Source organism: Taudactylus pleione, unplaced genomic scaffold (assembly GCF_031769625.1).
Source record: "Taudactylus pleione unplaced genomic scaffold, aTauple2 ptg000172l, whole genome shotgun sequence".
Taxonomy (NCBI): Eukaryota; Metazoa; Chordata; class Amphibia; order Anura; family Myobatrachidae; genus Taudactylus; species Taudactylus pleione.
Window position 1 is genome coordinate 9,375,876 of NW_028284574.1, and position 144,179 is coordinate 9,520,054.

The 144,179-nt window shown below is 43.9% G+C and overlaps 1 protein-coding gene across 1 annotated transcript; it reads right to left on the minus strand.

Annotated features, from left to right (window-relative positions):
* Positions 1-16,321: 16,321 nt before the first annotated feature.
* LOC148521245 (uncharacterized) lies at positions 16,322-93,134 on the minus strand. The gene is made up of 5 exons (XM_088475431.1): positions 92,812-93,134; positions 44,385-44,488; positions 32,055-32,127; positions 24,419-27,710; positions 16,322-17,279 (listed from the first exon to the last, which is right to left on the minus strand). Exons 1-5 carry the CDS (start codon positions 92,948-92,950, stop codon positions 17,186-17,188), a joined length of 3,702 nt encoding a protein of 1,233 aa, XP_088331557.1. The 5' UTR covers positions 92,951-93,134; the 3' UTR covers positions 16,322-17,185.
* Between the last annotated feature and the right edge of the window lie 51,045 nt (positions 93,135-144,179).

Sequence of the window (144,179 nt, forward strand, 5' to 3'; positions counted from 1 at the left end):
TTGCCTACACCACTACTAAAAGACCAATCTGAGTGTGATTCAGCCTTACACATAACTGAATACTACTGACCAGGTTGTTTAAAAATGTCAAATTAGTCCACCAGCTCACAATACATAGGAGCAACGTCATGTCTGCTGAGGCTGGAGCCCAATACTAAACACCTAGGGGTTGATGCAGAGTTGAATATACTTCTGTAAAGTTTTAGTTTGGAAATACAAAATAGTGGTTGCTCATTATCAACCTAATAGCTTTCACAGGGGCTTGTAAAGGGAGAGGTTTAAGCTATAAAAAAGAAAAATGTCAAGACTTGAATACTACATGAGAACAGAAATTGCATATATACATGGTTAAGCTCTGGGCCTGGGAGGGTGTTCTGGTTCCTGTAGTGCTATTTGGAGGTCTCTGCGGTACCATCTCTCAACTTTAAATTTATCTATATATGTGCTGTTATGTGGCACCGCACTATGCAATTATGACCCAGAGTGGGTGCTATTACCATGTAGCGTTAGGGACGCCGGTACAGAGAATCCTTGACGCGGTTCGCAACTTAACCATGTATTTGCAAATACAGTATATGCAACAAAGACCTGAATTTCTATTTATGTAGTATTTAATAATTTTTGCTGTGTTTTTTTTTTTTTTTTTTACCAGTTTGCTGGAGGGATTTTTTAATTTTTTTTTTTTTTTTAAGCTTCAGTTTTCAGTGTGCAGACTGAGAACATAGGTGCATGTAACAGTACATGATGCAGAGTCGTACACAGTTTGATCACATGTACGTTTGCAAACAAAAAGCCAAACTTAGATAGTGTGCACTGGACGTTCTTTGCACCCACTAACAGTAACCTACCAGTATGGTTTTGGACTGGGGTGCTGGATAAAAAAAAGCACTTGGAAGAAACCTAGGATGAACATAGAAATGATACAGATGGTTTCCTGGCTGAACTATAACCTGTGGCCCCAATGCTGTGAGGCAGCAATTCTCACTACTTTGCAACATTGTTGTCCTGTTGTTACCAAGAAACTTGTGCTGTAAACCATAATATTTTATCCATCCTTTTTTAGCTGTGTAGTGCAGTGGTACCCAAACTGTTCACTGCGGCACCCTGGACTGCCTCAGGACTCTTGCAGGGGTGCCTCAGGTTGGTGGTCCAGAACCAAATCAAACTATGTAAATATGTGGACAAACAGAAGCTCAAAACTGTCCACCATAAAAAAATGGCTAGTTTATCACTTAGGTTTGTAGTAAATGACCAGAATAAAAACAATTCTTGTAATGTATAACTTGCATCATGTTCTTTGGTAAATATTATAGAATATGTAGCCAGAGTTGGTAAATGTAACTCTTGTATGTAATTCCAGAAATCTCCACTAGGAGGTGATATGCATAGATGGTTAAAAAAACCAACACCACAATTTAATGGGGAAAACAAAGAACTGTGATGGCTTTTCTTTGGAAATATGGCTTCCAGAATGAAGGAAATAGCAGTTTATCACTGAGAATCAAATACACAAACCTCAACATAAAGAACCTCTTAAACTATTCAATTTGAAGAATACTTCTAAATGACTTAGAGAACGTCAGGAGAAATTCATTATGGTAGAACAGTGTTTTAAATTGAATTGATCGCTCTTGTTCCATGTCTTATAGGACATTTAAGGGTGGGGAGACCCTTATAGTGCAGTGGTGGCAGCAATATTTTGTCAGGATGAGATTATCAGAATACAAAGTATAAGCTCACAAGGAAATGTTATCCTTTATGCACTGATGAATAGTTCAGCTACAAAATGTTTGAGTCTAGGGCACAGGTTCTCAAAGTCGGTCCTCAGGACTCCACACAGGGCATGTTTTCCAGGTCTTTTCATAGAATCAAAAGTGAAATAATTATAACCACCTGTGGATCTTTTAAAATGTCTGAGTAATGATTACACCTGTGCACCTGCTGGGTGACCTGGAAAACGTGACCTGTGTGGGTTCCTGAGGACAGAGTGTGAGAACCACTGCTCTAGGGCATGCATGCAACCATCAAATGTAAATATGATAATATGGTAAATTTAGCTTATAATACAAAAAAGTTTGATGTGCAATTTACTCCATTAAAATTATTGTGAACTTCATTTTAGTATAACATATCAAAGAATTCATTATGATAGCAATTTTTGTCAATTGTAATTTATTTTTTTAATTACAAAAAAAAAAATGCATGTAGGACATAACCCTTCAGATAACTCAAATTTGTGTTTTTACTTATGGAAATTTTGGCTTACCGCTGCCTCTTTTCATTCTTTTGAAATGGTGTGTTTTTTTTATTTTCCCCTTAAATGAATGAGCAGGCATGGAATTTAAATATTTGCTTAACTTTTGGCCTGTTATAAAGTCAAGAACGAGTAAGATGAGGACAATAATTTCAGCACTATGCTGTGTCCTAACATTGACCTCTGCACATTGAAAGTAATCTTTGAAATGTAGCTCCTACTTGTACATTTCCTTCAGTTGTAGGATACAGGGTTTTCCAGTACAGGAAGATTTGATTAATATAAAGTGTAAAGAAAGGTCATGGCTGCCAGCAACTGGTTCATCTCTCATGTCTGGTTCCACTGTCTTTTCTCACATTAACTGTATTACACCACCACCACTGTGGTCACATGCACACACTTCCCTGCTACCAGGTTCTGTATCAAGTTCCACACAGCTCTTAAAGTCTAATGCTAGACATACACGGCCAGATAAAATGTCTGCTGGTCTGACAGACATTTTATCTGGCAGCCTGCCAGCCGCAGTTGTCGCCGGCATACACTGTGAGATTTCTCTCAGTGTATCAGCTCTGACATCCGCACTCTGTCCCCGGGGGAGGAGACATTTCCCTGTTCCTTCCGTAGGAAGGAACACAGGATATGTCTGTCGGCCGCGGCTGGGCATACACTGCCCGATAGTTTACCGGGAAATATCGCATCGGACGGGCATGCTGGACAATCCGGCATGCCCGACCAAGCAATATTTAACCCTCGGTCGCCCCCCCACACGCTACAATTATCAGGGCGATCCGCCGATATCGGGCGGATCGCCCTGATAATTGTAGCATGTATGGCCAGCATAAGCAATGCAATGGCATCTTTTTCTCCTTTTTCATTACCTTATACATATATTTATAAGTGTACAGAAAAATCTTAGATGTTGGTCTGTTTTAAATAAATAATAATTAAAATAACAATATTTCTACACCTAAATTCAATAAGTAGATACTTAGACTCTGTGTTTTAGACTGGCCACACACTGTGTAATATTGCAGTTAACATTGAACATTTTGACTTTTATTGTGGATAATAGGTCCTGAAAACGATCCTATCCAAATTAAGTCATTATTGAATATGGCAACTGCTGGACTGCTCGCCACCTGTGGTGAGAATGTAGCTGGAAGTAATCCGGAGCTGCTTAGACTGCAAGATCTCATCCACTTTGGCTACCTATATGTGATACCCCACCAAAACACTGTTTAAGCCTATGGCAGGGATCACTAGTGTATTTAAAACCCTAATAAAAACAAAGTATATGTACTGGTGCAGGTAGTGAGTCAGCAGCAGCGCACATGCAACCAGCTGCAGGTGCCTGAGGGGGACAGTTGCAAAGGGTCTCTCATGAGATAACTGACAGTTAGTGAATCCTGAGGCAGCAGACCTGGGCTGGGGCACTGTCTGAGGAAAGAATCGGACCTGCACTTTGGTGTTATCTGCGCTTCTGAGGTAACCAGCAACCAGGCTGTGGAAGCAGCAGCACTAATCATGAGATTGGGTGTTTTACCTGTAGCAGGGGCTGTCTCTCCTCCCCCGAGGGCAGGCAGTGGTCGTCAGAAAAGGATCAGCGTGAGAAAGGTGGGTGATTCCCCTTTGAGAGATGCCCAGATAAAAGGAGATGCAGTGAAAACAACCAGAGAGGACTAAGGACCTCATTCAGAGACGGTCACTTGGGAGCGATCAGTCGCACCCAAAGTGATAGAGAATATGCAAAACGAGCGCTCAATCGCAACGCACACCTCCTATCTCTACGGCCTAATTCAGAGTCGGTCGCAGGCGGCAACCTACATCAGCATGATTAACACCTGTTACATTAATTGCCTACAGACATCGGTTCAGGCAGAAACCATCGCTTGCAATGCTTAAGGTAGACCCTGGGCTACCTTTAGCACTACGAGCAGTAGCATTGTTATTGCAACAAGATGACGTGTGATGACTCGCTCAGTAATATATGCACGCCATAAAAACACCCTTTTTAAGGTCAACCACACCCCCGTTCACAAGCACCTTCCCCTGTAACCACCCACAAATGGCACGAAATGTCAATCACACCTATGACCTCGTAGTGACTAGCGAGCAAGAGGATTGTGGTTGGAAAGACAGGCTTGCGCACGCGCACTGCCATGTACACGCATGCGCAGTTGAAAAAAAAACATTGCTCGCTACGACCAATCGCTCCGTGCGACCGCCTCAGAATGAGGTCCTAAGTTCACACCATTCACAGCTCTAGACCCTGGGAATATACTGTATTTCCAATGGCTGCTACAAAAACCATTAGAGCTGACACTGTAGTGGGGAAGGCTAGTGCACATTGAAAGTAGTCTTCAGGTCTTCTCGCACAGTAAAGCTACTACCATGCCTCCACAGACTGCATCATAATACCTGATAGTGTGCAGGATAGTTCTGTACCCAGAACATACCACAGCCCACCTCACTGTAGTGGCTGTAAATATCCTGCTGATAGCATCTGTAGACTTGTGTTGGTGTGGTAAGGAGCTGACATAAAATATTCACCAGCCACAAGTTAGAGTTTTGCAGCTTCCACAGGAGTGACTTATGGTAGGGTCCAGCATAGCCTAGTGCCACTGATTGTACAGCACTTTTATTTCTGCTTACTCCATTCCCCTTAGAAAAGAAGTAAGATAAACTGAAGCAATACCTATAAGGAGATATCTTCCCTGAACCTACAGCAGAGATGTAACCGTGCAAATCATTTTACCCCATAAATTTAGCATGGATATAAGACCCCCAGACTGAACAGGTTTTCAAGTATCTCATTCAGTTGCAGGACGAATTACATTGCAACCATTGTTTGCCCAGTTAATCTTAAAGGACAATCTGTTAAAATTGATCAATCGCTTTTGGCAACACAAATAGTATAACCGGAAAACTAGATCAACTCTGTATGTGCACCACCTGTAAAGACCCAGCTGGACCTGTCACTATAAATGTATTGGTTAAATTTGAATTAACACAAAAAGGGAATGAGGTGTAGAAATACTGTATATGTTAACAGTTATTTTATTTAAGCATCGTTATGTGTTTCATTCATTATAGACAAACTTTGAGATAGTCTGTTAAAGGTCTAGTTTAAATATTGATAGTATAGCCTTTAGTAATATAAATGTACATAGAAGAAATATTTACCAGTGTGCCTGGTTTGTGTTATAAGGGTCAGGTAATATCTAATAGGTGATGGGCATTGCTGCGTTCCAGTAAAAATAAATGGTTAAACTTGTTATGAGTGTGAATAGCAAGGATCACAGCTGCGATTACGCACGCAGTCTCACGCTAATCCACTGCGATCGCTATCCCATCGCAGCACAACATAAGGACGCCCACCCTACCTTACACACATCCATAATACTTAGCAAGACTGCAAAACACTCTTGGTAACATCGAGTACCATCACAGACTCGCACAAGCTCTGACCTTACTCGGGAATTGCTATCCTTGTCACACGCAGTGAGTACACAGGCAGCGTATGGTATCACAGTGGATAACTTATGCACGCCCCTGCAACGGCGTTCAAACTCACCGGCAAACCTGCACTTCACCGACCACCAGCAACCTTACCGACCCCAAACAATCCTGTCATGGAATCCGTATGTAATGTCAGCTATCGGGATGCCTCCTGTCCCAAAACAGACAGTGGCATCCCAATGGTTGGTATCCTGACGTGTCGAGTAAGTATACTTACCCACCCTCCATTCCCCCCGTTAGCTCCTGAATCCAGATCCCCTCCTTCATGCCTAAACCCCCCCCCCCCCCCAAAAAAAAAGAGTATGCAAACTTTAAGGCACATTATTAATAAAAAATTAAGTATAAAATGACCTGTAGGCTATGTGTATAAGGTGTATATGACACAAATGAATTTCATATATGTACACAAACTTTGTTTGAGCCACAAAATTGTTGAAAATATTGTATAAAATTACCTTCAGATGCTGTGTGTATAAGGTGCATATAACACAAATTCATTCTGTGTTTAGATTTGGGCTCTATTCCTCATTTCAATATGGTATGCAAATATTCCAAAATATGGAATATTCAGATATCCAAAATACCCCTGGTCCCAAGCATTTTGGATATGGGATACTCAACCTGTATACAGTTGTGCACATAATGCTAAAGTAAAACCACCTGGCACATTGCTACTCCAGGTGCCCGGTTGACATGCAAACAAAATTCTTTTCCAGAACCACCACAGGAAGGACGCTCGTTTCAAATAAATGGCTAACAACAATTGTGCAAATGTTTGTGTTTCCACTTTCCATGGTCTCTCTTCTTCCAAACTATACTGCACAATAGTAGCTGCAGAGAAATGCCAGTTACCAATGACTGCTTTGTTATTTGTGGCTGATATCACTGTTGCTTTACAATAGACACACACTTGCAATTACTGTTCCGCTGCCTTATATTTCAGGTGATCCCCAAACCTTTTTTTTTTTAGATTTGTAAGCACCATCTTTACTTTTTCTGTTTTATGTCACTGTATGCTGGCCAACCTGTAGCTCTCCAGATGTTGTGAAACTACAAGTCCCAGCATTCATTACCAGCTGATTGGTGGAAGGGTATGCTGGGACTTGTAGTTTCACAACAGCTGGAGAGCTACAGGTTGGCCTGGCCTGCTGTATGCCATTGTCTGGTGCCATGACACATTGATCTTGTAATTTTACTACTATCCACAATAACATGGTCTAATGCACGCAAATATGCTGTAACCCACAACTAAATATATTCTAGCTGTCATTTTTGTACCATAGTTAATAAAACTCCAAATGGTTTTCAAGGGTTAGCGCACATGTGCATGCATTGCTCTACATGAAGTAGGCCCAATAGAGAAATGTGGGTGGACTTTATCGATAATTTTCAATGGGTTGATATACACTACTACCCCTTTTACACTAAAGTGCTGGATCTGACCCAGGATTTGGGACATATGGGGGGGGGGGGGGGGGGGGAGAGATGTAGTAAGCCTTGGAGAGTGATAAAGTACCAACCAATCAGCTCCTAATTGTAACTTTACAGTCTGTTTGAAAAATGAGTTAGGAGCTGATTGGCTGGTACTTTATCTCCCTCCTGGTTCCAAATTGGGACAGACCACTGTTCACACTGCTCTTGAAATCCAGATCTCCCAATGGGACCCGGGTCAGATTAAATGGGTTACCTGTTTACACTGCAGGGTTACATGGGTCATTACTGTGTTAAACCCTGCAAGCTACCAAGGTTGGCTTGCCGGGTCACTCAATCCGGGAATCCAACCCTGGCCCCTTTTACACCTGGCAGCAACCCGGGTTTTAGCTGCAGTGTGAAAGGGGTATTAGATTGACATCTTGGTCTAATGATCAACCAATGGAGCCAGTGTGATATATTGGCCGGATCAATAATTGCACTGTTTCCACTCTTAGTGGGTCAGTCCTATTAGGGGAGAGTTGTCATTGCAATGCAACTCACACCCATCACTGCCCACTCGTTGCTATGGGGCTGCAAACAAAAATCCAGAGTTAAAGTAAGTGCAGCATAAAGACACACTTAATTGTGCCGCGAGTCAACTTGCTGCTAATAGGATCGACCCCTTAGGAAAGTGTTCTCCTGCATCCTGTCAACATAGACTGTTTACAAGTGTGCATACAGGAATTAATGATTTGTCATCGATAATGTAATGTTCACACTGTATCGATCCAAAAATCTATACTGACTCTCCAAATGTCCATCCCTACTTCCAACAATTAGTTCACAATCAGTACAGTAAGCTTGGCAAGGGTACACTAGGAGCATGATGTCATCATGGGGACATAGGCAGGGGAATACCCCACCAGCAAATTAAAGACCTAGAAGAAAACAAATCTAGCCAATTAGTACTGCTTAGCATACATTATAAATACTAGGCAGAAGAATAGTTGCTTTGAGCAAATATATATATATATATATATATATTTTGAATTAGTTGTCCAAATTTCATTACACAATTGTGCTGATGAAATATTTTCATAGTTTAATATATAATTAATGGTAGACAGGGAGCGCAGTATTGATGAAGTAAGGTGTTCGAGTTATCCTTAACTTTATGGCTTTAAAAACAGATGTTACTTTTTTTTTTGTCTTCAAAGTGACCAATTTGATCTTTGGTCTCTGCTCATAGGACTTATCTATAAATGTGTAAAAGTATTATTCAAATGTTCCTCTGCCAAAGATGCACTGTTATCTTCCGTCTTACTCAGGAGATAAGATGATTAACTTGAAATCTATTGGATGTGTCCTTGCAAGAGCTGCAAGGGACAATGAGTATGTTATGTAAAAGTATTAAAGACCAGCATCAGAGAAAAGACAATTAACTCAAGATTTACCTTTTAAGGCTCTCCGGATAAGCAATTAATGTTTCGTAAGCATTTGCTCATGGGGTGTTCCAAAGAGGTAACACAATGTCCGGAGACTGTCAAAACAGGCACTTGGGTCAGTCTGGAGCACAGGTTCTCTAACTCGGTCCTCAGGACCCCAATCAGTGCATGTTTTGCAGGTCTCACAGAACCACAAGTGAAATAATTAGCTCCACCTGTGGAACTTTTAAAATGTATCAGTGAGTAATGAATACATCTGTGCACCTGCTGGGTGACCTGGAAAACGTGAACTGTGTGGGGTCCTGAGGACAGAGTTTGAGAACCTCTGGTCTGGAGCCTCCACATTTCTATTGTTCAGATGAGAAATGCATTAGAAACATCACGCTGTTTGTCTGAATAGGGGAAGGGAGACAGTTCCCTAAATCTATAATGTCAGTGCCTGTGTGATATTCTGAACAGTTTGCTCATGTTGCATCAGCTTATTCATACTAAACACTCATTAACCAGTTGCCTGAACAAGCCTAAGATCAAATCAATAACATGGATAAACAGAAAATTATAGAATATGAGAGAGAAGGGAAAAAAAAATTGTGAGTGAGTAAAGGTCTTCACCAGAAACTTGAAGGGCCCCATAGACTAAGATCGACACAGCCATTAAGCCTTGGAGAGAGATAAAGTACCAACCAATCAGCTCCAGTCATTTTTCAAATACAGCCTATAAAGAGATAGTTAGGAGCTGATTGGGGAAATAGAAGAACTTACCAACCAAAGTTTAGTGCATAGACCCCTAAGATTCTTTGAAATGTGAGCAAATATTTAGCCTTTTCCTTGTGACACAACTTCAGACCCAATTTAACAATGATAAATAACCCCTTTAGCACCATTTCTACAGCATGTCACTAGCAGGATGACTGGAACACAGTACCCTGTGGCCAGTAGTGCAGCTACAGTGCTACTCAGAGAGTCTGTCTGCACGAGGGGTGACCACTGCTGGTTAACCACCAATGAACAAGGGTTTTGCCATGGTTCTCTACCATCAATTGCACAGAGCCCTGCAATAGTTTCCCCCCCCCCCCCCTCCTCCCTTTCTCCAGCCTGGCACCAAGGTGCAGAACTTAGCTTCTCCCCCCGATGTGATCCACAAAACACTGCCCCCACCAGTTTCGCCCATGACTAATAGAGCAGGGATCAACATTGGTGGGGTGAAACCATTGATGGTTAACCCACCGAGGGCCATCCCTACTCTGCATATTTCTCCTGACAGCTGCCCCACCCCCTCCAATCTGCTTTAATTTACACCATCTCTGTGCTGGGAGTCTTTTGGTCTCACCTTATAGGTTTAACAGAACCCATCTGGCACACTTCCAGTTATGAAGAAAAAAATGTTTCAAGAGATTATGAATTTTAAAGGGAACCATAACCTACACAGTTAAGTTAGCCATTTTGTGAGCTCAATGTTTAGCCTATAAATCTACTAGAAAGCACCACAGTGGAGCAAACATTTGTTGGCTCTTCTTCAATAACATAAAGCAGAGGCTTAATGAAGACTAAGAGGGGTATTCAATTGAAACGTTAACTTCACTGTCGAAGTTAACGTTTCATATCGGAGTTTTTTTCTGCGTTAAGGTACGGTGCGCGTTCCCGCTTATCCCCGTATTCAATATAAAATTAACAAAACGGGAAACTCCGAAGTTGGATTTGCGTAAAGTTACAAATTTTTCCTTAAAATAATTGTAAGACCCCCCTAAAGTTGTAAAAACATGGGGGATCACTATGGGTACCCCCGTTTTAGCCTTTAATTGAAAGTCGGGGATTTAAATAGCCGCAGCAGGTGTTTTTTTCCGACATTGAAGAAGTGGATGCAGTAGAGCACTTAGGTTATTTTTTTTCGTTTTTTTAAGTGGTCCCATCAAATTTGGGGTACATGAAAATGGGTACTAGCATATTTTTAAGTCCCTAAAATAATTTGTAAAAAATTCTGCATTTGTGCACCTGCCGCTATAATTCTATTCTAGAAAACATCTGCCGCATACTTGCAGAATAGCCCTGAACCTATTTGAAAAAATTGTTTAACAATTTTTCCCCATTTATTTTTTTTTCACCCCAATTTTTAAAATTTTTGGGGTGTCCCTATTTTTTAAAAAACTTTTTTTGACACAGTTCTTTTTTAAATGTCATTCCCAGGGGTGCAGGCTATTTTTTTTAAAGCCTGCACCCCTAAACCCCAATTCTGCACTTTTTTTCGACACCTATTCAATGGTGAAAAGTTATCCTCGTTTTTTATCAAAGACTTTTCAAAACTGCGATAAGTCTTTGAAATTGAATACGGTGTAAAAGTAAAACCTGCGATAATGACGTCATACCTCCGATATTAACGCAAAAACTATGTTATCCATATTGAATACCCCTCTCAAAAGGTGTAACATTTAGTAGGCAGTGGCTTGCAAACCGTGATATGTTTAAGCAGGAAATTAAAAAAAAAAAAAAAAAAAAAAAGCAATGCTAAATGGTGCTTTGTTTACGTTTAAAGCTGGGTACACACTTGCCAACACCCAATCACACTAGATATCAGGCAGGCGGTACACACTGCATGATGCAGTGACCACCCACCCAATATGTCACGATGCAGTGACCACCCATCCAATATGTCTGGCATCTGTTCTATCTGGTTGCGGCATCTGGGTCATTCCATCGGGCCTACATGCAGGCCGGTGGAACAACCCCATTGGATGACCCACTGGAGTGCGCATGGTCGCACATAGTGGGTACACACTTGCCGATTGGATATGTTGGCCCGATCCGCGGGATCGGGCAACATACCTTCTAGTGTGTACCCAGCTTTAGGATGATGAATATTGGGGATACAGTCAAAATGCTGATGGCCGGGAAGCTGTCTGACTAGTTCCGTGTCGGTATTTAGACACAGGAATTTAAAGACAGGCCTCAAAATCCCGACACCCGTCTACATCCCACGTCGGACTCTAGACAGACTGCTTCCTGATCAAAGGTAAATAGAGCAGTGTTAGCGCTTAGCCGCAGGGGACGGACGGACTCACCCGGGGCACATCGAATTAGGCACCAGCCCGGGAGGGTTAGGTTAAGAGTGCAGGGGTTAGTTTGAGGTAACCCTGGAGGGGGGTTAGATTTAGGCACCCCAGAGGAGGTTACCACTAAGGGAGGGTTAGGGTACTTTCCAGCCCCAGTCGGGATCTTCAGCATTTGGGCTTGTGGCATTGAGATTTAGTCAGACGACTTCCCAGTAGTCAGTATTTCATACCCAACCCAAATATTGGTATAACCCGGACACCAATAAGAATTTCACAAAAAGGTCTGTGGAACATCTGCCCTCATACCGATCTTGCCAGAAAACTACAAATTTTATGGTTGATTTTCATGTTAAGTGATCCTAGTCCTACCCCAACCTCACAACACAGCAGGTTCAATTGACTATTACATTCATCATTAAATTCTATTTATAGTGTGAGATGGCATTCCACAAAATGGTGAAATAAAAGCAGAGCTCAAAAATTGCATCTCCAATTCAAAACAGCATTTACTGGTACACAAAACTACTGTTTACAGGTAACCTACAATTTCATATAATTTATTCCCATTTAACTTGCAAATAAAATCAAAATTTATTGCAACAATGTACTGCCTGAATGTGAAATTTTGGGCGTTCCCCCAGAAAAGCAAGCCACCTTCTTGCCTCTAAACCAATTTCCTAGTGGTGGGGCTTGAAATTATTTGCAGCAAATCGTGCCATAATGATTCAAAACCATAGTATTACGCATGGGGGCTGTAACATGTAGTTAACCATTTGACCTCCCCTCCAAAATCTCCCAAAGGGCAGGTCAAAAATGTCACTAAGTACAGAATGTCTAAATTTTATTTTACCTAAGCAAAACACATCTGCATGGTTTAAGCTACAGTAATATCTCAAAAGTAAAATCTAAAAACTGGCTTTGCTGGAAATGCGAGGTCTCCGTTGTTATAGCAGATGAGTGTATTCGCTATTGCTAGGCAGTTACATGTTGGCACATGTAGTTTTTGTACGGTGTGTTTCAAATAATGATTCACTCCACCTATAATTACACACCCTATGTAGTCATCAGCTATTAACAGATGCATAAAGTGAGATATATCATTTTTATTGTCATATATCCTATGAATGAGGAGATAATGCATTTAGAAGGATTTGCCGAAACAAGAAGTATATTATGAGTGGGTGAAGATCGCTTGCAAATGTAGGATGTGGTAATATATATATATATATATCTATATATATATTTTTTTATTTTTTTTTACAGTCATACAGGATGGCACTCCCAAGTAAAAATAAAGCCTGGCAACTTCCCCAATATATTCACAATATCAGCGGCACTCCGGTATAAACAGCAATACCAGGCAGGTGAAGTTTCAACGTTTCAATGCATCGTTTTCTAGACACATTATCTTGAAAACGATGCATTAAAGCAGTGGTTCTCAAACTCGGTCCTCAGGACGCCACACAGTTCACATTTTCCAGGTCACCCAGCAGGTGCACAGGTGTATTTATTACTCACTGACATGTTTTAAAAGATCCACAGGTGCAGCTAATTATTTCACTAGTAATTATGTGAGGAGATCTGCACAACATGCACTGTTTGGGGTCCTGAGGACAGAGTTTGAGAACCTGTGCATTAAAGCATCAAAACTTTGGACACCTTCTCATTCAATGGTTTTTGTTTAAATTATTTTCAACATAGTAGATTAACCACTTAACTGACAAATTTTTTTTTTCCCAAAAACCGCTCCGAAATTGTTTTTTTTTATGATTGAATTAGGTCAAGAACATCTTTTTAAAACGATTTCAACTCATTTTATTTTTATTTTTTTTAAACACCATAAAAATTAAAATTTTTATGGTATACTGTAGTTCTGGTCATTGACAGCTGTACCATCGACGGCCGATTGTTTGACATCGGTTGGGGGGCTCCACACACATACATACATATATATATATATATATATATATATACATACATACATACATACATACATACACACACAGTGTATAATAAATATATATATATATTTATTATATATATAGAGCCGCTAACAGGGCATTGGGACAGGGAGGGGGCAGAGAAAAGGTCAGCGCTGAAAGCTCTACCTTCTAATTGCCCGGCGGCTGCTCTGTCTAGTTTGCAGCTGCCGGGCTGCTGCTAGCGGGGGTGGAGAGAGAGAGAAGGACAGCGCTGATAGCGCTGTCTTTCTCTGCCCGGCGGCTGCTCTGCCATCAGCCGCCGGGCTGCTGCTAGCTCCGGAGGAGGGAGAGAAGGACAGGAGGTCCCTCTGTGATTGGCGGCTGCTAGAAACTTATTTTCCAGCTGCCGCCCACAGAGCTTTCCTGACTGGTCGTATCTGATACGACCATGCCAGGCAAGTGGTTAATACTGAAGACATCAAAACTATGAAAGAACACACATTGAATTATGTTGTAAACAAAAAAAGTGTTAAACAAATTAAAATATGTTTTATATTTTAGATTCCTCAAAGTAGCCCCCTTTTGCTTGGATGACAGCTTTGCACACTCTTGGCATTCTCTCAGCTTCATGAGGTAGTCTCCTGGAATGGTTTTGAATTAACAGGTGTGCCTTGGAAAGAGTCAATCTGTGGAATTACTTGCCTTCTTAATGTGTTTTTGAGACCATCAGTTGTGTTGTGCAGAGGTAGGGTTAAGTACACAGTGGACACCACTATTTGTCTACTGTTGTAATCCATATTTTGGCACCAACCACTTCCAGGGGTGCATGGACCTTTGTCCATGCTGCTTTGTTCCTAGATGGATATGGAATAAAAAAATGTTTTTATGAAGACTGGTGAGTGCACCCCTGGAGGTGCTTTCGATTTTTGTAAGGACATTTTGGTCCTATTTGGGTAGTCACCCCAGCATATTGTGTATTATGACGTGAGTGTGGACCAATCTGGATAGATAGATGTGAGTGCGGGACATAGATAGATATCTGAGTTAATCACAGCAATCGGGGTGCATTCCAGCCAATTCAGTCTTGTTCAGAGACGGTAGGCAAATATAAATATCCAGAAGGACGCACTCACCAAGTAGACAATTCAATATTGTTTATTCCATGATTCAAATGGTATGGTAGCAGCAGGGGCTGAGGCTGTATCGTATTTGTATCTAAAGGTTATGACTGGCTGCTGGCTTGACAATGGTCCTGGAGGGACTGAAACGTCGCTACTATCCATATGCTGCTATAACCTGCTGTTACCAAACCATTTGAATAATTGAATAAACAATATTGAATTGTCTCCTTGGTGAGTGTGTCCTTCTGGAGATATATATATATATATATATATATATATATATATATCTGGAATTGAGAACAAGAAAGAAGGGGCACCACATAGTGCATGAAACTGTAAAACAGATTTTATTGCAGACAGCGGACATAAAACTCGCTCAATGAATATGCGTACCACAATCAGTGGTCCAATACCACCGCAAGTAATAAAAATGAAGAAGCCTGAATATCACCCGAACGTCTCCGGGGACTCAGTCGGCTATTCGATCAGTAATGGAAAAACGCCAGACCACGCCCCAACGAGTTTCGTCATAGACTTCGTTAGGAGGCTGGTGGTATCGGAACGCTAATTGTGGTACGCATATTCATTGAACGAGTTATGTCCGCTGTCTGCAATAAAATCTGTTTTACAGTTTCATGCACTATGTGGGGCCCCTTCTTTCTTGTTCTCAATTCCAGATAAACCAATACCCACTTGGATCCGGGTTTTAACGTGGGGAAGACGCCGGCCTGTATGGTACCTGTGCTATATCTGGCGTCTGTGACACAAATTTACTTTGTTCCAAAAGTCCATTTATTTATTGCATTGCAAAAAAACTTTTCACAGTATTGTGTTTATGCATTGATTGATTGATTGGCACACTGAATTTAAATATACACACACACACACATATATATATATATATATATATATTCAGTATTGCTGCAGTTCATGATTGCACCACTGATATTTATCAACAGTTACCAGTCTAGCAATGTGCAGCTGTGTCTCCTTCCTCTGGCGACTGATGAACATGTGATTTTTTTGTTTTTCTGCTGCCCACTGGAATATACTGTATGCCGATCATCAGTGCATGCGCAGCCCCTGTCCCAGCGACTCAATAATAATACATTTAGCTGAATAAAGATTACTCCTTATCTCCGGCAATAAGGAAAGGATAAGGAATCTTTATTATCGAGGGAATGGCTGCATACGTTACATTGTACATGATGGGGTATATTATGTATTCATGACTGCGGAAATAATCAATCCACACTTATTCAAGTATGTACTTTTTCCGCAATAAAAGGGGAGAGAAAATGGAATGTGATGTCAGTGTGTACATATTGTAATAGCTTGTGAATGCCAGTGACGGAACTCAACACTATTTTCCTTGGCGGCATGGTAAAATGCACAATGTAAAGCTCCTTTAAGGATGGGAGATGTGTGCACTGCACATCACTCGTACAGTGCTTTGCGCATGTACATAGAACCTCACATTGCAGAGTGCGGTGTTCAGCCATGTAAACAAGTGGTTAGAAAAAAAAAGTAAACAACCTGTACATGGAAAGTCTCAAAAGAAAAAAAAAAAAAAGTCTCCATGGAATATTTTGCATAAAATATTTTAATAACTGTAAAATAACATTGAGGAAAGAACATGCAGAAGCTTTATGTAGCCTCAATGAAAAGGCAGAACCAGACTGTTACATTGTCTTCTAAATATATATGAGAAATAAAGGCACATAAAAAGGACACCTGATGCACATATATACATTGAATATACAAACAAAAGTGCTTTCTTTAGAAAATCCTCATGGAGATTTCCTTTAAAATAATATGTACATCATCTACACCGACCATCTTTTTAATAGATATTTATACACTTATAAAACATAACTGCATATAAACCTCACTTCAAAAATATTTAAACAAAACAATTAGATACATGACAATAAGACAAAACAATAGATGAACGAATATCTCAAAGCAGAGAGGGAAAAAACACTAATGTTAAACAATAAAAACTGCCAGATTTGCAATATCTTTCTTTCTAAAACAGAATATATTAAGCTGAAACTAGAACCCAACTTCGTATTGATATTTTAAAGTATTATAATTGGTGTTCCTCCAAAATATATATATTTTTTGCTCACGTTTTCTATGATACAATATTAATATAAAGTTGAAACATTGACAAATAGTATTTTGTATACGTTGGTAGAGTACAACCAGCAACAATAATAAAGCAATTCTATTATAAGCCAATTTCATCTTGGTCAGATAACCATTTTGTGGAACACATAAGAGGATATTGCAAATAGCAAACACCATTTTACAATAATTTCTGCTAAACTCGTACGTTAAGGAATAACCTTCCGTTGCAAAATTCAAAAGTCACTGCATCAAACCAGCAATCTCTCGAAAGAGACTTTTTGTTAGTTTGCAGACAAGATGTCGGGAACCTTGCATTCAGAGCATAGCATGCTCAGAGATAGCCTCCTTGATACGTTTGAGAAATCGGCTGCCTGGTACCCGGTCTGACAGTGAATGTCATGCCTTGCTGGTAGGTGCTTTGTGGTCTAAAAATAGAGCAAAGAGAACAAAACAAAAAACAACCAGTTAAGATTTATATTACTATCTAAGAAATGTAACAAATTAAACAAGCATGTTTCTTGCTGAATGCAAACAAAAAGGGAGATTAAGACAAACAGGATTAATTAACTGTTACACATTTTGGTATAAAATTCATGCATAAAATATGCCAATATTCCCATAAAGAAAAAAAAAAAAAAAAAAAAAAAACACAGTAGACCTGCATATTCTTCCATTATATCTCTATCCAATTATTTGTCTGCTCAGGTGCAAGACCTACCTGCTGAGGGAGAACCTGTGGAATTTCAGCCTTCAATCTCAACAGCATATAATACACCTTTCACATTTAAATATAGTACAATAAAAATAAATACATAACATTAACAGTCACCAAACCTAGGAACAAAGTCTAAATTTAGTTATCATTTCTCAGGTTTATTAGACATTGTCTGCTTGATTATTAGATTCAAGAAACTGATGGGTAAAAGTGAATCAGGGTAAAATGAACTATAGCTATAATGAAGGCTTTCATATAATATCTTAAAATATTAAACAAATTGTTTTTCCTGTACACAAATGCAGTGTAGTAGTATAGTTTCACATGTCAAGCATCCATTACTTGAAAGTTTATTTGACTGAATACTCTCTCAACATATCAACTTCAGTGTTATGGCCACAGACGTTAAGAAAAAAAATCATTAAAATTATATAACAGTGTGAATAACAGCAAAGTGGAGGATCACTGACATTGTCAAAGTACTATTCACAGATATAAACAAAAAATATCTGCGTAAAACATGTCCTTGTTGACACCTTCCTCTTCTACACTCCACCACAATTTTTAAAGGCTCAGAGCTGAATGCCTGTACTATCACTACAATAGTACTCAAGCCCAACCTGTCCACTACCCATAGGAACCAAGACAGAGACAACCAAGCCCTGAAAAACACAATTTTCCATCCAAAATGGATGCCAATCATTACAGGGAATACACTAACTACAGACATGCATTTCAAATGCAAAACAAAATCCTCTAAACCTCTCACATATATAAGGTTAGTGATGGCTGCAGTTTAGGTCAGCTCTGTACCCAACTCCCACAGAATGATCTTCTCACAAGCATAAAACATTTACAAGTGTGTGATGGCAGTGGGTAAGAACAGAGTAAAGTGGAGAGGTACTGCATCATTACATCATGGAAAGGGTTGTGTAGAAGATCTACTGGAAGATCACCTCAGATCCATGTAACCAGAGACTTCAATTGTTATTGTTGTTACTATTGTGCGCCTTTGGCAATCTCTTTAGCTTGTGAAGTCCTGCAAACATAGGGGACTAGTGTCCAGCAACAAGCTTGATGCCAAAGAAAAATATCATGCATATAGATATTCCTAGTTGGGAAACGATCCCAGGAAAACCAGTGAAGCAGTATACAGTTACCACCACAATCCTTTTTAAATAGGCTTCCTCATGTTTTGCATGGTGAAGCTTTTGCCAGTGACACTGGCAATCATCATCATCTACTTATATGGCGCCACAAAATGTTCCGCAGAGCCTTACAAAGTACATATTCAAGTTGTAGACAAGAGACTTACAGAACAATACACTACAGGATCAGGACATGGATAATATATATTGCTACATTAGTGACCCTAACACCCAGATAAGCAACAGAGCATAAGCAACCAAGTGTTAGGTGCCCTAGTGGTGAGTAAGAAGTAGATGAAACTAAAGTAGGGAGAAGCACAAGAGGGTAGAGGGCCCTGCTCGTAAGAGCTTACATTCCAATAACCATCACTGGCCAGGGGGCTTTGATACATTTTTTTTCCCTCTATGGCCCGTATTCAATTTGAGTCGAAAGGTCCAGACTTTTCGCCTGCTGGACTTTTTGCCTCCTTCACCTGTTTTCCAGGCGGAAAAGTATTGCGCACGTGCCTGCCCGCTATTCCCCGTATTCAATTCCAAAGTAGGCGAAATCGGGAACCGGTGAAACTTGGATCAGCGAAAAAAAACCTGGAATTTTTGGGAAAACATCCTAGGACTCCCCTAAAGATGTCCAGACATGGGGGATCACTATGGGTACCCCAGTTTGTGCCTGCAGAAGAAAGTTGGGTTTTAAATAGCCGCGGCAGGTGCATAAATGAGGCTTTGAAGAAGGTGATGCAGAAGAGCATTTAGAAGGTTTTTTGGGGAAAAACAACTATGGCCATCAAATCTGGGGTACTTGAAAATGGGTGCAAGCAGTGGCATAACTAGGGTATTTGGAGCCCAGGGCAAATTTGAAAAGGGAGCCGCCCCCCCATGTGCGCGCGCCGAAGGCGTGCGCGACAAAAAATGCGCTTGGTCACTTAAAAATGGGGCGTGTCAACATGACACACCCCTTTATTTTCAAACTGAACATTCCTATCCATATGCACCTTAACCCCAGTAGTACCCCCAGTATGCAGTTGTGTTCCCTCTCATGCAGGCCCATAGTAGTGCCCCTTATACAGTATCCCCAGTAGTGGTCCCTCTTATGCAGCCCCCAATTAGTTCCCCTTACTCAGTACCCCCAGTAGTGGCCCCCCCAAATGCAGTGCCCCACGTAGTGTTCCCCCTTATGCAGTGCCCCCAGTAGCAGTCCCCACAATGCAGTGCGCCCAGTAGCGGTATCCCCTTATGCAGTGCCCTTTTATATAGTGCCCCCAACAGTAGTCCCCCCCATGCAGTTTTCCCAGTAGTGGTCCCCTTATGCAGGCACCCTGTAGTGATCCCCCCTATAGAGTGCCCCCTGTAGTGGTCCCCACAGTGCCCCTAGCAGTAAGCCCCTTATATAGTGCCCCCAGCAGTAGTGTCCCACCCTCCCATGCAGTGCCCCCAGTAGTGGTCCCCCTGATGCAGGCTCCCAGTAGTGACCCCCCCCCCTATCCAGTGGTCCCTGTAGTGGCCCTTCCTATTATTGCCCCCATTAGTGGTCCCCCGAGTGCAGTGCCTCTAGTAATACTAGGCCCCTTTTAGAATGCCCCCAGTGGTAGTCCCCCCCCAAGTAGTAGTCCCCAGTAGAGTAGCCCCCCCCCAGTAGAGGTCCTCCCAATGGCACCCCCAGTAGATGTCCCCCCCAGTAGTAGCCAACCCCTCCCCCGTTGTGCATGTAGGTTTAAAAATAAATAAATATATATAAAAATACACTTACCTGATTCCACGCTGCTCCTGTCCGCGATGCCGATCCCGCCCTCCAGTCCGCCCGGGCTGGTGCGCTCAGCATTATGGGACTGACGTCATGACGTCAGTCCCATTACCCACTGCAGGAGCCGGACGGAAGTCCGGCTCTTGCAGTGGGTGCTGCAGCAGTCAATGAGAGTCTATCTGACTCTCATTGGCTGCTGTTTAACACACGCATCGCCGCCAGCGATGCGTGTGTTATGCACAGCCTGAGCCCGCCTCCTGGCCCTATTGGGCAAGCGCTCAGGGGGAGGGAACGGGCTCAGGCGTGCAGCACAGGACCGACGCTGGAAGCCTAGCGCCGGTCCTGTGCAAATGTGTAGCGCTGACCGCACTCATTGCGGTCGGCGCTACACTGGCTAACTAGGGCGGGCGGGCCGGTACCATGGCCGGCGGCGCCGCCGCCGGTCCAACGGTGCCCAGGGCACGAACCCCGCTCGCCCTGCCCTAGTTACGCCACTGGGTGCAAGCATATTTTTTAGTCCCTTAAATGATTTTTAAAAATTCTTCAACCCCTGTGGAATCTATTTGGGTACTTTAGAATATGTTCCCATTATTTATTTATAACCCCAAAATGTAAATTTTTTTGTGGGGGGAGGGCGGGGGCTGGGAGGGTTTGGGGTTGTCCCGATTTTTTTTTTTTTTTTTTTTTTAATATACACAGACACTTTTTAGGGACCTTTCCCAGGGGTGCAGGTATTTTTTTAAGCCTGCACCCCTAAACTCCAATTCTACACTAATTTTTCGCCTGCTAAAGGCAAGCAAAAAATGATCCCAATTTTTTTTACATTGAATTTTCACACCTGCGAAAAGTCAGTGAAATTGAATACGGGGATATTGGAAATAGGCGAAAATCACGTCATCGGCGATAAATTATTGCCGATAACGGACTTTTGCCCCATATTGAATATGGCCCTATGTGTGAAACATTTCCAGCATAAAACATTAGTGGAATCTGGTTGGACTATTATGCCAATACACTGAAGATCATAATTATATTAATATAACCATACATATACCGAAGCTGTGTCTGAGCATATTATCGCCACCTGTCAACATAGCCTAAAAACCTCCTCATATATGGTCTATATAAGGAGATGTAGGGCGAGAATACAAATATAAAATTTACCAAATTATTTTTAACAAGTTAAGTGATTAGAGTGAAAGGATGATACCCAAAACATTTTTGCAACACTGGCACCCTCTCCATAATTCTAGTTTCTCCACCACCACGCATGTCTACTACAGTGCTCTCGGTCTCTCAACCCTGCTCTCATACTGTAATAGTTGCCAATGGTGCAGTTCCCTCTCTAAGAGGGGTATTCAATATGAAACGTTAACTTCACTGTTGAAGTTAACGTTTCATACCGGAGTTTTTTCCTGCATTAAAGTCTAGTGCGCGATCCCGCTTATCCCCATATTCAATATAAAATTCACGAAAACGGGAAACTCCGAAGTTGGATTTGCGTAAAGTTACGAATTTTTCCTTAAAATAATTGTAAGACCCCCCTAAAGTTGTAAAAACATGGGGGAACACTATGGGTACCCCCGTTTTAGCCTTTAATTGAAAGTCGGGGATTTAAATAGCCGCAGCAGGTGTTTTTTTCCCGACATTGAAGAAGTGATGCAGAAGAGCACTTAGGTTATTTGTTTCGTTTTTTTAAGTGGTCCCATCAAATTTGGGGTACATGAAAATGGGTACTTGCATATTTTGGTGTCCCTAAAGTAATTTTTTAAAAATTCTGCATTTGTGCACCTGCCGCTATAATTCTATTCTAGAAAACATCTGCAGCATACTTGCAAAATAGCCCTGTACCTATTTCCCTATTGTTTAACAATTTTTTCCCAATTTTTAAATACATTTTTTGGGGTGTCCCTATTTTTTTTTTTAACAGTTCTTTTTTAAATGTCATTCTCAGGGGTGCAGGCTATTTTTCTTAAGCCTGCACCCCTAAACCCCAATTCTGCACTTTTTTTCGACACCTTTTCAATGGTGAAAAGTTATCACCGTTTTTTTTCAAATTGAATAGGGTGTAAAAGTAAAACCTGCGATAATTACGTCATACCTCTGATATTAACGCAAAAACGATGTTATCGCACCCATATTGAATACCCCTGTAAGAGGGCTTGGGAAATACTAGCACATATTTTTTACTATTTATATCAAAATCAAGCATTTGGAACCCTTCCATCTATAAATCTTGTGTTTTTCCCCTAATAGATAATTAACCATATATTTGATGCAAAAGTAACCAGATTATACACCAATATTGTTAGCAACATTTGTAAAGAGTTTACAGTTTGAGCTGAAAAGCATTACCTACAGTAGGTTCTACACAAGCCACCAATTCCTGAAATGATGCAATAGACATTAGAGGGATCACTTCTAAATCTGACATTTTTGTTAGGTCATATTTAGGGGGGCACTCTAGGTGATGTTCTGCTGCTGTTTTTCCCTCTGTCTAGTACTCCCATGCATTATGTGTGGTTGCATTAGTGTTAACTGGTTACGCAATTATGGCTGAGAATTTTGTGGTGTTAACAAATGGGTGTTTCATTTGTGTGTGTGATCCCGACACCAGCATCCCGGCAGCAGTGGAAATCCTGATCGTCCTCAGGCAAAAGCTAATTCAACCCCCAACCCTCTCCTAGTGGTACCTAACCCTAACATATCCCCCCCTGCCAAAAGTGCCTAAACCTAACCCCCCCCATCCCGCCACCTAAACCTAAGTCCCTAAGGGGGGGGGGGGGATTTGCCTAACTCTAACCTCCCCCCAGGGGGTGCCCTAAACCTAACCCCCCACACCCCCCCCGCGCACGGCTATCCGCGCACGGCGCCCCTTCGATCAGGATGTCGGCGTATGTCTAATAACAGGCGTCGGCATATCAACGCCTGTCTTTTGACTCTTGCCGGGAAATGTCAGTCGGGAATCCGGCTGTCGGGATTAGGTCCGCCAGCTTCCCGACTGCATACTTTAAGGGATTGTGCTTTTGAGGATTAGAGCATTATTTTGTCTTTTTTTTTTAAAGTTATATTCCTGGTGAAAGAATCTTGAAGGAAATAGATCATTTCATCATTTGACAATTTTGCAAGCACTTTCTGAAAATTGATTGTCTAATATAATTTTGTGATTAACTGTCACCAGTACACCTATTGCTTTGTGTTATGCATGACTGAAAGTTAATTTAAGAGAAAAAAATAAAAAGTCGAATTTAAAAAAGGTAAATGAGGATGCAACCGCCCCAATTTTTCTTTGAGCACAATTTTAATGTCTGTGACAATGTGAAGTACGATTGAATTTCCTTTTTTTTTTCACCTATCCCAGATTTTGGTTTAAATGCCCAATGTTGACCATGCAATGGAAGCAAATGTTCATCCTCATGTTCTCTCTGAGTATACCTCCCAACTGGCAAAATTAGCAGATAGTGTCCCAACATCCTGATTCAAAGACAGCTAGGGGATATGTCACTCTGATGCTCTTTAAATGCAATGTGCACCAGTGAAGGGGAGTGTGTCACTTAACAGGTCTTTTTTAGGGTAGTGGAATCCCAAAAACATACGGTTCTCAAACTCCACTAAAGTGTTTGACTAGAAGAAACCTTTGTGTTGTAAATGCCTATGATCCCCTTTATCAAATCATAGGAATAATACTAATTTATATTTTTTTTTTTTATAGGGAATTAAACAAGACCAATGGAATAGAATGTAGCATTCCTTTGTAAACTGTTTCTTCATAATGAATGTTCTTGTACAGACCCCCTAAGATCACAAGCCATTGAACAGCTCATAACTCCATGTAATATTCAATATAAGCATATAAAAAATATACAGTAGTATTCCACTTAAAAGGTGAATCAATTAAAAGAACTTATCTACTCCTATGCACTTCTTATTGACAAGTATTATTTAATAAAAGCAAACACTCACTTGTTTGGTGGTTTTCCAACCAGATATTCAGAATTTTGAGATTTGTATTTCATATCAGTAATGGTTGGTGCCATTCTGTTAAGGCTATCAGCAGACACTCTCCTCCCCTGTGACACGTATCTTGAAGTAAGACTGAAACGCCGTGGATCCGGACCCATATTCGAGCCAGACTGATTATACAGATAGGACTTTGGCATAGCAGAAGATCTTAGAGAACCTATATTTTTTCCATAGCTCCTTGAACTCTCTGGCTCAGGTTCAGGCATGTACAGTCGTTTCTTAATCAGAGAGCCTTTCTGCGAATCTCTGGTGTATTCAGTGCTGTAATTACCACTGTATTTGCCAAAGTCACTGTTGCTAGTGGATGTATGAAAAGGCAAAGGCTCACTAGATGTATTCCACTCATAATTTGATACAAAATCAGATTTAAGACTTTTACTGTTATCATGAATATATGATTGTTCCTGCTGTTGCATACTGTATAAGTTGCCACCTAGTCCTGCTGGACTGTTTGTGAACTCTGCTGGTGGAGGTATTATTCCATATTCAAAGTCCTCATTGGCAACTGAAGTTGTAATAGGTGATGGGACAGAGGCAATATTGAAAGTAGGCGAATCAAGTATCGAAGATTTCGACTTCCAATATTCTCCATTTCGGTCTGTAGTTGAAGCCTGTAGACCAGTTGTGTTAGCAACATGCAGATGACTAGAGTTTTCATAATTTGACTTTTGAGAATGCAAACCCAAATTACTTAAGCTAGGTGACTGGAACTCTTCCTCTTTCCAGCTTGATTTGCTATCAGAGTCATTGATTTGATTAGAAATTAAACTATTGACTTCTGTTTCATTCATTTGTCCTCCATTTTCTTTCTTGGGCATAACCACAAAAGTGTTAGTATTCCCCGGATAATACTGAGAGTTCAATGGATTTGTCACAAGCCCACTTTTAACAGAAATTTTTGGCAGATTACTACTTTCTATAGAGCGATTTCCCTTTGTTGCGCGTTTCTTTGCAGCCATGAGCAAAGCCATGGGAGAATTACCTTCTACTTTATCAATGTGTTTTATGTCACTTTCTTCTTGTGATATAGAAGATTCTAGCTTCACAGAAGGTGTTGGAGACACGATTTCTGTAGTATTTGGACCAATATCCATTTTTATTTTCCCATCTGGTTTTGAAGCAACTGATGGATTCAAGGTCCAGCTTCCAGCTGATTCTTTCCTTTCATGATGGGGTTTGTAGGTTGGAATGGTATTGCTCAATACAGTATCTTTTGGAGGGGAATCCAGCACTGGTAATGGTACAGAGGGTTTGGCAATTTCATTTTGTACATTTGAATAGTTTGGCTTCTCAGTTTTATGCTTGGGACTTAGTGGAAGGTAGTCTGGTTCAGGGATCTGAATATCCATTTTATTACTTTTGGGAAGCCAATCAGTAGTGTCTGCATCACCATCCTTTTCAAATTTAGCAGGCATTAGAGGTACTTTCAGCATCAATGAGTTCACTAAAGTGTTTTCTCCACCTCTAGACTGAGGACCATTTCCATTGGTATTCTTTTTATTTATTTCCAGACCTGGTTGAAGCTCACCTCCTTTGTGATCTGTTTTTGGAGAGAACAGAGCTTCTAACTCACCCTTTATTTTGCCAACTCTGATTTTCTGATCATTACTAGAGATGGTAGCTGACTGAGCAGGTCTAACTTCAAAAGACTTTTTTGGGACCTGTTTTAGTGTCTGCTGTTTTTCTTGCAGTGCCTTCAGCAAAGTTAACTGTGACTCTTGACTAGATGTACTACCTGGGTTTGGAAGAGGTGGAGGTGCTGGTGGGGCTTTTGGCGGTGGTGGTGGGGCAAGTAATGGAGGTGAAGGAGCAACAAGAACAGTTTTTGGTTTTGGAGAAGGCAATGGTGAAGCCTGATGTACTGTTGGGATTGAAGCTAGAGGAGCAGGTGGTGGGACAACATGATTCATGGTAATTGAGTTCCTTGGTGGTGTTATATTCGGAACCACAGGTGGTGATGCAGTTGTGACAAGTGACAATGGTGGATTTTGTGGGAACAACATTGGAGGTGGTGGAGGAGCCATAGGGGGTGGTGTAGGTGGTGTAGATTCTTGAGAAAACTCTTCTGAACTCCTTTCCATTTCTAATTTTCTTTTATGTTCTATTCTTGCCAACTCTTTAGGGAGTGTGTCCATTTCTTTTCTTGTTAAGGAATTGGGTTTAGACTGTATATTTGTATATGACGAAATCTCCCCTAGTATTGGTTTAATTGAGATAACTTTCACAGTAGGTTTTGAGCTCTTATATCCTTCCTGTGTGTACCCATCTTTTTTAAGTGCTATTTTATTAAATTCGGTACTGTTCTGGAGATGCTTTGGTCCGTCCCTATTTTTCCCAGAATCCATTGATGCAAACTCACTTTTCATTGTATTAATTTTGTTGGACTGTCTTTGGTACTCGTTAAATCCAGATTCTAATTTCTCTTTATTCTTAATGTCACTATCTAATTCAACTGGGTGTTGTAGATCAGGGATTGCCTTTAAGGAAGAAGGCTTGGAACAAACTGAATCTGTGATATTAACAGTTTTTTCTATTCCATGATCAGAATTTTGTGACAAATCTTGTAAATCTTCCATTATAAGCATTGACTTTCTTTTGTTCAAGGTGTCATTTATAGAGGTTTGTCCCTGCACTGATGCAGAGAGAAGTTTGGCCTGAACACTTGGATTAAAACTAGATGGCACTGGTGATTTTGGAGGCTCGTTGGCATAGCCAATGCTTTGACGTTCCTGCAGCTGCATTGAAGATGTCCTGCTTGGAGCTGGTGGCGGAACCTTGGAATACTTTGGTAAAGTGGATTTAGATTCCATGTCAAAAATGGCCTGTCCATAGGGATGGGAAGAAGGATTTAGAGAAAACCTGTTCGGTAAAGTCATGGGTTGGTCTTTTGACACTGCATTAAGAACAGTTTCAGATTTCCATTTGGAAACATTTGTTTGAGTCTGTTCACCAACTGTTGATAAAGTAGACTGATTTACTGGATTCACAAGATTAGGTGCTACAGAATTTGGTGTGGGTGGTATAAAGTCTGGTGGGCTTGGAGATGCCGGAGACGAAATCGCTGATGAAGGAGGACTTTCTTGTGTTGGTGGAGGTGGAGGAGCCATGGTAGGAGGTGGTGGCGGCGGCATAGATGGTGGTGCAGGGATATCATCAGTCTCATAATTATTAAAACGCAAATCTCCAACCGAACTATACATTCTATAGTTTCCATTCAACTTTGGTCCATTACCTATAATCAAATAAAAACTAAAATTAATTTTCAACCACCATGCAAAACTTTTAATAGCTTGAAAACAAACGGCAGTACATTATTTTATATTGGATTCACCTCTCTTCTACCAATGTAAACAAATCTCGTTAGGTCTACCCCAGCCTTAAGTGTCCGTCTAAGCTCGCAATTAATATTTGACAGTATGTGATATTTTTTTTTTTTAAATAATAAAATCATTAAATACCACCACAGAAAAAGGAATGCTTCACTTAATGTTAAAGTTTTGATTAGATCTAATATTACTTGTCGATTTGTGTTCCCCAGCCTGTGGCATAAGTGCATATCACCAGTCCTACTGTTTTAATTGTAGTACAATCATATTACATATTCATTTGCACTTTTAATTCAGTAACTTCTAAAGCTTAATTTCATTCACTGCATGAGATTCATGTAGCACCATTTCAAGGTTTGATGTGCTGTTCATTCACATATAGTCTTTTGCATACTCCCAAAGGGATGTAGTCTGCATCCCGGTGGTCGGATGCCGGCAGTCAGAATACCGGCGCTGGAATCCTGGCCGCTGACATCCAGAGTATTACGGTTAGGGGTTAGGCAGGAGGAGAGTTCGGGTTAGGGGTGGAGGGTTAGGACCAACGGGGGAACTTCAGGTTAGGCACCCCCCCTCCCAGGGAGGGTTAGGGTTAGGACCCCCAGGGGGGGACTTAATGTTAGGCACCACCCCGGAAGTTTTAGAGTTAGACACCCCCAAGGGAGGGTTAGGGTTAGGTGACTTACCTGCGCCGTCGGGATTCTGCTGCTGTCAGGCTTCCACTGCCAGTATTTCACCCAGCAACTATTAAGCCGCTGGGATTTCATAGATAATGGCAGTGGCGTAACTACCACCCCCGCAGCCCCTGCGATGGCTTGGGGGCGCGAGGGCTTGTGGGGCACTGTGGCTGCAGATTCCATGCGACTAGCCGTCCGCATGAAATCGGCAGAAAAAGGCCCTCCAAAAATGGGCGCCGCCTCTGAGGAGACAGATGCTAGAGGTCCTGCTGGACCCAGGCAGGGCGGTAGTGCGGATAGCACATAAGTGTCGTCTGCACTACACTATTAGTATAACAAACACACAGTCGCCGGCTGCTGTGAGATTGTTTGACTCATCGGCTGCTAAAACAGACTCATCGGCTACTGCACCCACTGCCGGAGCTGGGCATCTTCTGGCTCTCGCAGTGGCTGATGGGAGAGCTCTCCCATCATGCAGAGAGGGCCGGCCCGGGAGGACGCCAGACGGTGGAGCTGATGTTGGAGCGGGGATCAAGGGTCTGTGTCTGGCTGGGGGGGGGGGGGGGTCACTACTACTGGGGGCACTGCTGGGTGGGACTGCTGCTAGGAGTGCTGCTCGGTGGACTACTGCTGGGGGCTCTGCTGAGGGGGAGGGGGGCCTACTACTGCTGGGGGCACTGCTGAGGGGGAGGGGGGCCTACTACTGCTGGGGGCACTGCTGAGGGGGAGGGGGGCCTACTACTGCTGGGGGCACTGCTGGGTGGGACTGCTGCTAGGAGTGCTGCTCGGTGGACTACTGCTGGGGGCACTGCTGAGGGGGAGGGGGGCCGCCTACTACTGGGGGCACTGCTGAGGGGGAGGGGGGCCACCTACTACTGGGGGCACTGCTGAGGGGGTGGGGGGCCTACTACTGGGGGCACTGCTGAGGGGGTGGGGGGCCTACTACTGGGGGCACTGCTGAGGGGGTGGGGGGCCTACTACTGAGGGCACTGCTGAGGGGGTGGGGGGCCTACTACTGGGGGCACTGCTGAGGGGGTGGGGGGCCTACTACTGGGGGCACTGCTGAGGGGGTGGGGGGCCTACTACTGGGGGCACTGCACAGGTGGGGGGCCTACTACTGGGGGCACTGCACAGGTGGGGGGCCTACTACTGGGGGCACTGCACAGGTGGGGGGCCTACTACTGGGGGCACTGCACAGGTGGGGGGCCTACTACTGGGGGCACTGCACAGGTGGGGGGCCTACTACTGGGGGCACTGCACAGGTGGGGGGACTACTACTGGGGGCACAGGTGGGGGGTTAGTACTGGGGCACTATATAAGGGGGGCTACTACTGGGGGAATTACATAAGGGGCACTGCATAGGGGGACCACTACCTGGGGCACTGCATAGGGGGGCCGGTACTGGGGGCACTGCATAAGACCCCTGACAACGAGCAGGTAATTTAAAAGTAATTAGAAGCCTTAATGTGGGGTATAAAATGGTGTCAGGGGGCAAATCTGTAAGTGGCACTTTGGTAATAGGCATTACAGTGTGTGGCACAATGTGTAATGGGCATTATGGTGTGTAGAATAATGTGTAAGGGGCATTACTACCAGGAGAATATATACTGCAAACTGTCTAGGGGGTTGGGGCACGTTAACTTTTGCACTGGGAGCCAAATTGCATATAAATTGCCCTGTAATTATTTTATCAAAATGCCATAGGGGGGGGTGGTGGGCGCGTCAGAAATATTTTTGGCAGTGGGGAGCAAAATTTATAGTAACGCCACTGGATGATGGGTATGCAGTGCAGTGTAAATGGTTAGATAAAGGATATGCCGTGAAATGTAAATGGTTAGAAAATGGGTGTGCAGTGTAAATGGTTAAGTATTGTGACAAATTATAAAAAATATCCATTAAAACAATGTTTGCCTGATCAAGCATTGCATCCATATTTGATATACTTCTCTTGAATGCATGAATGCTAACAGTATTGAAGCACTATTGAGACAAACTATTGGAGCATACACACGGTCAGATTTTTCTTCAGATCTGAACGATAATTAAAAAAAAAAAAAAAAAAAAAAGACCCGTCAGATGAACGATTTGACCGATTCGCGTTCCCGATGGTCAGATAACAATATCTGACATCTGATGTGTTTGCAGTCAGACTTGAACGATTTTACCAAAGATTTGAACTACGAACGATTTTTGACTGCATTAAAATTAATGTAATCGTCCATCTGACAAATCTGACCGTGTGTATGCTCCATATTACTGTGTGTCAACTAGTTTCCTAGGGGCATTCTGAAACTTAGCAGACGTTTATAGTAACCGTTAAAATCTCCACAAGTAAAACCTTGTAAACTTGATTTAAACTGTATCTGTAATCAGTATAAGAACATGTAAAGCTATTATGATCTAAAATTTAAGATAAAAAACCACGGACATCTTTTCAGCAAACTATTTTAGATCACTTGCATTTTACTTTGTTTCACTGATTTCTCCTATTATTTTTAACTTGATATTTCACTATATTATGGTTAATATACCATTTTAACATTTTTTAAATTAATTAATAAATGTTATGTTTTAATAATTGAGGACATCTCGTGAAAATAAAAAAACAATTTCCAGACACATCTAACAGTTAAAATAAAGTTTATTATTTAATCTAATGGGCCATAAAAACCCATCTAGTTTCTCCCCCCCCCCCTTGTTTTTCATGTATACTTGTATATGAAATATTTGATAATATTCTCTGCTCAGCAATTGAAGTAAAGCTTTAAAAAGGTGCCCTCTGCTAATAGTTTAACTTTAAAACAAGTTGTTAAATCAGTCCCATAGTCTAAAAACATAGTTTAACAACGAGTTTGGTCATACGCAATGAGTTTTAAAACTCGTTGCGTATTATAAATGGTGCTCAAGCCAACAGAATTTTGCACACTGCAGAGTTAGATGGAAGCAACAATAAACCTTTTTCCAATATCATCCAAAACAATGAATATAGGGTAAGCATATTTATATGGGGCAGGTGCAGATGTGTACATATCTGAATATGGGTGAATATACGCATTTAGTTCTATGCAAGCAATGCTGGGCCAATTAAAACAGGTATGCAGTCAACTCACCATCAAGCCCAATAGGACTGATAATTACCTATTCTCCACCTTCTACTGGTATATTATATGGGCACTCCCTATAAATCAATGCAACTGCTCCCAGTTTCTTTCCAAATAATTTTAAATCCAATCTCTTGCCTCTATGATCTAATGGAGAAAGGCCTTTCCTTTCTTGCCTACTCTCCCGGAAGGTCCAGGAGACAAATGAATTGTTGATGTGGCATTCTGGAGACTTCCAGGAGAGTTGGCCCCGCTCTTCTCCTTTGGATGTCATTGTGTAGCAGGGGACCGTAATGATGTCAAACAACGTCATACCCCCAAACACTTGCGCCTTGGACTTTCCATTTGGGATTTATCAACTTCTACATAGACATAATTAAATATTGCCCTATAAATGCTCGTCTACAGATGAGCAACTGCTCTGCATCAAGCCAAAGCATTCTACAACAGACAGACATGCAAAACAGAAGCTTACCTATTGAGGAATTGTCTGTAAACCCCGATGGAACAGAAGGGGTTGGTACAGCTAGTCCCTGTGTATCGGTGTTCTGCAAATAATAAAAACATTGTTTTACCAAAGTGGAAAGGATAGCTATACATTATTCTCTGTTATAATAAAATTACAACCCGTCCCACTCACAAAATATACAATGTTTAATGCTACAGAAAATACAAGTGGTCATTTAAGGGGCAAAAAAAAAAAAAAACGAAGAGGAACAGTGCAAAATCCTTTTTGCTAGTGCTGCACTTCCAACATATATAGGTTTACAGAGAAGCAGAAGTGTGCACTGGGAATACTTACCTATTCTGGAATGTTCATGAGAGGTGGCACTACCATATTCTATTCACTTCCTAGTGAAATGAGTGGGACACAGGATAATGCCGCTAATAGTGGGTCCGTGGTGAAGTGGCGAGGCCAACATGACGTGATTCTATGTGAATTGCATAAATTTGGCCATGCTTCCCATGTATAGACCTGTGAATCGCAGCATTATGCAGCAAGGAAGTGAGGCCTAATGACACAAAGTGCCCATTCCCCACCTCATGTGCTGTCAGCCGCATCTCCCCTCCAGGCTTCTTCTGGAGGGGAGAAATTAAATGTAGGCAAGTATATCCTAGAGAAGAAATACAACATAGCCACAATTAAAATTATGCCACCAATATTTTTAAGTGTACTATTCAATGCATGAAGAGAAGGATTCCATGAAGAGAAAAAAAAAAAAAGTGTTCAAAGATCTGGAGGAAAATGCACTGTATAAGGTAAAATCGTTGTTGGGTATATTTACTAAAGTGTGAGTTTTTAGAAGTGGAGATGTTGCCCATAGCAAACAAACAGATTCTACTTAGCATGTATCCAACACCTTCTAGAAGATAATAGCTAGAATCTGATTGGCTGCTATGGGCAACATATCCACTTCTAAAAACCTGCACTTTAATAAATATATTCCTGTGAGCGAGCTTGAAGCGGTGAGCAATTGCTCTGGCATTTACTAGTTTCTTTTTTATGTTTCTCTTAGTTATTCATATGCATTTTAACTTGTACAGTGCCATGTTTTCCCGTAACGGCAGATATTTTCTTCATGGAAAAATGCCTTGAATAGTATACGTACTAAATTTGTTATTTCAATTAGTTAGAGCCACAGCTCTGATTAGTGAGACTTTAAGCACACATGTACAATGTGTCTGTAATTAGTTTAGGAGTCATGCAAAAAGAAGACTTTGCAATGAGTATAAGGGGTGGAGTGGGCACATTTTTCAGGGTGTTACCCGTTTTGCAGAAGGACAGTTATTTCCAGTCCATAATTTGCATTGATTATGAGCTGGCAGCGATCATGTGTCATCCTATTGTTTTTATTGGACACATTATTTCTAGACTTCCAGCAGCACATGAGTAAACTGCACCTAAAAGTGTGCTGCTTCAACCAATCCGTACGCAAAGCTTGAGAATAGAAACAATCTATAGAAATTCCAGATATTACTCATGATCAATTTAAGCCATCTCTGCGGGAAAACCAAGCAGTATGTAGAAGAAAGGATAGTGAGAGACAGAGACATCAAGTACATTTATAGGCAGGGAACAGGCTTTATTGCAGAGTACAAAACCATGGCACTTTTCATAGTGTGTGATTCATAAGGACTTTCATGGTATATTTTTAGAATTTTATTCCTAGGAGAAATACATTTAAGTTACGAAACGAAATACCTATCGTTGATGCTTTGACACCTTTCACATAGTTATTGCTCAGATTTGTGAGAGAAGTGCATGGTGATCATGAATTTATGTAAATAGTGTCCCCATATAGATTCAGAATTTTTTCAGCAAAGCTGGGTCCTTCCCACTAAAAGAATGCAGTGCCATTTATGACTAATCATGAGAAACCGGTACACAAACAAGTTGTGTTTACTATTGCATTGATCCGTAATTTATACTGTCCCAATGTAGTGGGGGTATTTAAAAAAAGAAAGCAAGTTACGTTTTAGGATTTGTTTCCAAAAGCCTGCAGGAGGTGCAAGTTCCCGTCCGAGCCCATGAAAATAAAAGGCTTAAGTGTCCCTTTTTGGTCGCTTTAAGTGATGAGAAGGTATTATGTAGCCTGTGACATGAACATGCCCATATTGTTACTATCATGTGATGACAGCAATCAGCAAAAGCAGGTGTGGTGTGAACAGTCAACAGGTTTAGAATGTCGACTGAATGTTGACGGACTATAGGTTGACAACAAATATACTGACATGCAAAAACAGTCGACATGACTACAATGTAGACACATGGTTTTTTGCTTGGTTTAGCCTAACCCTGAAAGTAATAATTAAAAAAAGTCAACATTTTAACCAGGTTGACCTTTTGGCATGAGGACATATTCTTTGTCTACCTAAAGTCCATTGATTGTCTACCAAAAGTTCACGTCTCTAGACACATTGGATTACTATTGCGATGAGAAGCAAGGAGATGTAAGATTACAGGGATTGAACACATTAAGGTGACCAGTAGGGGAGGAGATCGCTATAAACAACTTTGTAAAAGATAGGTTTAATGGATTCATGAATTCATCATATGCAGATGGCCTAAATGAGACATTAGACTTGAATGAAGTCTTGTGATAACAATCAGTAAGCTTATACGGTTGTCCAATAGCAGAACAGAGCTAGAGTTGAGTAAATCACAAAATATAGTCGTGTGACCTAAGGTGCCCACTTGATGGTTCCCTCACTCACATATTAATTAGGATTCCCTAATTCTGATCATGTTGCTGAGGCCATATAGTATGATCTTGGTCCATCCTTATCCATTTTCCAAAATATAAATTAGAGGATTGGGTCAGCTGGGATTTTTGGTTCTTTTTTGTCATTTATGATTACTACTTGTTAAATATTTTATATATATATATATACCGTATATACTCGAGTATAAGTCGACCCGAATATAAGCCGAGGTACCTAATTTTACCACGAAAAACTGGGAAAACTTATTGACTCGAGTATAAGCCTAGGGTGGGAAATGCAGCAGCTACTGGTAGTAATCCCCCCCTGGTAGTGCCCCCAGTAGTAATATCCCCCCCTGGTAGTGCCCCCAGTAGTAATATCCCCCCCTGGTAGTGCCCCCAGTAGTAATATCCCCCCCTGGTAGTGCCCCCAGTAGTAATACCCCCCCTGGTAGTGCCCCCAGTAGTAATACCCCCCCTGGTAGTGCCCCCAGTAGCAATATCCCCCCCTGGTAGAGCCCCCAGTATTAACCCCCCCTGGTAGTGCCCCCAGTATTCCCCCCCCTCCCTGGTAGTGCCCCCAGTAGCAACATCCCCCCCCTGGTAGTTCCCCCATTATTAATCCCCCCCTCTGGTAGTGCCCCCAGTAGCGATACCCCCCCCCTGGTAGTACCCCCCCGGTAGTAGCCCCCCCCAGTAGAAAGAAATGTAAAAAAACCCAATCACTTACCTGTAACCCCGCTCCTGGTCCCGACGCTGCTACAGGCTCCTCCGCCGCTTTGCATAATGGGAGAGACGTCGTCATGACGACGTCTCTCCCATTACCCACTGCGGGAGCCGGAAGATGGCTCCCGCAGTGGGAGCAGCAGTAGCCGCTGAGAGTCTGGTATAATCAGCAGCCGCTGAGAGTCTGTCAAACACATAGCTGCCGGCTATATATACATACACACACACATACATAAAAACACAGTCTCTAGCGCAAATATTCCTTGTAGTTTCCTTTTTCAATAATAGTGTCCAGCCAATGTTTTAATCAAACAGATGATGTTGATCCGTGCAGCTCACCTCCTGAGCCATATGTCTATATGGAAACAAAAAATAGGGAGCGCACCATCGTGAAACACATTGAAACATATAATTTATTAAAAGTCACTGAGAACACTTACAATGTATTAAATTTTCATGAGCGTATCAAATAAAGCTCTCACAGAGCCGCAAAGTTGTACAGCATCAGCTCAGAACAAGCGTCGCGGCTGACAAAACAGGAACTTCTCCCTCTCCTTCACACCGGCTGGACATGCAGAAAATCACAGGTATTGCTTCTCCAAATCCCCAAACGCGTTTCATCACGTCAATGGACTTAGTCAGTGGGCGTGTCTGGACCCCACGGTCCAGTGGATTATATAGCACATACAATCAGGCTTTATTTATACTTTACAACCTGATTAGCTTGGCTCAATCAGTAAATGACTAGCATACATCGCATATATAGTGTGCTTTTCATATAAATTAACCATTTCATTAAAACATAAACTTATACAGATACTTTAATACATTAATTTTATATAAAAAACAATAAATCGATAATCAATGCCTATCATAATTACATCTGAACATTTACATTATAGATACATATATTTATTCATTACTTTAAAATTCAATAGATAAATCAAATTAAATTACTAGTAGTATAGTAAAATTAAGACATTACCTAGAAGTTTGTTTGGTTTGTAATGATTGCACGTATAATATGATATTAATCAGATTTGCTGTATAAAAACAGTATTATGTTGGATAATAATGCTTATACAAATACATTTTGTTGTGTTGCTCGCGATGGGTTAAATTTAAAAAAAAAGACATCCTCCTATGGTATATGGATTTTGCCTAATGTGATATTTTTTTGTGTTATACGTATTTATAAATTTTGTAAAACATATAACATAATATGAGATTAAATGGATAGTATTTATAGATTTTATAGTAATGTACCCATATTTTGTTTTCTATATTGATAGGTAATTAAGACACACAGGTGTTTGATCGAATGTCATCCGGAGTTGGTATATAAGGGGGCTGGATTTCCCTCGTTACATCCCCTGAAGAAATCCCATATGGGAAGAAATGAGTTAGAGTAATTGGACATTATCTCCACAGCACAGCTTCTATAACCGTGCTGGTTTCACAGAATTTATTCTCCACAAAGACTCTATAGCCGGTATTGTATGCTTGTCTTAACCAGTTAGTCCACACGGGACAGACTGCCGGTTGTGCCCTGTTGTGAGCGAGACACGTTAATTGGCAGCATGCTGCCGACCACATTGGGAGAGCGGGGGATTTGCCAAGCCGCTGCACTGGGATTGCTCTGTTGTGGCTGCCGCTCCACGGGCCACCTGCTCCCCCTGCTGATGATTGCACAAAGTTAAGCAGCAGTCCATAGGCAAACGCAGGGGGGTTTCCGTCTGCCTGGAGACCCCCCACCCCAGCAAACACTATGACCACAACGGAAATAGTAATATAATAGAATTTTACTAGTGCTGCATATTCTTCTCAGTATCACAGATGAAATAATAAGCACCACCTGTGGATCGTTTAACATGTATCAGCCAGTATTAAATAACCTGTGCACCAACTAGGAGATCAGTAAAACATGGACTGCTAGGGATGTATTGCTATAGAGCCCAAAATGGACATATATGTCCAGGGCAGTGCTAGGTTCTTCTGCTGCTCCTCCAGGCTCCTGGACATGCTTCAATAGTCTGTAATGAAACATTCAGCTCAGGCAGGATGGCCCTACTGCTGCATTTAATAGCTTACTGTGATCGCTGGCCCTGTATATGCTGGGATTATGACACATAATAACCATCTTTAATATGCATCATAAAAAGTGTAAGTACTAATTAAGCCCTCTTCATGGACTGACCAAACTCGTTCTAAAACAAAGCATTTGGAAACCCCCTTCTAGAAATACTGCGTTTGTCACTGGCAGTCTGTTAGCTGCCGCACTGAGGAGGCAGTTCAATCAGTGGTGGACTACAGATGCCGTCAAGTGACTGAAGGCCTGATTCAGAGCCGCTCGTTCGCTCCGAGCAATGTTCACACATCTGCGCATGGGTCGTAATGCGCATACCAGTCATTGCGGTCGGAAATCGAGCACTCGCAAAATAGCGAGTGCCTGCTAATTTGAGCGACAGGATGAGGCGTTTGTGTGCGGTAACAGGGGAAGGTGCTTGAAAACGGGGAGTGGAGATCCGAATGCAGGCGTGCCAAACGGTCAAAACGGGCGTTTTAAGGGTGTGCATAATTAAACAAAGCAGCGTCATCGGCCACGTCACTTGGTTGTCTCTTAGCCTGAACTGTTCGCATGACTGCTGTAGGAAAATCCAACCACAAGCACTGCGAGCAGTTCAGACGCCTTCCGATGTACTCGATTAATCAAATAAATAGCGGAGATGACGTAGGATGCGAGAGGCCAGGGGGCGTCTTTACAAAATAGCGAGCGCATATTTCGTTCGCTCGCTCAGACAGAGGCGTCAACACTCCGCAAAGAGCGAGCGCTCAATTTAAATAGCCGGCCCCTTTTTCTGAACGAGCGAGCGCAAATAGCGTCCGGCTCTGAATCAGGCCCTGAGATTATAACATCGCTTGTCAGCCATATCAACTGTTAACATAACAGGTATACCTAAAAGTGGAGATTTGTGAGCATTCCAGTGGCCATTTGAACATTGTGCTAATTAAGTACGTTCTCTGCAAAGTAATTACATATTTTGCAAGTAGTAAGCATACGTAATGGGCTTGTGGATCTATCAATAATTCCACACAGACATTATATAATTGGTTACATTTATATGTGGTCTATATTGGAGCTGTGGGGATTTGGGTATAATTATTGCTACTGTTGCTGCATTTTAGATACGATTTGATACTGTTACAATTTTTATTGTATTGATATGACTTCAATGTGAGGTCTTTTATGCCTTCACTATTTGTTATAGAAGTATTTATATTTTATTAAAATATATATTTTATTAAATTGTGGGTAAAATTTTTAATTTTCACAGCGCTGATTCTAGAATTAATTTTTTTCCTTTTTTGGTTTGCCACCATTTAACAGCAGCGTGAAGTGAAATATTGAATTAGTGAGTTTCCCTGTAAAGCGCCTTCAGCTACTATTATTTTTTGGTTCTTGCCATTTCAGCATTCTGACTGTCCACATTCAGAACCTGTTAATATATTCTAGTGCAGACATTCTGAATATCGACCATCTGACAGATACCAACAAACATATAAACAGTGTGATCGTTTTAGAACACGGTTCCAAAAGTTCTTTGGGGCCTATTTCTCAATGGTGGCAGTGAGTGAAGGCCCCAGAAAGAAACATTCCTTATTATTGCATACTGTGGCAATTCGAAATATTTTGGGGTGGCTATTTATCAAATGTAGTCATGTGAAGGCAAAACCTTATTTACACTTCCAGATTCTCTCCTAGCAGTGTTTCTGAGCATGCAGATGCACGTTAATAGTGGAACGAGCCATCACTGGTGGATTTTACTTAGGGACTGCAAAAATCCGCCATCCACCTAGCAGTGGCTTCCCATTGGAAGTGTTCCTGGCTAATCAAAGCCAAACAGGCAGTCCCAGTGGCAGTTGTCTCCCCCTGTGACTGCCAGTCCAGATTGCGATAGCAAGAGCACTTCCCATGGAAAGCCACTCCCGTTATAATGGCAGCTCTTACCAGCTTTTAGAAGCTGCAGCCGATGCAGTACCTAGAAGCCAGCTTGCTAATTTGTGTGCATACGCACCATTACAGACCCCAGCCACACAAGTAAGGATCCGCCACTGGCTATTGCCATCTTGAGATGGTGGGTCTGATTCAGCAGCGATCGCAAAGGGATGGTTTGCCATTGCGCATGTGTATAACCTGCACTGTGATCGCACTTAGATTACAGACGCACAGAGGAATCGATCACAGTGAGCGACAGGCTGTGAGCATTTGGGGGGTGGTGACAATGGAGTGGTGGAAAAACGCAGATGTGCCTGTCCATTTGCACTTGGTATGCATAAATGAGCCACGACCATTGCATACGTACAGTAGCATGAGAGGCCACTGCGTTTGAGGAGACCTGCAGTTTCTGCGGCTGGTCAGACTTGGTGTAAATGCTGCGTACCTGTCTTATGTATGTCGCTGGTACCGATGTTTACGCAGAAGAGTGACATTGGACGGATATGAGAAAGCAGTAGAGGGCATCTTTATGCTGGCTGAACTTTGGAAAGCATTAGCATATTTTCACCGCTGCGTTTCGCACAAATTCGCAGCTGCAATATAGTTACTGAATCAGGCAGTGTCTTTGCTTTCGGAGCATGATAAATCTTTTCGCATCATGCCTATACATATGTATGGGGACAGCAGTGTGCTCCAATGCTGCGATTAATGCGACACTAATAATAATAATAATAATAATAATAATAATAAATCATAATAGAGACAGAAAAGTAAATTGATAAACTCACGTGGAAACGGTTGTCTCTTGTAAAAACTCTTTTAGATTAGTAGACCCACGTTTTCATGAAGCAATTAAAAAGTCAGCAATGCCTGATTTAGCCACAAAGTTATGTCAAACCCAAGTGTGATAAATCTACAGCATGTTGAGAAATCTAAGGCAATCCCTATTTGCGAGCTAGCTGTCCATGCACAATATAAGTTATAATTGCCTTTCAGTAGGTAAGAGGTTATATAAAGAGAGTCTTTGAATTCCTACACAAGCATCCACAAATATTTACACAGGAAAAGAGTTAGCCCAACCTTTGTATTCTATGTTCTAACAAAACAGGGACTCACAACTTTTCTAAACTCTCCCCTCAGGGCCCAATGTGGTAAGCTTTAAAAATGTCTGTACCCTAAATCATACTCTATAAAATATACATACCCTGAGAGAACTGAAAGTGTTTGACGTCCTATTTAAATTTGATGCGCAGCACAGTACTTTATCGTTCACTGTGTATGGTCATTTTCTGTAAAAGTTGGCTGAGAGACTCTGCTCATCAATGGAATTATGCACCGAAAAATGTCTTCTATAGACACAAATACACAATAACTGTACGGAATTAGGTGGGACAGTCCATACTTTAGGTGGAAGAGTCCTGAGTTCTGCAATTTAGAGGTGGACCTTATGGACATGGAAGTAACATGTTCCGATTTCAAAATTGGGATTACAGGAGTATATGTTCACGTATGAACACAACTTTTAGAAGAATTTCAGATTTTGAGTTGCCGTCATGTTTTCATTACTTATCTGTAATAAATGTATTGTCACGTAAAAAATTAACATCATCCACAGCAGTGGTTCATAGTAATTCAAAAGAATGTCTCAACTGTCTCAGTTTCAGCAGGACAGTTCCGAAGTGAGGAATATGACCTGTACATGTTTGTACAGTAGCGGTTGGCAGGCATGTCCTAGCCCAAAGCATTGGAACTGGGACTGCTCCTGTGCCTGCAGCAATGAATGAGTGCTCAGAGCAGAGGGAAGATGGCTAAGGGACAACCTCTCACAGCGCTAAGCACAGCCTGTTTCATGGTTTTAAAATGTTGGGAGGTATTCTTAGGTAACACTCACGCATCCTAAAACAAATGAGTAGTCACTATTCAATGAATACAGACTTTATGCAACATATTCCAACACAAGAGATAATTCAATAATCAACCAGTCATGCCTGTGCATGGATTTCACCAACACCCAGGACCGGATTAATAATGGGGCGGGTGGAGCTTCAGCTCCAGGCTCTCCCATCAAAACTGGCCCACAGCATGTTGTGTTGCTGTAGACCGGAAGTTTTTCTTGCTACAGCAGCCTGCCAGTGGCCTCCCAAGGCCCCGCCCCATGAATGAGGCCCCGCTCCTATCCACAGGCCACAACAGCAGATTTTATATTTTTACATATATTTAAATGATATCGCTAACCTAATGAGCCGGCCCCAGCTTACATATGCTCTTCCGGGTGACTGGCCCCTCCTCAGGTACCAGTGTCCACCTCTCTACAAGAGCTCTTCCAACCTATAAAAGTGGCTGCAGCTTCGGGTGGGAGGAGTTGTGCTGTGGACGTCAGTGGGGGTGGGAGGAGCTGTGCTGTGGGAGGAGCTGTGCTGTGGACGTCACTCAGGGTATTCCACGCTGTGCAGTGGCATGCTTTCCTCGGGGAGTGGAGGTTACAGGAAGCCGCAACATGGGATACAGGAGGCCGGTGGGCGCTGGGACTGGAGCTGCTGCTCAGAGGCGTCACTTACCTCTGTGACACCCAGTGCGGCAGGACTGAAATGCTTTGCGCGCCGTAGGTGCGCGTTCGAAAGGGGGAGTGGCTTCGTGAAAGGGGACTTGGCTTCACCTGCGAAGCCACGCCCCCTATGTGTGCCGATCCGGGAGGAGTTAATGCCTCCCGTTCTCAGCACAGTGGGCTTCCCCAGCGCTCCTGCAGCTGCTGGGGCAGCTCACAATCTCTCCCCTTCCTCTCTACATGTCACGGTGACACCATCCGATGGGGTGACACCAAAATTGCAGAGTAGCTCTGCTATTTTGGTGTCACCCACTTGGATGGTGTCACCCGGTGCGGCCCGCACCCCCCTAGTGACGCCAGTGCTGCTGCTGACTCTGCTGCTGCTCTTTTAGGTCAGTCACTGTCTCTGCTTGCTGGGTGTACTGCAATATGCTGCTCCCAAGACCTGTCACCTGCTGGCCCCTAACTGCTCCCTATGTCCCTGACTGCTTCCTATATCTCAGAGGCACTGTCTAACCAGTGTTCCCCAACATTACTGACCCCCCTCACTGTGCCCATATCACTGCCCCCCCACCCCACCTAGAACTCCTCAGCCAGTTCAGTCACAACAATCCCCCCCTCGTTCAGCTCAGTGTTCCCTCAACCACCCCTTTCTCACTGCCCCCTTTCCTATCCTGCCCAGTGCCCCCAATTCAGCCCTGTGTCTTTCAACCTCTCACTGAGCCCCCCCCCTCCTAGTGTCTCCCCCTTCCCACCCCAAACCATCCCACTGCCCGATCTAACTGCCCCTCAGCAAGAACCCCACTAGCATGTCCAGCCTAGTGTCCCCCCCCTCCCACCACCATCTCACTGCCCCCTTCCCATCCAGCCCAGTGACCATGTATATATCACCCACTGCCTCTCCCAGTCACCCACTACCTCTCCCAGTCACCCACTACCATTCACCCTCTACCTGGCATCACCCACTGCCTCTCCCTGTCACCATCTCCTTGTCACCCACTTCTTTCCCTCACCACCCTCTGCCTCTCCCCTACCACATTATCTCCCAGTCACCCTCTCTCCCCTATCACCCTCTGCCCTCCAACGCATCAACCTCTGTTTCTCCCAGTCACCTTCTCCCTGTGTCCCACTAACTCTACCCATCACCTTTTCCAGGCACCCACTGCCTCACCCAGTCACCCACTGCCTCTCCCAGTCACCTGTCTCCTGTCATCCTCTCCCTGTCACCCACCGCCTCCTCCCGTCACCTTCTCCCTGTCACCCACTGCTTCTCCCATCACTCTTTGTTAGCCACTGCCTCTCCCTGTCTCCCTTTTCATCACCCACTGCCTCTCCCCAGCACCCTTTTCTGTCACCACTGCCTCTCACTATCTATCTCTGTCACCTCCCTCTCCCGTCACCCACTGCCTCTCCATCACCCTTTCCCAGACATCAGCCACTGCCTCTCCAACGAGGGCGTGGCTCATGGATACGGAATTCAATTTGAGGCCACGTCCCTTGTTGTAAGGCCACACCCACTTTCAGTTGAGCGTGCACCTATGATGTGCACAATTTCCCCTGGCTCCTTCCCCTGTCATTGTGCCCCCCCCTGTCATTTTGTTCTGGATCTGCCCCTGCCCACACCCTCACAACACAACACTGGTCACACGCACTATATCACTAGTCACTCCCGTGGCACTTGTCACGGCGCCTGCATTAGCAGACAGTGGGCCCTTCAGAAATATCAGCTCCAGGCCCATGAAGACCTTAATCTGGCACTACCAACACCCAACATTAATGTTAACTTCTTTAAAACATTGAAAAATAAATATGATAAAACGTCATGAAGTTATCAGAACTAATAATACAACCTAAGGTGATTCATGATCATACTATTTTCCTTGGCACTCAAGATTTCCTGTCTAAGCCTGTTGAAGTACAATTCTGTTGTTATCTACTAATTTAGGCTCCGACTGAATAACAAAATGACTGCAGTGACCTATAAAATACATATATTTTCTATTGCACCTCCCTAGAGACACCAGACCTGTACTGACCAATCTGGGACATTACATGAAGAAGAGATCACTCTTCTCATAATGATGGACAGTGAAGATAGATCAAGTTGCCTTCATCACAACATTGTGAATTAAATACCAGACATTGGCTACCTTAGTTATTCCACCTGCACTGCATTAACTGGGAGATGTAGAAGTGCTAGCGTCAAGTGTGAAGATTATTAACACTGAAGTATAAGCAATGTGTGTGCCAAGCTTGGCAATGTTTGCTTATCACTCTCTAGAAATTTGACAAGAAAAAAAAAAAAAAAGGCGAATTCTATTGCCGCTTACTTACACTGGTAGAAAACTGAAGCATGGGTCTAGCACGGGGACCAGGGCGAGCTTTCAGAGTAGCAGTTCCACAGTCATCGAGGAACGAATATGAACCCAGCACATCATCTAAAAATAAAAAGTATAGTTAGATAATAAATAATGCAAATAAAACATAAAAGCCAAAATCTAGATACAACATTCAGGGTCATGTTCTGCTGAAAAGATCCATTCTGATTATACAGTAGATTGCATGAACACAAATACCATGTTTAATTTATATTAATAAAAGCAAACTGATCATAGCATTTTACATTTAGGACAAAGCCTGTACTATTTACAACAGATTGCATTTTGGTAGTGATGAAAACAAACAAAACATAGCAACTTTCATTATTAATGTTTAAACACCGAAAACGGCATTTATAGAAATATATTTAATATAAAGTTACTATTGCAGTTAGAAGGTGCCAGTGACAATATAGTTAGCTGCACATAGTGATTTCCCCAGCAATCAAAATATAAGCATGTCCACTTTTTGACCATATCACAACAACAACAGTCGGGGCCGGTTCTAGACATTGTGGAGCTCAGGGCGAAAGTTTCTAGTTGCGCGCCCCCCCACCCAAAAAAAAAAAAAAAAAAAAAGGAGAAATAACTTTATTTAGATGGCATTCCTCTGCGCGCGTGCTTCCGGAAAGGGGGTGTGTCCTTGCTGAACACCCCCAATTCATCACACTGTGGGGCGTGCCCAGCACTTACGAAGCTACTGGGCTTCCCCCAAGCACTCCCTTTGTGGCAAATAATTGCCATGTGCAGTAATGCGCCTTACACAGTATGTCTTACACAGTAATGCCCTGTATAAACACATTATGCCACACGTAAAAATGCCCTTTATAACACATTATGCCACACACAGTAATTCTCTTTATAATACATTATCCCCAATTGAAATTGCGCCACACAGTAGTCCCTTATTCATGTTATGACACAGTAGTGCCCCTTTTACATAATGCCCAAATTACTACCCCTTATACACAAGGCCCACAGCAGTGGTGCCCCCCCATGCAGTGCCTTCATTAGTAGTGCCTGCAGTGTTAATGCCCCCAGTAGTAGTGCCCCCATTGGTAATGCCCCAAATAGTAGTGCCCACAGTAGTAATGCCCTCTATAGTAGTGCCCACAGTTGTAATGCCCACATTAGTAGTGCCCCCAGCAGTAATGCCCCCTATAGTAGTGCCTTCAGTAGTAATGCCCAGTATAGTAATGCCTCCAGTAGTAGTGCCCCCATTAGTAATGCCCCCTTTAGTAGTGCCTGCAGTAGTAATGCCCCCTATATTAATGCCCCCATTAGTAGTGCTAACTGTTGTAATGCCCCCAGTAGTAATGCCCCCTATAGTCTTGCCCCCTATAGCAATGCCCCCTATAGCAATGCCCCCTATAGCAATGCCCCCTATAGCAATGCCCCCTATAGCAATGCCCCCTATAGCCATGATGTCTCTCCCATAGATCTGAGGAGCCGGAGAACAGGAGTCAGCTCTAGTTCCTCGGATCTGTGGGAGAGACATCATGACTTTGGGGACCGGCGCTGGGGGTTTTTCTTCTGGGATATTTTTTCTCTCCTGGGGACTCGGTGGCGCCCTCTAGGTGCCGGCGCCTGGGCGACGGCCCTGTTAGCCCACCCCTAGAACCGCCACTGTAGACAGTGAAAGTGTAGACTATACAATGACTATATAGATCACTACACATACTATAACCTGCTGTCAATATGTAGGCAGGTGTACATGCTTTGCTTCTCAATTATTTAGCACAACTAAGCAGGAGGTTAATGCTACTGTTCTTGTAATTGATCGCTACTATGAAGAGGATTTGCGGCTGCGGCAACTACAGCCCTAGCAATTAATGTATGCTGTTGTGGAACTTCAGATTCCAGCATGTCCGGTCACAATTTTAGCACACTAACAGCACTACAGTGATATGGTTTAGTGGATGTGGCAACTACGGCCACAGCAATTAAAGTCGGCTACTGTCGACCTACAAATTCCAGCAAATCTGTGGCAAGGCATGCTGGCCTGTGTGGTTCCACAGAAGCTCTCAGTGGGACACTATCTGTTGGAAACATAGCATTATGCCAATTACAATCAGAATGAACAGTTTCTTTGCAATTCGCAACTAAGATTATACTACCCTTCATATTATAATTGCAATCAGTCTGACATTACATGCTCACTGTTTACTGGTCACAATTGTTATTTATTTATTATTTAGATATGTCGATATTTTGACTGTCAACATTATGACCATGTCAATATTATCACACTCAACATTTTGGTGCCAACCTTTTGTTCGTCTAATATCACTTTTATACCTAAATTCTGGGTCTGACATGGAGGTTGGAACAGGGTTCCAAACTGGATCAGACCCGGAATATAGCCGGCGCCGACCCAGGATATTCCCGAGTAGGCGCTGTTCACACCGGAGCCGGGTCTGCAGTGAACCTGCTCTTCTGGCGTGGAAGTGGACGCTTGGAGATGACGTCATCTCCAAGCGCCACTGAAATTAGCCCATCAGCCAGCATGCGGCGTGCTCCAGGTCATCCTGGACCAGAACGCGCCTTTTACACTGCAGGGTTTCACGGGTCATTTCCATGTTGAACCCTGCAAATTACCTGGGTTGGAGTGCAGGGTCACTCGACCTGGAAATTCAACCCTGTACCCTTTTACAGCAAGGAGCTATCCGGGCTAACCTTGCAATAACCCGTGTTTTAGCTCTGGTGTAAAAGGGGTATAAGTGTTGACTGTCTAAATTTTTACTACATCCCCTCAGGGGACGGTTTATCAATGGGAGAATAGGACTAATCCTGCAAAAATTTTGAATTTCACCGGATTTACGGAGTCTCTCCATCATTCGCTGTAATCCCATCACTGGAGATGCTCAATGCTCAGGCTCTCCTGCAAAAGCAAGTGAAAGCATTTACAATATATTTATCAAAATATTTTGAGTGTGTACCTGCATTCTTTGTCCCCTGCATTGTACTACAAGTCTCAGCATGGTAGCGCCTCTTATATTTAATATTTGAGTGTGCAGACCAAGCCCCCTCTTCCTTTCAAAGTCAAAGTTCTCCCCAGCATCCCCAGGTCAAAGTTCTGCCCAGCGTACACCAACCGGAGGTCAGAGCGGAACCCTAACCCCTCCCTAACACCTGGCAGGGATCTAACTGGACCACCTCGCGTTGGTTTCATCGCAGGGTTGTCCGAATGCATAACCGGACAGACCGACAAACACATATAAACATAGTGTCCAATTAATTTTATATATAAATTTGTGGACTTTACACAAAAGGCAAATTTGTTATGTGTTTGAATAAGATAGGGCTCTTACTATGACCTGACTATGAATTCTTATATTGAATTTCTCTATACACATAAAAAGCTACATACATAGGCAAACCCCCAAGTCAGTGCTTTTAATAGTCACAAAAAAAAACAAAACAGTGTTTTATTAAAATTGTGTTGCTGGGCAGCATTGGGATTGGTTTGTCACACAGGATTAGCCAAAAGATATCAAGCAGGGGTTGAGCAAGGAACACATACATGATGACATACTGAAATTTAAATGCAGTACTTCACCTGTGCGCCTTCAGTAATCAAATGGATGCCACGCGCAGCGGTTAGAGTGTCCCCCAGCTTCCTGACCGCCAATGGGAACATTGCAGCCAGGGACTATCCTGCTGAAATCAGGATGGTTATTTAAGGGGGTGGAGACATGATGTAGGTCTCAATCTTCAAATAAATGTCAGGGAGTAGCACGTTTCTGTTGGCTGTGGATTGTTTGTTTGCACTCATTTCTCCTGGTTTTGCCTCTGTCTCTTTCTTTAGCTTTCATTTTTTATTTCTTCTCTTCCCTTCTTTTCCCTACCTGCTGCCTTGCCCCCCCCTCCCACCACCTTTTTCCTGTAATCTTCCCCCACTTTCCTATCTGGTTATTACCTTCCCACTCCTGTCACTATGCACTGCAGCTCTATGCTGCCAGTGAACTTTAGAGATGCTGTCCCTGTGGCATCCGGTGGTTCACAGGTGTCCCATGACACCATTGGTGACAGGTAAAGAGGCCCCCGGTCCTCAAACTCACAGTCTATTCACCCTGATTCTGGCATTAAAGGCTGACTTGCAGTGGTTGACTGATTATTGAGTGGAGACTGTTGTTGCCTGGTCGGACATTGTGCCTAAGTGCTGTTGGAGGGATCCATCCATGGACCATTTAGAGGAGACTTGTAGAAGGGTCAGTTCGGCTGTTGGCCAGTTGCGTGCGTTGTATGCAGCCTTATATTTATGGTCACTTGTACTGGCGGCATGATGTGTACCTCTGTTGAGGGTAGGGGCCACTGTTTGGAGCAGTTGTTCAAGGGTATGGATGCGGCCAAATTTTGTTCTCTGGTTTGAGTCGGGGTTACTTTATCACGGAGAGAGTTGTCCCTTGTTTAGTTGGTTAGGTTAGTTTACTGGTGGCAGGCAGCAGTTTGTGGCAAACCTGGCTTTGGTGATAAAACACAGCAAACAGAGGCGCTGATTCAGACCCGCTCGCAAGCGGGTCGATGGTGCCCAAGTGCGCAAGCGCACGACGGAGGTGGCTCAGTCGTGCGCATGCGCGAGACCCGAATAACGAGGGCCAAGCCGTCGTTACGGTTCTCGCACCAAAGGGGGCGTGCTGTCGATGGTGATTGACAGCACGCCCCCTTTGGTGGGCGTGCCGGGGGCGTGGCTGCCCAGGCGGAGGCGTTCCCATGGGAACGCCTGCCGTCTGGGGCTGGCCCCACTGACATCACTAGTGATGTCAGTGGGAGTGCTGACATCATCTGATAGAGCCAAAACCACTCCAGGGCTTGCTGCAGCGAGACCCTACCACAGGGTCTCATCGCAAGCCCTATCGTCGCAATGGTCTTGACCATCACAACCATCATTTTGGCCGCTCGCTATAGCTGTGGGTGGTCAGGAGGCCGCTCCAAAAAGGAGAAGGGACGGCCCTGATTCAGAGCGAGCGCTCTGTCAGAGCGCCTGGCTCTGAATCAGGGCCAGAGGCCATTAGAACAAATATTTGGTAAAGTGCAACTAGGAGTTGTTAATATATGCATGGGATTTGCTAATACTACCCACCTGAAGGTCCTCATTTGTCAGCTAATTGTGAGGGGAAGACACTTTCATAACCATGTTGCACTTGGTCTGCACTGATCTTTTTTATTTTTACTGTATAGCAGGTTTTTGTCATTATGGGAATCTTTGGGCGGTATTCAATTGTCATACCGCGTCCGATCTCTTGTCTAAAGTGACGGAAGGTCACGGGGTGCTATTCAATTGATGCTGATTTTCTCGCTGATCGCGCCCATAGTGGTTAGGTTTAGCCGGGTAAAACGGCTACCCCTGACCAAAGTGCTGGGCACGATCACGAAAAGTGCTGTTTGGGCTCCCAGTCAGTTAACTTTTCTTCCATTTCAACTGACACCCCCCAGGGGGTGCGAGCTGCAATGGTGCGCCAGCAGCTGATTGCGCCTGACAGGAGCAACAATTGAATAGCTCCTGTCGGAACCCAGTCTACATGCATAATTACCTATTGAAAGGAAAGCAAAGCAATAGCGGGCTCTCCACATCTCACCAAAGCTAAAAGATCAGAGATGCTGCCAATAGAGAAATTTAATGAAATGTTTCTCTTGAAAAAGATCACTACCTCAAACAGAAACCAAACAAAACAAGCAGGAGCATAGAACAAACACAAAATAAATCTACAAATGTATAAAAGGTTCTGGTACTAACCTACAGTTACAATTTAATACAATATTTATAGTAGTTTCCACACTCTGGACAGTCTGCAGAGGCTTACTGTATTTTATTATTTCTGAAATTCCACTCAGTTCTTCCCGTTATCATAACGGATCTTAAGAAATCTTAAGAAATAAAATTTATACCAATAAAAAGGTGCCAGTACGGGTTGAGTGTCCCATATCCAAAATTCTTTTGGATATTTGGATTTATCTGTAGTTTGGAATATTTGCATTTGTAATGAGGTATCTTCGGGATAGGACCCAATGTGCATTTTTGTTAACAATATAATTACTTCTATCGTTGTTACATTGATAGTGTATAGGATTATATTAGACTAGATTATCTATTATGGTGATTCAGACGCTATCGCAGCTGTTAACATAATAGCAACTGCGATAGCACTATTATGGTAATGCAGTAGAAGGCATCATTACTGATCCGAGCTGCGTTCATGGACGCAGCATCAGATCACCTGCATGATCCTCGGCCGGCGGAGTGACCATGGGTATCACTCTAGCCGACCACCACAGCTACACAAAAGAGACCCCCTCCTTTCAAGATGATGGGCCTATTTTTATGTGGAGGCCTGGAGCTGTAGTCTCAACAACCCATTGTTAATCTGGCCCTGCCAATGATCTCATCAACTATAGTTTTAAACATCATGGGGGAGATTCAATTGTTTTATAGGGAGCCTAAACGAATATTATAGGACAATTCCCCAAAGAGGTCTCCTGTCTTGCAACTTCCTCCTCCATCTCTCCCTCCTACTTTCTCTGCTCTGCCAAATGCAGACCCAGCTCCCAAGGACAATAAAGTATCATTATTGTTACATTGAACCATTAGGATATAGATACAGTATATATATATATATATATATATATATATATATATATATATATATATATATATATATATATATATTTTTTTTTTTTTTACACACACATCTATATATATATATATGTATGTAATTGCGTAGTTATTTGTATTTCGTACTGTGTAAATCGTATTTTGATGAGCTAATATTATACAGAGAATTCTGTGGGTGTTTTGTGTTATTTCATTTGGTGAAAGAACTAAGTGGGTAAAGATTTATAGAACAAGGAACAGTATAAGGAAATAAAGGGGATATAACGATCCTTTTATATTTGCGAGCCCTACTGTTTTAATTGTAATTTTATACTAGGATACAGTGGTGAATCAGGGTTAATCTGTAGGCCAAGGATTTGGTAGAAAAGCCAGGGACAGGTAACAAGTACACAGAAGGAAGTGTTACTAGGGTGTAATAACTGCAAGTCTTTTTTAGAAATTTGGACACACAAAGTAACAAGCTTTCGCCTGAATACTAGACAAAAAAATACAATTAATTAATTACAGCGAACCTAGAAAAATTAAAAAAAGTTACTTGGATACTTGGTTATTTCTTTGCCTTCCCAAATTTGGAAAGAGATCAGAGAGCGGATTGTCACATGCTAAGGACTTGAACGCAGTTTTGCTTTTTGAAATTTTGCTGTATTGAAGTAGAGTCTTCCAGGAGGATTTCTGGATGCAGCAAGTTAAGTCTTGGTGACTTAAGGGGGGGGGGGGTCAGATTTACCAGAGTGAGAAATAACGCAGATCACAGACAGACAGACAGACAATGAGGTCTACAAAGGAACAGGAGTGTGCAAAAACAGTACATTTAACCCTGTAATTCCCAACAAATACACCTCAGCTGAGATATTATGGGCCACACTGCTAGATCAGGCTTTTTACACGATACTTTATGTATAAATAAGCACAATGTATTAAATAAAACACACAAATGTCTTCAACTGTTAAACTGGTACATGCATTTGAGGATACAATTTGGAGAACAGAACATGCTGAGATGTTGGCTAATAACAAAAAGATAAAATTATAGAAATTCTCATTGCCAGTGCTGGGATGAAAAAGGTGTGTACCCTAGAACGACAATTAGAAGAGATAGCTTTGAGCAATATTGATAGAGGAAGGCCAATTTGTATGGTTAGACAAAGATATAATGCGGATGTTGATAAAGAGTCAGCAGTACTATATACAGAGATTAATGGAATTCAAAGATAAAGCAGCATCCAATGAAGTTTTAATTGCAGAATTAAAGAATTTAACCAACAAAACCCAAATGATAACAAATATGCACAAAACTATACATGATTTATCCAATATGGTGTCTAGAAAACAAGTCTAACTAAAAATAGAGGCGGTGAGATTGGACGCATGGGATAGAATATGCCCCATACTCACCCCTGATGGTGTAACACCCCCATTGAGTACCCTGTAGCACGCACATTAAATTATTCCCCATCACCCATTGGGAGAGGATCTAATGTTCATGCACATGTTGATGACCCTGTTTTTGGATTCAGCAATGGATGGGAAACCGTACACTGGGCCAGATTCAGAGCCGCTCGTTCGCTCTGAGCGATGTTCGCACAACTGCGCATGCGTATGGGTTGTAATACGCATGCGCGAACCAATCATTGCGGTCGGAAATTGTGTGCTCGCAAAATAGCGAATGCCTGCTAATTTGAGTGACAGAATGAGGAGTTTGTGGGTGGTAACAGGGGAAGGTGCTTGAAAACGGGGAGTGTAGATCCGAACGCAGGCGTGCCAAACGGTCAAAACGGGCATTTTAAGGGTGTGCATAATTAACAAAGCAGCGTCATCGGCCACGTCACTTGGTTGTCTTTTAGCCTGAACTGCTTGCATGATTGCGGTAGGAAAATGCAACCACAAGCACTGCGAGCAGTTCATACGCCTTTCGATGTACTTGATTAATCTAATAGCGGAGATGACGTATGATGCGAGCGGCCAAGGGGCGTTTTTAAAAAAATAGCTAGCCATTGTTCGTTCGCTTGTTCAGACAGAGGCATCAACAGACGGCAAAGAGCGAGCGCTCTATTTAAATATCCGACCCCTTTTTCTGAACGAGCGAGCTCAAATAGCGTCCGGCTCTGAATCAGGCCCACCAGTCTGCTCCTATTCTCCAAACAGGCCACAGTATCAGAACTGGATTGCACACTCCCTATAGCAAATTATAGCATGGAGAAGACGCAATTCCTGTTAAAAATTTGTAAGGAAATCCCAAAGTATGACCGCAGCATTAGACCCTTTTAGCTCTTGTGATATTTTTGAGGGACATTGCAAAACATTTAACGTTCCCCCAGAATATCGCATGGAGTTGATTAAATTATGGTTACCCGCTCACCTTATGCCGCAACTGGGAAGATTACTCCCAAAAATGGAAAGTTTCATGATAAAGAAGAGAGACTTTCTGCTCATTGGCAATAGGTCATTGGGAAGTAACCCCCAGATATTCTAACTTTAAACCCACCATACATGATGAGCCTTTGAGGGGTATTCAATATAAAACGTAAACTTCACTGTCGAAGTTTACGTTTCATATCAGAGTTTTTAACTGCGTTAAAGTTTCGGGCGCGCGCCCGCTTATCCCCGTATTCAATATGAAATTAACGAAAACGGGAGACTCCGAAGTTGGATTTGCGTAAAGTTACGAATTTTTCCTTAAAAAAATTGTAGGACCCCCCTAAAGTTGTAAAAACATGGGGGATCACTATGGGTACCCCCGTTTTAGCCTGTAATTGAAAGTCAAGGATTTAAATAGCCGCAGCAGGTGTTTTTTTCCTCGACATTGAAGTGATGCAGAAGAGCACTTAGGTTTTTTTTTTTAAGTGGTCCCATCAAATTTGGGGTACATGAAAATGTGTACTAGCATATTTAAGTCCCTAAAGTAAGTTTTTAAAAATTCTGCAATTGTGCACCTGCCGCTATAATTCTATTCTAGAAAACACCTGCCACATACTTGCAGAATAGCCCTGAACTTATTTCCCTATTGTTAAACAATTTTTTCACATTTTTTTTTTTTTCACCCCAATTTTTAAATTCATTTTTTGGGGTGTCTCTTTTTTTTTTACTTTTTTTTGACAGTTCTTTTTTAAATGTCATTCCCAGGGGTGTAGGGTATTTTTTTTAAGCCTGCACCCCTAAACCCCAATTCTGCACTTTTTGTCGACACCTATTCAATGGTGAAAAGTTATCCCCGTTTTTTATCAAAGACTTTTCGAACCTGCGATAAGTCTTTGAAATTGAATATAAAAGTAATGTGTAAAAGTGTAAACCTGTGATAATGACTTCAAAAGTGCGATATTAACGCAAAAACGATGTTTTCGCTCCCATATTGAATACCCCTATTTGTCTCTATGTGGTAGGTGTGAAGCCATGTATAACAAAAGATCACAGTACAGAAGTCCCACAAGGCATAATAATATGCATGCTTGTGGAAAGATTTACGTACATTGACACAGTAATTCACTCAAGTACGGCAAAAAAAAAAAACAACGCTTGCAGATGCAGCGATTGTTATAGAAGAATACAGGCCAGATTTATTGAAAAACAAAGATTACTGAACATCAGGGACCATGTTGTGGTAAATGGCAGACCACAAGATAGCCGTTGCACAACTTATAGTAACACATACAGGCAAACACTTCTCACTCCTACAGCTCCACCACAGGAGAAACATGGTAAAGTTCGTTACCAAAGTACGGACATATACAACGTAATTGTCCACAAGGTACACCGAGTATACAAACAACCTGGGCAATAATAATGGATTCAAAGAAGCCTTATTATTATAATAGACAGGTAGAATACCCAACGTATGTTAACCCACATACTCAAACACAGAAGGAGCCCATAGACAGATGCAAATATGCATTGCACTGGTGGGTACACACACAGGACAAGTAAAAGAACTGACCCAGGTGCAGCCACAAACAAACATCGGTACCTCTACAAAAACAAACACAAATGCCTAGAGCTTGTAAATAACTGCACAGTACAAAAGGCAATGACAGCAGTTTGCGCAACAGATGTCCCTACTGGAAGTCTGTACAGCTAGATTGACGGTTAGGGGTCCCTAAGGATCTGACTCCAATATGTGATCTCATATTGGATTCCTCAGGGAGACCCCATATAATGGCCAGAATAAAAAAAACAAAAAATTACTGAAATTCATGCTTGACACTGGAGCAGGAATTTCAATCACCAATGTTGAACATTATTTACAGCCAGACAGCCCTCAGTGTGTGGTGATTGGATATGATCACCAATGGTGGTTGGAGAGGGTGAGAGCCCATAGAATTGACAGTAACTTTAGAAATCAGCAATGACCTTGCATTAAAAATTCCAATGTGGTATTACTCTGGTTCTGATAACATCATTGGAACTGACGTAATGACACAGAATGGGTGGATCTTAGATTTAGTGAATTGCATGTTATGGAGAGGCCCGACAAATTCAAAAGGTCTGTATGATAAAGCAAGATCATCTAGGGCCACCCATAAATGCAATTGATGACACTGCTTTATATGGTAGTACACAAATGGCCAGAGAACTCACAATAGAGGCCTTGAACCAATTGTGTACCATTACCCAGAACTATGGGTCCAAGGAGAAAAGGACTGTGGAAAGATGATTGACATACAAGGTCCAGATCCACCACCTCAACGTCAATATCGTTTTCCCCCTGAAGCCATGGAATCCATTACAGAAGCTGTGACTGATTTAGAGTTGAGAGGATGGTCATAAGAGGAAATTCCAAGTGCAATAATCCTCTATGGCCTGTTAAAAAGAAAGACAAATACCTGGAGACTTACCATTGATCTCAGAGTTTTGAAAAGGTACACCCCAATGTTGGCACACGTGGTTGTAAAGACACCAGACACAATGGCAAGAATAATTGGCAAAAGCCAAGTATTTTCTACATTGATGTAGCCGTTGTCAACTTCTCAATATCATTGACAGAAGACTGCAGTTACAAATTTTCATTCACTGAGCAAGATACACAATACATGTTTTGTGTATTTCCCCAAAGATTACACAGCAGTCCCAGATATTTTCATCAACCACTAGCAAAATTGCTGAGTGTTATTTAACGACCTGATTGCCTTTTGCAATATGTGAATGATTTACTACTCCATACAGAAACCCACTTAACTCTTCTATACGAATTGTTAGGCCTCCTTTTTCATGCAGGGCTCAAATTGAGCCCTCATGAGGCAAACATAGCTAGGTCAGGTCATATTCCTAGGGGTTAAGATTTCTCATGGGACAAAAAGGTATAATGGCTGCCCGTATTGAAGCAATGGTCAAGTTTCCCAGGTCTGGCACTCTACAAGACTTACGCAAGTTCTTGGGGGTTGCAAACTTCATGAGGGAGTTCATATAGAGGATTTTTCAACAAAAGCGAAGCCCCTTTATGAACTACTATGAGATGAGGAACCTGAATGCTCAGAAGCACAGGAAGTGGCATTTTATACCCTGAAAAGAAATATTTCCTCTGCCGCAGTGCAAGCCACTTCACACACAGAATGTAAAATAGCCATTCAGGCCTAGAGTCTCTATCAGTGGTCCTGCTACAACAAGTAGGATCTGTGAGTAGACCACTAGGGTATTTTTCCAGGTTTCTTTCTCCAGTAGAAAGAGGTTTTGATGAATGTGCTAAACAACTGGCTGCAATCCATTACCCTGTCAAAGTGACAGAACATATTGTAGGTTTCAGACCACTGGTGGTGCAGACCCCTCACTCTCCATTGACCCTTTTACTTCAGGACACACTCCCTGGAGTCTCCCAGCAGAGGTTTGAGAGATTGATAATGGAACTGACTGGAGGTAACCTCACCATAAGCCACAAAGCCAAACAGGTTTTGTCTCAACTGCTAAACACAGCAGGAACAGAATAGGACTGTTGACAAATTCCATTCACTGAACCTACTCATCTTTTCAGACAGACCACTCATCCAGATGACAGAGTCATCTATGTTGATGGGTCATATGGGACAGGTTATGCAGTCTTGGATGAGACTACAGGAGTTCAGAGTCTTGTTAGACTACCAGGCCACCGGTCAGCACAAAGGGCTGAATTGGAGGCAGTAAAGGAAGCACTACTTCTTCAACCTCCAGAACCACATACTATATATAGTGACAGTGCATATGTAGTTTGGTCCCTTACTCTGTAGCTGGAGACATGGCAGAGGCATGGATTCATGGACAGTCAAAATAAACCTCTGGCACATGTTTCAGTTCTAAAAGATCTTTGGAAATGGAGTAAGATACATCCTGATAATGTAGCAATTATCAAAGTGCCTGCACACCAAAAAGGGAGCGATCCTTTGATCTTGGGTAACAATGCAGCAGATGAAGCAGCAAAAATGGCAGCAATATCTGAGATATTTCGGGATCCGAATGCTGAAACTTTGCCCTTAGTCCAGGTGGCAGTACGTAGAAAAGTTCTTGAAGAAGGGTCTGTGTAATTTGAAGAGAAACAGGCAAAAGACTATTCTTATCACTCACAGAACTTCACCACAAGATCCCTGGTCTATCAGAGAGGGTATACTGTGCCATTCACCTGGAGAAGGATTAGAACCTCTCCCTGCAGTACCCTCACATCTTCAAGTGGAATTGACAAGAATTGACAAGGCTCAATCATCAGCTCCTCGGACATCCTGGCTGGGATAAACTTCTCTCTTTTAAAGAGCAAATTATACTGGTCAGGAATGTTCAAAACAGTAGAAAATGTCACCCAACAGTGTTTGGTCTGTGCCCAAATCAACCCTCGGGCACCAGCTCTTAAGCCAGTGTTACAGTGTGTGCCTCCTACAGAGAGGCCCTGGTCAACCTTACAAATAAACTTCATTGTAGCTATGCCTTGGTAGTAGTTGACGTGTTCACAAAGTGGATAGAAGCCATTCCTACAGCGAAAGACTCAGCGGCCACTACAGCATGGGTTCTATGGGAACAGATTTTGTCACACTGGGGTATCCCTGGGATCATAGAATCTGATCGAGGGACCCATTTCACTGGCAAGGTCATGAAAGCCCTTTGTGAACTTCTGGACATAAAGCAGCGCTTCCATGTTCCTTATCATCCCCAATCGACAGGGATTGTGGAACAAATTAATCAGACCATCAAGGCCAGATTAGCAAAGGCACTGTTACAGAAGGGGTCTTCTTGGGTAACAGCCTTACCCGCAATACTCATGGGCATTAGGGCTACGGAAGCATCCAGTACAGGGATAATTCTGTTTGAGCTCATGACAGGTCGCAAAATGCCACTGTTTCCCTTATGAGCCACATTTGTCAAATCCCATTAAAGATGCTGTTGCGAGAGATAGGTTTCTGAAACAGGTGCAAGATAATCTCAAGGGACTGTTGCCTTATGCAGCTATGCAGCTGCATAAACCCGATCTACAGAGGGAGACACCTATGCCTTCTGTAGGGTATTTAGTAATGGTTTCCATAAAGCAGGTCCTTGGGATGCAAACTGGGAAGGGCCATATCAAGTTCTTGAAGTCATGGGAGATGATACTATGCTAAAAGAACAAAGACCATGGACAACTAAAAAAGAATCACAAAGGAGGTGCAAGGTATTGATCAGGTAAAAACCACATGTGCCATTTCTAGTCAATTGAGTTCACACACCTTAAAAAATAAAAAGTTTCCTTGGGTTTTTTTTTGACAATATATAACAATTTGTAAAAAAAAAGTTTTTGAAAGAAATAACTAAATAAAAAAAAAAAAAAAAAAATTGAAAGCATCGTGTTATGTATATTCATATCTTTATTTTTTCTTCTCTCCCCTATAGGCCAATGAGAGCAAGTTGTTTAAAAATGGTCTTATTAGTAAATTGATTGGTTACACCTATTGACAGTTTGTGTGTTTGGAAATTGACAGGAAGAAGGTACACATTGACATACCTGCATTATGTATACTGACATTTCTTTCTATTTTCACAGTACATCGAAAAGCAGGCCAAAGTGGATCAAATAGCTCAAGACTTCTCAGATTCTCCTTGCCAATGAACACACAGATTATTGACAGGAGAAAAAAAAAAAAAAAGGGGGGGGGGGGGGGGTGTTATATGGGTATTTGAATTATGAAAATTTTGGACTTCCCAGATTAGCGATATTTTAGACATTTTTATTGGAAATTAGAAAACAAATAACTAAAAAAAAAATAATGAGAAAGCAAAAGGCATTGTAAGAACTTGAATGCCACCTAGTGGAGAAAACAATGTCAAGTTCAGTCAGTAACACTCTTAATGTTAATATGTGATTTTTGAAAACTCCAATATGGAGCAGACAAAATTATAAATCATCATAGAGGGTGGGGAGGGACAGCTAATGCTCGGAAAGAGAATCTGTTTTTCATCCATAGAGGGAAATCAAGTCAACAACAGGATATCTGAAGACTGTAGGCAGATCGGATGGAAGAGAAGACATCAGATTTGATAGGAAAGGTGGAGACATTCAAAAGTACTGATATGTCAATTTCTTCTTTAGCTGCCGATGAGACCCAGCTGTAGACAGATGACTGCATGGACCCCAAGATGATCATACAGAACACAGATCGGAAGGACCAGGACACAGATGATCCAAACCAGATGTCCAAAGATGCCTACACCCCAGAAGTGCACCCCACTTCATTTGGCGAAAAAGATGACAAAGAAACAACTATAAACTTTTAGTTTCAAATGTTTAGGAAATGGCCTGCTGCTTACATAGGAAGATTTTTTTTGTCCTTGCATAAATACACACACACAAAAAAAAATTTTTTTTTCCCCATCTACCCATGTCGTAGGAGAGAAACTCTGCTTCTCAACCTTTTCATTACTTCTTACTCTGGACTGTAAAAAGTGCATTATCATAATCCACCTTCTTTGATCAGATGTACATACACACACTAAAATGGTGACATACATAATATACTTAAGTCAGTTTATCTGTTAAGAACAGTCAACTGCCATCAGTCGGACTTGTTATAGGAGAATTCCCCAAAGAGGCCCCCTGTCTTGCAACTTTCCCCTCTCTCTTTCCCCCCCTCCTTTCTCTGCTCTGCCAACTGCAGACCCAGTAAAGACCAGCCCCCTCAAACACACACAGAGCTTACAACCCCCGTTTACTGTGTAAGGTTACACACACATACATATACATGCACACACACATATACACACACTGAGGCTGGACACATGTGTTGAAGACTGCTGAATGGAGAGGTTCAAGCCAGGCCTGTAATCCCAAGGAAAATAAGTATCATTATTACAATGAACCATTAGGACATACATACATTACATATATGGTGTAATTGTATAGTTATTTGTATTTTGTACTGTGTAAATCGAACTCTGTGGGTGTTTTAAGTTATTTCATGTGGTGAAAGCACTAAGTGGGGAAAGATTTATAGAACAAGGAACAGTATAAGGAAATAACAACCTTCTATAGCACCCGACGGAGCAATTCAATTGTTACTCCGTGCATAGCGGTGGTTAGACAGTCCTTCTCCTGAGGCGGCAAGCAGAAATGTGCGATAATTTGGCTGTTTGGGCACACAAAGCAAGACATTAGCCAGGGATAACTGCTATACGCAGCTAAACTCTGTGCTTTTGGTCGCTCACATGCTGAACAGACTCCCAAATGAAGCAGCAATTGAATTGCTCTGTTGGGCGCTCAAAAAACAAGTAATTCATCCCCCATGTGTGTAGAGAGGAGCAAAGTTTTCAAATTTGTTTAACATTCGCCTTGAAAAGTTTGCATGTTTGCCAACAGAATTCGACTCCAAGTGTTCTCAGTCTGCACCATACAGTAGAATGAATTAACCGTTGTCATACTAGCTCTAGTCATATAGACTATTTGCAAATGAACATTTTGCAGAATTTATACAGTGTTGAATGGTAATTCATAGAATAGCAAAGCAAAAGGGGGAGGTCAAAGATTGCATTGCCAAAGCTTTGTGCCTGTGCCTAACACCTGTTCCACCCAAAAGTCTAATCTTGCTCAGATAGATTCCCCATGTTCCTCGCTCCATGCAGTTGATAATTACTGGTACAGAGCTAGTTCCAGGCTCCATGTAGTTGATAGCTACATGTGCAGCACTAGTTCCTGGCTCCATTTAATTGATAGTTAGAGGTACAGCACTGGTTCCCCATTCCCCATCCCCTTGGAAAGGCTCTACAGCTTAACCAGGTCTGTTAAAAGATTTGTCGGTGCCTGGTACTATGGGGTGTGGCCAAGTGTGTGGTGGACCGGTCCCCACGGCAGCACCTCTGGCTTCAGTGGTTAGAATGCTCAACAGCCTAGAATGCATGTCAATCATCAGTGCCATTCCCTTGCTCCTAGTCACTGTTCCTTGATAGTAAGTAGTTATGGCATAGTAGGGACAGACTACTGATTGCATAACAAGCAAGTTTGTAATCTGTATCATTCCTGTGTACACACAGAGGGTAGGTAGGTTTTGCAAAACCACCCTTAAGTGTTTTGATTTGGGATCTAGATTTTTTATAAAGAAAACAGGTAAAATCATGACATTTTTGCAATCCAAAACCCGAAATTTGGAATTAAAATCCAAATTCCGAACAGTGACTCAGATTTATCCGGATCTCCTCAGGAGAATAGAACAGAGACTCAGATCTGTCCAGATTCACAGATTTCAGGAGGATTCTAATTTCTGGAAAACCGAACAGCTCACCCAATTTTAAAGAGCTAGTAATCCTTATGGACAGTGTGCTATGCAGATTTGCATATAATGGCATGTGATGAGGACAAGCTTGTATTTCTGTTCTTTTGCCATTGATCACTAAAAGGGAGGAAATACTGAAGTGGTCCTTAACATACTTCATTTTCATATTTGGAAGAAATGACCAGTTAGGGAGCTAATTTTTTCTCTATAGAATTTATTAAGGCAGTTTAGTACCCATTTCTGGTTTTAACAGACTTTTCCATTTTTTTTTATTTTTTTTTTGTTTTTTTTTTAAAAGTTGTCGATAGCAGCCGCTATTGCAGATTCTTAAGAGAAGATAACTTGTAGCTCGAATGTTTGGAACTCAACCAGTAGGTTTCAAGAAGATAGTAGGATCAGATGATGGTGGTGGTGGTGGTGGAGGGGGCTTCCAGTACTACTCCAACCTTTTGTCTCAAGAGGTATGGGTTATTTTACAAGAAAAAAATAAAATAAAAGGAAAAACAAAAATACATAGTCCAAAAGCATACACTAAATAGGATACATGCTCACAAATGTAACCAAACCTTGGATAATATTGCACTGTTACCCACTGGGGATTGCAGATTGCACTGGTGGCTTTCAAACCTTCTGGTAGGTCAGAGGTTACCAAATGTTGACTTCAAGGCACCCTACCACTCCAGCAGGTTTTATGGATATCCTTGCTTGACCACAGCTGACTTAATTTAAATTAGTACCTCAGTCAATTTGTGCCCAATGGATAACTCTAAAACCTGAACTGTTGGGGAACCTTGAGGACTGGGTTTGGGACCCTCTGTGGTAGGTGTTCCTCAGGATGCTCAGAAAGAGTTACAGAAAAAACAACAGAGAGGATGTTTGTCGCATATGGTGAATCGGACCGTACAAATCATTCAAGATTGTACTAATCTTTTATAAATGGGTTATTTGCCTTGGACATTCATTTATAATCCTGATGCCCACCGGTTTAATAGTAATGGAATACAGTCCTCTTATCTCTTTAGAGAGGTATAAAGGACTTAAATGACCTAGAGTACTAGGGTGTTCCTAGAAAAAAAAAAATATATAGTCTACTTTAGGGGTGGTCTAACTAAAAAAAAAAAATTTATAGAGAGATAGAGACACATATATACATATACACACACTTTCAAAAGGTGAAGATACTTCAACCAGAAAGCATAAAAATAATAGCAATTAAAGTATAAGGATTGAAAATATAGACAGAAAGTAATAAATGCAGGGCTGAATGGGAAAATGGGAATAGCCTGAGGAAGCAGAGAGCGATTTTGAAGGTTACTAATTTCCCATTCACCCCTGCATTAATCATTTTTTCTAGAATTATGTTTTATTTTTTTGTCCTTATTTTAATTGCAATTATTTTATTACTCCCAGTTAAGTTTTGGCAAAATCACACTAAGTGTTTTGGTTCGGTTTCAGATTTGGATTTCTTAAAATTTATAAAAACATCTAAGATCATGTAATTTGAACTGGTTTACACACAATCCAAAACCAGAGATCTGGGTTTTAGATCAGAGATCAAACTTACGGGTAGACCCTAGCCAGGACTATTCTACTTGGAACCCCGAGCGTGATCCAGGCCGGGACTTGGTTCAACTCAAAACCCCCAAAAGGTTAACCGCTCATCGCTAATTAGTACCCATCTTTTAGAGGACAGCCACATTCACAACCCCAGACCTCCTTTCCACAGGAGTATGAAGAGAATCTGAGCGGATCCCTCCCCCGATTCCTCACTGCAAGACCTGCAGCCGTGCGCATGTATGAACTCAGGTCACACATGCACACTGAGCAGACGCTGTTGTAGTAGTGTTAAGGATTGCGGGGACAGCTGCTGATATTCAAGTATTCACCGCTGAAACGTGCACCTCTGATAATGAATAGGCCTCCATTTACCAAAATATGGTAATAACTAGAATTATTAAGGGCTATAACAGCCAGGGCCATAATTAGGGTGTTCAGGCCTGTCAATTTTCTGTTTATAATCAGTCTCATATGTAGCTTTCTCTTCCCATCTCCTACCTGGACGACTCCCCCCCCCCCCCCCCCCCCCATCTGGTTACCTCCTTAAGCACCTTCAGTTACATCCTCACACACAATTCAAAATAGTCATACCCAGGACTCAAACCTAACACCTCTTACATGGCAGTCAGACTCCACATGGAGCTATCTGCCCTACAATTTCCGATTGCAGCCCTGAGCACAGCAACAGATTCCCAACCCAGGTGTTACCAGCACACCTCGAGTACCCTTGTCGCCGAGTTCTGCTCCTGGCGCAGGGTACATACACACACCTTCCCAACGCTGATATTTGCTGCACACACTACAAGTAGCACTCTTTCTATACCTTCAGTCGGTAATCTACACTGCCGGGTCTCCAGGCTTGTGCACAACCGTTCTTACTCCTGATGCAGGTGCAGCTACACAAGTGCTCTCCTACATCTATAGCTGGTGAGTTATACTGCAAAATTATTGCGCATCATCAATGCAGCCATTGGATTTATACTGTATTTGGCAGTGACACTTGGATAACAGTGCAGAGGCTTACTGATTATAAAGTCAAATCAATTGATGCTAGGAGTGCAGATAATACCCTTGTTGAAGATCTAAACGGGTTCTATGCTAGGTTTAATTGTACAAATAAGACGGATGTTCCCTAATTGGATCAGAGAGTAGGGAAGGTACCCTTGGTGCTGCACAAATCCGCTGTCTGTCGGTGCCTGCGTTCTGTGGACCCAAGGAAGGCAGCGGGTCCAGATGGCATCATGGGCAAAGTCCTGAGGGAATGTAGTGATCAGCTAGCTGGGGTTTTTACGTTTAAATTTATTCCTGGCTTTCTGCATTGTCCCGAAGTGCTTCAAATTAACCACCATTGTTACTATCCCTAAAAAAAGGGCCCCCGAAATGCTTAAATGATTATCGCCCTATAGCTTTAACATCACTTGTGATGAAATGCTTTGAGACATTAGTATTGATTCATGTAAAGTCTCACTTTGCAGCGGGCTTTGATCCTTGGCAATTTGTCTTTAGGGCTAACCGCTTGACCGAGGATGCTATCCTGACTGTGTTGCACCAGGTGCGGTCTCATTTAGAAACTAGGGACACCTATGCAAGAATCTTATTCGTGGATTATAGCTCAGCTTTTAACACTATTGTGCCTAGCTGTCTGATTGCTAAGCTGTTCAGGTTGGTTTAAAGGGATCTACTTGTAGATGGCTGCAAAAAATTTTATCTGTTAGACCTCAGGTGGTCAAGTTGGGGGAATTCCAGCTCCAAGGAGTTGGTGCTGAATGTTGGAGTCCCGCAGGGGTGTGTCCTGAGCCCAGCTCTGTACTCATTTTTCACCCATGATTGTGTGTCTCAGTCTCGGTCTGTTAAGGTTGTTAAATTTGCGGACGATATCACTACCGTTGGTCTGATAACTAACAAACTTGCCTACAGAGCTGAGGTGGCTAGAATGTTTGAGTGAAGACTGCCTGCTCTTAAATACGACAACAAAAAGGAAATGATTGTTGGTTTCAGGGAACGTAGTGTTCCTTACAAAGCCCATTTGTTTAGGTGGTTTGACCATCGAGGTAGTGTCTTTTAAATTGCTAGGTTTTTTTCTATTTTGGATACTTTGACATGGTCCTTGAATTCTGCCATTTTTGGCCAAGAAGGCTCACCAACACCTGTTTTTTCTGCGTCACTTAAGGCTGGCATGTGTGAGTAGGGGGACACTTCTAAATTTCTATCGTAGTATTGTAGAAAGTATCCTGACTTATGGAATTGTCGTCTGGTACGGAAACTGTACTGTGGCTGAACATAGGCCGTTGGATTGGGCAATTGGGACGGCTAGTAGAATTATTGGAGTTGTGTTACCATGCACCCAGGAGATATTTGATAAAAGGCTCCTGAAAAATCCATTCTAGCAGATCTCAGCCATCCTAACCATACTCTTTTTGAGAAATTGACATCCAATAGCCATTTTAGGGCTGGGCGCTCTCCCACAAAACGGCTACATAATAGTTTTTTCCCCAATTGCAGTGCGTATGTTAAATAATTGACTTAGCTTTGATTGATGCTGCTTTGAAGTGTCTCTATTTTTACTTTATTTTTGCTTGTTTTATTATGTGGTATAGTACTGCTTGTTTTTTTCCGTTGACATCACTTCTATTGTTTTTAATAACAAAGTATTACTACAACCGGACTGGTACCGCTTCATAATCATACAGGACAAATTCGATTTGCCATGGCTCTTCCCCATGAGGCAATGCCCCTTTTTTGGGTGCGCATCTTATGTCCAGATTTAAAAATAGGGGTGGTGGAGGGGAGCCAATGCCATTTCTGGCCCAGGGCACCAAAAAGTCTAGTTATGGCCAAGATTGCATCAATAATATGAGATATGGTAAGAACTTACCCTTGTTATCTCTATTTCTACGAAGTCCATAGGGTTCCACAGGATACCTTAGGGTATAGGTGTGACGTCAGTCGCAGGGCACCAAAGAGTTAAGCTTTCAGCCTCCCAGGATGCACTAGGTCCCCCTCCTATACCCCGCCCCCGGGCCAAGGCACCTCAGTTAGTTACCAAGCCATAGGCCGGACGAGGAGAAGGAAGAGAGAGAACAAAGATCTGGACACATACAAGAATCACATTCTCACCAGAGGGAGACGGAAAACCGGTGACCAGAGCAAAGCCCATCTGCAGCACAGGTGCGACAGGGCGGGAGTCCTGTGGAACCCTATGGACTTCGTAGAAATAGAGATAACAAGGGTAAGTTCTTACCATATCTCATATTTTCTACTTCAGGGTCCATAGGGTATCCACAGGATACCTTGGGGATGTCCCAAAGCAGTATCCTTTAAGGGTGGGGACGCTCCTGTGCAGAAAGGAGAATCCGCCGCCCGAAGGAAGCATCCTGAGAGGCGAAGGTGTCAAACCTGTAATACCTCACGAAGGTATGGACAGAAGACCACGTAGCAGCCTTGCAGATCTGAACTGCCGAGGCACCACGTCGAGCTGCCCACGAAGGACCCACAGACCTAGTGGAATGAGCCTTCAGAGAAGGAGGGACCGGTAGGCCTTCATGAAGATAAGCTTCAGAAATAGCCATACGGATCCAGGCTGCCAAAGTTTGCTTTGAAGCAGGCCAACCCTTTTTACAGAAGCCATAGAGGACAACAAAGCGTCCGACTTCCTAAACAAAGAAGTGCGGTCAACATAAGTCCTTAAGGCCCGCACAACATCCAAAGAGGCCTCACCCACGGAAAGACCCAGTGAGTTAAAGGCCGGAACAACTATTTCCTCGTTAACATGAAACTGGGAAACAACTTTGGGAAGAAACTCGGGCCGAGTGCGGAGCACTGCCCTGTTCCCATGAAAAACCAAGAAAGGGGGTCTACAAGAAAGAGCCCCTAACTCAGAAACACGTCTGGCTGAAGCAACGGCCAGAAGGAAAACAGTCTTAGCTGTTAGCCATTTAATATCCACTGAGCCCAGTGGTTCAAACGGCGGTCCTTGGAGAGCCCTCAGGACCACAGCCAAATCCCAAGGCGCCACAGGTGAAACAAAGGGCGGCTGAATACGGAGAACACCTTGCATAAAAGGTGCGCACATCCGGGATTGTAGCAATCCTACGGTGAAACCAGACAGATAGGGCCGAAACCTGTACCTTCAAAGAAGCAAGGCGAAGCCCATGATCTAGTCCCGCTTGCAGGAAGGCGAGAATCCGAGACAGACGAAACTCCCGCGGTGCATAACCTCTCGGTCGACACCACTGGAAGAACGTATGCCACACGCGATGGTATATCCTCGCGGAAGACGGTTTCCGAGCTCGTAACATGGTACGCACCACAGAGCTGGAAAACCCCCAGGACCTCAGCATGGCCGTCTCAACAGCCACGCCGCCAAAGACAGCCGAGTCAGGTCCGGGTGAAGACAAGGACCCTGAGACAGAAGGTCCGGTCGTAGCGGCAACCGCAGAGGACTGTCCACGGACAGACCCTGAAGGTCTGAGAACCAGTGCCGTCTGGGCCACGCGGGAGCTATCAACAGGAGCGTCCCTCCTTCCTGTTTGAATTTCCGGATTACCCGTGGAAGAAGGGAGACCGGAGGGAACAGGTATGCGAACCTGAACGTCCACCGGACGGACAGAGCATCCACCAGAGACGCCCCTTCGTCTCTTGTGCGAGACCCGTACACCGGCAACTTGTTGTTGTGCCGGGACGCCATGAGGTCGATTTCTGGAAGACCCCACCTGTCCACCAGTAGTTGAAAAACGTCCGGGTGCAGGGACCATTCCCCTGGATGAACGTCCTGGCGACTTAGAAAGTCCGCCTCCCAATTTAGCACTCCCGGGATGAAGACCGCTGATATGGCCGGAAGATTGCGCTCCGCCCAAACCAGGATCCGAGAGACCTCTACGAGAGCCGCCCGACTGCGAGTTCCTCCTTGCCTGTTTATGTAGGCCACGGTGGTAGCATTGTCCGACTGGACCTGCACCGGGTGACCCTGGAGAAACCGCTGTGCCTGCAGGAGAGCATTGAAGACCGCACGGAGTTCCAAGATATTTATTGGAAGCTCCGCTTCTGTCGGTGTCCACCTGCCCTGGAACAAGTGTGGACCCGAAACTGCTCCCCAGCCCCGAAGACTGGCGTCCGTTGTCAACAGGACCCAATTTGGAACCCAGAACGGACGTCCCTTGTTGAGGTGGGTCGTCTTTAACCACCACGCAAGGGACAGGCGAACCTCCGGGGTGAGCACAATCGTCTGGAACTTCAGAGACTGAGGCAGCCCGTTCCACTTGGACAGGATCAGGTGCTGCAGAGGTCTGGAGTGAAACTGGGCGTATTCCACCATGTCGAACACCGACACCATGGAGCCCAGTAACCTCATCGCCGAGTGTAAGGACACCCGGCGGCTGTGCAGACAACTGCGCACCCTTGACTGTAAAGCAGAGATCTTGTCCTCCGTCACGAAGATCCTTTGCTGTCCCGAGTCCAATAAGGCTCCAAGATGCAGAATCCTCCGAGACGGGATTAGAGTGGACTTCTGCCAGTTGATTAGCCAGCCGTGCCGTTGCAGCAGTGCAATGGTCAGGTCCAAGTGGTGTAACAGGAGCTCTGGAGATCCTGCCACCAATAACAGGTCGTCCAAGTACGGCAACATGCGGACTCCTTGCAGCCGCAGAGAAGCCGCCATGACCGCCATAGCGTCCTGTATGTCCAATGACACCATGTAGTCCCCAGGTTCCAGCGCCAGAATGATGGACCGTAGGGTCTCCATCCGAAACTTCGGGACCCGCAAAGACTTGTTGAGTGCTTTGAGGTTGAGAATCGGACGATATGACCCATTGGGTTTCTGTACCAAAAATAGATTTGAATAGAAACCCTGGCCCCTCTGGGAGAATGGAACAGGCACTATAACTCCAGCCTGGAGCATAGTGTGCAATACCTTCCGCAGCTCCGTAGCCTTGTTCCGGTCTGATGGTAGACCCGTGGTGAAGAATCGAGCCGGGGGTCTGTGCCGGAAGGAGAGGGCGTACCCGTGAGAGACCACCTCCAGAACCCAAGTGTCTGTCGTAGTGAACGACCAACACCGGGAGAACTGCAGCAGGCGGCCTCCCACCCTGGGATCCCCCAAGGGGAGACCCGGACCGTCAGGCCGCAGGCTTGTCATCTGGCTTGGGGGCCGGACGTCTGGTACTCCATGCCTGTTTCCGGGGCTTGACCGATTTCTTAGGGCCAGCCTGTCGAGGAAACGACTGTGGTTTGGGCCTGCCCTGGGCCCTAGATGACCGAAAGGACGATGGTCCAGAACCAGAAGGAGCAGCGGCCGACGGGAGACAAGCAGATTTGGCTGCCGCCAGCGTGGCCACAATCTTATCCAGATCCGGACCGAAGAGAACTTCTCCGGTAAACGGCAACGCTTCCAGACCTTTCTTGGAATCTGCGTCCGCCTTCCAGGATCGCAGCCACAAGGTGCGACGAGCAGCTACCGCTGCTGAAGAAATTCTAGACACCAGAGTACTAATGTCTAGAGCCGCCTCGTTGATGTAGGTGGCCGAATCACGGAGATTGCCAATCAACTCCGCCTGTTCGGCCGGACAGTCGGATTCAAAAGAAGCCTCTAATGAATCCGCCCAGCGCTCCATCGCTCTGGCAACCCAGCAAATGGCCATAGCCGGCCGTGCTGCCCCCCCTGCAAGGGAATAAGCGGACTTCAGGCAGATTTCTACCTTGCGGTCCGTAGCATCCTTAAGGGAGGACATGGATGGCATCGGCAATGTGGCACTACGGACAAGACGGGTCACGTGAGAATCCACCTGTGGAGGGGATTCACACTTAGCAAAATAATTATCCGCGAACGGATAAGCCACCGCCAGGCGTCTCTGCGGCTGGTATCTTTTGCCAGGTTGTTTCCACGCCTCCTCTAAATGGTCCACCAACTGACCCGAAAGAGGAAAGACTGTGGCATCGCCCTTCACATCTTTGAAAAAGGCATACTTAGATTTAGCCGCTGGGGGAACTTCGTCCTCAATCACCAAGGCTGTGCGGACCGCCCGAATAAGTCCAGGAATATATACTTTGGACTTAGCATCAGCGTCCTTAGTATGGAAAGGTTCCTGATCGTAAGGATCCAGAATCTCCCCATCATCAGACGTCCCTTCGTCATCCTCATAAGGAGCGGACAGAGACGCAACCGGCCTTTTATGAGGCCGCATCACAGACTCCCCTTGCAACACATCCGACAAGTGCTGTACAGAACTCGCCAGGGAGTTAACCCACGCTGGCTCCTGAGAACCCGGGAGCGGGGAAATAGGGAGACTGTGGGGTACCACCAATTGTCGTGGGAACCCCTGCATGGGTGACGACACCACAGACTGCTGGGACAAACCCATGGGAGTAAACGCGGGCTGCGGAGCTAACTGGCCCACTAAAGCTGTTAACGCCTGAGCGAAACAAGCCCAGGGCGGCTCCTGTACCGGTGCTGTAACCGTAATAGGCTGCGCCATGGACAAACACTGCCGGCAAAGGCCCTCCGCGCTACCCTCCCCCTCCGCTAACGGTACTTTGCACGTGGTACACTGTAGCCGGAGGGGAAAATCACTTTCAGACATGATGGCACCACGTATGTGACCTCTCTCACCAATTAAGTATTAAATAGGCGAGAGACCACCCTGCAGCACCGCACCGCACCGCAAGGGCTTTAGCAGAAAGAACAGGGACAGTAATAAAGCTGACAGTTTAGAGAAGAAAAGTTACAGGCAGCGCTAGCACAGTCACATACAATGCAGAGAAATAACAATTCCTGCACTAACAGCGCTGATCACTCAACTACACAGACACAGGGCCTGGTAGGACACAGCGCTGCATACACAGACCTGAGCCACAGCGGAGGAGAGGTATGCGGGGGGACCCAGACCACGATGCTTCCTTCCAGACTTCCAGCAGCGTTCACCATGCGTTGCAGAGAAGATGGCCGCCGAGGAGCAGAGAGAAGCTGGCCTGGGGGAGGAGCGCTGACACAGGACCAGTCAGCACAGTGCAGAGAGGGCTGTGTGCAGCGGGGGAGGCGCCGGCTGTGAGACAGGGAAGGCGCGCTCCCCTGGCATGCATTTAACCCCTGGGACGCCGCAGCGCTACCGCTCTGCTGCGGTCCGCTGTCCCAGGGGGTAGTGGAAGCGCAGGTTGGTCGCCTGGCTCCACGCTGCAGCCAGTCCCCAGGGAGCCCCCTGCCTGGGGACTTAGGACCATGTGATCAGCGGGGACCCACCGCGGGACCCCGCTGCTTACCTCTGTCCCCCTTGAATCCGGCCATGGTCCGGAGCATCTGGGGTCACCGCTAGCTGTGACCCCAGACGCCCACCAGCATCCCCGGATCAGTACCGGCATTCTGGTACCGGCGGGGTGTAGGGAAGACAGCATGGACGTCAGGACTGACTGTCCATGCTGTTCATCCAGATGTGCAGCCACAGCTGCATGAAGAAAAAGCTTCAGGGGCTCTTCTAGCCCCCACTCCAACAGGTGCACCCGACTCCGGCCGGGCACCAAACTAAACTGAGGTGCCTTGGCCCGGGGGCGGGGTATAGGAGGGGGACCTAGTGCATCCTGGGAGGCTGAAAGCTTAACTCTTTGGTGCCCTGCGACTGACGTCACACCTATACCCCAAGGTATCCTGTGGATACCCTATGGACCCTGAAGTAGAAACACAATGTAGTTATGAGAGTTTTCATTCACTGGCAGCTTAACTCTGCCGGAGAAAGATTAGCCTGATGCAGAGTATTTTAACTCAGAGTGTTTGCCAGTTGCCGTATAGCCATTGCCATCCTGTGATGAGTGGGAAAACCCTGTGCTTTTGAAGTAGAGGATGCGGGGTTCCATGACTATGTGATAACATCATTATGACCCCACCCCAGCTAAATAATGATGTAAATACTGGCATTGTAAAGAGAGGACAGGGCCACGATGACACCATTTAGTGAGAATCACATCGTTGGCTGCCCATTTCACTCTGGTGGTGGGCAGCACCAGGCAGGACCTGGGAGACTTGGCTGCTCTCCTGGGCATCCAGGTACCCCCCCCGGGAGGTTAGGTTTAGGTTTAGGCACCCCTAAGGGAGGGTTAGGGTGTAGAATAGGTTAGAGAATACTTACCTAGGGACGATCAGGATTTTCAGTGCTGCTAAGATCCCGCTGTCGGGATTTGAACCGCCGGCCATACTGAATCCGAAAAAAAATTTTGCTGCAAGATTTTGCTATTCAATTAGTTTTTGAGATGTGCATAAACACAGATTACTGAGTAAAAGCACATTTTAGCTCACCACTCCAGGAGGTGAAAAGTAGGAAAAAGCCCTTATTTTAATGGCTAAAAATTGTGACATAGTGCAATACCCCTGGAGCACTTCTCCCTAATGTATGTATAGTAAAATCAATATAAAAGACATTTTATTTTTCATGTTATTTTCACTAAAATGCAGACATATGGGTTAAATCATGTGGGACATGTATGTTGAGGTGCTGCATTGATGGGAAACTTGCAAATGTTTCTTTCCAACTTTTTGCATACTTTTATATACACACAAAATTGTAAACACATTTTAATATCCCCCTAAAATTCTGTAGACACCTTTATTTGCTGGCTATTATATTTCCATCATTTATAACAGGTGCAAAAATCAACTATCAGATACCATTTAAACGGGAGGCAATCGGGAAGCAGACTGCCTAAACACAGGCAGCCGGCTTCCCGACTGTCTTATCCCGGCATGGGTGAAATGCCAGGCGTCTAGATAGCGGATAGCCGGGGGGGGGGGGGGGGGTTAGGTTTAGGGCTCCCGGGGGGAACTTAGGGTTAGGCACCCGTCCCCGGGGGAGGGTTAGGCTAGGGGGAGGGAGGATTAGGCACCCCCAGGGGGGACTTAGGGTTAGGCAGCGGGGAAGGGGGTGGTTAGGGTTAAGCACCCCTAAGGAGGGTTAGGTTAGTGGATACTTACCTATCCACGATCGGAATTTCCAGCGCTGTCGGGCTTCCGCTGCGTCGCACTCTGCTTCTGTCGGGCTGCCGCTGACGGGAATCGAACCGCTGGCCATGCGGCCGACGGTATTTCATACCAATTCCATTTAAACGGCCTCCAAAATGGTGCTTATGGCCCCTAACAGCCTTCTACACTACGCTGCCCATCTTTTTTGCCACTATTTTGGGGCTCAGGATGATTTCCCCACTCTCATTATATCAGTCATTCATTTCACAATTGGTTGCACACTGCAGAGTTAACGTCGATATCTCAAAATGCAGTTTCTAATTGAAATGCAAGGGAATTGGTAGTGTGCTTCATGAAAATATGATATTATGCGATATGTAATGTAACACGGCTAATTGAATCTGCAACCAGTGGTTTCGACTAGTATGCACAAGCAATTCAGTGTCAGGGGGCAAGTTAAACCCACCTGGAACAAGCACTTATTCAGACTACTTGCTTAAAAAGTGAAGCACACTCATTTTCCTTTTTTTTTATTTATTTTTTTTAAAGTGCCATTAAAAAAATAAACAGTGTATTATTAGTAATTATAATGGGTCACCCTGTGTTCTTGTGGATTCAACACATGCTAGATTGTTCTTGTATTGAGGTTTCTTGTTAATGAACAAAAATTAAAAAAATTACATAATATACTAATCCACTCAAACAGATCTACATATCATCTATACATTTCTGAGACACGTACTGACATTGTAACACAATGGTGACCGGTCATTTTAATTTGATGATATAGAACTGGTTTACATGGAGGAATGTAGCTGGAGTACATGGAAGTGTCATGGCACATAATTGTTACATGATTGACAGAAGAGCAAGGAATACTTCTCTTATGGCAGATACAATCCAATGAACCCTTATTTCCCTGTGTTAAAGTAAACACATGAACTAAGGAGGAACAATAAATATAAACCTAGTCATTAATTTAGTTGTGCTATATGCTTCCTATTACAATGCACATTTCATGCAGAGCATACAGCAAAGAATACTGTGCAAAGCGGAGACAGGCAACACTATAAAAAGGTGCGGCTGCTACAAAAGGATTCACTAGTTTTGAGGTTTCATATAAAATGTCTGAGGCCCACGCCTCAGAGAAAATGCCTCATGATGGGCGTAGACACTCATCCAGTGCTGGCATTGCATTGCTATTGCATAGCTGGATGCAGACAGGTTTTTTTTGCCTTACAGAACAGATTTTTCTACATTTGAATGTAATTACTTGAGAGAGACTTAGCTGTAACTTAATGCATACATCCAGGGACAAAAAAAAAAAAAAAAAAAAAAGAAGATGCTGATAATGTATGCATCTATATAGCAATAAAAATCTGACATCCTAGCAGCTCCCATAGAAACCTATGGGGACGGCTTCTGCAGTCAGTAGTAAAGGGACCACAGCAGCTATCAGACATGGTACATTTGGGAGATCATTAATATTTGTAGGATATCCTGCAAATATCGTTTAATAAATATACCCGTTAATGTGGAGAAATCTATGATTACTCCATTTTCTCCTAATTTTCTATATGCAAATATGGCTTCCATAGTCCCCTGTGCGTGATCGGCAGATCTCATGTGACAAAAGACTTTGCTTTTCTTTGCTTGTCAGACAAGCATACCACCATCTGTAGACAGCAGTATTCACTCTTATCTGTTGTCTGGACAAGAGAATCAGCATGGATGTTACTAAGATGGCTAAAGAAGAAAATATTTTTTCCCATGCTGTGGTGCGAAACATGTCAGAGCTAACTACTGGACTGTGTATACTCGCTGACACTTGCCGTTTGCTGTAGAGACCCGAAGATTCGGCTGCTTTGTTGTGCGGCTGGACACACTGCCACTGTCCCAGTGGAAACTGGGCACATCAGGAGATCTACAAGATCATGCACACATGACTATTGTGGAGCCCTGGAGACATAGACATTGTACTGCACATCTGACACATTGAGGGGTATTCAATATGAAACGTTAACTTCACTGTCGAAGTTAACGTTTCATATCGGAGTTTTTATCTGCGTTAAAGTATTGGGCGCGCGCCCGCTTATCCCCGTATTCAATATAAAATTAACGAAAACGGGAGCCTCCGAAGTTGGATTTGCGTAAAGTTACGAAAATTTCCTTCAAAAAAATTGTAAGATCCCCCTAAAGTTGTAAAAACATGGGGGATCACAATGGGTACCCCCGTTTTAGCCTTTAAATTAGGGGTGTGCACCGGCCACTTTTCGTGTTTTGGTTTTGGATCTGGATCTTTCTTCGTGTTTTGGATCTGGATTGGTTTTGCCAAAACCACCCTTCCGTGTTTTGGGTTCTGGGTTTTGTGTTTTGGATCTGTATTTTTTTTTAAAAAAGCATAAAAACAGCTAAAATCACAGAATTTGTTGGTTTCTCTGCTCCTATGCTATTATTAACCTCAATAACCTTAATTTCCACTCATTTCCAGTCTATTCTGAACACCTCACACCTCACAATAGTGTTTTCATGTCCAAAAGGTTGCACCGAGGTAGCTGGATGACTATGCTAAGCGACACGAGTGGGCGGCACAAACACGTGACCCATCTAGGAGTGACACTGCAGTGGCAGACAGGATGGCAGTTAGAAAAACTAGGCCCCAAACTGTACATAATGCAAAGAAAAAAAAGAAGTGCAAGATGGAATTGTCCTTGGGCCCTCCCACCCACCCTTATGTTGTATAAACAGGACATGCACACTTTAACAAATCAATCATTTCAGCGCCAGGGTCTGCCACACAACTGTGGCTGAAATGATTGGTTCGTTTGGGCCCCCACAAAACAAGCTGGCAATTAATGTGTCCCTGCACAAACTGGCTCTACGGAGGCAAGATGTCATCCTCATCATCCACCGATTCCTCACCCTCTTCAGTGTGTACATCCTCATCCTCACAAAGTATTAACTCGTCCCCACTTGAATCCACCACCACAGGTCCCTCTGTACCTTCTGGAGGCTGGTCTCCCTGGAAGAGCTGATAATTCATTTTGATGAACATCATCTTCTTCACATTCTGTGGAAGCAACCTCCTACGCCTTTCGCTGACAAGGTTCCCGGCTGCACTAAACACTCTTTCGGAGTACACACTGGAGGGGGGGCAACTCAGGTAAAATAGAGCCAGCTTGTACAGGGGCCTCCAAATTGCCTCTTTTTCCTGCCAGTACAGGTATGGACTGTCTGACATGCCTACTTGGATGCTGTCACCGATGTAATCCTCCACCATTCTGTCAATGGTGACAGTATCATATGCAGTGACAGTAGACATGTCAGAAATTGTTGCCAGGTCCTTCAGTCTGGACCAGATGTCCAAACTTGGTCCTGCCTGCCCTGCATCACCGCCAGCGGGTTGCTTAGGATACCTAAGTTTTTTCCTGGCAGCCCCAGTTGCGGGAGAAAATGAAGAAGGAGCCGTTGACGTGTCACGTTCCGCTTCAGCTGACAGTGTGTTCACCAGCAGGTCTTTGCACCTCTGCAGGCTTGTGTCGGCCGGAAAGAGAGACACCACATAGGCTTTAAACCTAGGATCAAGCACGGTGGCCAAAATGTAGTGGTCTGATTTCAACAGATTGACCACCCTGGAATCCTGGCAAAGCGAATGAAGGGCTTCATCCACAAGTCCCACATGCCGAGCGGAATCGCTCCGTCTTAGCTCCTCCTTCACTTTCTCCAGCTGCTTCTGCAAAAGCCTGATGAGGGGAATGACCTGACTCAAGCTGGCTGTGTCTGAACTGACTTCACGTGTGGCAAGTTCGAAGGGCTGGAGAACCTTGCACAACACGGAAATCATTCTCCACTGCGCTTGAGTCAGGTGCATACCCCCTCCTTTGCCTATGTCACAGGTGGATGTATAGGCTTGTATGGCCTTTTGCTGCTCCTCCATCCTCTGAAGCATATAGAGGGTTGAGTTCCACCGCGTCACAACCTCTTGCTTCAGGTGATGGCGGGGCAGGTTCAAGAGTGTTTGCTGGCGCTCCAGTCTTCGGCACGCAGTCGCTGAATGGCGAAAGTGGCCAGAAATTTTTCGGGCCACCCAAAGAGTCTCCTGCACGCCCCTGTCGCTTTTCAGTAAATTCTGCACCACCAAGTTTATTGTGTGAGCAAAACATGGGACGTGCTGGAATTTGCCCAGATGTAATGCCCGCACAATATTGGTGGCGTTGTCAGATATCACAAATCCCCAGGAGAGTCTAAGTGGGGTAAGCCACTGGGCGATGATTTCCCTCAGTTTCTCTAAGAGGTTGTCGGCGGTGTGCCTCTTACTGAAACCGGTGATACACAGCGTAGCCTGCCTTGTAACGAGCTGGCGTTTCTGAGATGCTGCTACTGGTGACGCTGCTGCTGTTGCTGCGTAAGGTGATACATCTACCCAGTGGGCTGTCACAGTCATATAGTCCTTAGTCTGCCCTGTTCCACTTGTCCACATGTCCGTGGTTAAGTGGACATTGTGTACAACGGCATTTTTCAGGACACTGAGGACACTTTTTCTGACGTTTCTGTACAGTCTCGGTATCGCCTGCCTAGTGAAGTGGAATCTAGACGGGATTTGGAACCGGGGACACACTACCTCCATCAATTGTCTAAATCCCACTGCACTAATGGCGGATACCGGATGCACGTCTAACACCAACATAGCAGTCAAGGCCTCAGTTATACGTTTTGCTTCAGGATGACTGCTGTCGTACTTCATCCTCCTCGCTAAGGACTGTTGGAGGGTCAATTGTTTAGTAAAAGTAGTGGTGTTCCTACTTCCTCTCTGGGATGATGAACGACTCCCAGCAGCAGCAACAGCAGCAGCGGCAGCAGTAGGCGTAGCAATGCAGGATCCTCCAGAGGAATCCCGGATAGGAGAGTCAGTCATGCCAGTGACATGGCCTGCAGGACTACTTCCGATCCTGACTAAGGAGGAAATTGACGAGGAGGGAGTTGACGGTGTGGTTTGCAGGCGCTTGGATACAACAGGACAACGGGATTTAGGTGTCCCTGGACTGCTTACGGTCTTAGCCAAAGTTTCTGAACTTGACAGTAACTTTTTATGAACGCGCTGCAGGTGCCGTATAAGGGAGGATGTTCCTAGGTGGTTGACGTCCCTACCCCTACTTATTTCACCTTTACATATGGTACATATGGCAAGACAGTTGTTGTCTGGATTTGGATAGAAATATTGCCAGACCAAAGAGGTGGAATGTTTGGTCTTCTGCCCAGGCATGACCGTGATGGGCTTTTTCATCCCACGGACAACTGTCTCCCCCGGAGCCTGATTTAAACAAACCACATCACCATCAGAATCCTCCTCGCCAACTTCCTCCTCAGCGCCAGCTACACCAGTATCCTCATCCTGTTGTACTTCAACAGTGACATCTTCAATTTGCATATCAGCAAGTGGACTGTGGGTGCTCCTTTCAGCACTTGCAGGGGGCGTGCAAATGGTGGAAAGAGCCACCTCTTCCCGTCCAGTGCTGGGAAGGTCAGGCATCGCAACCACCACCACACTTGGACTCTCCTTGGGGATTTGTGATATCTTCTTAGAAAGCAAAGTTCTTCGCTGTGCTTTTGCCAGCTTAACTCTTTTGATTTTTTTAGTGGGAGGAGGGCTTCCATCGTCATGTGAAGCTGAACCACTAGTCATGAACATACTAGGGATCGACCTTAGCCGTTCCTTGCCACTCCGTGTCGTAAATGGCATATTGGCAAGTTTACGTTTCTCTTCAGCTGATTTAAATGTCTTTTTCAAGGTCATTTTCCTGAACTTTGCCATTTGGGATTGTATGTGCCCTCTACTATGACATTGGGCATCGGCCTTGGCAGACGACGTTGATGGCATGTTATCGTCTATGTCATGACTAGTGGCAGCAGCTTCAGCACTAGGAGGAAGTGGTTCTTGATCTTTCTCTATTTTATTTTTATCGGAGAAAGTTTGGTCCTCCATTTATGTTATATCGATTTGATATATACGTGCGGCTAAACACAGAAAATAATTTTTTTTTGGTTTGGACTGGAGTGTACTTTGTGGGTTACAGCACCCTTTAACGGTCAAGCCAGCCGGCCCTTTACTTATGACACAGGCGCACGCTTGGCACTACTTTGTTGATGCACGTGCGGCTACTGCGCACACAATTCACAAACACAGAAAATATATTATTTTTTTAGCACTTGGGGGGAGCACCCCTGATGGACAGAGCACCCCCTGGACAACACTACAGCACTCCTTTAGGACTGGGACACTGCACAGGACTTTGGAGTGGACACAGCCCCTATGGAGAACTGACTGCACAACACAGTCCAGCCAGCCCCTATGGACTTTGAAGTAGTGGACACAGCCCCTATTAACAACAGCAGCACAGCACAACACAGCCAGCCCCTATGGACTTTGAAGTAGTGGACAACAGCAGCACTACACTACACTACACAGCCTTAACTCCCACCCTCCCTCTTCACTGTCCACAGCCGAGTGAGAAAATGGCGCCGACGCGGGTACCTTATATAGGATCCAAAACCCGCGAGACTCGGAAGGCGGGATGATGACGTTTTGCCTCGATTTCAGATCCGAGTCAGGCGGGAAAAGTCGAGCCTGACTCGGATCAGACTCGGATCGGGGGGGCTCGGGGGGGCTCGGATTTCAGAAATCCGAACCCGCTCACCCCTACTTTAAATGAAAGTCGGGGATTTAAATAGCGGCAGCAGGTGTTTTTTCCCCGACATTGAAGAAGTGATGCAGAAGAGCACTTAGGTTTTTTTTTTTTTTTTTAGTGGTCCCATCAAATTTGGGGTACATGAAAATGGGTGTTAGCATATTTTGATGTCCCTAAAGTAAGTTTTTAAAAATTCTGCATTTGTGCACCTGCCGCTATAAATCTATTCTAGAAAACACCTGACACATACTTGCAAAATAGCCCTGAACCTATTTCCCTATTGTTAATCATTATTTTCACTTTTTTTTTTTTCACCCCAATTTTTTAATTAATTTCTTTTTTTACTTTTTTTGACACCGTTCTTTTTTAAATGTCATTCCCAGGGGTGCAGGCTATTTTTTTTTTTAAGCCTGCACCCCTAAACCCCAATTCTGTACTTTTTCGACACCTATTCAATGGTGAAAAGTTATCACCGTTTTTTAGCAAAGACTTTTCAAAACTGCGATAAGTCTTTGAAATTGAATACGGTGTAAAACTAAAACCTGCGATAATGACGTCATAAGTGCGATATTAACGCAAAAACGATGTTATCGCTCCCATATTGAATACCTCTAAATGTTGCAGTTAAGGTTGAGGCTGGGCACAACACGTGAGAGTTACAGGACTGTATTATCTGACAGAAAGTTGATGCCTGGTACCTCCGTTTGGAGAAGTGCCTCCCTTTGTCTCCCCCTGTCCATATATTGTGTGCACAGCGTATGATTATACCTCAAAAGCCAGCATTGCTATTACGGATATCTACAGAACTCCACAGAACCTTGATTGCGTTCTATTGAACTAGCTACGGGACTTCAAACATATTGCATCAATTGATGTAAAATTACATTCGAGTATCACACAATACAATCCTTATACTGGAAATACCAGGTTTTTTAGGATCCACCTCCTTTAGGTTTTATATTATACATTGTAGTGTATTATTAATTTATTTAGTTTATAATAATTTTCTGTAGTTAATAATATTGTTGTCTTATATGTGATATTCTATGACCGGTCATATTGTTCCAGGATATTAAATGTCCTTTTATATTTTGATAAATTATATTGTGTTTTATTTTCAGTCGGGTCTCCTTTTCATCCCAATTAGCGCAGATAATACAATTATTACTTTTTCCCTTAAAGCATACTTGTTGAGTATTGAGGCCCCTTGACGACAGGCTGCAATCTTAATAGTTTTGATAAACCTATGAACAAAATCACAATGCTTTATTTGCTAGATACACACAGATTAGTAGTATATTATTCTTAGCACCTATAGCAAAAGTCTGTTCCCCTAATGAATGGCATTGAAAGGGAAAATTTCAACACAAGACAGTTGGAAGATGCACAGCTATAGAAGCACAGAAATAGCCAAACCATGCACAGTGCAGCTTATCAGAATCGGCGTCGCGCATGCTCCGTATGACCAGACACGGAAGTGGAGATCACATCAGCATAATGCGTAACTCACAGGTACAATTTGCTGGAGTGGTAACTTTCTGCAGCTAATAGTGGCACATAAAGGAGGACATATGTATACAGTGGTGGGCCCAGGTGCAAGAATATGCTTTGCCCCCCCCCCATTCCTGCCACTCATGACCCCAACATCTGAGACTACACATCCTTTCCCCCACTATCACTGTGCCCCCGTCACCTGCATTATTCCTGCAGAGAGAAGGCAGGCTGACAAGCAAATATGACAGCCACCAAGGGATGCACACAACACAGGCTGCTCCACCTCTGTACACTAACATTTGTATGCACCCAGCACCGCACTGCAACTCCCACGCTCCAGCCACAATAGCATTAATGCCCTGCAGGTGACAGAGAGCAGTGGAGGATGTGTGGGAGGAGAGTGGCTGCTGAAGTCACATGACCTGGCCCCGCCTCCTCCACGGAGGTCTCCGTGCAGCCAGTACAGCTCGGATTACAAATTAATGATCCGAGGCTAGCTGATGGCCGCAGAACATCACTTTGGTAATACGATCGCTTCATCGCTCTATAGATGAGAGGGGAGGAGAGCGCCCCTCCTCCCCCTCTGGCAGGGACCCGAACTTCCAGCATCCGCACAGATACTTTAGGGCCAGGGGAACATCGGTGCTGTCGGATGCACGCGGCTATGGGCCCCTGCACCACAGCGGGCCCCGATGCAAGACACCAGCTGCACCACCGCTAGTTCCGCCACTGAGTGTATAATATATATATATATATATATATATATATATATATATATATATATATATATATATATATATATATATATATATATATTAGGGATGTGCAGGCTCGGATAGGTTCGAGTTTGCACGTGGAGTTCGGATTTTTCCCTCCAAAAAAACGGAACTCAGAACGAGGCAAAACGTCATCTTACATGGACGAACATCATCATTCCTGGTCTTTTGTCCAGGAATGATGATGTTCGTCCATGTAAGATGACGTTTTGCCTCGTTCTGAGTTCCGTTTTTTTGGAGGGAAAAATCCGAACTCCACGTGCAAACTCGAACCTATCCGAGCCTGCACATCCCTAATATATATATATATATATATATATATATATATATATATATATATATATATATATATATATATATATATACACACACACTTTTTTTTTGCAGTGTGTATTGTGTCATTGAACCTGTTTGAGGCAAAGCAAGAAGTAATAATGCTGAGATGTATTAACAACTTAGCAGCCAGAGTTGTCGAGAGGAAACTCCCCCCTTCTGGCAATCCCTGCGCAGCGCACAGGCTAGTTCTGATGTTCGCTGTCTTGCCTCCTTTCTGGCACCAATGAAAGATCATGCGCAGATGGACAGTCACGGACGTTGCCGCTGTAATCCTGCCAATGTGAAGATACGACAAGCCATAGAAGTGTGCTTACTATTTTATTTGAGTAATATCTGCATGATTTCCATCCTATTACAACATTATGTTAAAAGGTTTACAGATGAGAAATACATTTTTCTCTTTCATGATTGATGTATCAAATAGAGCTTATAATGGTGCATTTGACACCACCTCTTTGTAAATGTACTCCATAACGTGTAATGGCTGGTCACACCATGATTTAGGAGGAGCGCAACATAAGCAAATTGCGTTATCATTTTTGAAAGCCCGTCTTGGACCTGCGATACCACAACAAATATCAAGTGTCTGCTGCCTCAGCGGCACTCCGCAATGCCAGAAGGAGAACCCATTGAACAGTAAGTGAGCGAGACAGCTGGCAGCTGCCTATCCCTGACAAAGAGGGCACAAATTTAACACCAGTCCTGGCCCCACCAGTGCACTCTGATTAACTCAAAATGTAGCCAATGCTGCGGATATACAAGGGACCTATTTCAAGTAATCAGAGCCAGCCCTAACCAGTGTGATGCCCTAGGCAAGATTTTGGGTAGTGCCCCTTCGCACCATCACTAGTTCCGCCTGTGATCCAGCACCCTTCTCCCAGCACAGCAACAATCAACCAGCAACACAGATCACAGCAGCAGCCATCATCATCTATCACCCTATGAACATCTATCACCCTTCATCCATTGCAATACTCATCCACAGAGCTGTAACTAGATATTCGATGCCCTGTGCCAGCAAGATCATTGAAGCCCCCACCCCCCTGTTGGTCTCCCTGCAGACAGGCCCAGCCTGCTTGACTCCACAAAAGGTCCATGGGGAGGATGGCTGGGCATGCCCAGCAGCCTCCTCCAGCAGCGTATTTTGTTAGTGCCCGCTGCCCCCACTGTCTCTGCTCCCCGGTCCTAGTGCTGCCGTCTAATCAGAGCTAAGCACTCCGATCGCAGTAGGACAGCAATAGCGGAGGTGCCGTCCTCCTGTCCCGGTCCCACCATTGCCAGTTGTCAAGCTGAGATGGTCCTAGGCTTGGAATGCATGCCTCTAGGCATTTGCCTAGTTTGTCTATGCCTAGGGCCGGCTCTAAAAGTAAATTTGCACCACTGTCCAGTACTGCTAGAATAGAGGATACAACTCATCTGAAAATTAGCATGATAGGGCTGTAGATTGATAACTACCAGTGCAACTGCACAGTAAATGTTAGGTCTATAGAACTGTAGTAATCTTCCAGTTGCCAAGTAAAAATAAATTTATTCAAATAGTGCCAATGGTATCGAGTTATACATATTTATAGCATTATTTGTGTGAAGAGATTTACCTATACATTCAGATTTCTTCTGCTAATGAGATTGAGTTTTGATAGGTAATTTATCATTTATGTCATTCTCCTAAAAATTGAGTATTTGTTGATTAATAATTATTGCTGTGAAAAGCTGCTGTTAAATTACATTTTTTAACATTGTGGAGAATCTAAAAATAAAATTTTGTGGGCTGGAGATGAAATGTCACAATAGAAGACACTGGGCTGGGGAGAGAAAAGGTGATGGGTTGATGGCTGAGGCGACCCAGGCAAAGCGGAGGCTGGAACGACACGGGAGAGGGCAATGCTCATGGGGGAATGAGGCTGGAGAAACACAGGAGGAAGGGGGCAAACAAAAAAAACCAGATGCGAGGCACCAAGATTTCTGTTGTTGGCCCTGGCTATAGCCGATAGCTAATGCCTTCCTAAGATGTTATTATCCATTTTATACTATTGACTACCATTTCATAAATGTTTTTTATCAGCACATAAGCTGTAGGTAAGCAAAGTCCAAATTCAGCAGTAAAGCGGACGGGCTCTTATCAAAGCCATTGTCCAAGAAAGAGAATTCAGCTAAATAACTCTGAAATACATTACTCATCACTGCGGCAGTAAAGAAGGATATCTTTTGAGGCTAAACTGCAAAAGACCATAAACTGATCCCTTAGCAACAGTGAATAAAGTTGCTGGTAGTGAAATTACCCATCACATTTGAAGGACACTAGGGGGAGGGTAGGTTTAGGCACCAGGGAGGGAGAGGTTAGGATCCTGACCGACCGGTGTCGATATCCTAATCCTGACGGGATGCCGGCGTCCGGATCCCGTACACAACCCACATGTATATTGGCTTTGAAATTGGGTACAGTGAGGTATATGATTTATTGCATAGTCATCAGGACATATGCAATAAATCTAGCATCAAAAAGTTAGTGATAAACGTACTTCTGTGCTGATTATTATACACCGGAGTGCTGCCGCAATTGGAATCTGGAGGTTTGGTCCCCTGAATAGGGGTATCTACGGAGGACACCAGGACTGTTCTTGTGGTAATGAGAGTGCCACCCTTTTTGAATGAGTGTATAATTATATATAAGTTTCTCCAAGTCCTGCACTCACATCAATATTAGTCTCCAGCATAGGGGTGCACTCCAGCCACACCAGTCCGTTTCCCAGATAGCAGGCATCAATATTATTCCCAATGGAGGCACTGACCAGTCAGATGTAGCAAAAAGATGATTTATTCCAATATTGTCAAAAAGTTGAAATAGCATAGCGACGTTTCGGTCATATCCAGACCTTTTTTAAGCCAATACCTCATATCAACGATAGCGACCAAACACATCAACAATGTACAGCCACAGCTCCAAGAACTGAGTGCAGGACCCGCTCATTTTTATAAAGAGAGTCCCTCCTTTACCGTAGCGCATAAATACGTGCTATAGCATGTATTTCACAATCATTGTATATACATACATATATGCATACACCCTGAAGTGCCAAAAGTCATGGGATAGATGCCTAGTATCGTGTAATACCCCTTCTAGCTTGGCGAATTGCATCAACTCAATGTGGAATCGATTCCAAAAGTGAACTGAAGACCTCTGGACAGATGTTGAACCATGCCATCTGTCTAGCTTCCCACAGCTCCCTGATATTTGAAGGTGCCGGGTGAAATGGAATGTCCCAAATGTTGGACACCCGTTATGTCCCGTCCAAACTCTGATAATTCACATCGCGCTAATATATTTTTTTTTCCCCCAACAAGGAAAAGCAGAACTCATCCAGACTTTAGGAAAAATTGCACAACTCATCCTGTATTCAAGAGTTTCAGAATTTACTCCACCATGCATTGTATTTTCCCCAATGAAGGAGCAAGTTCCGAACATCGGAGTACAGGATGATTTGTGTAATTATTCCTAAAGTCCGGATGAGTGCCGCTTCTCCATGCTGAAATATTCTATTTACATGCAGTGCACCATGGCAGGACATCACTGTTTGCGGAGTACCTTCCCCTCTGATATATGTACGTGTGGGTCTGTGTGTTTTGCACATACGTATATTACACAAACTTCCATAATTTTAATGTTGTAATAAGTAAATGGCTTTCATTTAGTTTACACAAAACAGTCAAAGTATACATGTGGAAATATTATTGGCATGAATGAGATTCACCTGTAACGTTCATTGCAGTGATGTATGAATTGTATTGTTATGCCAACCTATATCATGTGATAAACTTATATGGAGTATTTATGGGACACAAAACAACATTCTTTCTCCCTTAAAGACCATAATATAATTATATATGACTTTGAATCCAAGGGCAAAATGGAAAAACCACAGTTTGAGCTGCAGAAAGCACTTGACTAGTATCTATTAGAAAATCATTATCAGTATATCATTTAACACAGATGGCCCATTAAGTACTCATTAAACTGAGGTATGAAGTCAACAGCACTAGAAGAAGAAAAAGAAAAAAAAAAAAAGGGTGTAGTGAAATCTGGGAGGAGGTCACGTAAACACCAGACGTGCCTAGATCAAAACATATATAAAATAAGCTAGTTAAACAAACGCAAAAGTACAATATTTATTTATACTTTCTGAAACTTTTTTCTCAAGGCCCAGTATGGAGTAAAATCTAGTAACTTGTGATTGTCTGAGCATGTTTCAGATGTCAAAGATTAATTATATGCGTCATAGAGAGAACACCAGGATGGTTATTTCAAACTGAACAAATATGAAATTCATGTGCTGCACAATCCGGATATATATTGCATTCTTGCAATCAGTACTGCACAAGAAGTCATTCCACTGCATCCTCTCATGGCTGTATATCTGATAGATAGTCAACAGGGGATGTATTCAGCATTCCGGCGTGCGGGATAACGACGGTATCAATACCAGCGTCGGGATCCCGACTCCAGTATCCCGACCGCCAACGGCCCAAACGTAAGTATTGTGGGTTAGGGAAGGGTTAGGGCTTAGGCACTAGGGGGAAGGGTTAGATTTAGGGTGGGGGGGGAGGAGAGGAGGTGGTTAGGCAGTAGGGGCGAGGATAGGAATAGTCATCGAGAAGGCAGGGAAGGTTAGTGTTAGGGAACTTACCTTCTAGTGTCGGGATTCTGACTGTTGGGATGCTCCTGTCTGTATTCTGACTGGCAGCATTCAAACCGCCGGGATCCCATCCAACAGTTTAGGAGTGTGGATGACACATAAATCATCATTTATTTGTATTGTGCCAAAAACATCTCAACAGTTTGCATAACAAACAATGCAAAAACAAATATAGAAGAACAGAATGGAAACATTAAAAGCTTCAAAGAAAAGGTACAGACATTAGACAGATGGGGCATTGCAGAAAGTATGGTAGGGTCAAGAGATCAGGAATTACGGGACCCCTGATACATTTTTATCCTGCCTCCCCTCCTCGACATGAGAGTTTGAAAAATCTCACAACTTAATTGTACCATGATATTTATTGAAAAATGAGGTAGTTAATGATGCTTAAGTTTACTTGCAACTCCCCTCCCCCCATAAACACTATCAGCTGATGACACCTCACACCTTGTGCAAAAGTAGTAAAATGTTAACTTAAAAATAAAGACAACACAGTATTGCCATGGGAAAGGGTCAGCTTTATTTATTTTAGCATGGGAAAAGGTATTTATTTATTTATTTTAGCAGAAGAAAGGAATGGCCTAGCAAATAGCAATGAACACAAATATATTTAAACTAAATGTGGACCAACTTCCTTCGCAACTAGAAATAAAAAGCAAGATGGGGCCCCCTGCCAGCCATATCGGGGATAAACATCAGAATGGTGGCCAACTGCTCACCCATTCAGCAACTTCAGGCATCTAACGTCCCTACCCATTGGGAAGAGAAGCTCACCTAGACTGGTGGTGCCGCTGACCAAGGGTGATATCACCCTAACTCTCCCATTGACAAGGAAACATACCTCAGGGCACAAAACTCAACATTAAACACGTAACCGTTCATTCCACATAATAGGAAACACTGTACAGTATGAGCCGCAGGGGTTGTGCTTTATATAATGTAGATGCCAATAGAGAGGTGGCACAGCTGTTTTCAGACAGAATGTGTGCTCCCCACCCCCCTCCCTGTCTTCCCTTCTGTAAACTCTGCAAGAGATGATTTCTTGAGTATTTGATATACAATTACATGTTTGAAGATGAAAGGGAAAATACCTGTAGAAGGGGACAGGTTGCAAGTCTATACTAAAAAGGTAGGCATTAAGTTTTGGGCATAAGTGTTTGGAGAAAATAAGGTCAAGGGGACAGGTTAAAGGGATAAAAGAAAGAAGTGTGTGATAACATTGTCCTCAATAATGGGAGAGAAGTGGGGGAGGTTAGGCCAGGCCGCAGCGCAAGGAGGAGAAAGCAAGTATACAGTGCTGGACCTGTGAAATTAGTTTTCCTGACAGATTATGTAAAGTGTGCCTTTAAAGTAGGTGGCAAAGTAGATAATAAATAAGTTGAAAGACATAATAGGGTTAGTAGAGGATGTGGATATAAGGGACTTTAGTTTTGCTTGGTGAGAGGGCAGTGTAGTAAGATGCCAAGATACATTTGTAGTGAAGGTGAAGAGTCTGTTTGGAGAGACAGGGCTATAGTTTGGATTACTGGAGCCCATGTGTGCAGTCTCATCTAGGGATGTAGTGAGTGTCGTGTTGTAGAAAACGACTGCTGTATCCGGGCAGGATAGGATATTAATTGCATAGATGGTATTAAAATCTGAGAAGTGGACAAGGTCAAGGATGTTTAGTGGTCACTGGATGGGCATAAATTTAGCTTATGCCATTGAGCAGCGGGGGCAGGGACATGATGATGCAATTCACTGTAAATTGCCACATCAAGTCCTTGCCAACCCACTTCGCTTGGTAAGTTTGCGGCACCCGAAAGGCACATCTACTGTCTTGAAGAAGTCTTTGAATTTGGGAGTCTACTGGACATAACAGGGGAGTAGGCAAGCATGAACTAGAATATGATCACAATATTGTACAGTATGTTACCCATGGATACCTAACTATTTATATCACATTTAATAGCATATACTCGTTAAGTAAGGTCTATTCTAATTCTACTAAACAGGAAATAGATATGCAATATTTGTGGGCCTAGACATTGTTTTTTTGTTGTTTTATTTATTTTATTTTTTTACATAAAAAATGTGGACAATATACAATTTTTTTTTCTTTCTTTTTTACTTCAAATTTATTTCAGGAACTGTATGAAAACAAAAACATAAAAAAAAACCCAGCAGTCTCAAACACCTGTCATGGGCTAGCACAGAATGCCTATATAACAGACTTTCCATAATAGGGGGGGGAATTAAATTTGATGGCGAAAAGTCAGAGGTCTGACTTTTCACCATCATCGCTGATTTTTCTGGGATAAAGTATTGGGTGCGTGCCTGCTTTATCCCAGTATTCAATTAGTATCCGCCGAAAATGGGACCCGGCGGAAAATTTAAGTATGGGGAAATGCAGGGAATTTTCGGGAAAATCACCCTGGGACCCCCCTTAAAGATGTCCAGACATTGGGGATCACTATGGGTACCCCCGTTTTTGCCTGCTGAAGGGAGTCAGAGTTTTTAAATGCGCCTGTGAACAGGTGAAGAGCATTTATCTTTTTTTTTTTTAAACCCCAAAATTCAAGACTTTTTTTGGGGTGTCCTGAGGATTTTTTTTTTTATTATTTTTTTTTAAGCCTGCACCCCTAAACCCCAATACTGCACTTCAAGCTCTGCACATACACAGTAACACAGGACAGTCCCGTGTTTCGGGCACTGCCCCAATCCAGCAGGACGAAGTGTCCTGCAGGCAGTTGCGAGATTGGGCACCTCCACCGCTGCAGCTGTGCCAGCTCCGGAGAAGAAAAATGGATGCGCACGAATGCATGCGGCATCCATTCAGTGCAGAAAGAGCTAGGGGCAGCCCAGCTACTGACGTAGTGCTGGGCTCACCACCAGCCTGACATTAAAGGGAGGCCTGCCGTAGGGCATGCCCCCAAATAACGTAATTTAGGGGAATGGCCTACAGTAATTAGGCCCCGTCCTGCACAGGCCATGACTCCCCCTGGAGCAGGCCCTGCTTATAGATATTAACTATACTACAAACTGTACAAGAGATAGGAAGTAAATACACACACACACGTGTAATTGAAAGGAAGACCATTTCACATATACCCATTTGGTTCAGCTAAATTCTAGCAACAGACAGCACTATCTGGAGTAATATTCTTTTCATTTAGAAGCTTGACTGTTTTCTGTTATGCTGGTAAATACATATATGTACATAAGAATATATGAAGGTATAAGACAAACTACCAACTCTGGAAATAGTTCAAAACTCAGGAGGTGGATTATAACCAAATGCTGTTCTCTTAGAAACATTTGCAACAAATGTATCCAATGTATTAATCTTTCAATGGATATAGATGGATGAGGGTATAGGTGGAGTTTACAGTAGTCTAATCTAGAGATGACCAATAGGTGGATGAGAGTCTTCCTAGCATCGAGGGTGAGAAAGGGTCTGATCCTGGAAATATTTTTGAGATGTTAAGAACAGGACTGTGAAAGGTACTGAATGTGTGGTTTAAAGGAGAGGGAGGAGTCAAGGATAGCTCCATAAGCATGTCACATCTTCTATGTGAGGTCTCAGTTTAGAGCAGTGTTTCCCAACCTCAGTCATCAAGGCACACTAACAGTCTAGGTTTTAGTGATAAACAGATGGTTAAATAAAGATTATTGAGGTACTAATTAAGACACATGTGTTCAAGTATGGCTATCATTAAAACCTGGACTGATAGTATGCTTTGAGGACCGTAGTTGGGAACCCCTGTTTTAGAGTCTATTTTAATACCATACCTACTCCATTTGTATTCAGTTTGCTAAGATTTAGGGTTCTATTTATTTTAATTATGTAGAAACAGCAATAATTTAATGTGTTGTTGCTATGTGCTAAAAACCTAAAGCAGGGCACACATTAGATATCGGCAAGTGTGTATACACTGTTGGCCTATGCGCACCCCGCAGGGTTGTTCATCGCATCGACAGATCTGCCATACATGTTGCTCAATCTGTCAATGTGATGAATGACCCTATGCATTTGGATGCGGCTGGTGGATGACATATCGTGCGATGTGTACAGACCGCACAATAGGTTGTCCGCCGCATCATGGGTCGGCTGCGTACACTGGTAGTCTAAGGTGTACCCAGTTTAGTAAAATAAATTTCACAAACAAATCCTGCAAAAGGCTAATTAGTATTGCAAACCGCAGTCCCCATTATCAATGGGGACTCCATTATGTACCAAACCGAAAAGAGAAGCTTTTCAACATTTGGCCCCATTGGTTTATGCCATTCTCAGATGGTGTAAACCGCTTTATACATATGGAACCATTCTCGCAGGAACATGATCTCCCAATCCCCCTCCCGCAGCATCTGTCTGGCTCTGGAAACTGACATTGAAATTGCGCAATTTCAGATTCTCAGGAGTCTTGATAAAGTAGAAGACCCCTCTGATGTGACCACAGGGACAGCGGGTTTTGCAACAGCTGCCCCTACAAATTACATTTAGTACATTATTTTAATTAAAAAGTCTTTGCAATACGAACTGATAAAAATCACGTTCTGCCTTAATTATTAAAATATGCAGCCCCTAGTTTTATCCCGCACCATGAAAACAGAAAGGATATGAAGCAGGAAATAATAATGATCCCATACACACCCTTCCATATTGATAAGCAACCCTATGGAATATACAGATTATAAATGGAAATCAAACCACATCATATATCCAAGAAACAAAAAAACGACTGTTAGATTGTATTAATCCTCTATTGATGTCACCCTGTAAAGGGCAGATATTCACAATTCATATTATGAAAGAAAAAAAAAAAAACTAATAACATTGATTAACAATACATTATAATATGTGTGTCTTGAAGTAACCTTATACAACATACAATATTATAACAAATCGCCCAGATGAAATTCTATAACACCTAATGAAGCATTGGGTTACCATCTGAAATCCGTGTGAATGACCAGATTTGCACTGCTCCACAGCGAAGATTTACGGCGGCAGCAGATTAATTATACCAGTGCGATTAGTATAGCACTACACCACCAGTGCGATTAGTATAGCACTACACCACCAGTGCGATTAGTATAGCACTACACCACCAGTGCGATTAGTATAGCACTACACCACCAGTGCGATTAGTATAGCACTACACCACCAGTGCGATTAGTATAGCACTGCACCACCAGTGCGATTAGTATAGGACTGCACCACCAGTGCGATTAGTATAGGACTGCACCACCAGTGCGATTAGTATAGGACTGCACCACCAGTGCGATTAGTATAGCACTACACCACCAGTGCGATTAGTATAGCACTACACCACCAGTGCGATTAGTATAGCACTACACCACCAGTGCGATTAGTATAGCACTACACCACCAGTTCGATTAGTATAGCACTACACCACTAGTTCGATTAGTATAGCACTACACCACCAGTGCGATTAGTATTAGTGTCTCATAGTATCACCTGCAGCACAGTGCAGAAACGAGCTAAATAGAAACAGTCTCTGTAGCTAAAATATGTAATAACAACCACCTCAGTTCCTCATTATAAACCTGTACAACTGAACCACCCACCATATGTTATCCCCACAGAGCCCCAGTCACTAACCATGGTAGTCAACAGACGCTTTCTTGGCTCCCTTAGGCAGTATCCATGGTGGATTATCAGCATACAGTGAATTGTTATTGTTGTTCTTTTTTCCAAAAAGCTTGTTAAGAGTCCCGTGTTTTGAGGCGTTTTTCTTCATTCTGTAAAGAATTACCTTAAATCCTTGTTAAAATAATAATTGTCTTTAGCAACGCATGTTTTCCAAAGCAGTCCACGCAGCTTGCTGGAGCAAACGAAGTCCGTCCGTATGGATTGTACGCAGGAAGATGTGAAACCTCAGACCAACCTTTGCAGCAGGTAAATAGCTTATTCCTGTTGGTTCATTGCATTTGCCTATACCTGGCCCCACCCTCTCTTCACAAACTGCTCTAGTCACATTCCTGCTCTGTCTCACCTAGCACCACCTTCTGATGGTGAAGGACAACCCCAAATTAACCTCTCTTATACTACTGAAGTTAAAGATTAATTCATATCTCACAGTGACTACAAATTACTGCCACTGATGGTTATGATACTTCTCTCTGTTAGGTGTTTTCTTTGTATGAGTGGTATGATGTTTATGGAAATAATTAGAAAGATAGGTGAAATGGCCCTTAAGTATTATTTATAATAATATAGTATAATGTATAGTGTGTTGGATTCTGCTCTGTTTACAGTAGTCTGTAGAATTAGACTTTTAATTCCTTCAATCAAAATGCATGTGTGTTCCCTACACGTGTGTTCCTACACAACAGTGTGTTGTTGTAATGCACATAAGGTAGTACAGATTATTTACAACAGGCAAAATCTCCAATAACCCTGTTAACCAACAATTACTTTGTTAAAAGTTATGCACTATAAATACATTTTCGATTCGTTGCTATTAGTTACTGCACACATACCGGTTTCAACCTCAGCTAGTAAATATTATATATCTACACTGCCCTGTTCTACACAGTTACATTCTAATAGTAGTTACAAAGGGCCTGATTCAGGAAGGAAAGCGGTTGCTAATATGCATGAAAATGGCCGATTGTTGCATACTGCGCATCACAGTGCGCGAACAAGCCATTGCGACTGGGACTGCGATCATAGTGACTACGCAGATCCATCTCAGAGTGATTGACAGGAAGTTCCGTTTGTGGGTTTGAACGCCGTTGCAGGGGTGTGCATAAATTAGCCACTGCAATGCCCTACACAGCCTGAGGCCTGATAGCGTGCATGGAAGTTAGCAATTTTTGAGTAAGGTCATGGCTTGTGCAAGTGTGCGTAAGACTCCGATTGTACCGATGTTTCGCAGTCCTGAAAAACATTATGGATGTGTGTAAGGTAAAGTGGCGTACTTAAGTAGTGCAGCTGATATTGCAGTTGAACTGCATGCATAATCGCTATTGCATTCACAGTTGTGTTCCGTAGTGATTCAGGCCCAAAGGCAACAGAACAAGTATAAACAAAATGAACTCAAATGAGACATACATACAATTATGGTAGGGATGTGCAGGCTCGGATAGGTTCGAGTTTGCACGTGGAGTTCGGATTTTTCCCTCCAAAAAAACGGAACTCAGAAAGAGGCAAAACGTCATCTTACATGGACGAACATCATCATTCCTGGACTTTTGTCCAGGAATGATGATGTTCGTCCATGTAAGATGACGTTTTGCCTCTTTCTGAGTTCCGTTTTTTTGGAGGGAAAAATCCGAACTCCACGTGCAAACTCGAACCTATCCGAGCCTGCACATCCCTAAATTATGGGGTCGAAAACAGCATACCTGGCAGGATATGTGGTATGAAATGTCAACATGGCGTTATGTCGACATGTCATAGTGCATGTTGGCAGTTGGAATGCAGGCATAGCGTTTTTACAGTATTAGATCCCTAACTCTAAGCCTACCCTAACCATAAACCTAACTCTGACCTTTACTGCACCGAATAGGGTGGGAGTGGGAATGACAGATACAAAATATCAAGGCCTTAGGGTACGTGCCTCACATGGAGGTGCCGCTATGCCCTAAGATGGTGTGTCGTGCCCTCTTCAACTGTGCAGAGGGGGCTGCAACGGAGCATGGCGATGCACCACATGCTTGGTCACACCCCCCATCCCTAAGTATCAAGTCCAGAAATCTCTTTTGGCGACACTGATTATCTTCCAAATACAAGCTTGCAAACAGGCCCTGCCTAGTGGCATTGGAAATGACCTGGCTGTTCAGACCCAGCACTGAACAATCAGGCCTTGTCTAAGTTTTCCTCTTTTACAATGTGAGCAGAAATCACTGCAATACACTCTACTTCACAGGTTCTCAAACTCGGTTCTCAGGACCCCAAACAGTGCATGTTTTCCAGGTCTCCTCACAGCATCGCAAGTGAAATAATTAGCTCCACCTGTGGAACTTTTAAAATGTGTCAGTGAGTAATGAATACATCTGTGCACCTTCTGGGTGACCTGCAAAATGTGACCTGTGTGGGGTCCTGAGGACCGAGTTTGAGAACCACTGCTATACTTCATCTGTATAGATTGCAAGCCGAAGGCAGTGATTCCTTCCCTGTGCCATAAATAGTATTAGGAGAGTCAGGCTTATTTATTAACATTTATTATTATCATTGTTATTGGCATATCATCCCTTTAATAAGGCACACATACGAATTACACAGACAGATTCTGTGGCTGGCTGACTTCAAGTCTCCATTTCACATGGTTGTCATCAGCCACAGAACCTGTGTAATTCACGTGTCCTGAATTAAAAGGATGAAATGACAAGCCTAATTATTAATAATTATTATTATTATTATTATTATTATTATTATTATTATTATCATCATCTATTTATAAATCGCCACAAGGGGTTTGCTGTGTCATACAAGTGGAAAAGCTGACAGCAAGATACATAAAATAATTACATACAAATATAGACAGTAGAGATGTGTGCCGGGCCATTTTTGCTGGTTTTGGATCTGTATCTCCTTCCTGTTTTGGATCTGGATTTGTTTTGCAAAACCGCCCTTGCGTGTTTTGGTTTTGGATCTGTATCTCCTTCGTGGTTTGGATCTGGATTTGGTTTTGCAAAACCGCCCTTGCGTGTATTGGTTTTGTATTTGTATTTTTTTTTTTTTTAAATCATAAAAATAGCTAAAATAATATAATTTGGGTCTGCTCACAATATTGATTTCATCCAATTTAGACCAAAAAGCTGCAACAAGCTAGCTGACTGACTAAGCGACTGCAGTGGGTGTCACAAACATGTGTCAGTTCAGCCTACAACATGGCACATCTAGGAAACAGAGTGGCACTGCAGTGGCAGAGAATATGGCAGTTAAATAAACTATATGACCCAATAGAGAAACCAATAATGTTTTCATTAATCAAGAACTAGATCATAGGCCCGAAGGAGATGGAGTATGTGTATGGATTAGTTGAAGGCAGGGAAAGAAAGGAAGAATTGATTAATTTGTAGTGCAATGGACACCAGACAGGTGCGTTTATAGCACTGGAGCAAATGGACACTGGACAGGTGCGTTGGCAGTACAGGAGCAGATGGACACAGCACAGCACTGAGCACAGTAGCAGCCACTGGAGTGTATAGAGGGACAACAGCACTGCCCCTGGACAGACAGCACAGCCCCTGGATGGACAGCACAGCCCCTGGATGGACAGCTCAGCCTCGGGATGGAGAAGCACAGCCCCTGGATGGACAGGCACAGCCCCTGGAAAGCACAGCCCCTGGACGGACTCAGCACAGCCACACAGTAGTGTACAGCACAGCCGGAGTGAAGCAAACGGTGCTGATCACCACGAGAATCCTACCTGGGATTGAGGATGTTTTGCCTCGTTTTGGATGCGAGTAAGGTGGGACGACCCGAGGCTCACTAGGATGTGGTTCGTATCTGCAATTTTCGGGTGGGTCTGGTTCTCAAAGAACCTGACCCGCTCATCTCTAATAGACTATATAAGTTCTCATAGATACATAATTGCAGTGTGCAGGTAGCATGTAAGGAAGACAAAGGGAAGAGAGCATTTAGCAATAACATTAATATGCAAACATGTAAAAATACACTGCCCAATCTCAGGATGGGGAGATATTGCCCAGAATCTTGGATCCGTAGGGCGGGGGCATGGCTATAATGATGCAAATCTCATCATTCGGTCCCACCCCCACCCCATGGACACGAGAATCATGACATCTTGTAGCAACGGGAACGGAGCTTAATGACATGGAGAGCTTGGCCGGTCCTCCGATATTGTCAGCTGTATCTTCTCTATGGGCTTCTCCCAGAGAGGAGATAATTAAAGTCGGCAAGTATGATGTACTGTAGGTTCTTTTCTGCTAGTTAAATTATATAATAATGGTTAATAATCCATAAAGCTGTACTTCCAAAATATATTAATAACATGCTCCATACAGTTATTTGCACAATTTAATAGTCATTTCATGAGGGGGCAAATTGCCGTGCCGTCACTGGCGTTTCTATACTGTTTTAACCCCATATATTTGCTTGCAGCCCTTTGGAGCTATGGACAGAAATGTGCGGGTCTGGAGGTTCCATAAGTGCTGCCACAGCCACACTTACTCGCGGGTGCGAGGATCTTGCACCTAATTGGATTAACTCCATAAGGTTAGGGTTATGGTTAGGTTAAGGGTTAGCGATTAGAGTTAGGCTAAAATAAGCAAAATAATTTTTGACATTCTGGTGTCAGCATGTTAAATGTCAGCATTCTGAATGTGTCGACATTTTAACCATGTCAACCTAATTGTACGTCAACATATTGCTTGTCGAATTAACGTTTATGTAGATATTCTGACTGTCAACATTCAGAATCTGCTGACATTCTGGCGTCGCCATTCTAAATGTAAACTAGTCATACAGTACCACAACCTTGCCATGATATTGCCTCTCAAAGTGTAGATGAAGTATGGGTGATGTCAGAATGATGTCACTGTATTTCTGTAGTGACCACAATGAGTACAATATACTATATTGAGACTGGAATCAAAATCAGGTGACATATCTATCTATGTCCTGACAAAGAATAGTAGCTTTTAGCACACCAGCAAGCAGGGACAGACTGGGACTGCTTAACAGCCCTGTTGCGTGCGCAAAAGTGTGGTCACGTCTTACGGGGGTGTGCTACAAGTTGCGGGGGACTGGCCTTGTGGAACAACCCTGTCTGTTGGTAACCCGGTAGAGCAAAGTCCCAGGAGGCAGACATGCTCGTCCAGGGTTTTACACCGGACCGGCCCAACTGGCCATTGGATTTGCCAGAAGTGCCAGATGGGCAGTACGGCCCTGCTAGCAATATCTAATTATACACAAAATGAAAAGTTTGAGATTAGCCATTGTGCGTCGTTTTTGTAATTAATAGTTTTGCTTGAAATAAATGTATTTTAGGAACATAAAAAAGGAAGGTATCACTAATTTTACTGTTTGTAAAGAAGTGGTAGCATAAATATTACTAATCTATAATATATGATTATTCTATATACCATAAATATACATACTTTAGGGGACTTGAGAGTTAGTTATATGCCCTCAAAATTAAAATGTTTACTAAAGGAAACAGAGCCCATTAATATAGAACTGACTGCACACAATGGGCCACTTGTATTTTGTCCTAATCTGGTACAAAGACACTTCATCTGAATATAACAAGGGCCTCTTCTACATAGTTGTGCTGAAGACTTGGCCTTAACAAGGTACTGCTGAGTACCACTTCCCTTCTCTTGTGTCTGGGATAACATTGGCACTATTTGTTCTTGCAACCCTGTTTGCATGGATGTGTGATTATCCCTGATGCATACCCGGCAATGACCTTAGTTTAATCGACCATCTATAGCTAATTCTTTCTTTCCTCCTAGGGATGGATTTAAATGCTCTTTATGCAACACGCATATGTTATATAGCATGCTGAGTCACACATATATTGTCCCTTATTGATTATTCCCAGTCATATGCAGTTGAGCAATTATATTTTCTTCTGCGAATGCATCTAAATCGCACTGCGCATTTGTCCAGAATACGTGTGCACAGAGCCACATGTGCGATTGAGACACATGGTCTCTGAAATGTCTTGAAAATGTATTGGGCATTCCTGGGCAGTGACTGGTAGGTGGAGGGAGGTGGCACTGTGGATGCATGGAGACCATCTTATGTGTGTGTTATTGGAGTGTTGCAGGTGTGTCGCTGAAGTGCTTAGGACTTATATTCACATTGGAGGCCAAACTCTGATGAAAAATCTGCACCTAGCATGAAACTTGTGCAAGTTTCTGAAGGTTGCATCTCATACTTGCTGACATTGAGGCTGCTCCCCCCAGGAGCAGGCAGCCAGGTCGGCATAGTGGGAGGCATGGCGCAGCTTGGGGGGCATTACCGGGGACATTAGCCAGGTTTAGTGATGGAGCAGGGGTGTTACCGTGAGATTGCATTATCGTGGCCTTGCCCCTGCAACACAATGCAAAGATTACCGGCGAAACGCGTCATCACCTCCCCCCTGCTGCGCGAGTTTATGGGTAGGGTCCACGGTAAGTGGCCAGCCTGGAGACTTGCCTGCTTTTCTGTGTGGCCGGGAGCTTCACCCGATATTCGTTAGCCTCCTGGCTGTTCCAGGAGAGTAGGCAAGCATGTTGCATCTAAAAGTCGCACCAAGGGGTATTTCAACATCTAAATCACCTCAGTCCTTGCAGAAACACATGCAGGCTGTACAGCACAGAAGGGCTTGTAGCGGCATTTGCATGAAGTTACTTGCAAATGCAAGACAGGCAAAGGATGCAGACATGGAGGCAGCAGTGCATGACTTTGCATCAGGCCCATTATGTGCAGCTGGATTTTTTTGGATTTTTGTTAGGTTTGTTAGATTTTTGTTAGGTTTGTTAGGTTTGTTGTATGGACATAAAATGCATTTAACTTTATGTGGATCCCACAGTCTCTTGTCTTCACTTCTTATAACCAAATACCACATAAATCCCTTTATTACATATACTTTGTATTATAGTCATACTTGCCGACACTCCCGGAAGTCAGGGGAGGCTCTCGAAATTTCGGGTAGCAGCCCGCACCCCCGGAAGTGTAGGCATATCTCCCGCATCCTGCCCACATCCTAGTGAAGCGGGCAGGATGAGGAGATTTAATGGGGAATTTGTGGGACCGTGAGGAGGGGGTGGTGCTAAATGATGAGATTTATGTCATGTAGCCCCGCCCCCTCCTCGAGAGTCCATGAATCGCCTACTTTTCCTATGTAAAAACGGGGGGTGAGCCATGATGTGGCTGGTACAGCCAGTAGTTTGGATGCGGCCTGGAGTGACCGTGGTGCAGCTACATGAGCCCTGATGTGGCTGGTACAATGCTCTCTCTAGCACAGGGCACCAAAAAGTCTGGTTACAGCTCTGGATCAAGTAGGAATGTACAAGATAGTGGTAGATAAAATAAATGCAGATGTGGAGACTGAGGGATATATTTATCTACAGTAACTTCCATCTTGGTAGTTTTTTTGTTTCGCGTGATTTTGCATTCGATTTTGAGCATCAGAGATTTACTAAAGTAAAAATTGAATTTGAAATCGAATATAAAATGAAATCCACTTCAAAATCGAATATTGTCTAAACATTGGTTACATAGACCAACATACAGTAAGATCCCCTGATTTATTATTAGTCGATTTGAAATCGAACACAAAATCAATCTTAAAATCCTCAAAATAATAAACCTGCTATATGCTGGCAATTCTAGCATGAGCAGGTGCCAGTTACACAGAGACATGCACAGATCAGTGAGATCTGTGCATGCTTCTGTGTGAAAAAACCCATTAAAAGCACCGGTCCTGAGCCGGTCCTGGTTGTAAAAATTCAGGGGAAAAAAAAACGTAAGGGGCCCCCATATTTTCATCAACCAGCAGGTCACCATGTGTATGCATTGATTAGCAGATACACTCAGCGGCCGAGTGCGTTCTTTTTCTCCCTTGCGTCTCTTGCTGATTCAAGCCCTCAATGAACCAGTCCTGGTTTTGGAAATATTGGAGACAAAATTAGGAGGGATCCCCCGTATTTGCTCCAAACTCTTTATAGGAAGGGTGTATAGCCACAGCTGGCATACTCTTTCACCGGGTCCACTCGCCAAAGCATTATAACCTAACCGCTAGTCAGCTCAGGCTGGTGATCCTTGGGGTTCCCCCTCTTCAGGGCACACCAGGCCTGGGCTGATAGTGCCTGGCTATCTCCTGCATCCCTGGATAGTGGGTGCTGGGTTGATTGTGTAAAAAATTAGATTAAGTAATAGTGTCTTATACAGTAGAACTAGAGGTCCAAGCAAGCCTCCCCCGCATGCTGGTACTTGGAGAACCAAAAGGCCCACTGGTATCTACAGTTAACCTGCAAAATAAATATTTAAAAAAAGGCAAGAATCGCATACCGTGAAAGTACAACTTTATTGTCAGTGGTGGGAACTGCTCATTGGCTGAGTGAGGCACAGATTCGCCGGCCCATAAATTTCATGTGAAATGCCCTGGCTGGGCTGTCATTCGTGAAGTACTGTCTTTAGAGGATCTTGGCGTTTTTTTGTTTTGTGAAGACGTGGATGCCTTCCCGGGTATGTGGCGGGACCTCTAGTTCTCCTGTAGAACACAATATTACTTAATCTAATTTTTGACACAATCAACACAGCAACCACCGCTCAGGGGTGCCGGGGATAGCCACGGGCTATCAGCCCAGGCCTGAGGTACCCTGAAAGACGGAACCCTTTTATTAGCGGGATCCCTACCTCCCCATGGATCCATGGCGGTCAGTTGTTAATGCTTTGGCCGGGGGACCCGGTGAAAGGGTACCCTGGCTGCGGCATTACACCACCGCTAGAAAGAGTCCGCTGCTGGTTTTGGAAAATACGGGGGATCCCTACTTATTTTGTATTTTAAAAACCAGGACTGGCTTAGTGAGCCTGGTACTGGTTGATAAACGGTGGACGCCTACGTCTTTTCTCTCTTGTATATTTTTTTAAATTTTACACTGTTAATAGTTTATTTCAAACAGAAGCAATTAAGGATCTCACAGATCTGTGCATGTTTCTGTGTAACTTGCACCTGCTCATGCTAAAATTGCCATCATGAAGCAGGTCTATTATTTTGGGGATTTTAAGTTCGATTTGGAACAAGAAACAAACAAGAAATCACGAGTCAAAATCGAACCACAGCGAATTCAATTTAGAAAAGGTTTACAAAATCAAATTTTTGGTAAATGTGGGATTTTGACAGTGATATCTACATTCAATTTGATTCGATTTCAGGTGAGCTAAATCAAACATAAAATCGAATGCAAAATTGAACTTTGATAAATATACCCCTGAGGGTAGGGAAGAACCTGCTCCTGAGAGAGAGGGCATGATTCAGACCCGGTCGCAAGCACTGAGCGCTCGCAACTGGGTCGATGGTGGCCCACAGCGCATGCGCATGACGGAGCCTGCTCCATCGTGCGCATGCGCGAGACCCAGCTAGCGACAGACACTCCGTCGCTCCGGGTCTCGCACCAAAGGGGACGAGCTGTCGATGTTGAGTGACAGCTCGCCCCGTTTGGTGGGCGGGCCGGGGGTGGCTGCCCAAACGGAGGCGTTCCCATGAGAACGCCTGCCGTTTGGGGGCGGCCCCACTGATATCACAAGTGATGTCAGTGGAGAGCTTCCGGCTCTGTTAGAGCCGAAAGCTCTCTGGGGCTTGCGATGGGCGAGACCCTACCACAAAGGTCTCGTCGCAAGTCTTGACCATCGCGACCATCATCCTGGCTGCCCGCAATAGCTGTGGGTGGTCACCCACAGTTATGCGAGCGGCCAAGAGGCCACTCCAAAAAAAAAAAAGCCTGGCCCTGATTCAGAGCGAGCGCTCTGTCAGAGCGAGCGGCTCTGAATAAGGCCCAGAGCTCACAATCTACTTGGAATGGACACAGCTGAGACAAAAGAGGTGAGTGTAGCTCAGAGTGAAGATTTTGACAGTTGTGAGGGTGTACAAGTGTGAGCGCTACAGGTCACAGTATACTTCCCTCAAATAAAAAGGTGTGTTTTTAGAGAGCATTTAATGATGTAAAAGCTGATGGAGAATCTGATTAGATGTGGTAGAAAATTCCATAAGTGGATAGCTTGACAGGTCTTGTATGCGGGAGTGAGTTGTGGCTACCAGAAACTATACAAGGTGAAGGTAAGAGGTAGGTCTAAGACTGCCTCAGGGAGAGGATTTTAAAAAGAGTTTTGAATTGTATGAAGGGGTGTTGAGAGCTTGCAACTGAGACGAGGCCATTTCAGTTGGATTCTAGAGGATATGGAGAGTCAGTGTAGGTATTTTCAGAGTAACAGCTGATTTGGAAAAGTGAGATCATTTAGGAATGACTGAAGCAAGTATAGGGCCTGATTCAGAGTTGTACGCTATGCTGATGTTTTTGCAGTTGAGTGAGTTATTTTTGCTACAGCGCATGCGTGATACGCAGAAGAAATGCTCACTGTGCACCCGTGAACTGTAGTTTTAGATGGTATTCTCAACCCCTGGGGGATCTGCACACAATGCAGATAGGGGAAGTGTGTCAGGGTTGCCGACATTCTGGATGCCCCTTCCTGGAAGGAGCAGTCAGGTCAGCATAGCAGAGGGCGTAATTCCCGACATTGTGTAGCAGGGGGAAAATGACGTGATTCAGCTCGAATCGCATCACGGGCCCCCCACCGCTAGGGTTTCTCTTGTTACTGCGGCAGGTGGAGGGCGGGGGGAGTGGTGGAGTTGTCGGCGGGCGCCGGGAGTCTTGCCTTCCTTTCCGGGGTGCTGGGAGCAGAACCCGATTTTCAGGAGGCTCCCGAATGAATCAGGAGGGTAGGCAAGTATAAACTGGGTGTAGCAGCATTTGCACAGTCCTTTGCACACTACTGTACTTCAGGCAAGTAGACTGTTGTCAGGCATTAGCATATTTTTGCATATAAATTGCAAGTGCAATCGCACCTGCGAATACAATAGCATAAACCCTGAATTAGGCCCATAGATCAGTAAATGGAATGCAAGACAGGAGAGAGTTCATGAGGCAATTTTTCAATAAAGGGACAATGCGAGCCCACGTCACATGCTGCAAAAAAAGGGGTGTGGTCTAAAAGGGGTAGCACAATGTTATTCACATTACATCGCACATAGTGCCCCTGATTCACATTACAACAAATAGTAGTGTTCCTTATTCATGTTATGACAAACAATAGTGCCCCTTTTACACAATGCCCACATTAGTACCCCTTATACACAATGCCCACATTAGAAGTGTCCCTAATACACAATATGCCCACAATAGTAGTGCCCTTTATACAATGCCCACAGCAGTAGTTTCCCTTACACATAATGCCCACAGCAGTAGTGCCCTTTATGCAGTGCCCCAATAGTGGTGGCCCCTTATGCAGTGCCCCCAGTAGTGGTTCCCCTTATGCAGTACTCATAGTAGTTGTGCCCCTTATGCAGTGCCCCCAGTAGTAGTGCCCCCCAGTAGTAGTGCCCCCAGTAGTTGTACCCCCAGTAGTAAAGCTCCCATTAGCAGTGCCCCCATTAGCAGTGCCCCCAGTAGTAATTCCCCCAGTAGTAGTGCCCCCAATAGTAGGGCACCCAGTGGTGGTACCCCTTACACAATAAAATACAAACACAATACTTGTTTTAAGCCCTGCTCCTGTGTCCGCTTCCATCCGGTCTGACCGCTCCTCTGAACTATGGGAGAAATATCATGAAGTCTCTCCCATAGTGTACACTGTGGGAGCTGGAAGCCGGAGCTCAGGTGTGAACTGTGGAGGGGGCAACCAGGTGGGAAGAGAGAGGATGTGGTGGGTGGTGCATGGGGCATGGCAGCATGATCATGTCATCATGGCCCCATCCCCTCTATACAGTGATAAAAAACAGGGATTGTATAGCAGGAGGCAGGGTTACAATGATGTGATTCAGCGCAAGTCCCAACCACAGCCGGGGAGGGGGGGGCTGCAAGCGGGTGGTAGAGGGGTCTGGCGGGTGGGGGTTGGGTGCGGGAGACTTGCCTACTTTTTTGGGGTAGCCGGGAGCATCACTCAAGTTTCAGGTGCCTCTTGGCCATTCAGGGAGAGTAGGCAAGTATGTGTTACGGTCTCCTAAGATTCACTGTGTAAACCCATAAAAGCGAGGTCTTCTGCCAATAACAGCCACCCGCTGTTCCCTGAGAACTGTATACGTCCACCGGTACTTAGTTGGTCGCCTGGACCTCAACTTGATGTAGCAGAGGTTTGATGTAGCAGAGGTTTACACAGATGTCCTAGGAAGACCAAGGTTAACATGACACCAAAATTAAAAGGAGTAATAGGTGAACAGATATTGATGGTAATGCCTGGGTGCACTTAGGAGCCAGGAGATGGTGATGAGAGCTGGAATGCGGCTAATTCTGCTATGCGATTTAGTCCGCCGCGATATGACTTGGAGAGACTGTGATGCGGCTTGGTGAGCCATAATTTTGATGTGGCCTGGAGTGACCGTGGTGCTGCTAGGTGAGCCGTGATGCGGCTGGTACAGCTGGTAGTTTTGATGCAGCCTGTAGTGAGCGTGGTGCGGCTAGGTGAGCAGTGAGGTGGCTGATACAGCCGGTAGTTTTGATGCGGCCTGGAGTGACCGTGGAGCAGCTAGGTGAGCCGTGATGTGGCTGGTACAGCCGGTAGTTTGGATGCGGCTAGGTGAGCCGTGATGTGGCTGGTACAACCAGTAGTTCTGATGCGGCCTGGAGTGACCGTGGTGCGGCTAGGTGAGCCGTGATGTGGCTGGTACAGCCGGTAGTTTGGATGCACTGTAATGACAGTGGTGCGGCTATATGAGCCGTGATGTGGCTGATACAGTAGGTAGTTTTGATGCGGCCTGAAATGACCGTGGTGCGGCTAGATGAGCTATGATGCGGCTGATACAACAATACATAGACAGGATCTACACAGCAGGAATGAGAAAACACGTGTTAGAGACAATATAGCTGGCAAGGCCGTGAGGATGCTGCTAGGCATAAAAAAGATGAAGAACCAATCAAGGCCACGAACAATCATCCCGTGTTCCCAGTACTATGTGATGTCATCTGGCGTCCCCCATCGCCTAGCAACAGTTAACGCATTTACCGCACGGCAGGCGGAAGTGGTAGGAGAGATCACCGAAGTGTTGGAATGTGACAAATCACACCGACGACTTGTAACAGTATGGTACAGTTGTTAAACCTTCCATCAACACAGGGTGTACATCACTTAACATAACTATACTTAACCAAAACTTTAATAAATAAAGTAACGGACAAAAAGATTTGGCAGATTAATAATGTCTGCTAATTCTGTAAAATGTAATCAATGAGAAGAAAAATGTGGCAAAGAAAGAACGACCAGCATCAGCACAATCCAACAATGCACAATAACCAACCAAAACACTGTGTTGCAGATGGAAAATTCCCAAGGTGCATCAACAAATTTCAAGAAAAACAATGGTAACCACTCAACCCTCAACCTCATCTACCCTCCTAGTAGGGTGGTGACCAGTGGCGGCTCCAGAGGTGGGGCTGCAGCACAGTCCAAAATTCAAATAGGGGAGCTACACCGACTGCCCCTGCAATTGCTGCCAAACATCACCAGCCGGGACTCTGACAGTTGGTGTGGCTCCCCTATTTGAATTTTGGACTGTGCTGCAGCCCCACCTCTGGAGACACCACTGGTGGTGACATTGCCCGCATAACAGTAGTGTTGCCAGCTAACCAGGTCACGAATGTGAGAGCAACCAAAAACGTTTCCAACTTGCATCGGGACTGGTGCAAACCAAAATCTTAAATACAAACACACCCCAAACACTCCCCCCCCTAACTTGATAGGATGGTACACCTCATGTGATGCACTCACAAACCGGCCCCAGTCTTATTCTATTCATTCGGTTCCCAAACGGCAGTAACCTTAACTTGCCACTGTTTGCTAAATACTGCATGGATATCATAACCCCTTTAGAGAATGCTACAGGCGTTATAGTTCACTCTTACATGGAGCCTTTGTTGTTAGTAGATCATTGATCACTTTTATTAGGGTATTTCCACTGGAAATATTTGGGAATGGAAATATTTGAGTAATCTGTGGAGCTGCTGGCTACTGTTACTATATATTTGTAATGCTCTGGGTTGTGGCACTAGGTAAGTATGGCACAAATGGGGAATGGAGGGTTGTTCAGGTTGGTGTCTAGGGCACCCACAACTCACGTATTGTTTTTTTATCCAATTCAACATATTTATGTAAGTACACTTTTTTCCTCCTGATGTTTGGAGCACAAATGCATCCACCTATAAATGAGATCAATATGTTTAAGGGATGTTACAGCAGCAGAAAAGAAAGACATTCATTTGTTTCTGGATACTAATTTTACTTATGATTGGGCAACCACCAAATTTCAAACTGATTACAATCAAGATTTATAGATGAACTGGGACCTTCCAGCATTCTCATTTATCAACTTAAGGTGGCCCCCACCTGGAGTTATATTGTTGGCTATATTGGCTCAGCTGACAGAATATTGCCGTAGGTATGACACAATGCTTACAGTGCCCAACATCAATTAATATATACATTTCAGGAATGCTTATAAATCCACTAACAGGATGTACAGTACCCACTGGCAGAATCAGTCTAATTTAGTCTCCCACATATGGAGTTACATTTAAATTGATTCTATAACCCAATGCTTGAGATAAACACTCATCACCATGTATATGCTGGTTATGGATTTGGATGCATCGCATGTATTATTATTTTCAAATTTGTTTTTAAACTGGAACAAAGTAGTGTCTGGAGACTGGTGAATGTATCACATCCAAAAGGACCTTGATAAATTAGCCAGTCATAAGAATATAAGAAAAATTACTAGCATATGATAAAATACTTCAGCACCCTTCTGTGATATTACACCCTGCCTGAATCAGCCATACAGCACATTTGTCAAGAACCTACTCTGTGAAATTCCAATTCATGTGAAGCAAGGGGCATAGACACATGCTGAAACAGACTCCCCTTAGTAGGAGAAAGAAGTACTGGTGCCAGTTGTGGGAACCTCCACATAGGAAGGTAAGGAGAAGTATGCATCTTATCATCATATTCTTAATTCCACCCTAAATTAAGGTTTGGTATGTCTTTATCTTTTATGCAATTCCATGGTTTCTCTAGCCTTGACCTATGGGCCTGATTCAGACCCACTCGCAAGCGGCTGTCTGCTCGCAAGTGGGTTCGATGGTGTGCACTGAGCATGCGCACGACGGAGGGAGCTCCGTCGTGCGCATGCGCCAGACGCGACGAGCGAAGGAAAGTCCTTCGCTCGTTGTGTCTGATCAAAGGGGGCGTGCTGTCGATGTTGATTGACAGCACGCCCCCTTTGGTAGGCGTGCCTCCCTGACGGGGGCGTTCCCACGGGAACGCCTCCCGTCAGAAGCCGGCCCACTGACATCACTAGTGATGTCAGTGGGAGTGATTTTGGCTCTGATAGAGCCAAAATCACTCCGGAGCTTGCGGTTGAAAACCTCAACCGCAGGCTCCGGCTCGCAGTTTCGATGGTCGCGATGGTCAAGACCATCGCGGCCATCAAACTGCACGCTCGTATAGCCTGTGGGTGGTGACCCACAGCTATACGAGCGTCCAGGAGGACGCTCCATTTTCATGGAGGGCGGCCCTCATTCAGAGCGTGTGCTCTGCTCAGAGCGTACGGCTCTGAATGAGGGCCTATATCTGTATCTGTGTCTGGCATCTTTATGGTATCTTTATGGTTAAACCGCATAGACGTTGTGTCTGAGGTAATAGCATTCTTTTTGTTCACATACCATCCATACCTTCCCTTCTGTCACACATACTTAATATGAATAGCTTGCGACAAGACAAGTTATCCAGGCCATACATCTCCTGTGAATGCACCGATGAAGGTGATTATGATCTATCTTTGCTAGGCTCTGGAAATCCCAAAGCAACCAGCTTTTCCAGTTTTACCACTTGTGAAAGGTTCTCATTGACATGTTACTAAGCATTATGTTCATGGTAGTGTTTACATAAATCTGTCAAAACCTTTTGAGTAATGTTGTCACATTTTGATGGAAGATAAATGTCTTGATGTTATGTAATTTTTTAACCCTGAGATTCGGAAGTGCCTAAAGGATATCTATTTTGTGCTATTCTATTTTAGCCAATTATATGAGGCTCAGTAATAAATAAAACTACATTTTATAACAAGGGAGAAATACTCTTATCACCTTTGTATTATATAGAGGTCATTCATCAAGTTAATTATCAGGGGGCCATGTGGCCCCCGGTAATTAAGTATCCAACTTGATGCGAGTAGCATTAGTGGATACAGATTCAGTGGAGCAATTCAACATTGCTCCGATGTGGAGGCAGCTGATCTAAAAATCAGCTGTCTCTGTGATCCCCTTCACTGCTACTTTTATAGAAGTGAAACTTAGCACTACTGAGTCTGACTCGGCAGTGCTAGTGTGCCTACATGAACTGGGCTTCACACAGGCTCACAAAGCCCCAACGAAAGGAGCCAGACGGGTGAAGGGATCCGAAAGGATCCCTCTTAGCAACCAGGGGCCCCTTCCCATAAGAGACGGAGCAGGGGTGCGTGAGCAAACGCCATCTGAAAATGGTGAATGCTCCCACAGTCAAGATCTGAAAATATTATATTTTCGGAGTTTGATGAATTTAGGTCTCCATACTAGTGATTATAGAAAGTGGTATCTAGTGAGCTTGGTAATCAGATTTAGGGACAGTCCATTGGCAGACTGTGAAAGCTTGGCACTATCTCTTGACCGCTATGCGGATGCCCAGCCAGTAAAACCTCTGAAGTACCCGATTGAGAGTTCTCTCCTTTCCCAAATGCCCACTCTTTGGTTGAATATGGGCCGCAGCCAATATCAAGGAACATGTACCCGTGGCACCAAGAGCTGATGAACTATTTTCTCTTGTACCAACCAGTGGCGTAACTAGGGCAGGGCGGGCGGGGTTCGTGCCCTGGGCACCGTTGGACCGGCGGCGCGGGGGGGCGCCGCCGGCCACGGTACCGGCCCGCCCGCCCTCGTTAGCCAATGTAGCGCCGACCGCAATGAGTGCGGTCAGCGCTACACATTTACACCGGACCGGCGCTAGGCTTCCAGCGCCGGTCCTGTGCTGCACGCCTGAGCCCGTTCCCTCCCCCAGGAGGCGGGCTCAGGCTGTGCATAACACACGCATCGCCACCAGCGCTGGCGGCGATGCGTGTGTTAAACAGCAGCCAATGAGTGTCAGATAGACTCTCATTGACTGCTGCAGCACCCACTGCAAGAGCCGGACTTCCGTCCGGCTCCTGCAGTGGGTAATGGGACTGACGTCATGACGTCTGTCCCATAATGCTGAGCGCGCCCGCCCGGGCGGGAGCGGCATCACGATCAGGACCAGGAGCAGGAGCAGGAGCAGAGATTCAGGTAAGTATATTTTTATAGATATATATATATATATATTTTTTGTAACCTATCTGCACAACGGGGGAGGGGGGTGGCTACTACCGGGGGGACCTCTACTGGGGAGGGGTGACTACTACTGGGGGGACCTCTACTGGAGGAGGGGTGGCTACTACTGGGGGGACCTCTACTGGGGGAGGGGTGGCTACTACAGGGGGGACCTCTACTGGGGGCACCATTGGGAGCACCTACTCTACTGGGGACTACTACTTGGGGGGAACTACCACTGGGGGCATTATGAAAGGGGCCTACTAGAGGCACTGCACTCGGGGGACCACTACTGGGGGCAATAATAGGAAGGGCCACTACAGGGGGCACTGGATAGGGGGGATCACTACAGGGTGCCTGCATAAGGGGACCACTACTGGGAAAACTGCATGGGGGGGGACTACTGCTGGGGGCACTATATAAAGGGCACTGCATAGGGGGGACTACTACTGGGGGCACCATATAAAGGGCACTGCATAAGGGGATACTGCTACTGGGCGCACTGCATTGTGGGGACTGCTACTGGGGGCACTGCATAAGGGGAACACTACGTGGGGCACTGCATTTGGGGGGGCCACTACTGGGGGTACTGTATAAGGGGCACGACTATGGGCCTGCATAAGAGGGACCACAACTGCATACTTGGGGTACTGTATAAGGGGTACTACTGGGGTTAAGGTGCATAAGGATAGGAATGTTCAGCGTGAAAATAAAGGTGTGTGTCATGTTGACATGCCCCATTTTTAAGTGACCACGCCCATTTTTTCGGTGTGTTGGGGGGGCTCCGTTTTCAAATTTGCCCTGTGTTCCAAATACCCTAGTTACACCACTGGTACCAACACTACCCTATATAGCAGGTCCCATTTATATTATATAGTATTGTTCTCTCTCAGCCGGTACCTCAGATTTTCATATTCCATTAATTTTCACAACATATCTGTGGGCATTCTCCAGTGCACAATCATTTGATTGGTCTCAAGCGAAGTCTTGGAGTGATGCAGTCCTGGACACAGGAGATCAATCCTCTCCACCAGCTGGCAAGGTTTTTGTTTCCTCCCATCTATCTCTGACCAGGCCTTCTTCTTCACGTCTTCTGGAAAGTGACACTGATACGATTGCAGCCAAAGCCTGGTACCCAGCACCCGCTCACGTAGGGGGGGGTTTCCGAGTACCTAGAAACCCCCCCTGTCCGTCCCGGCGAGCAGCGCTGAACAAAAGATTATTTTATTTTTTTTGCCAAGACACACTGCCTGGGCTGGCTGTAGGGGGAGCTGCAGCGCGCAAGCCCCTCCCAGTCAGTTCCCAGGCCGGGCGCACAGTGATCGGAGAATGACTCAGCGCCTCATGCCGCACTGTCACAACTGCGGCGCGCTCGACTGTGGAGTTGTTCCGGAGCTCAGCTGAGTGTCAGCCACAAGACGTAGGTGGCAGGGCACCGGGATATTTATTATTTAAGCCAGTGATCATGACTCACAGTACTGCTGGGGGAGCAGCTGCGGCGGGGATCTTGCGGGCGGCGGCAAGGGGGCGGGGGCTGGGAGTAATATTTCTCATGATGCCATTTGACTGCTGTATGGATAAGGGGGGGGAGCAGCCAGGTTGGGACAATATGTATTAATAATACCATACTCCATGTATTTTAGGTGGGGGGAGAATAATATTTATTAGAGTATGCCGGCTGTCTGCTGCATGTTATTCCGGGGGGGGGGGGGAATGGGAGGAATCCTCCCATCTCCCGGGAATAACATATAGCAGACGGCTGGCATGATCTAATAAATATTATCCTCCTGGGAGGATAATATTCATTAGATCATTCCAGCTGTCTGCTATATGTTATTCCCGGGGAGCGAGGGGGATGGGAGGATAATAGGCAGGGGGGTTTCCGTCTGCCTGGAAACCGTCCTCCCCAGCACACACCATGACCACAATAGAAATAGTAATATAATAGAATGTTACTAGTGCTGCATGTTCTTCTCAGTATCGCAAATGAAATCATTAGCAGTAACTGTGGATCTTTTAAAATGTGTGAGCCAGTAATAAATATACCTGTGCACCAACTTGGAGATGTGGAAAACATGCACTGTTAAGGTGCACTGCTATAGACCATCAATAGGGTTAATAATTAATACTGTATAATACACTATCCATTACATAATGAGACCGATATGTACATAATCATATATGTCCAGGGCAGTGCTAAGTTCTTCTGCTGCTCCCTCAGACTCCCGAACTTACTCCAATGCTCAGGAATGGTGCCCACATCTGAAAAAAAGACAATTCTGCTCAGAAAGGATGGACCACTGCCGTATCTAATGGCTTACTATGATCACTGGTCCTGTATATGCTGGAATTATGCAACACAATATACTTTGTATTAGGGGTGTGCACCGGCCACTTTTCGTGTTTTGTGTTTTGGTTTTGGATCTGGATCTTTCTTCGTGTTTTGGATCTGGATTGGTTTTGCCAAAACCACCCTTCCGTGTTTTGGGTTCTGGGTTTTGTGTTTTGGATCTGTATTTTTTTGAAAAAAAGCATAAAAACAGCTTAAATCACAGAAGTTGTAGGTTTTTCTGCTCCTATGCTATTATTAACCTCAATAACCTTAATTTCCACTCATTTCCAGTCTATTCTGAACACCTCACACCTCACAATAGTGTTTTTATGTCCAAAAGGTTGCACCGAGGTAGCTGGATGACTATGCTAAGCGACACGAGAGGGCGGCACAAACACGTGACCCATCTAGGCGTGAAACTGCAGTGGCAGACAGGATGGCAGTTTGAAAAACTAGGCCCCAAACTGTACATAATGCAAAGAAAAAAAAGAGGTGCAAGATGGAATTGTCCTTGGGCCCTCCCACCCACCCTTATGTTGTATAAACAGGACATGCACACTTTAACAAACCAATCATTTCAGTGCCAGGGTCTGCCACACAACTGTGGCTGAAATGATTGGTTCGTTTGGGCCCCCACAAAACAAGCTGGCAATTAATCTGTCCCTGCACAAACTGGCTCTACGGAGGCAAGATGTCATCCTCATCCTCCTCATCCACCGATTCCTCACCCTCTTCAGTGTGTACATCCTCATCCTCACAGAGTATTTATTCGTCCCCGCTGGAACCACAGGTCCCTCTGTACGTTCTGGAGGCTGGTCTCCCTGGAAGAGTTGATAATTAATTTTATGAACATCATCTCCACATTTTGTGGAAGCAACCTCCTACGCCTTTCGCTGACAAGGTTCCCGGCTGCACTAAACACTCTTTCGGAGTACACACTGGAGGGGGGGCAACTCAGGTAAAATAGAGCCAGTTTGTACAGGGACCTCCAAATTGCTTCTTTTTCCTGCCAGTACAGGTACGGACTGTCTGACATGCCTACTTGGATGCTGTCACCGATGTAATCCTTTAACAGACAGACGCACGCTTGTCGCTGCTGCTTTGAGGATGCAAGTGCGGCTACAGCCCACACAACTCACAAAGACAGAAAAAAAAAAGAATATTTTTATTGTTTGTGGAGCGCACTTTGAGGGTTACACCACCCTTTAACAGACAGACGCATGCTTGTCGCTGCTGCTTTGAGGATGCAAGTGCGGCTACAGCCCACACAATTCACAAAGACAGAAAAAAGAAGAAGAATATTTTTATTGTTTGTGTAGCACACTTTGAGGGTGTCACCACCCTTTAACAGACAGACGCACGCTTGTCACTGCTGCTTTAAGGATGCAGGTGCGGCTACAGCAAACACATTTCACAAAGACCGAAAAAAAGAACAATATTTTAATTGTTTGTGTAGCACACTTTGAGGGTCTCACCACCCTTTAACAGACAGACGCACGCTTGTCGCTGCTGCTTTAAGGATGCAGGTGCGGCTACAGCCCACACAATTCACAAAGACAGAAAAAAGAAGAAGAATATTTTTATTGTTTGTGTAGCACACTTTGAGGGTGTCACCACCCTTTAACAGACAGACGCACGCTTGTCGCTGCTGCTTTGAGGATGCAAGTGCGGCTACATCGCACACAAGTCACAAACACATTAAAAAAATAGTTTTTTATTTTTTGGAGCACTTTGAGAGTTACACCACCCTTTAACAGACAGACGCACGCTTGTCGCTGCTGCTTTGAGGATGCAAGTGCGGCTACAGCCCACACAATTCACAAAGACAGAAAAAAAAAGAACAATATTTTTATTGTTTGTGTAGCACACTTTGAGGGTGTCACCACCCTTTAACAGACAGACGCACGCTTGTCGCTGCTGCTTTAAGGATGCAGGTGCGGCTACAGCCCACACATTTCACAAAGACCGAAAAAAGAAGAAGAATATTTTTATTGTTTGTGTAGCACACTTTGAGGGTGTCACCACCATTTAACAGACAGACGCACGCTTGTCGCTGCTGCTTTGAGGATGCAAGTGCGGCTACAGCCCACACAATTCACAAAGACAGAAAAAAGAAGAAGAATATTTTTATTGTTTGTGTAGCACACTTTGAGGGTTACACCACCCTTTAACAGACAGACGCACGCTTGTCACTGCTGCTTTGAGGATGCAAGTGCGGCTACATCGCACACAAGTCACAAACACATTAAAAAAATTGTTTTTTATTTTTTGGAGCACTTTGAGAGTTACACCACCCTTTAACAGACAGACGCACGCTTGTCGCTGCTGCTTTGAGGATGCAAGTGCGGCTACAGCCCACACAATTCACAAAGACAGAAAAAAATAGAACAATATTTTTATTGTTTGTGTAGCACACTTTGAGGGTGTCACTACCCTTTAACAGACAGACGCACGCTTGTCGCTGCTGCTTTGAGGACAGTATCATATGCAGTGATAGTAGACTTGTCAGAAATTGTTGGCACGTCCTTCAGTCCGGACCAGATGTCCAAACCAGTCCTTGACTTATGACACAGGCGCACGCTTGGCGCTGCTACTATGTTGATGCACGTGCGGCTACATCGCACACAAGTCTCAAACACATAAAAAAAATAGTTTTTTATTTTTTGGAGCACTTTGAGGGTTACACCACCCTTTAACAGACAGACGCACGCTTGTCGCTGCTGCTTTGAGGATGCAAGTGCGGCTACAGCCCACACAATTCACAAAGACAGAAAAAAAAGAACAATATTTTTATTGTTTGTGTAGCACACTTTGAGGGTGTCACCACCCTTTAACAGACAGACGCACGCTTGTCGCTGCTGCTTTAAGGATGCAGGTGCGGCTACAGCCCACACATTTCACAAAGACCGAAAAAAGAAGAAGAATATTTTTATTGTTTGTGTAGCACACTTTGAGGGTGTCACCACCATTTAACAGACAGACGCACGCTTGTCGCTGCTGCTTTGAGGATGCAAGTGCGGCTACAGCCCACACAATTCACAAAGACAGAAAAAAGAAGAAGAATATTTTTATTGTTTGTGTAGCACACTTTGAGGGTGTCACCACCCTTTAACAGACAGACGCACGCTTGTCACTGCTGCTTTGAGGATGCAAGTGCGGCTACATCGCACACAAGTCACAAACATTAAAAAAATTGTTTTTTATTTTTTGGAGCACTTTGAGAGTTACACCACCCTTTAACAGACAGACGCACGCTTGTCGCTGCTGCTTTGAGGATGCAAGTGCAGCTACAGCCCACACAATTCACAAAGACAGAAAAAAAAAGAACAATATTTTTATTGTTTGTGTAGCACACTTTGAGGGTGTCACCACCCTTTAACAGACAGATGCACTCTTGTCGCTGCTGCTTTGAGGACAGTATCATATGCAGTGACAGTAGACTTGTCAGAAATTGTTGGCACGTCCTTCAGTCCGGACCAGATGTCCAAACCAGCCCTTGACTTATGACACAGGCGCGCGCTTGGCGCTGCTACTATGTTGATGCACGTGCGGCTACATCGCACACAAGTCTCAAACACATTAAAAAAATAGTTTTTTATTTTTTGGAGCACTTTGAGGGTTACACCACCCTTTAACAGACAGACGCACGCTTGTCACTGCTGCTTTGAGGATGCAGGTGGAATCTAGACGGGATTTGGAACCGGGGACACACTACCTCCATCAATTGTCTAAATCCCACTGCACTAATGGCGGATACCGGATGCATGTCTAACACCAACATAGCAGTCAAGGCCTCAGTTATACGTTTTGCTTCAGGATGACTGCTGTTGTACTTCATCCTCATCGCTAGGGACTGTTGGAGGGTCAATTGTTTAGTAAAAGTAGTGATGTTCCTACTTCCTCTCTGGGATGATGAACAACTCCCAGCAGCAGCAACAGCACTAGGAGGAAGTGGTTCTTGATCTTTCCCTATTTTATTTTTATCGGAGAAAGTTTGGTCCTCCATTTATGTTATATTGATATATACGTGCGGCTAAAGCGCACACAAACACAGAAAATATTTTTTTATTTTTGCTGGAGAGTAGTGCACTTGGGCCCTCATTCAGAGCCGTACGCTCTGAGCAGAGCGCACGCTCTGCATGAGGGCCGGGCTCCATTTTCATGGAGCGTCCTCCTGGACGCTTGTATAGCTGTGGGTCACCACCCACAGGCTATACGAGCGTGCATTGTGATGGTCGCAATGGTCGAGACCATCGCGACCATCGAAATTGCGAGCCGGAGCCTGCGGTTGAGGTTTTCAACCGCAAGCTCCGGAGTGATTTTGGCTCTATCAGAGCCAAAATCACTCCCACTGACATCACTAGTGATGTCAGTGGGCCGGCTTCTGACGGGAGGCGTTCCCATGGGAACGCCCCCATCAGGGAGGCACGCCCCCGGCACGCCCACCAAAGGGGGCGTGCTGTCAATCAACATTGACAGCATGCCCCCTTTGATCGGACACAACGAGCGAAGGAAAGTCCTTCGCTCGTCGTGTCTGGCGCATGCGCACGACGGAGCTCCCTCCGTCGTGCGCATGCTCAGTGCAGACCATCGACCCACTTGCGAGCGGACAGCCGCTCGCGAGTGGGTCTGAATCAGGCCCTTTGTGGGTTACACCACCCTTTAAGAAATGAGCCAGCCGGCTCTTTACTTATGGGACATAGGCGCACGCTTGGCGCTGCTCCTTTGTTGATGCACGTGCAGCCACAGTGCACACAAGTCACAAACACAGAAAATATATATTTTTTTGGTTTGGAGTGTACTTTGGGGGTTACAGCACCCTTTAACGGTCAAGCCAGCTGGCCCTTTACTTATGACACAGGCGCACGCTTGGCACTACTTTGTTGATGCACGTGCGGCTACTGCGCACACAATTCACAAACACAGAAAATAATTTTTTTTTTGGTTTGGACTGGAGTGTACTTTCGGAGGTTACAGCACCCTTAACGGTCAAGCCAGCCGGCCCTTTACTTATGACACAGGCGCACGCTTGGCACTACTTTGTTGATGCACGTGCGGCTACTGAGCACACAATTCACAAACACAGAAAATAATTTTTTTTTTGGTTTGGACTGGAGTGTACTTTCGGGGGTTACAGCACCCTTAACGGTCAACCCAGCCGGCCCTTTACTTATGACACAGGCGCACGCTTGGCACTACTTTGTTGATGCACGTGCGGCTACTGCGCACACAATTCACAAACACAGAAAATAATTTTTTTTTTGGTTTGGACTGGAGTGTACTTTCGGGGGTTACAACACCCTTTAACGGTCAAGCCAGCCGGCCCTTTACTTATGACACAGGCGCACGCTTGGCACTACTTTGTTGATGCACGTGCGGCTACTGCGCACACAATTCACAAACACAGAAAATTATTTTTTTTTTGGTTTGGACTGGAGTGTACTTTGGGGGTTACAGCACCCTTTAACGGTCAAGCCAGCCGGCCCTTTACTTATGACACAGGCGCACGCTTGGCACTACTTTGTTGATGCACGTGCGGCTACTGCGCACACAATTCACAAACACAGAAAATAATTTTTTTTTTGGTTTGGACTGGAGTGTACTTTCGGGGGTTACAGCACCCTTAATGGTCAAGCCAGCCGGCCCTTTACTTATGACACAGGCGCACGCTTGGCACTACTTTGTTGATGCACGTGCGGCTACTGCGCACACAATTCACAAACACAGAAAATAATTTTTTTTTTGGTTTGGACTGGAGTGTACTTTCGGGGGTTACAGCACCCTTAACGGTCAAGCCAGCCGGCCCTTTACTTATGACACAGGCGCACGCTTGGCACTACTTTGTTGATGCACGTGCGGCTACTGCGCACACAATTCACAAACACAGAAAATAATTTTTTTTTTGGTTTGGACTGGAGTGTACTTTCGGGGGTTACAGCACCCTTAACGGTCAAGCCAGCCGGCCCTTTACTTATGACACAGGCGCACGCTTGGCACTACTTTGTTGATGCACGTGCGGCTACTGCGCACACAATTCACAAACACAGAAAATATATTATTTTTTTAGCACTTGGGGGGAGCACCCCTGATGGACAGAGCACCCCCTGGACAACACTACAGCACCCCTTTAGGACTGGGACACTGCACAGGACTTTGGAGTGGACACAGCCCCTATTAACAACAGCAGCACAGCACAACACAGCCAGCCCCTATGGACTTTGAAGTAGTGGACAACAGCAGCACTACACTACACTACACTACACAGCCCTAACTCCCACCCTCCCTCTTCACTGTCCACAGCCGAGTGAGAAAATGGCGCCGACGCGGGTACCTTATATAGGATCCAAAACCCGCGAGACTCGGAAGGCGGGATGATGATGTTTTGCCTCGATTTCAGATCCGAGTCAGGCGGGAAAAGTTGAGCCTGACTCGGATCTGCCTCGGATCGGGGGGGCTCGGGGGGGTTCGGATTTCAGAAATCCAAACCCGCTCACCCCTACTTTGTATGTAACATATTAAAGCAGGATAAGTGCTAGTTATGCCCTCTTAATGGACAGGCCACATTCACTCTAAAATCAAGCATTTGGAAACCCCCCTCTAGAAATCCTGCGTTTGCCACTGCCCAGACTCCAGATATTGCTGATTTCTGATTTCTCCCTCTCTTTCCAGGGTGTGAGTAACAGGATCATGTAGGGTCGGACGTCCCACTGGTGATTCAGTTGCCGTATAATCTGGTTGAGTATAATTTCCAGGAACAGGGGAAAGTTTTGCCCGAAAATAAGAGGGTAAAGCAGCCCTGATGGTATTGCCGCTACCACTTGCACAATTTGCCCCCTGTATAAACCAAAGGAGTAAGAAAGAAGGCTCTTTTTGTTTGGGCACTCTTTTGATTGAAATTTTCTTATTTAATTAAAACAATAATTTTTATTCATATGCATTAAAAAAACAAGAGGGGAAGAACATTTACTTTCTCTATTCTGGAGTCTTTTTCCAGTAAAGGTACAAATATTAAAAAGGACACGCTATAGTGAGTTATGTAAGTGGTGTTAAACAATTTATTTATAGATGTGAGAAGATACAAACAGTTCAATTATGTGATGTGGATCACAAATACAAAAAATATTAAGTCAAGTTCTATGCAAGAAAGGTCTACGCAAGACAGATCTGTGCAAAAGTGGATTACAGCAGGCACAGAAAATGTGGAGTACAAATGGAAATATGAATGCTTATTGCACTACATAATTGGACTCTCTTAGAAAGCTAAAGGAAGCTCACTGCACCTGAGTGATGGAAGGCTCGTCAAGGTGGTGAGTGAAGAAAAGTATTGAAGTGTTTAGAAAAAGTGAAGTTGCAAGTGTATTTTCTGCTAAAGAGAAAAAGTTAAAGTCTGTTGAAGTATTTCATGGAAAAGTTGTATGCATGCCTGCAAATCATGGTTTAAAGGTGTGCAAGTTTATTGAAATGACCAGTTATGCAGTATATACTGTGACTGAAGAGAAATGTGTGTAACCTCTAATGTTGAAAACCTGCAAGAAAAGTGGTTTATTTTGCTGAATGCTTAGGACCTGCTTGTTAATTTCAAGGTGTGCTATTCTGTGTCCTGGACTTTTTCTTTTGCAATTAAAGGGAAAGAGACTTGTTATATGCTGTTCATTGCAATCAAAGTTGGTGCAAGTGACAACCAAAGCAGTTACTGTGTTATGTTGTGAAGGGTATAAATTTGAAAGCCAAGTGTTGCAAGTTAAAAACTGTGTGCTTAAAAGTAAAAAAAAAGCATTTAAACATTAAAGTGACAGACACCAAATTTGTTGTGGCTGAAAAGACTGTTGACTCGTGTTTCCCATGAAGGTGTCATCCAGCGATTATTAGGCAAGTCAAATTCTGCTTCACTCTTACCCCTTTGAGACAACTTGGATGACATGGTGAAGGCCTTGCTGCTCAGATAGAAGCCAACAAGCAACAGTGGGCAAAGCTCAAGGCACAAAATAAGAAAGTGGTCAGTGTATGGTGCAAGGTCCGTCCAGAGAGGACTATATCAGCCTGGAAGAATTTGGCAGTTTGGTAATGTTTTGAATGAAAGTAATACATATTATGCTGGGCAGATTGATTACTTAATGGAACAATTGACTGATGAGAGAAATTTTCATGAACAAACTGAAAAGAAATTACGGAGTGAATTGTCCTCTTTGAAAATGGCATTTGAGCAGGAAGAAATTTAAAATGTGAAGTACTTAAAGAGACAGACCTCAAATTGGCAGCAATGTCTGAACGCCTTGAGGAGTCTAAAATGTTCCAATGTGTTACAAAGTATGAGAATGATGTGCTCCTAGCATATAATGACTTATTAGAGCAAGATGTTGTTTAATTGCAGCAAAAGTGTGTGGTACTTCAGCAGGAAGTGGAGGAATTGAGAGAAGGTGTTCAGAGACATCGGAGTGATGCAGAGCATGCACAAGTGAAGGTGGTGGATCAGGCTCTGTTGTTAAAGGAAAAAGACTCTTTAATTGTGTCCACACAAGTAAAGCTTAAAGACTGTCAATTGGAGAAAAGTTCTTTGGCTAAAAAGTTTTGTGAATTGAAAGAGGTAAGCATCTCCAGATGCTGCAGACTCACGCTCAGTGGGAGACAGACCATGAAGGAAAAAAGATGGAGATGATCCGTCTTGAAGTCAGCTGTAAGGAGCAAGTACAAACTCTCCACTCCAATTTAGCTGCAGCTAGAGCAGTTTCAGAAGGTCTGGCGGAAAGAAATGTATTCCTGGAGGAAAGTCTGCATAAAGCCATGGAGCAAACTGAATCTTTGGAGAGAGAGCTGTACCTTGCCCATCGCCGGGCTTGGAAGTTGCAAGAACAGAGTGAGAGTCTTAGGAGTGTCTGCTATGTACACAGGACCAGTTGCAAAGATTCCAAGTGGAGAAGAATACCAAAGAACTGGAGTTGCAATGTGAATTAAACATGGCAGAGTCTGAAACAATTGTACAAAGTTGAGAATTGCTGAATTTGAAATTGTGGAGAGCAATCTGCTACAATCTGATAGCAAGTTGGAAAGCACCATGGCAAAAATTGCCCAGCTGGAAGAGCAGCTATCTGCGGCTCAGGAAGAGTTCCACATGGTAGTGGGAAAATCAGAAGAGGAAAAGAAGTTGGATAACGTTCTGAAGTTGGATCCTGGACCCAAAATGGCGTATGATGTCTTCATTGAACACAGTGTGGCAGAAATACATAAACACAAGCAGCAATCGTTATAGGTTGAGCCTGAACAGGCTGGCATGCAGAGTGATATGCTACCGGTACATAATGTCTTGTGTGATTAGCAGTGGTACCATAGAGATGTCCTCATTAACAGTACCAGTGTACAAGAAAAAACAGAAGTATCAAGTTAGGAAATTCCCTAACGGACAGTATTGTAAAAGTAGATGAGATTCCTTGCAGTGACTTTCAGCTTACAGTGATAGCTAAGGGTATGAAGTCCTTCAAAAGGTGCACAGGTCCAGATTGCAAAACTGTGTCCGAAGTTGATAACAAAGAACTGACGTATACAGATGGTGATCGCATGACCTGTGAAGCAAAGGTACAGGATGTACAGAAGTCTACGTATATAGTGATGGCTTCAAAGGATGAGACTCTCTTGTTGCCGTGTGTTCAGAGTGATGAGAATGTGACTTTTGTTGTGGGAAGCAGACCCTTGGAGAAAATTAATTCTGAGAGTCTTGTGAAGAATACTACTCATGTTTGTGAAACAATGCCTACATGCAAGCAGGAGGGAACATGCAATGCTGCTGAATTTGTCTGTGGGAAAGTGGAGTGGTCTCACATGATAAAGCTTGAAGCAAGTAGTCCAGCTAGACAGTATTTGAAAATAAAGACCTCTGTGGAGAGTGAACTTCAACCTGTGCTGGTGAACCATGTTGAAATTTTCATCATATTTTCAAGGCTCAAAAAGCAGGAGCACAAGAAAATGCATATGATATATGCCTTAATGAAGTGGCAAATAGCCATCAAAGCTGTGAGATAAAGTCTGCGGATCAATGGAGTAAACACTCAAGTATCTTACATGGACATGAGAGTCTGGATTTTGATGTAGGTGGCAAGAGTAAAGATAAAGTATGTCTCTTTGGAAAAAGTTACTTCAAGTTCTTAATGCCTCATGTGGACCCTAATGGTGAGCCTCAAGTACTGCATAAAGAAAAAAGTGCCACCGTTGGTACCATAAAGCGAGGAAAAAAGTAAGGAGAAAACTTAACTCTGGAACTTGGGGATGCGACCCCCAGAAATCACAAGAGTTTGTATGACCGTGGATGCAGTGGATTTCCTTCATGAGAGTGAAGAGGGACATCGTCATGAGAATGCCTCGGCCCATGTCGCTGAACCCAGGGGTTTCAAGCTGGGGAGGGGGATATGTGGCGGTATCACCAGAGATGGCGTTGGTGAGCAGCAGATTCTGTGTGGGGTTGGAGAGATCCTCCCACACAGGGTATTAATACTGAGTTGGGATACACCTATGGGTGCCTTGTGGAGAGAGCTCAGGTGTGGGCTGATGAAGAGGCAGACCAGTCAGGCTGCTGTTGGAAACAGTCTATGTGGGACTGTGGCAGCCAGAGAGCCCAGTGAAGCTAAGCAAGCCATTGGGGGCAAGGAGGCCTGTGTCTGGACCTTGCAGGAGGCAAGGAGGGACCATAAACCTCTCCGACTGTGTGACATTGAAGCAGCTGGGCTGCAGGCTGAGGAAGCCAGGGCTTACTGGAGGATACAGGGAAGGCCACAAAGACTGATTTTGTTTGTATAGCTGTGCAAGCCAAGCCAGGCTGGAGCCGGCAATAGAACTGCAGAGAAGCAGGCAGAGACTTGTCGAAGCTGGATAATTGGCTGAGACAAAATCAGTTTAAAATTGAGTCGCAGCGATGCCATCTTGGAAATGAGATCGCAAGATGCCATTTTGCGAATGGCCGCCCAAGCGCCATTTTAGATAAACTCACAATTAAGTACATATGGCGATATTACTATTAGCACCATGCGATTTGCATCTTTCATAATTTCTCATATACACATTAATACGCACAATTGCGCTGTTAACTAGTCGCATATTAGCGAATGCATCTGTTTAGTAGCTAAATGCGCTCGCATCTGTTCCCAGTTAACTAGCGTCCTCATATCAAACCCCGTATACTCACACATTACATATTCACATACAAGGTTCCATAAGCTTTAAGGTATAAGATTTAAGTTTGTTCACTTAGTATAAATGCTGTGAAATAAAGATTATTTGGTAACTAAGGTATTATACATGCTAAGTAAGCCGTGTTTGGTTTTGTACTGATGCGTACTCTTTCAACAGAATTCCGGTATTATTGGTGTGGAGATCTCATCATGCATTCTCGACTTATGGACCGCAGAGACTTCAAGCAACAAAATGTATATGATATGAATAACTGTTAGGATGTTGCATGTGGCGGGAATCCAGAGACCCCCAGTTGCTAGAGGCTAGGTTGGGTCTATTTGAATCAGCCTGTTAAACGCTCTGTAACAGATGTATCCCCCTTGGGAACCAATGGCATCAGCAACAAACATCTCTATTATTTTGTCTATTCCTTGGGGGTATAAATATGTGTGCTCAAACGCTGGGTTTTTAGTCTTCGTGCTGAATGCTAATATAGAGATTTCAAGAAGTGAGCTAGTGCCCTAAGAGAGGGCTAGGTTGTTTGTTATTTTCTATTTTTGTTTCCTGATCACCATGCTGAAGTAAAGCACCATTTTCTTTATTTTACTGGAATGCCATGTGTGGACTCTGATTCTACACCTAATCACTGCACTACTGACCCCAATCTACCGAGCTAATTACCCCAAGTTATCACAAAATATATATATACACATAACATATATATATATATATATATATATATTATATATGTGCGGTCAGGTGAGGCAGGTGAGGCAGAGCCTTTCCTGTCATACTCCAGGTATATTCCAGAGTTTTGACTATAAAACTTATAAGAACAATTGTAAGAAAATATTATATACATCTTCTTTGTATTATTCTAATGTTTTTTATAGTAAAAGCTCTGGAGTTAAGATTGTATTGCAGGTGAGGCACTGCCTCCCCAGTCTACTTTTTCCGCACATCCCTGATGAAAATGCACCAAATTTCCAGCACTGTATACTGCTGCACCTTTGTATAATGCCGACATACATCCTTGGGTTCATACAGTATATGCATCTGTAAATCTGGCTCTGATAGTAAGCGGCAGAGCAGTGGCACAACTGCATGGCAGTTTAAAAGAATATAGGACATCTTTGAAGCATTATCACACAGCAGTGGCACATAGGATGGTAGTGTAATAAACTATTAAAATGTCAGTCGGCAATGCCCCAAACAGTGCATAGTGCAAAGAAAGAGGTGCAAGATGGAATTGTTCTTGGTACCTCCCACCCACTTATGTTGGATATTAAAAAGGACATGCACAGTTTAACAAACCAAGCACTTTAGCGACACTAACACTTTTGTGGTTGAATTGTTTTGGTTTGTTTGGACCTCCACAAAGCAATTTTTTGAAAGGACTGCCTCCAATTATTAAGGAAGAGGTTGATGATGAGGGTGTTGGCAGTGGAGATTACATGTGCTGGTCCAAACTGCTAGTAGCTGATACTAGACTACTTGTTGTTACTTTACTAATTATTGTAATTTTGTTAAACAAATTGCTTGAACTCACTGCAAATGACAGGGAAAAGGTGCCTAGATGGTTAACTTCCCTACCTCTACTAACTTTGGCTTTACAAATGGTACAAATGCCTTCACAACTATTGTCAGGATTTGGGTTAAAATAATTCCATACCCAAGACGTGGCTTTTCTGGTCTTATGCCCAGGCATGATAATGCCTTTATTTTTATCATGAGCAAGAACTGCTGCCACTGGTGGCTGATTTGCACAAACAACATCCTCATCAAAAACATCATCATCAACATCCTTATTAGCATCAGCTATTCAAATATCCTCCTCATCCTGGTGCACTTGTACAGCAGCATCCTCAATTTCTATGTCAGTGTCACGACCAGAGTTGTTGTACCTTGTGAATCGCAGTCTCTGTATGTGTGGGTGCTTTAGCACAGTCCTACCGGTGGGGGTGCTGGTGCCTGGAGGTTGGCGTGAGGTGCGCTTGGATGTCTGAGGGGTACAAGCTATGTGATGACAGGTAAGACTGGCAGCGCTGCCACGCTGGGTATTGCTGGGTGCCGCCATCTTGGTTTTGGGCATGTGACTTGAATTGGCTTTTTTGTGTCCAAGAAGGATGGGGGTCTCCGACCCTGTATTGATTATCAGGGCCTCAAAGATATCACTATATAATAATTGATACCCATTGCCTCTTATCACAAAGTTGTTCAATCGTGTCAAAGGAGCCACAGTCTTCTCTAAACTGGATTTACGAGGGGCTTACAATCTCAGAATTCATGCTGGCAACAAATGGAATATTTAGTGATGCAATTTGTGATTTAGTGATGCATTAGTGTAATGCCCCTGCAGTCTTCCAGAATTTTGTGAACAAGATATTCAGAGACTTACTCTACGTTTACGTAGTTGTGTATTTGGCCGACATCTTCATTTTTTCTTCTGACCTCAAAGAACATCAACGTCATGTTAAAGAAATCCTGGCTTTCCTGAGAAGAAATAATCTGTACTGCAAATTTGAGAAATGTGTCTTTGATTTTCCTTTCATTCCATTCTTAGGGTACATTATCTCTGGCTCTGGATTGGAGATGGATCCTAAAAAGGTTCAGGAAATTCTGTACTGGTCTCGTCCCACTTCTCTAAAGGCAATACAAAGACTTCTCGGATTTCTAATTATTACAGGAAGTTTATTAAGGGATTTTCATCGCTAGTGGTGCCCATCACTGCATTAACCCATAAAGGGGCCAACCCCTCCCAGTGGCCCCCTGAGGAGAGACTGCATTTCAAATGTTGAAGCAGGCCTTTATATCGGCTCCAATCCTGAGACAACCAGACACCAACAAGCCTTTTTTCTTAGAGGTGGATGTTTCATCTGAGGTAGTGGGAGCCATTCTCTTGCAGAAATTCGAGGACAACAAGATCCATCCATGTGGGTTCTTTCCTATAAAAAACAATTCCCTGGCAGAGAGAAATTATTCCATCGGAGAGCAAGAATTGCTGGAGGTCAAGTTAGCCTTGGAGGAGTGGCGTTATCTACTGGAAAGTGCCAAGTTTCCTTTTACGGTATATACTGACCATCGAAACCTGTTGTTTCTAAAGAACATTCAGTGCATCAGTTCTAGGTTGGCCCGCTGGGCCATATTCTTTTCACGTTTCAGTTTTACTCTGACCTATCGTCCTGGATCCCTCAATCCACAGAGGGACTCCTGTCCTCGACTCTAAGATCTTCGCTACCATTCAAATACAACCTCCTCCTGGGAAAACCTTCATGGCTCCAGACTTATGGAAACAACTTCTGTCTTGGGCTCACTCGTCTCGCTTCACTGGTCACACAAGCATCCGTAAGATGTTAGTTTCTGCAACGCTCCTATTGGTGGCCCTCCATGAAATCAGAGGTGGCTGAGTTTATTGCCTCTTGCACCCAATGTGCTCAACACGAAATATCTAGACAAGCTCCTGCCAGAGATCTGATGCCTCTTCCTATTCCAACCCATCCATGGACCCATCTGTCCTTGGATTTCATGACTGACTTGCCGGTTTCCAATGGTTACACCACCATTTGGGTGGTGGTCGATCGTTTCTCAAAGGTGGTCCATTATGTTCCAGTCAAAAAACTGGCTCAGTTGTTCGTACACCATATAATTCGTTTGCACGGACTGTCAACTGAAATTGTATCGGAACCGTGGGGTACAGTTCGTGGCCCAATTTTGGAGAGCTCTCTGTTGTACTCTGCAAGTTTAAATTAAATTTCTCTACAGCCTATCATCCTCAAAGTAATGGATCCACAGAGAGGGTGAACCAGGACCTGGAGACCTTTTTAAGGATTTACATGTCATCCTCCCAAGATAACTGGTCTGATTCTATTCCTTGGGCAGAATTCATGCACAACTCCTCTTTCCATTCCTCATCCGGTCAGTCACCATTCTATGTGGTTTATGGTCTTCATGCTAGAATTCCTGTATTAAAAGACCTGCCAGTTTATGGTGTTCCTGCAGTTGATTCTACTGTATGGAAATTTGCTCAGATTTGGGCACAAGTTCATGCTACTCTTCTCAAGACCTCTCATCGTTATAAAAAAGGGGCAGACAGGAAATGTAGAACTGTTCCCAAGATGCAAGCAGGGGATCAGGTCTAGCTTTCCACCCGCAACCTACACCTCAGGGTTCTCTCCATGAAATTTGCACCACGGTTCATCTGTCTTTTCTCCATCATTGAGGTCATTAACCCTGTGGCCTACCGACTGAAACTCCCTTCTTACCTCAAGATACCTAATTTGTTTCACATTTCCCTACTAAAACCCCTTGTTCTCAATAAGTTCCTCAAAGTCCTACCTTCACCTCCTAAAGTCCTCACTGAGAGGGGGGTAGAATTTGAAGTGAAACAAGTCCTGGACTCCCACTTTTGTTATGGACATTTACAGTACCTGCTGGACTGGAAGGGTTACAGCCCAGAAGAACACTGCTGGATTAAAGCAGATGATGTTCATGTTCCTGGCCTCATTCGCAAGTTCCATGCCTCTAACCCAGAGAAGCCTGGGGAGTGTTCAGAGGTCACTCGTAAAGGAGGGGGTACTGTTACGACCAGAGTTGTTGTACCTGGTGAGTCACGGTCTCTGCCTGTGTGGGTGCTTTGGCGCGGTCCTACCGGTGGGGGAGCTGGTGCCTGGAGGTTGGCGCGAGGTGCGGGTGGATGTCTGAGGGGTACAAGCCATGTGGTGACAGATAAGACTGGCAGCGCTGCCACGCTGGGGATTACTGGGCACCACCATCTTGGTTTTGGGCATGTGACCTGAATGAGCCAATCAGTTTGGAGCATCTTGTGTTTACTCTCAGCAGCCTATCATGCACTTTCCCATGGTACTTAAGGGTGTACACAGCACAAGCTGTGTGAGAGTTCTCTGTGCTCCTTAGTTCAGTGTGATTATTGCAATCCCAGCAGTGCTCCATTTCCTGCTCTGTCTCCATCACAGGCTGTTCCTGGATACCCGCATCTACCCTGCTGTACCCCATTACTCACCCCATGGTTTGTGTACCCTCCAGCAGTCCAGACTCAGAATCCACTCCAGCACTTCAGACCTCTGTTCCTCAGTCACACCTCCATTGGACTTTTATGTTGTCTGTCTGACACCTGCTCCCAGCCTCAATAACTGGACTTTGTTTTTTGTGCCTGACACTTGTTTCCAGCCTCATTAATTGAACTTTGTTTCCTTGCCAGATATTTGTTTTCAGCCTCACTTCACTTGGACTTGTTTATTTTCTGCAAGTTTATATATTTATTACCACTTCAAGAATAATAATACTCCTATTAAACCTGCTGCATTCCAATACTACAAACCCATTCCTGTTTCTTCTCCTGCATCCACCTCGGGTTCAAAAAATAATCCAGACCTGACAGTCAGAATGTTGACTTGTGCTGCTCATCCCAACATTTGCAGAGGGTGCACAAATGGCAGAAAGAGGCTCCTCTTTGAGTCCAGTGTTGAAAAGGTCAGGATCACACATGGCACCTGCCGACACACTTAGACTCTCTGCAGGGATTTGTGACATTTCTGAGCACGATTTTCATTGTTTTTACACTTTTACAGGGAGAAGGGCTTACATCATCATAAGAGGCAGAATCACCAGTCATAAATAAAGGCCAAGGCCTTAGCCTTTCCTTGTGGTGAATGGCATATTGCCAATTTTATGTCTTTCTGCAGCTAACTTTCTTTTTGTTGTTTTTTCTTTACCACTGTAAAATATTGGATCTTTGATTTTAGATGCCCTGACTTAAGCTCTCTATGTCTTTGGGCATTTGCTTTAGTAAATGACGTTGACAGACTAGCATCATCTTGACTGGTGGCAGCAGCTCCAGAACTTGTATGTGGTTCCTGTTTTCCTCTCAACTGATCATTCTCCATATTATTCTCCATATCAACAAACACAAACAAAGTGGGGTACACCACACACCACAATTTGTACCAAATTTTTTTTTTCTTAACGTAACTTCATTTTAAGTGTGTTCACAAATGACACTGTAGAGTCAAACCGCTTATGTGAATGCACTGGGGTATGACCTACAGTGTCACAATACTTGTATGCATATAACAATGCGGTATGACCTACAGCGTCATAATACTTGTTTGAATATTACACTGTGGTATTACCTACAGCGTCACAATATGTGTATGAATATTACACTGCGGTATGATCTACAGCTTCACAATATGTATATGAATATAATACAGGGGTATAGCACAAAAAAATGTTTACTTATATTTGTAACTTTTTTTTTGTTTTTTTACACTGGAACAGAGCCCCTGGATGGACACAGCAGAGACCCTGCATGGACACAGCCAGCAGCCTTTGAATGGACATAGCGCAGCCCCTGGATGAACACATCAGCCCATGTCCCTAGATGGACACATCAGCCCCTGGTTGGACACAGCAGCCCCTGCTCCTAGATGGACACAGCAGCTGATGGATGAACACAGCAGCCCCTGCCCTGGATGGACACAGCCAGCAGCCCCTGGATGGACACAGCAGCCCCTGGATGGATAAATCAGTCCCTGCCCCTGGATGGACACAGCAGTGCCTGGATGGACAGAGCAGCCCCTGCCCCTAGATGGACACAAAATCCCCTTAATGGACACAGCAGCCCCTGCCCATGGATGGACACAACAACCCTTGTCATTCACCGTGGGGAGTCACATCTCCTAAGGAAATTATATAGGGTGTCTTATCAAATTTTGTCAGCTTATCCCCTAGGTGTAATTAATTAGTATGCTTGGGTGTGTTTTTGTTTCTTTAAGCCAGTGAGACAGCACTTAAATCCATGGTATAAGCATAATATACATTTAAAATCCACAGTATGTGATACCAGGAGCCAAATGATAATATGTTTGACAGTCATTGTAGGTACTGACCAGAATGGGAAGACCATGACGTGGTTGGTCAGCTGGACAAATTATTGCAATATTTTGGAACTGACATTCCCTGGAAGTAAATGAAGTACATTTTGGAATATAATGGTGAGTGCTGAGTTTGTATGAATTGGTGCAGTCACATACCACTGGCAGATGTTTGAATGCTGTGGATCAAAGCCAATTGTTTATATATTGTGGTGAGAGGGGTTGTCTCTCACCTGAATTGCCCACATTCTGGTGGGATCAGCTCCCTCCAAGGGAGTCTGGAGTGAATCCTGTCCAGTTTGCAGAAAGGGAGGTGTGGAACTCCATGTTTGCACAGGCCCATCAATTCCACAATTCCGGCACCCAGTAGGTATACATGATTACTTTACCGGGTGCCAGCCACAGTCAGTCCACCGCACGTGAACTGCTGAAATATGCACGTCCAAAAGCGGCACTCCGAATGAAAAATCAAAGTCAACGAAGGTTGACAATGCCTGCTCAAACTTTTTGTTGACTTTGTTTTTTCGTCTGGAATGCCACTGTTGGACGTGTATATGTATGTATGTATGTGTGTGTGTGTATGCATTTTAACTATTAAAAACTGTTTTTTGGATCATTCTCAAAGAGGTGTGCTGGATGTTGTCCACATGGGACTTGCTGCTACACACACATATATATATATATATATATATATATATACATATCAAGTATATACACACATATCAAGTATATATATATATATATATATACTTGATATGTGTGTATATACTTGATATGTATGTATATATAAATATATATATATATATATATATATATGTATATGTAGCAGCAAGTCCCATGTGGACAACATCCAGCACACCTCTTTGAGAATGATCCAAAAAACAGTTTTTAATAGTTAAAATGTTACCATCAGGGTATATTGACAAGCCATAATGCCATTGAAAAAGCTTTTTGATATACTCAGCACTTATTTTTGATAAGCAGCCTTCACAGGGCCCGGGGAGCCAAGCTCTGAACCCGGATGGTTCCAACAGCTGTTTTGGGTTACCTTCCTCAGGGAACCACAAAACCACAATGCACCCATAGCCTGTTAAATACCCCACCTTCTAAGTTGTGAGATAACTCACCTGTGTAGTGTCAACGCCTGCGTCATCTCCATGCCTGGACCCCTGCCAACTCCATGCTCCACACTGACCACGCGCTCCATCCGTCGCACCGGAAGTGACAACAGACGGACCCATCGTGCATCAGCTTTAGCAACGGGGAAGGCATCAAGGTTCCTAGGTGACCGGAAGTGACGCTCGCGGACATCACACAGCCAGCAAACGTAAACAATAACACACATGACATTAGACAGACGAAGCTGTCATCAGAACATTAAATACATCACATAAATAACTCAGTTAAACCACCAAACTATAGTGAATCAATCAAAAGTAAAGGATAGATATATACATATATATAGATTGCAGTTACTGGTTGTCACACTGTAATCTATATATATGTATATATCTATCCTTTACTTTTGATTGATTCACTATAGTTTGGTGGTTTAACTGGCTGTGTGATGTCCGCGAGCGTCACTTCCGGTCGCCTAGGAACCTTGATGCCTTCCCCGTTGCTAAAGCTGGTGCACGATGGTTCCGTCTGTTGTCACTTCCGGTGCGACGGACGGAGCGCGTGTTCAGTGTGGAGCATGGAGTTGGCAGGGGTCCAGGCGTGGAGATGACGCGGCCGTTGACACTACACAGGTGAGTTATCTCACAACTTAGAAGGTGGGGTATTTAACAGGCTATGGGTGCATTGTGGTTTTGTGGTTCCCTGAGGAAGGTAACCCAAAACAGCTGTTGGAACCATCCGGGTTCAGAGCTTGGCTACCCGGGCCCTGTGAAGGCTGCTTATCAAAAATAAGTGCTGAGTATATCAAAAAGCTTTTTCAATGGCATTATGGCTTGTCAATATACCCTGATGGTAACATTTTAACTATTAAAAACTGTTTTTTGGATCATTCTCAAAGAGGTGTGCTGGATGTTGTCCACATGTGACTTGCTGCTATTAATTATTTTTGATCCTGGCACCCTTGTCTAAGTTTTGTGTGTGACCTAAAATAAGTTTCTGTATCTATATATATATGTACATATAAACACCAGCTGAAGTTTAAATCTTCAAGTTATTACGTTAGGCTTCCCAGACCAATTGTCACCCCTCTGTGAAGTTTTCATCCACATCCATCCAGTGGAAAGCTCACAACAGGCTCCCGGGTCAATGTTCTGCCCAGCATACACCAACAGGAGGTCCAACCAGGACCTATAGCCCCTAGTATGACTTCTGGGATCCAATGTTACCACTCTGTGAAATTTTTGTCAAAATCCATCCAGCAGAAGGCCCAGAGTACACCAATACGAGGTCCGACTGGGACCATAACCCCCATAAAACCTGGCCAGGATCCAACTGGACCACCTCACATTGGTTTCCTCTCAATCGGTGCAGGGGTGTCCGAACGAATAACCAGACAAACAAACAAAAAGACCAACAGATTGGAGAGAGAGAGAGAGAGAGAGAGAAAGTAACAAGTGCGGTACTCAGAGGCTTCAATAATCTTCAAGACAGATTTATTTCCTGTGGTCAATGTTTCAATGACATAGCATTTTCATCAGGAACATATATATAAAACAAGGCACTCACCAATATATAGTAAATATTCAACTCACAGAATTTCCATCATAATGGTCAGTCGACATTTCAATCCTCTTGGGATCTTTGTCAAGACATCATTAACAGGCCATCAGGATCACCACACTCCAAGGTACAAACAACACCTCACCTGATCCTTTTAAAATATATACAAGTAAATAGGACCACAATTAAATTGTAAATTTAAAGCTATCATCCATTAGATTGGTTTTAACCAAGAATCATTTTATGTATTGTAATGATTTTTATATACAAAAAAATGGGAACTGCTATGGAGTCTAATCTGGCACCTCATACGCCAACTTGTACCTGTATCGATACGAGAATACTTTCATTTTAACCCAAATTTGGTTCTAAAATTTTCTATTATGGTCGCTGTAATGTCATGTCGATATGAGACCTGTTGACAATGACCAAGTAGACATTCATCATGTAAACATTGATGAAATGTCGACATGTTAGAATGTCAACATATAGTCCCTGGTGGCTACAGTGGTGTCTTCCGGGTCTTGGCTGTCATGTGAGTGTGACTACTGGCTTATAATAGAGCTGCATTCCGGTGAGTATACCTGCCCTTTCCCTAACCCTAATCCGTAAACTTTCCCCTAGTGCCTAACCCTAATCACCCCCCAATTGCCTAACCCTATACTACCCCAGTACCTAACGGTAAATGTTGACATTCTGGGAATGTAGATATGTTGTTTGTAGACATTGTGGTGTCAACATTGTTAATGTTGACCTAATGACTACATACAGTACCCCCAAGTGCTTGCACTAAGCAAATAATTACTAAGTTATAAAAAGTGTCACCCTAGTGAGCAGTCCTATGTGATTTTTTTTTACAAATCCAGACATGATAACAAAGATTAAGCAGAAATGTAAGAAATGCTGTCTTGGCACTCACCAGTTTACAATGTGTAATGGCCAAAGTCCAGTTCATGTCTATCTATAAATATGATATGATCAGTCTGTACCGAAACTTAATTCATTACGTCAAATGCTATTGAGCAATTAGCCATGAATGATTGATCAGGAAAATGTTTCCTCCATGAGTCAACAGCTACTACTCCTTGTCTTTGTGATAATATGAGCAAATGTAATATAATCTGTAATGAACTTCACACAATTACATAAAGAGAAAGAGCAGAGGACAACATAATTAGTAATTGTTCTCTGAAGTAATCTTACCATGTGGCTTTATTAATCAGATATATCCAAAGGATGTTCAGATATCTTAGTAATTGCGCAACTTCCTAGAATAGTAATATAGTGGTGTCTGTTATTTGGGTTCAACATCATACATTCACTTGTACCATGAGACCATATTAAAATGTGCAAGTTTGGTGGAGTAATGTAACTTAGACTGTTCACTCAGGAATTGTAAGGCTGCTGATAGCTGCCAATGGCCAAATGAGTACAAACAGATAATTTTCCTAACAATAATGTGGTGATTCAGTTAGTGGCAACAGCCTTGATGTGCTGTCCTGGGAACAGCACTTTACGGTCAGCAACATTGCTAATTTTTCTTTGCAACCTATAGAGATGAGCAGGAAAATGAGCTATGTTTAGATATCGTAATAGGTGGAAATGTACGCAGCCAAACATTGCCAACACTTTAGGACCATTTAAATGTTTTTACAGTATTCTCCTAAAATATTGCTTAGTTTTGCTTCATACATGTATTATTATTAGCTACGAGAGGGAGGGGACATCTGTATGGTGGGTCTGATTGAGAGATAGACCCAGTGTCGATACCGATGCAGTTGAGCAATGTTTTCTACTGCAAATGTGCAAAAAGTCTTGAAAACCCTTACTATGCCCACGCGAACCAATGTGTGTGATGCTGTTCACAAATGCGCACACTATTGCTAACACTTGAGAGGAGTTTGTGATCCTAGGTAACTGGGATGTGACCCAAATTGATCTCAAAAAGGGGCCATTACATGGGCATGTTATGGTAGTATCGCTGGCATGTCTGGGAACATAGCAGAGTTCCCAATCACCATTCCACTGCTTCAGAGGCCTTATTTAGTTTGATTACAAAAGAAAAGCTAGAGTAGACCCTAGGCTACCACAAATGTAGATGGTGCGACCGATGATGCGTCCGTGTTGAAGTGTTTCCAATCTCTATCACAAACGCACAGGCCACAGAGCCTGAAAGTGGGCGTCTCACCGCTCGCACACTCCATCACACAGTGCAGCACAAAGGGAAGGTTGAGGATAGCACTTGCATATTCCTGCAACTGCTATTGGTAGAGCGTCTGCGAGTGCAGCTGCATTTTCAATCATCTTTGAATCAGGCCCTGCGTTCACTTGTGGCATTATTACACAGAGCTGTACTGAGGGTTGTACAATTAGTGTGGCATTTGTTGCTGCTGCAGCAACAACTGTCTTCAGCTTGTAGGGTGCCTAAAGAGGCAACTGGCATGTCCTTCAGTTGTTCCGGTGCCCAGCTTCCTGCTCCTAGCTATCGTTTCTATGATGTCATGATGACACGTGTGCAGGGAAGAAAGGCAATGGGAGCTGTTCCAGTGTATAGAAGTGCCCTGGCACAAAACTGTTCTAATGTGTTAGAATATTTATTATTGCAATGATCAAAATGTTTTCAGCTGAGACCCAAACTACACTTTAATCCTATCAGCACTGCCACCTTTGGCTTTCTGTAGATAGTTGTTCCACACAGGTTGGATATGTTTTCTCAACGTTCATAATGTAGTTATGAGAATGTTGACATGTTTAGCATGTTGATATTGACTGTCTTAACTTTCAGTGTGTCGAGACTGATGAAATATCAACATACTATGAATTTTGACAAAACAGTGTGTCCCCGCAGTGCGGTGATCACTTACCTTCGTTCAGCTCCAGGGGTTGCAGCTTTATGTTCTGGGTCCGGTGGTATAATCTGATCCAGTGGTTCCGGTGGTGAGTACACTAACTGCTAACCCATACTTGCCTTCTCTCCCAGAAGTTGCAAGTGTCCCCCTTATTTTTCAGGTATTCCCCCACACCCCCGAAATAATAAGTGGATCTCCCGCATCCTGCCCACTTCACTAGGAAGGGGGCATTATATGGGGAATTCGCAGGTAAGCATGGAGGGGCGGTGCTAAACTTATGCAAATCACATCATTTAGTCTTTTGATGTGGAGAGCATGGCCTCACCCCTGAAGCTATCAGCTGCATCTCCCCTCCGGGCTTCTCCTGAAGAGAAGTTAATTAAAGTTGGCAAGTATGCCCTAAACATGACCCTTAACAGCCTCCCCCTCCCCCGACAGCCTAACACTACCCCCCCCTTAGTCTAACCCTGCCCCTACCCCCTCAGCCTATCCCTCCCCACACCCTCTGCATTCTGCAGAATCACATATTGACAATTCAGGAAATGTAAAGGTAAATACAAGAGCAAAATTTCATTTGATGAAACAAAAATTGTGGAAATAAGATTATGAGGCCTATTCATCATCACTTAATTTTTACAAAAGCAGGTGAAAATGAAAATTTTCACCTGCAATTTTAAAGTTAAGTGTTCGGCCATTCTTCAAGAAGGTAAAGCAGGAGATATCACAGATATCTCCTGCTTACCTTCCTCTTGCGGATTGGCGCGCTGTCCCCATACACTAGTATGGGGACAGAATTCATCAAGCTCCAAAAATATTATTGTTTTGGAGCTTGATTGCAATAGCATTCGCCATCTTCAGAAGGCATTTGCTGCCGCTACCCGCTCCTCTATGGGAAGGAGTCCCAATTTTTGGATTCCTCCTCCCCTGTTCAGCTCCTTCTGCCGGACATCGGGGCTCTTGTGCGCATGAGTGACCTGTAGGTCACGCATGCGCACTGCTCTCACGAGCAGTGAAAAGATTCACTGCTCCGAAAGGATCAGTGAAGCCGCTCACTCTGACAGCTGATTTTCAGATCAGCTGTCTCAGCACCGGAGCAATGATGAATTGCTCTGGCGTCCGCAGCGAGTCACTGTGTTAATTATCGGGGTCCGTTCTGACCTCGATAATTAACATCATGAATAGACCCCTAAAGGAGGGAGAAGAGCACATTTTAGGAGTGTTCCATGATGTGCTGACTGGTGTGTATCTATTTCCACTACACAGGTATGCTTGTTTTATACCAAGAGATCGGTCCTTGTGCATTTCTTTTATTGGGATGTATTTTCCAGTCGCAGTGTGGAAGAAAAGTCTATTTTGCAGGATGTAGCAAACACCTAACACACAAAAGAGACTTAAGCAAGCAATAAAAACAGTCCTCATGTTTTCTCACTCTGATGATTAATTAAAGCCACAAATGAGGCAAGACCAAGCACTGCAGTATTATTGAAGAGAAATGTACACATGTAAATTTGTGAAGAAAAGTATTAGAAGGTTGGTCTTTTTGTGTAACTTATACACTTTTGTGTGTACACACTGTGGAACTCATGCGCTGTGCAGCTTTTAGCAACTCAGATGCATGCGCAGTTGAAAGACATTGACCATATTTGCGAATATCGGCATTGCGTGCGATTCAGAATTAGACCCAATATGTCCACATTCAAAAAGCAGTACTCTTAGGTAAAACATTATAATACTGTTGCGCAGGAGAATACATTTGGGAACTAATTTATTAAAACAATTCTATCCTTAAAACATAAGGAAACAAATGTGCCCAGGACAAAACCTCCTATTTCCGTGGAAGGAACATTTTATAGGATTTCATACTGTTAAATAGAATATAATAAAATTAGAAGTAATTGAGGAGGTTCTTACCCATTTACTAAAGATAAAACAGCCATTGCATTGTGCAAGGTCAGCTCTGGGTCCACTGTGCACCTTAAATTTTGGCAAGTGTGATTAGCTTTCCACCGAGAGGCATGGATTTCCTATTGCAGAGTGACATTATTGAAATTAGATAAAGTGTTCCTTGCTTTGTGGAAACGTGTATAACCATAGCCTTTCTGCAAAGAGACTTGAATCTTGCACTTCTCATAGCTGGAGGTTTTTGGGTCCTGGCCTATACCGTGATAGGAACCTGCTTTGGACCCCTATGCTGCATATAACCAATTACTACCACACAATACATCCTGTCACACCTGTAACACTTGAAAGAGAGTTCCTGGAGTCATTACAAAAGCATAACCAAAGTACAAACAAAGCTCTGCCTAGCCAATGAAGGGACAAAGGGTGACCCAAATGAAAAACCTCTAGGATCCCAAAGCCAAACAAGTTCCACATGAGGACAAATTTGGTAAAGCATTCATGCCCCCAAATATGGCAAGTAATGTAAGTTTCTGGTTTTCCAAATACAGAAAGCAGAGAGTCCAATTACAGATTTTCCCCCTGAATATGTCCTTTCTAAACAGCCCCCAATATTTTAATGGACTTGATGAAAGATCCCAATACATCTGCACACATTGCTGTGCCATTGCTAAATGAGTATGTGCTGTAGTCAGACATCAGGAACTCCCAGGTGCCTGAACAACTCATAGAGGACAATCAAAACGCACAAATCACTAACCACCTCCTGCCAGTCTAACATGTACAAAACCCTCCGTAAGTGCCAATGGACACACCTCACCATTTGCATGGGTTGAAAGAGATATCCAGAAACTCCTGCCTAACAGATCTGTCTTATATATGTGACTCTTACATAAAAAGACCTCTTTCTGAACCAAGATGTTCGTGAAGAGCGAGCCTGTAGTCGCGAACTGTATGCCTACAGTATGACACTCCCTTACCCAAAAGTGCCAAAGAAAGTCATAGAAAAATCTTCAGACTTCAATGCTAGGATGCAAGCCTTTTGTGAGGTTCTGAATTTGTTGTGGACCCGGGGTGGTGAAAGGAGCAGACACAGAAGCAGACTTAAATGAAAAAGTGGAACTTTTAATAAGTGACTTAGAAGACATGGAAATGGCAAATGAAAACTGTAGTGGGGGTTAATGAGAAAATGTCCAGATAGTGACAGGCAGGAACAGTCCATTATACAAGTATGGTGAGCTGAAGACAGAATGCAGGTATGATGAGCTGTAACTGAGTGTAGGTTTGATGAGCTGTAACTGAATGCAGGTTTGGTGAGCTGTAACTGATGCAGGCAGAGGTAGTGAAGTCCAGCTGGGAGTGAAATGAAGCAAGGTGCAGGGAAACAGCAGGTTCAGGTACTCAGACAGGTGAGAAGGTATATGGAGGATGCAGGGTAAGTCCAACAGGTTGGAGCAGGCAAGGTTCAGGCTAGAAGTATATTACAAACAGGCAGGTAAGGCACAGGTACTCTCTCTCAGCCGCAGCTGAGAAACACATTGCAGTAGCAAAGGCAAGCTCTGGACCTTCCTAAATACTCAGTGCCATGCTGTGACTGGCTGGATGGGCAGCATGGAACTTCTTGATGAGTGCAGGAGCATGGACATCTTGGGCATCAGTCCAACAACGTTCCTCTGGGCCATAGCCCCTCCAGTCCAGTAGGTACTGCAAATGTCCTCTGCGGAGATGGTAATCCAAGACCTGGGAGACCTCAAACTCTACGCCCCTTTCAGTCTGGACACAGGGAGAAGCAGACAGGACTCTGTGGAACTTGTTTAGCACCAGGGGTGTCAACATGGAGACATGAAATGAATTGGGAACTTTCAGATAATGGGGTAGCTGAAGGCAATAAGCCACGGGGTTAATGACTTCTATGATGGAGAAGGGCCCGATGAAGCATGGAGTGAATTTCATTGATGAAACTCTAAGTCATAGGTTCCGGGTGGACAACCAGACCTGGTCTCCAACTTGCATATGTGGTACTTTCCTATGCCTCTTATCAGCTTGAAATTTATAACAGGAGGATGCCTTCTCCAGGTCAGTACAAGCTTGAGACCAGATTGAAGCAATTTCCGTACAGTGTCTTCTACAGCTGGGACATCAAAGACAGACAGGCTTTGAAATTCAAGGGACCCAAGGATGAAGGCCGTAGACCACCTGGAATGGTGTTTGGTTCGTGGAGGAGTGGTAGGAGGCGTTATGAGCAAATTCAGCCCATGGCAGCAATGCAGACCAATTGTCCTGGGAAGATGTCATAAAAATCCTCAGGAATGTCTCAAGGTCTTGATTTACCCTCTCAGTGTAACCGTTGCTTTGTGGGTGATAAGCCGTAGAAAAATTTTGCTTTACTTGCAATACAGAACATAAGGTTCTCCAAAATTTTGCTGTGAACTGAACACCACTGTCAGAGACAATCTCAGCAAGAAGACCATGGAGACGGAAAATATGTTGAACGAGCAAGTGAGCCAAGTCAGGGGCAGAAGGCAATTTCTTTAGTGGTATATAATGGACCATTTTAGAGAATCGGTCTACTACGACCCAGATGGTAGTGAACCCTTGAGAATTTGGCAGATCCATGATGAAGTCCATGGAGAGATGCGTCCACGGACGTGATGGAATAGTTAGTGGTAATAACTCACCAGCTGGTGCCTAATGTGAAGATTTATGCTGGGCACATGAAGGACATGAAGAAATAAATTCCAACACGTCTGCTTTCATGGATGGCCACCAATAGCCTCTCCTTTAAAAATTCCAAGGTTTTCTGGGAACCTGAGTGACCTGCAAAGCGAGAGGAATGAGCCCAGTTGAGGAGCTGCTTCCTTAACTCCGGGGCCACAAAGGACTTCCCTGTAGGGGGCTGTAACTGTATGGTGGCAAAGACTCTTTACTCCAAAAAGGGGTATTTTGTTGATTCTCTAATTTATCATCACAGAGGAAAGATCTGGACAAGGCATCTGCCTTTTGATTAAGGGCTCCAGACCGGAAGGTCAGGGTGAACTGGAACCGAGCAAAAAATATTGCCCACCGAGCCAAACGAGGACTCACACACTGAAGATTCTTGAGGTAGAGAAGATTTCTATGATCCGTGAAGACAGTGAAGGGAAACTTGGCCCCTTCCAGCAGGTATCTCCATTCTTTTAATGCTAACTTTACTGCTAAAAGTTCTTGTTCACCAAAGGCATAATTTCTCTCAGAAGGAGAAAATGTCTTGGAGAAGAAACCACAGGGGTGAACTCGATTATCGTCATAACGCTGGGAAAGAACTGCACCCATGGCCTCTGATGACTCATCCACTTCCACTAGAAACGGCCTATCCAGATCTGGCTGTTGTAAGACTGGAGTTGAAATAAACGCCTGTTTTAAAAGTTGGAAGGCGGCCTCTGCCTCAGGTGACCATTGGGCAGGGTTAGCGTCTTTTTAGGTCAGCGCGGTAATGGGAGCCAATAATGATGAAAATCCTTTAATAAAACGTCTATAGTAGTTGGCGAACCCAAGCAATCTCTGGACGGCTTTCAAAGTTTGAAGACGGGACCAATCCAAAATCACCTGCACCTTCTTGGGGTCCATTTCTAGACTGGAGCCAGAGATGACATAACCAAGGAATGGCTCACTGGGAACCCCAAAAACACATTTCTCCAGTTTGCAGTAAAGGTGGTTCTTCCTCAGATGGGAGAATACTTCCTTCACATGTTCATGATGTTTTGTTACAGAAGACGAAAAAATCAATATATCATCCAGGTAAACTACAACCAAGACGTATAACAGGTCCCAGAAAATCTCATTTACAAAGCCCTGAAACACGGCAGGGGCATTGCACAACCCAAAGGGCATCACAAGGTATTCAAAGTGTCCATCTCTAGTATTAAAGGCGGTCTTCCATTCATCGCCAGCACAAATGCGGATGAGATTATAAGCCACTCTCAGATCCAGCTTTGAGAATATGATGGACCCTTTAACTCTGTCAAACAATTCTGTGATCAGGGGAAGAGGATACCGATTCTTAATTGTTATATCATTGAGGCCCCGGTAATCTATACAAGGTCTTAGGCCTCAGTCTTTCTTGCCAATGAAAAAGAAGCCGGCTCCAGTGGGAGAGGTGGAAGGTTGAATAAACCCCTTTGCTAGGTTGTCCTGGATGTACTCTGATATGGCTTGAGTCTCAGGCACGGATAGAGGATAGGTGCAACCACGGGGTGGCATCTTGTCAGGCAGCAGCTCAATAGGACAGTCCCATTCTCTGTGGGGAGGTAAGACGTTCGCCTGTTGCTCGGAAAAAACATCAGAGAACATCTGGTACTCCTCGGGTATAGCTGGCGGTGGTACCAAAGCTGTCTTTCTTACACTTCCTATTTTGGGAAGACAGGATTTTCTGACAGTCAGTTCCCCATGAAAGAATCTGCATTGAACACCAGTCTATCCTGGGATTATGTTGGCGTAACCAGGGTAGTCCTAAGGTGATTTCTTGAGAAGCCTCTGGTATCACTAAGAACTTTAAAGACTTGGAGTGTAGTGCCCCAACACAAACTAATACTGGTTGAGTTTCCTTGGTGACCACTCCTTTAGCTAGAGGATGTCCATCTATAGAAGTCAGGGAAATTGCTTGCTTGAGAGATGAACAAGGAATCTGTAGTTTATCAAATTGGCTGGAAGTCATGACGTTTCCGGCTGCTCCAGAGTCTAATAAAGCAGAGATGAAGACAGGTTTGGGCTTGAGATCCAAAGCTAAGGAAATCTTGAAATCTTTAGTATTTAGGGATGGGCACATAACTCCTAACTTGATGTTCCCGAGGTCAGTTAGGAATGGGCATTTCCCAACTTGCGGGAGCAGGAGGCCACCAGGTGACCCGAATCTCCGCAGTACAGACAGAGGATTTTTAGCATCCTTCTCTGATGTTCCTCTTTGGAGAGATGGGTTTGGTTCACCTGCATGGGCTCCTCATCTATAGGAGGATGGGGTGGACGGTTAGGCAAGGGAGACGTACATGACCTTTGCCGGTCAGTTCTGTGCTTTTCAGCCTGACTTTCTCTGAAGCGTAGGTCAATTTTGTTAGAGTGAGATCATATCATTTAAGTTGGTAGGAAGCTCACGGGTAATCAGATCATCTTTTAATCGGTTGGAAAGGCAATTCCAAGAGGCTGAGGTGAGGGCCTCCTTATTCCACTTAAGCTCTGATGCCAAGATTTTAAACTGTATGGCATATTGGCTGACAGGACGGGTTCCTTGTCTCAGGGTCATGATGCTGGACGATGCTGACACTGTGCGTCCAGGTTCATCGAAAATCCTCCTGAATGAATATACAAAATCTGTATAGTTATCTAGCAGCGAGTCTGAACGCTCCCAGAGTGGGAAGGCCCAATCCAAAGCCGAGCCAGTCAGCAAGGATACGATGTATGCCACTTTAGTTCTAGTGGTGGGGAAGTTATCAGGCTGTAACGTAAAGTGTATATCACACTGATTTAAAAAACCACGACAGAGCTTAGGATTGCCATGAAACTTTCTTGGCATGGGTACATGTAGATGAGGGGACACCCTGGTCTGTGTATTACCAGGCACAGGAGGAGGTGTAGTGCTGATACCCCAGGGGTGCTTAACGAGGTTTGCAGATTATCTTGGCATTTAGGCATCTCCTGTAGGAACAGGGCCATTAGATGTTGCATAGCTTCCAGGTTTTCTAAACGACCAGCAATACAGCGAAATAAATCCACTCCAGACTCCTGTTCCGTGGCCAGATCCATGGGGCCAGTGCAAACTATGAGGTTCTGATTTTGTTGTGGACCCGGGGTGGTGATAGGAGCAGACACAGAAGCAGACTTAAATGAAAAAGTGGAGTTTTTAATAAGTGACTTAGAAGACATGGGAATGGCAAATGAAAAAAGTCCAGGTATAGCACTAAAGTGCACTTGATAACTGTAGTGGGGGTTAATGAGAAAATGTCCAAATAGTGACAGGCAGGAACAGTCCAGTATACAAGTATGGTGAGCTGAAAACAGAATGCAGGTATGATGAGCTGTAACTGAATGCAGGTTTGGTGAGCTGTAACTGATGCACGCAGAGGTAGTGAAGTCCAGCTGG

What these genes read in the sequence shown, in the direction of transcription:
- LOC148521245 (XM_088475431.1), bottom strand. Translation starts at nt 92,950, where the DNA reads ATGAAGAAAAACGCCTCAAAACACGGGACTCTTAACAAGCTTTTTGGA. An exon ending in TGCTTCAGTTTTCTACCAGT is followed by an intron (nt 32,128 to 44,384) that starts GTAAGTAAGCGG and finishes TATTATTTGCAG; the next exon opens with AACACCGATACACAGGGACT. An exon ending in GTTGGAAAACCACCAAACAA is followed by an intron (nt 17,280 to 24,418) that starts GTGAGTGTTTGC and finishes CTCTATTTTTAG; the next exon opens with ACCACAAAGCACCTACCAGC.